This window comes from Leuresthes tenuis, unplaced genomic scaffold (assembly GCF_036924035.1).
Source record: "Leuresthes tenuis unplaced genomic scaffold, fLeuTen1.0.hap1 SCAF_13, whole genome shotgun sequence".
In the NCBI taxonomy this organism is placed as follows: domain Eukaryota; kingdom Metazoa; phylum Chordata; class Actinopteri; order Atheriniformes; family Atherinopsidae; genus Leuresthes; species Leuresthes tenuis.
The window spans coordinates 9649568-9771463 of NW_027325367.1; the positions used below are offsets into that span (position 1 = coordinate 9649568).

Sequence of the window (121896 nt, forward strand, 5' to 3'; positions counted from 1 at the left end):
GGTGTTCAGCCACTACATGGCGTTCAGCGGGGAGCCGAATAAATCACTGGAACACACACTGTCCAGCTTACAGCTGACGAAGCTAACACTGGCCTACATCACACTTATACTTTGTTTGTGCGACAGCGGTGTCAGCACAATTTTGCCTGTACAAGTAGCACTGCTTATTTAACTGTAAGTTATATGAAATGTGACGGTCGGTCACAATATAGTATAACAGCCTAGATTTCAATTAGAATGTAGAAATGTGCTCCTCAAGCTGATATGTACTAGTTACAATGTGTTTGCACTATTGTGGAGGAACATTCCTCTCATCGTCATGTGTTTTTATATGCAGTGAAAAGAAATAATCTCTTTCTGTGATAGTAAAAATGATAGAAAACATAATAAATATGTCATTGCCAAGGGGCCTGAAGAGCGTTTTACAAGTGCATTAAAATCAGTAACCTGTGAAACAACTTTGTTCCAGCTCATAAAACACAAACTATTCAAAAGATCAAGTATCACTTAAAGTCTGTCCTTCAGGTTTAAAGCATTGCTGATAATAACAATTTCTGATTCTTTCTCTTGTCACTTGCCACTGCCATACTGTATGTGTGCTGAAATTGTACGACTGGCCAATCAGCATTCAACATGAGGAAATGTGTTCTTTTCACTGAAAATAAAAAGTATACATTTTTAGATTAAAAAGCCAAAATAAACCCTCTTTAACATGGATAAAAGCATTCTAGTCTCTATAAGTGGACACTTTTCTAGTCTCTTTAGCCAATCAAAGTGCTTTTACATGATAAGCATCATTCACACACTCATACAGCACCTTCTTAGTCTATATAGTGCTACTGGCTGCACAGTGCCTTTTATCTAATACACACATTCACACACACATCAGAGGTAATGTGGAGTTCAGGATCTTGACTTCAACATGTGGTCTGGGAAGGGATTGAACTCATGACCTTTTGAATCGCTGAACACTACTCTTCTTTCTGAGCTACAGCTGCCCCATATCATACAGTCAAAGAGAAAATCTATCAGATTATTTACCATATGATTTCTGTTATGCTGATCCTTAAAGGGTCAGTCCTCGTCAAGTCAGCCAGGGCTTCCAGTAGGATGTTTGGGGTATTCTCACTGAAATGTAATTATTAATATAATTTTGTCTTAATGGTGATATATATTTTCCCTTTTTTTTTTCAATTTTGAAAATATGTGACGGTGTGAATTCATCCTAAAAATCTAATTTTTAAATCCCCCACAACCTCCAAACTGCACACGAACTTTCAAACATTGTAAAAACTAATAGGATATATGTGGAGTTTAAAGATTTGTGGAATTTGAGAATATCAAGTTAAAAAAATGACTTGTTTCTGTATCTAACAAAAACCCCTGCAAAAATATTTGTGAGCGACTGGAAAAGAAGTGACTTGAATTAAGTATATTTCACACCATTGCCCTAAAATTATACAATAGATGATATTAAAAAAATATGAATATTATATGATATAAAGTATAAAATGTCTAAAAAGACTTTTTAAATCTTTTTCTAAATGTGACACAACCCTCTAAAGCAGTGGTTGAGCTTGATAAATAATCAGCCCTGGCCTAATATCAGAGATCTCGCCATCATTCATCTTTCACCAGAGGGAGAAAATGAGCAAAATAAAACCTCTGGGATAGAAGTTTTTAATTAAATAATTTGAATTGACAGCTTACACATTTTACGAAGTATTGGAAGTATCTGCTTGCATAAACATACAACCAATGAGCATGTTTTGGGGAGGACAGTTTCAATTAAGTCCTGTCAACTAAGCAACACATTTTGATACGAAAATGTTCCATGCTTTTTAAGGAAGGAACCAGAGTTGTGTGATCCCAAGTTCAAACACTTAATTTCATAGACCGACTCGGAAAATATCACCTTGGTTTACCCCAAACTATAAAAAGGAAAAGCAAGAAAACCTTGCAATTGGGCCAGAAATTTATAGGAACAAGTGGTTCATTGGTTTGGATACAGGAATGGCTATGATGATGAGAAGGAGGACAAGTATGCATTTACATAAGACACCCACACAAGCTTCCACAATCAATCATGCAATCTCACTGGGTGCAAACTCAGCCAAGAATCAGAGTGTGGGATAGAAGTCATGGTAAGCAGCTTGAATCTTTGCCAGCTGTATATTTAAAATCTTTGTTTATCCACACGATTGTAAATCTTTTCCTGCAGTGTCATACTAAACATAAACGCTATGCACATGCTGGTGTCTTGGGAAATATTTTTGCGTCTTACCAGAAGTCAATATGGCAAGATTACCATTTTATTTCAGTTTCCACAAGAGTGAAATGGATTGCTTTTGGACATGTTTAACCTTTACATGGAGTGGAAGTGAATAATACAAATTCCATATAAAACTAAATTATACAAATTTGACTTTCAATTGATACTTATTGTTTTTCTGAAGAAGACTTAAGCAATCACTGAGCCCAGCTGTTGTTGGTCATGAAATAGCAATCCAACTTCAAATCTGCTCGCGCCACGATGGCCATTCAAATTAAATTATGTTTAAAGAATAAAAGTTGGACATTTTTGGTTTGCCTTGAAACAAACTAGTTTTTACATGCTGACGATCACTAGACTCGAAAGTTTTCTTTCGCGTGCTAAATCATTGCATTCTTACTTTCACAAACCTATGGGTCCCCAGCATTAGCGGGTCCTAATCAATTAATTTCCCAAAGAGACTGAATCACCACTTTCACTGATCAAATCAATAGCTTTGAGCTGTTTAGCTGCATTTTTATGTGAATGAGAGTCCTTTAACCGATGTGGCTGTGATTTAAACTCCTGGACATTTGTCCACTTTACATCATTACACCATTTGTCCATTTTACATCTTTTCTTGCAATAGAAGAGCATATTTTCAAAATTAGCCTATATTAAAAAGTGATCTTCAGGACCTGAGTAGCTGTTTACTGCAAATTTGGTTTTATTAACACTAAAAAACAAACAAAGACTTTTAAAGCCATGCAACAATATCTTTTCCTTTTGGGGAATAAATAGAGTATTGTGTTCATCTATAAAACAACCTAACATGTGTGTCATCACCCCTTTCATCACCCTTTTTTTTTCTCTTTCAGACTTGTTGAGCAAGGTTAATGTCATGTTCTGCAGCTTTGTTAAGCATTTATATTGATATCTTGTGATAATCCTAAAACATACTAAATGCAGTCAAACTTTTTCATTGTTTCCCTCCATTTCTTTGAAAGCTTAAGGTAATATTTTCATAAATATCAAGATCATACCAACTTGAATGTAGTTTTCAATATTTTCCAAATCAGAGGTTCCAAATCTTTTACATCCTTCACATTTACTTGAAAATAGGCAAAGACCAGAGATGAAAAGAGGCATTAAAGGGGGAAATATAATAATCAGAGAAGCTAGTGGTCATTTAAATGGCCCGTCACAAATGCTGTAGGTTGAATGGGTTTTTAGTTCAGTTCTTGTTCACATCTGTTATCATTGGAGATTAGCTTTTTGGGAAGAAACGTGTAAGTGATTAAAAATGGCCTGTGTTTCCCTCTTGTCATACTATTAAAAAGGCTTAGACATGGGAGTAAAAAAGCTGTAGAGAGTGGAATTGCAAATCTGCATAATTATTTTTTTCTGGGGTTCTCTTTGATTCTCTTTAGCTGAATCTGCGTTGATACTCCTCTTTGTTTGTCCTCCGTTTTTTCCTTTCTCCCGATGCTTTCTTTTTTTCCCCACTCAAACATCAGATGGTGACAGTTCAGCCGACCAAAGTGAATGCATGTTTTTACATAATCTCAAAGCCTAAGCGACAGAGTTGCTGCTTGATACGGAGAACTGCATGCCAAGCAGTTCCAACCAGATATATGACTTGGCAGCATCAACAGAGCTGGAAATCTAGTACCTATTGCCCAATACATCCAAATGCTTCCTTTCCTTTTCACTGTTGACCAAACCGCATTGGCAAATACATCTCCAGTTTGTTTTTGCCAGAAAGTGGCAGATAGTCTACAGTGTAAGCGCCACACATTTATAACAATAACGTTCATGTAAAGGTACAACTGATTCTGGGATAAAATATGTCATGAAATTAAAGCCTGTGATGTCGAACTTTTGAAGATATGAAAATCTTTTACTTTCAAATTTTACTCTTTGCTGTCTCAATCTGCAAACACCAGATAAATCTCCCAGAGTTTTAAATCCAGTGGCTATGACAATAGTCCTTTTCTGACGCACCAGTATATATATATATATATATATATATTATGTTTCCCCAGAGATGAAGAGGTGATGAGGAACTATAGCCACGGAAAAGAAGAAGGTTGTGAACGCTAAAAGTGTTGCAGAGCCTTTTCCTGCCCGTGGTAGACAGAAAAACACCCAGGAGTAGTTTCTGAGACACCACACAGAAAAGAAACCTGGCATTCCATAAAAGTCTTACAGTCTAAACTAAAAGGTCATTTAAAGTGAGTATCATTTGCCAAGGCCAGTGCTTTATTACACATAGTTTTCATAACCACCAAAGAAGTGTTAAGATTAATTCAATTTGTTTATTTGTCTGTTTGTCAGCAGTAATACTCAATATACACACGTGTATGGAATTTGAACAAGGGATGTCTCAGTTTAGAAATAATTAATCTTTTATATCAATGTAGATTCAAATCCAGGAATTTGCATTGAGCCTTGGCAGCGGAATGCAGTACACGACTGGAGGAAATGATCTGGATCCAGACCAGAATTGAAAGGGGTCCTTCCTTTTTGTCAATACACCACTACTTCATCAGATTTATCCAAATTCAGTTAGATAATATTAGCAAAGTCTCACTTAAAAATAGACTAATTTACAAACCGATAAGAGCAATTGACCAAAAAATAAAATCAGGTATGTACAGTGTTCTAGGAATTACTCTGTACCAAAAAGTGACTACAAAAGTTACTCAGTGCAGGTTTAATTATATCAAGAAAAAATAGAATATACATAAACAGTTTTCAGGAAAGTTTTTTTTAATGATGTTAAATGGCTTTAATCAGAGGTAAACAGTGAAAACAATATATATGTGTGATTGATGAGAACTGATAGTTCGATTAGATCCTCTTTGTCTTTTTATAGAAATGTTCGCATTTGAAAATTCACTTTTGAGTGTATTTTGATTAACAAAAAAGTAAAGTAAAAGTTTTTGAACCTCACAATTGTAAGGTACCTTTAAAGTATATTTTCTTTGGACGGCTTTGGCTCATTTTTTTTATGAATAAATGAAACATTTCTTGAAGCTGAGGTCTGCGCGATCATCGCCTCACAGGAAGAGGGTTAGGGCTGGGTTTCTTCCTGTGCATGCGTGGGTTCTCTCTGGCTTCTGTGCCTTCCTCCCAGAGTCCAAAAATGTGCATGTTAGGTCGATTAGTTGTTGTTGGGTTTTTTTGTTGGCTTGTGATGGACTGGTAACCTGCCCTTGGTGTACCCTACCTCTCACCCTGTGGCAGCTAGGATAGGCTCCAGTCCCCTGTGGCCCTGACGCAAGTTTGGAAAATGAATGAAAAAGTTCAGCAATTCAAGTACTAATCCACCATCCACTTTCTTTTTGCACATAGAATTTGATGTCACTGATGGATTTTGTTGCTGTTAAAGTACTGAATTCAGTTTTTCATTTACCGAATTTTCATTAAATTTAGTAAAATTAAGATTTGCAATATTTCTTTTATTTTAGTACTGACTTGTGTGCTTATGTTTATATAATTTTTAACCTCGACAAAATCAACCCTCCTGTGCTGATTTCAGATGGAGCACTGCCAGATGAGACAAGAAGGGTGTTCGCTACAAACCCAGCTGTGTAAATTGTTAATTTTCAATCAGTAAACAAAAACCTGAGTCGTCGGCTGAAGCAAATATGATAATTGTTTGCGGATTACAGAGATCTGGCAGGCAACTTGGCTGAGGCTGTGAGTAAACGAGAAGAAATCTCAGCTCAAACAAATGCAGTTACTCAGCCAGTCAAGCAGGATCCTCAGGAGAATATGCAGCCTGTGGGCACAGGAGGGTCTCTGCTGGGAAGGTTGGTTCAATCATTAAAACACACTTGAACATCTAGAAATAACTAGATTTTGTTTGGACTCTTGAAGATCGTCCCTATAACAAATCTGAAATGTTGTCACAAAGCACCCATTATGAACAATACAGGGCAGTTTTCACAAGATACTTAGTCCAGTGTCTGACATTTGAGTGAGTGTCGTTTTTTTCTTAATGTTAAAGGTGACTTGACCAACACTAGCATCCTCATGTGTATCTTAATGAGCTTTTTGTAGATAACAGAAAATAACAATCCCACTTTCATGTGTGTAATGTAAATAGCATGCGTACCATTAATGTAGAACAGCAAATTTGTAAAAAGGGTTGTCAGAGTCATATTGCATAAATGCAATTTTTTTGCCTTTAGGCCTTTAACATAATTGACCATGATGTATATTACATGTCAGCTAATCATTGATATACTTAATAGCATTGTTTGATTGCCACCTTTGTAAATAAAGAAGCGAAAATCGCTTCTTACTTTTTGAATTAGGCAGCATGGTAACATGTGCACTGAGTCGAACTACTGTCAGTGTTTAACTTGGCCATTTTAATTAGACCACCATCCTTGGCCCAGTATATATACAGAGGAGTTACTGACTGAAGAGGAGGGACTTTAAACATCATCTGGCTTTATTTCCACCTATGAAATACTGAAAATGGTGCACTCCATTTAGATAAATCTTTTTATTTTGCTGTGCTTACATTTAGACACTGACACTTAAATCACACCATCTGTCTTGCATTTTCTGTGTCTGTTCGCTCCTAATTTTTAACAAACATTATTGAATGCAGTCAGTTTGCCCACCATCCACTACCATCCAGCCTTCTTAAAGTGGCTAACACGAACATCTGTATGGAGCATATTTGAGTTTAAAGTTATTTAATTTCGAGTGTCACTGTATTTCTCAGGATTGAAAATTGTAATTGGTTGACACCCCTTGTAAAAAGTTGTGCTTATACAAAGTAATAGTTTTACAGGTTATACTGGGTGGTTATTTTTGTTGAACATGCAGTCCAGTACCTCTTGTGTTATGTGTGTTTAAGAGAATAAACCAAATAAAATCTTCTGCAGGGTTTATATGTCTATAGGTAGGTTTTGTTACCTTAGGGAAGAAGAAGCTTATTAGCTTGTTACATTGGAAACATGTCTGTTTCCAATGTGAATGCAAAGATAAGCTAGCCTGCTAACTGTAGTATTGCATTTACTGCTTATACAAGAAACAATGGTTGCACGCTTCATCTAATTCACAGCAAGCAGCTAATAAGCCTATTTACCAGAATGTCAACCTACTGCTTCAACATGCTCTTATTCCCATTGCTCACTTATTGACACTTGGTCAGAATTTGCAAGCATTTTTGTGTCACATTCAAATTAGCTTGTTTTCTCGTAAGTGAAGACCGTTCAACACATGTTTGCACACTAAGCATGCTTACCCCATTTTCCCTTTTCTATTTTCTTGCTTACCACTCTGACAAGTCTTGCGACAGTGGCATTGCCACCAGAAAACATTTGGATATGATCTTGTGGCATCTACTGCAGACAGTGAAGAATTTCTAAGCCTTTCCAACTATTGTACACATTAAGTAAGTTGTTAAATGGACATGCTGTACATTATAAGGTGGTGTCAAGTAGTCCTGACAGATTTGCAAAGTCTGAGAACTTTGGGTTGTTGAAAAGTTATTGTTTTTTCTTTTTATTTATGGGAATTGCGTGTTTGACAGTATGTCAAACAGGCAAAAGAAAGACAAGACACAAAAGAAAGAGACAAAAGAACACGGGGAGAGAAATGGTCAATGATTGGTCTATATCAGGATTTCGAATGGAGGAAGTTGCAACTTCACTCCCACTTTGCTATTTTAGCTACAAAATGTGGGCAAACAAACTTTGTGGTGAATAAATTTGCTGGACACTGGAATAATTTTCCTCTAAGATTACTTTCCTAAAGATGTCTGTTAAGTGTGAGGGCCCAACAGCACTGTTTGCCCTTTTTTATAAATTATTTTATAAATAGGTCATCTTCCCAATTACATCTGCCTGCACAGAGGCTCTTAAACATACTAATACATCGAAAATATTACAGAAAAGTCCAACTGCATTTGATGTACTGCTTAAATCAAACTTGTAATTTCAGGAGTGACGGTCATCTTCCAATATAACATTTAATGACCTTTAAAGTGGTTCCTCCAAGAAGTTGCTCTTTCAAGAAATACATGTCATCTGATCCTTTTCTTTTTAATAATAGCAATATTTCTTTTCAGCAGTGAGAGAATCTAATCTCTCTGCCACTGAGACCACAGATCCCAGCAAACCTTTAGATCAAAGCCTGTTAAGGGCTCCTCAACATGATCGCCTTTTCTACCACAAAAACAAAATTCCATACAAAGAGTGTGTGAACTACCCACTCTGGACAAAATGGAAAGGAGACTTTAATGACTGGAACAACACTCTTGTCATTAACCGCTGCTGCTGTGTCCCCTCTCTGTGTGAGGCAATGGTCTTCAAGGATGGGTGGTCCGTCTGGGGCTGAAATCGGACGTATGTGTAGGGGTGTGTGAGCTCCCTTTGTGTTGGGGGAGAGGGGTCTTTGTTCTCTTAACCAGGGAGGTGGGACCAACAGATTAAGCCTTTACAAGTGCAACCGACCACCGTGAGGGCACGCCACAAGGGAGAATGTGTTTGTTGGTGTATTTATGTGTGTGTGTTCGTGTCTTTCATGTATGTACTATATGCTTGTGTACGTGCACAGTTAGTGCTGTAGAGTTTGAGTAAAATACATTTTTAAAAAAAGGAAAGAAACTAACAGAGAAAGTGCTTAGAAGTCAGAGCGGGCATTTGTAGACATTTGCATGCGAATTAGCATGGGTTAGTGAGAATCTGATGTAGGTCAGCAGGTCAATAGTTCTCATCCATCTGTCCTTCTGATGGCATGCCTCCCAGGTCAGTTTGATTCCTCTGTGAGAGAGCTAATCTCACCCCAGTGCTCAGTGAGCCTCTGCATCCTCTGATCTGCTCCTTCAAACCCCTCTGCCCACCACACAACAAAATGGGCTTGAGCTGACAGGAGGAGGACACACACTCGAATGTTTTCAGATACAAACACATGCAGAAACAGATGGAGAGATGCCTAAAGTTAATTTTGAACCAAAATGATTCACTTTAAACAATTCAGAATGAAATTTCTATTAAAAAAAACTAAGTTAATATAGTAAATATTTTGCAGACAATTTGTTACTATGTAAAGCACATACACAAACACACATATACATACACACACATATATATATATAGAGATATATATATAGATATATATATTTTAGTCTGCTTCAAAGATAATAAAGTGAATAGTCCTTGTAAGGGCCCTTTAAATATTGTAGAATTGTCAGTGACAGTGAAGCATCACTGCCAATCAAAAACCTTTATTTTGTCCTGTGTGGTTTATTGAGTCCTTAAAGACAGGAGGCAAGTTACAACATATGCTTGGATTAATTTAAAAAACCGTTTGAGCCATGTCTACAGAAAGCAAAGCTTTTGGGAATAAGACAAGCACACCATCTGTGAGGGAGACCTCCATAAGTCCTGACCTCCTCTGTCGACTACTCTCATATTCTTGCGTCTCTTCTTCAGTTGTCTTCCTTCCCAGTGTTCCTCCGTCTGTCATGGTGGCTGTCTGAGCAAACAAACACACAAGGGTCCATGGCGAGCCAGACGGCATGATGTGGAAATGTTTGCATTGGTTGCTCCCGTGTGAGCAAAAGTTTTCTTAAGAGGCACACAGAGGTCTGGAGCTGAACAGAGAGACTACAAAACAAATATTTACCCTTCTGCCTCCAGCGCATGGGCCCTTTTCTCTCCTCCTCGGATGACAAACGAGGATGGACCCACTTTTGGTTCTGAGGAGAAAAAGAGATGTGGTCCAGAGATAAAGAGAGGCTTGATTCTTAATTTCTGGCCTGTCACTAGTCTTCTGGATTAATGATTAACAGTTAATGCTAAACTCAATGTGTAATAATTGCACAACCTTCAAGCCAATCTTGCATTCCAGCTGTTTCACACTGAATTCTTAAAGCTGGGCTCTGTCACAGGTTTCTGAAAACTGGAACAAAAGGACTGTCTAACCCTTCTCACCCAGTGATTCCTCCTTGCTAGTCCTGCCATGCTCTTATAATCTCTACACTCTCTCTGCCTTCCTGGTATGATCAAACACAAATCAACAGTTATTACGGTCCCTCCAATGCAGCCATTAAGCTCTGTCTCTATCTGAATTTAAAGTATCTTCCCCGTGACTCCCCTGCCTGTAAATATGTACATGTTTGACTGTGGGGTCAGCGAAGAAGACAGGAACCAGGCAGAAATGCCCACTTCCTGGAGGAGACAGCGCAGCAGGGAAGCTCTACCAATCATGTGTCAGCACAGACGCATTCTTCATTGCACTCCGTCACACATCAGAGATGAACAATAAAGCGGAGAAGGTGAGTGAGAGGGCGCTCACAGGAAGTGGCTGATTTGAAGAGAGAGGCCTGTGATTGACAGATATGCAGGTGCTAATTTCCTGTGGAAAAGAAATGGCTGGAAGCTTTACTGACTTCAACTGAGCACAAGGCTGTCCTCAGGCTGGGTACAGAATTCCTAATGCCAGCCTCTCCTTCCCTCTGACTACATGTTCAGGCTACACAAAATTCCGATTTCTAGTGGGGCTTTGAAGAAATTATGTTTCTGCTGAGTGCATTTACAGAATTCTCACTACCAATACATGTGATGAAGCACTCCTTTGTTTTTGTGCAACAATATGGGGCATTTGAGCTTCAGAAAAGAATTAAGATTGTCAGTGGAACTATGGTGCCACCTGGTGTTGAATATTTGCATTTATTTTCAGCACTGCAAAAATGATCTGTTAGTAGACCCTGAAAACAGGGATTTAACAAGGTTTTACCTATGAAGGTGTCATTATTATTTAATCTTTGCATTACCTAATCTTTATCAGACTAGAACCTACAGTATGAGAAGTGAATATGATTACCATGCTTGCTGGTTCCATTGTGTGTAAATTCTGTGTACATTTTTTTTTCCAAGGTTATGGGTCATTCAAGTCTATGTCACCCAGCTTTGGGGTACAGAGACGCTCGTCTTTTATTACTTCACAAACATGGACACTTTATAGTTTCCGGTTCTCCTAAGTTATGCTACAGAAAAAGACTTCATGCAATCCTGGTTTGAAGCTGAAATCTGAGAGATAACGAGGTTGATTTCTGCCAGTTTTGCATACGGAGTGCAGCTATGGACTAGAGGGCTAGAATGGTACCAAAAATTACAAGTTTATTTATATTATTAGCAGGAAAATAATGACTGGGTCAGTGATTGATCAAAGCTGCTCCATCATGGCCCCAATCAGGGCGCTTAACCCCCTAACAGCTTCCTAAGCTTTAAATCTGCTGAAGCACTCTGCATTTTATTTTGTCATTGCTCCTTTTTGGCCAGGGTTGTTTTATATATTTGTGGGGGAGTTTGTTATACCTGTAAGATTCAACAGCTTCATTAGGACCAGATACGACCAGATAAGGCAACAACTGTTGTTTGAGGGTAAAAACTTTTTCTGGGGGTTATGGTTACAACTGAATGAAGGTTAAGGTTAGGTATTCAGTTCTGATGGTTGGCGTTAATGTGGTCGACTACTAAATTCCTTTTGTCAAAAGCAGGAGCTTATATAGACAGAAGAAAAAAAAAAAAGTATGTGCAGGCATTTAATTAAATTTTAGTTAGCACAATTTGGTTATTTAACCTTTTTAAGTATTTTTCTACTTGAATATGGTATTGTATTACATGTCCATTACTTTGTTACTTATTTTGAAAAAGCGGACAAATGAAACTTCCAAAGATGTGTTTGACAGTTTGTGTATTCAGAGGTGGCTGCTGGATTCCATTAAATGTTCAAAAATCATAAACACCTTTGTTTCTGTTTTTGTCAATATGAACATCAACATACTTTTGAGACTGGTGTAAACATGAAGTCTTGTGGGTTTTTTCCTAGTGTTTAAAAGGAGGAGTTAGATGTGTCATTTAAGAATTTCTTCCAGATATTACTTGTTTTTATGTCATTCAAATGAATATATAAATGACGGCTGTAAGTATCTATTTATCTTAAAATTGATTTTGAGGATGTCAGAAGCCAAAGATTGAAACCTTGAGCATTTTTGGGAAGTGGAGGGGGATTATTCTTTGAACTTAATAACCTTTGTCAAGGCCTCATCCAGTCCTGTTGATTTGCCCCTCGACAAGACTCTCAGTGTTGTTAGCTGCACAGAGACACTGTAATTAATCATGATTATATATCAGAATAGTACCTTGCAAAAATAAGAGAAGAGCGACCTACTGAGATCAATAGTGTACGAGAGAAGTACTCTTGTATTAGCTGGGAACTACTTTCACCACTAGGTGTCAGCTCAGTTTTACTGTAAAAAGCATTAGGCACAAACGAGTCACAGATGATCTGCTCTTGTGCATACAGACAAAATAGAGATGCGGTAAAGTCCGTGCTGTGACGCACTGGCATAATTTGTTTGTTTTTGAATTTTTTTATGTATTATAAGTCCTCACCTTTTCTACTACCTGTCATCTATGATCATGGATTAGACGACCAACTGAATCTATTAATCAAAAAGGACATTTATAGATTTATAAATTTACTAGAAATGAGATTATATCATTTATACCTAAAAGTGATGCAGGTGTCTGAGTATTAGGTCTTACCAGTAACCAGTTGTCATTCAGTATTGATGCAGACAACACTTGACTGACAGCATCTGATAAAACATTTCTGTTACATCAAAGTAAAAAAAAAAAAAGGCTGTAGTAAATATGTTTCACTTGAACAGCTCACTTAAATGAACAATTTCATGTGCTATTCTGTTTTGTTTTGCGACATGTCATAGATGGTCACAATCATTTGTCCACGATAAAAGGAAAACTGCCCTAATTTGTGCTATTTTTCCTGTTGTTAGGTAAAGAATGTCTGGGTGTTCTGTTGAAGACATCCCTTGTCTCCAGGGGAGTCAGTACCCGTCTGACCGTTTTTAGGCAAAGAGGCCGCTAAGGAAGGGTTGTCAGCGGATATGGATGCTTCCAGAGCTCATTAAGGGGCTGTCTGCAGCATGCCAGGCTCTGTGAGACAGAGCCGGAGATAGAAAGCAACATCATAAAGGAATTCCATCCATCATGTTCTTCCTCGACATTAATATCTGTCACACACCTCTGACAATGCAATACTGCACTCCTGGAGTAAGACGTCTTTCTGTCACAAAGTTGCAATGCAAGCCAAGAGGGATACTCAAATATCTGCGTGCGTACATGTGCATGTGTCCCTGTACATTTTTTCTGATGGAGAGTAGAGGGTGGGAGAGTTACAGATGTAGTACTACTTCACCATGTTCAACACTGACGAGAATATTGCCCTAAGTCTGCTTTTCCCCACCAGGATAGCTTAGTAGTATACTAAGTCAGTACTTTCAAAACAAACCACTTTGAGCTGTTGAACTAAATCTGGAGTATGCAGCACTGTGCCAAGATGTTTACAATGATATGATTCATGTTCAGGGTGAAGCTGAAATATTAGGGTAAAAGCTCAGAATTCAGCTCATTGTGGATTTAAATGTCAGTCCCTGCAGGATGCCCCGACCTCCCCAATCTGTCTCTTTCACTAACTGTATAATTCTTTGCCACTAACAGACTCTTTGCGGAACAGACTCTGTTAAAGCAGGAAACCAAATCACATGAAAATCTGCATGTTGACTCACCTGCTAATTAACAGAATTGTATAAACATTAGTGTCTCACAAGTTCGTGACCTTTGTGCTTTAGTCAGATGAAAGAGGCACTAAAATCTGTTAATTAATCCTACAATAACCAATTTTAGTTATCAACATTTTGTGGCCACTTGAAGTCACCTTAAGGGTGGATGTGGTAGACTTCATAAGATAAACTTTTCTTGTCCATTAGCTGCTGTAATTCAACACAGAGAAAACTCTCCCAGGGGACAAAATAAATATATATTTATGGGGGGGCTCTGAAGTACTGGAAGGCCAGTTTAACATCTGGACCCTTTTGGTCTGCAGCCATGGCATTGTCTTAATGAAATAATCCAGACCTTCCTTTATAATCTGGAGGACAGCATATGTTGCTCCAAAGCCTATATAAATCATTTGACATGAATTATTGTTGCTTTTACTCATATGAAAGTTACCTATGTCATTTGCATGGATACACCTGCACACCATCAATAATGTTGCTTTATATGCTTGGAACAAGCTGGATGGTCTTTTTCTTCTTCAACCTGGAGGACACGGCATCCATGATTTCCAAAAGATATTTGAAACTTTAATTCATCATACCACAGGATAATAAAGGGCAGCCTGAGAGCCTGAAGATCACAGCCATTCAATGTGGTTTCTTGGCCTTGTCCCAAACATGCAGATGTATCTCAACTTTAGATGATAGAATTGCAAAATCCTTATTATTGAACTGCTGAATCCTTGGCAGAGTGGCAAATCCTTCCCTACTTTTACTCTTGAAGGACTAAGCCTCTCTGGAATACTCTGTTTATAACCAATCTTGATTACTTACTTGTCAATTAGCAAAAGTAGTTGTGAGATACTTGGAGAAGTATCTCTTTTGCTTGTTTGTATCTTTACTTGTCTTTTAATCAATACACAACTTTTTCAGTCTGTTTATGTCCCTGTCCAAATTATTTCATGGTGTTGGTATCAGACTTATTAAGATAAGCCTATATTAGACAAAATACCAATTTCCATCTTTGATCTTTCATAATGTAGTCTTTGTACTGTTTTCAATATACTGTAGATTTTGAATGCTTTGCAAATATTTTATTGGTATTTTACGAAGGAGTAAAACCTTTTGGATATGGGAACCGTACCTGCTGTATCTGCATCTATTGCTCTTATTGTAATACTTCCAAGTCTAAAATCACCAATGAATAATGCAGTAGACGTTACGGGATTATTACAGACTTCAAATGACTTGTGTCAAACATCAAGACCTCATTTCAGCCTATACTCTCTCCCTCTCTCCCTGTGGATCATAACCAGACTCAGCAGTCTTGACCTGAATAATTTTGCCATTAATACTGTAAATCAAGTGTGTGTGTGGATGTATTTTCAATTGCACCCTGGTAAACACCCAAACAGACCCGTTTATCTCACAGAAAGCGTACACTGAGGTATAAAACCAAAGATATATTGAGCCTCATCAAAGCACATATGGTATTGTTCTGACATGGGCACTGCAGCATCCATTATTTTACATTTTCATCTACTTATTTGTCTGAATGTTATTTACAAATCCCTCTGAGAGGCACCTAGAGCCTCAGAAAATTGTTATCTCACGAAAAAAAAAGCTTTCTCTACAGGTGTTTTATGCGGTGTATATACTATGCAGATTACTGGGATCTATGGTTATACTTCATTGTGATAGTGCCCCCTAGGGATTTGTCAACTCCTTCTCAGACTGATGCAGCAGCAGAGTGCTGACTGGCTCTGTCAGGACTCTCCTTGGACCTCTCCTCCAGGCCATTTGTCAGCAGGCAAGCTCCTCACAACAGAATACAAAATTTGCAGTTGACCGGAACATTGTTCGACATAAACAAGCATAGTCACCGCAGGGGCTGTGAATGAGAAATAATACAGAGCCAAGCTGAGTAAACATGATCCCCCTCTGCAGTGAATCAGTTCATAGCGTTACTTTGACAACAGGAGCCTGTTGGGTATAAATGAAAAGACAAGCATAAATATTCTGCCTGGTTAATATCTTATTGGTTACACCCATCTTGCATTTACATGAATCACTACAATATGATGAACCAGCATCCAACTGAGCAGTGACCATATGTTCTTCATTGCTTGTGGGTTTAATGCGAGGAACAGCATGTTTTCTGTGATTCTCTTCTTCCAGGTGATAAATCATCATTTCACACAAACACCTTGGTTCTCCTGACTGTTGTTGTGCTGTTTGGCAACTGTGAAAATGTGCAACCAAAACATTGGATGCTTGAACAACAGCTGGTGTAAAAGCATAGGTGACAGGTGTTTTTATAGATGAGAATGGAGATATGTGGTTCTAATTAGACCACTGGCTATCTCGGTGGACCTCCTGTCACTGCTTGTGCCTGAATCCTCTCCTTAATTACTAGCAGAGAAGAGAGGATGTCAAGTGAAAATAGCAAGTCTAGGCTCCATGTGAGACATGCTGGAGGATTTCTGAGATTCTGAGTACACCATTGAGAAGAATCTTTTAGACATCCAGTCAAATTATTTGCATTCTAAATTACAGACTTTAAGTCTAAGCTATTCGTATTATATATTTTCATTAGGGGGCTTGCAGTCGTGGTAGGTCAGTCCAGACTGAAGCATTTGCTGCTAAACAGGCTAAATTTAGTGAAAAATCTTAATCAGTTTGATGACTTATCATTCCACAAGCTGGTCAAAGTGTATACTGTGAAATAAACACTGTGTGCAGAGTTATTTGGCAAAATGTTTTTCTTACTGTTAATTTTACTGTTGAACAAATGCACTGCTCTCGGTTAATCCACACTATAACTTATCCTTAAGGTGAGTTGTGTCTTTCTCAGGGGGAATGTACTTGCATATGTATGCTGATTTGTCTGAAAAATCTGAGGGCATTTTTCCCATCAATATTCTCAAATTGTGGGTGTGAATTACAAATACAAATTACGATTGCAATCAAATGAACAATTTTGTCCTTACAAAAATAATATGTGACTCTTCTTTTCACTTGCATGGCACTCCATCCATAGTTTGCTAATTACTTGATCTGTACATAATCTGCTTCCATTGGAGCTGCAATTACAGCCTCCTTGCTGTAGAAAGAGATGGCTTGGCTTCTCACTCTACATCTCAAATTTGAGAGGGGAAAAAAGCTTTCTGTTGCAAACATCTTTCATAAGCCTTGTGCCTTTGTCTAATGATCCTCCTTAACCACTGAAGAAAAACACTGGTCCATAGGCTATATATTCAATATTTTCTATTTTCACACTAAATAGGTCAACTTATTAACACAATTTGACCACTTCAGCCTGGTTATCATCCAGTGGACACACAGGGAAGTTTACCTTTGGGAAATATAGTGGCACTGGATGATCATGGTTTTCTGTTGGCCGAATTTTCTATCACCCTTCAGTCATTAGCTGTTAACCTGCATCTTTTCTGTTTTTCAAATCCCTGTTGACTCGTGAAAGGAAAATGTTTGATTGTCCTGTGGTCTTATCACAATAGCTACGCTTTGAGTGCCGCGTCTGTTTTAAGACATTTAGTAAATTTACATATTTTTGTGTTGGTTCAGTTTTTGTTTTGTCCATATTACTAGAGGTAATGGAAATTTCCATATGAATATGAAACATGTTAATTCCTTAGGCTTCAACCTGTTGTATTTCACAAATAAACCCAACAGAAAATAATAAAAGTGATTTGGAATTGAACTGGAAAATGTACACAGAAACCACACAGAAACCACTTTCCAAAAAATTGGTTACTAGATTAATATCAGGAGAATGGCTGTTTGCCTGCTGATGACATTTTTTGAAAAGCACACAAACATTTTTTCAGTTACCATTGGATATGATGCTACAACAGGGTTTGCAACCTGTTCTGAAAAAAAATAGTATGAGATTTTCGAGGCTGACAAGTGGAGGACAAAGACCATGCAGTGCATGCTGATGTACCTGTTGTAACTCACAATTACCTTGAGGCAACCAGAATTTTAAGTGCAAGAGGTCAATACTTTCCTTCCAAAACAAGAGACAAAAAAATAGGGAGAGACATAAAAAGTGACACAAAGTTGGTGATTTTTCAGGATAAATCAAAAAGAAAAGAAGAAAAAAAAACAACCAAACAAAGCCACAGTGAATTCTCCTGCTAGCTGGTGGGTCGCACACCTCCACAGTTACCATGGTAACAGCTGTCCCCATGGAAAAGGGTTCCGGCTCAATCCCAGCGGCCAGTGTTTGATTGAATGGTTGTCAGGGTGTAAAACACATGATGACGTATAAGAGACCTTCTCTCAGACACACTTCACACAGAGGCACTGTTAAGAGCAATGAAAGGTTTGTGCTAATGCGCATGTAGGAACAAGTTCAGGCGTATCTGTGTACAGTGAGTATTAAGAGTGGGTCACCAGGGGGTCTACAAGGATTTTTGCTGGCCTGAGAAAAATATCAATGAGCCCTCACAGTGGGACTCACTGCTCATCTTGGAAAGACATGCATGCATATTTTATAACGCATGAATACTTTTGAAAACAATGTATATATCAATAAACGAACCCATGACAGTAGGTACATGTTTTAGATATTTATCGCGGTCCGGAGGTACATTGTGAGACAGACAGCAATACATTTCAGCAGTAAAATGCAGGTTCTGAAAACACCATTTTGCTAATTGGAACAGGGCTGCAGTCATTTTTAGCAACAATCTGAATCATTCTCCTGTTTTATGACAATAACTAATCTTATTGTATCTTGAAGATATGATGAACAATTGGTGTGACCTCTAAATGTGGGCAGATTTGAGAAGCTGCATTTAAAAGGAACATCCTCAAAATGTGTGTTGCTTAAGTGTTTTGGCTTTCTTGCTTTTATGCTACACTAAGTTCATTTCTAATGATAATTAAACCCTTAGCGCGTTTTCATCTTCTTACCTCTAGTTTGCATAATTATCCTCAGGCCACTTTCACTTGCATGAGATTTTAACATCCAGAAAACCGAAGATAAAGATATTCTCGAAGGATATGATGTGTATAGACTTTCAGTTCCTGGCTATCATCACTGGCACATCTGACCAGATATGGGCTCACGGACATTCATTACAGTGCTTCAAATTTAATTAGCTGATTATAAGCAGTGCAGAAGATGTATGCAAATTCCTTAATTAAGTAAATGTTGTTCAGTGTGAGTTTAAAAGTAAGTTTCGTAGTCTAATGCATAAATTTACATTGTTTTGCACTAATGATACAAAAATGTGAAGAAAGTAGAAATCCACACAATTGTTACTGCATGAAAAAAGCTAAATTCTTGTTTTAAATTGTGATTAGATGTAACATAGGTTTACTGTCTCTGAAAAATATAAGCAAAACAGCAAACTGTAAAATAGTCCAAAACAACAGCCATTATTGTGTCTGTCTGCAATAGAGGATTGTACCGTGGCTGTGAGTGCCTGCCAACTGCATGAGTGGTTTGCTTAATGTTTATGTCTCATTTAACAGCATGTTTCATTAGAGGTAAGTGTGGAGCATTGAAGGTCATAGATGTGTCTGAAGACATACAGCAGTTAAACAATCCTTTAGACACTGTCAATGTGTGAGCACCGTCTGAGTTGCAAATGACCTTCCAATTGCTTTTGGCACTGAAGGAACTGAGATACTCAGAAATGAATATGTAAATATAAAGGTGTGAGTGTGTCTGGGTGTGCTTTTAGTTTTATTCTGATGGGATCTCGTTTGAGATTCAGAACCCTGCAGTGAATAAAACTGTCAAGCATGGTCGGGTTTGTACTTTACTAAGTTAGCACTTGATAATTATAAAGACAGGAGATGTTCTTATGTTATAAAAATAATATCTACTAATGTGTGTTGCTTTGTCTGATTTACTTAAAAATACTATGTGTATACTGTGTATTTTCCTCACATTAATACCCAAATAACATTGTACGTTGTTTTACGTTGTTTTGTAGAAACTTCCAAAAAGAACATTTTTGGGTGTGAGGGATGTGACTGTCAGGGTTTCTGCCTTTGCAGCATGAACTGTAAAATCCAGTTTGTTAAAGTTACTTAGAGAAGCCTGCAAATCGACTGCCTTAAAAAATTGAATAATACAATTAATGAATTAGTGGAAAAGAAATCATATACTGTAGTAATAAATGCAATTAACTATAACTTAATTAAGCTAGTTCAATGGACAGCTCAAATGAAAGATTAACATTATTGTATTACAGTGATGACAGATCAAAGAACAAATGATTGGAATAAAGTTTTTTTGTGGTTAGACTAGAGTGCAGCAACAAGGCGGTTGTTCCATGATGCGTGACAGGAAAGCCCAGAGTAGACGTTCTTGGTGGCCATTGGATGACGCTCTAACTTGGGTTGAAAGAAAGGGTGGAATTGGGGAAGAGGTGGGATGTGTGACTCTCGATCTATGAGAAAAAGGACAGCTGAAGAGAAGTTTAAAAAAGAATGAAAAGAGTCTGATTGGCTGGGAGAGAAAAGAAGCAGGAAGACCATTGGACTAAAGCAGTGACATCATGATTATTGTGAAAAGGTCTGACAGCATGGGAAAAAGGGAGTAAAGGGAGGTCTTCATTACTGACTCAAGCTGACTTGCTCAAGCTTCATTAAGAAGTAAATATATCAATAATCAAGAAAAGTTAAGTAAATTGTGTAAGTTAAAACAGCTAATTGAATTTTACAGTGTAGGTAAAGAATATAGAATTTGTAGAAAACACAGCAAATCGTTTTATGCTAACAGTAATGCAACGATAACAGTGAATCCTATCCTAATTTACAATAGTGAGTGAACACAAAATGCGTGGCCACACTTTGCGGAAAGACATTTATAAAAGAGGAATGAGATAAAACTATACTCAGAGTTCTCCCCTCTCATAAGTCATGAGTCTCAAGATGTGAATATGTGTTAATTGTGCAAATTATTTTCACTACAACTTCAACATTCCCTCCATAGGACATTACATATTCTCCTAATCACACCTACTGGTTGAATTGAATCTCAAGTATATAACTCAGTACATATCTCAAAAGACCTAAAAAAAACAAATCCAAAAAATAAATTATTAGAATAAATAAATACATTTTACTTTCTGTTAGAATATTGATAAATACTAAAAAGACATCCAAGAAAATCTGCACAATTTTATAACAGGAGCATAAATTCTGCAACATCTCAGAACACTGGACACAGAACAGTGGCTGCCTTTTAATCCTTTTTTTGAAGCTTTTGCAATTTTATGGTGATAGTTTCTGCCATTGATGAGTGCTCAAGCTCTTTAAGATCTTTAGGGATGCTTTTATCCGTGGTTTGTTTTCAGCTCTACCCAAATGCTTTCAGTGAGATTTAGGTGAGGACTTATTGCAAGCCACTTTGGCTTTGCAATACGTGTGTCCATCTTTATCCTTTCACTGTTTCACATTCTTTTTGATGTCTGGCATGCACATTGACATTGGGTTGTTGTTCAGCTGAAAAGTGAACAACCTTATAACAAATTTAACTGCAAAATCTGTATAACTTTTGTCTTATAATTCCTATAAATGTAATCATTTGTTTGATAAACTCAGTGCTTCCAGCACCGCAGCATGATGAAGTGTTATTTGGGGTCTACTTTCAAGGGCCTATATTCATTGACTATGAATAAACTTTGGTTATTCTAAAAAGAAAAGGGAATTTGTTAATACAGTTTTAGAATCATTAGTCCTGCCATTTTCTTCCTTTCTATCAATTGTGGGTTCCTCCTTGGCCCTTTGCCCATGAAGCTCTATCTTTTAAGTGTGCACCATAGGCACATGTTGAAACATAGTGAAATACTTTGAATAAGCAAGTAGCTGGAAAGAACAAGTAAAATTGAAAGAAGAGCAAGAAAAAGGCAATAGCGGAGTTAGAAAGCAGCTGTTGTATATGGTGTCCAACTCAAGTCTCTATTTCTTTGTCCCCCTCAGATCTCCTCCAGCCTCTTATAAGGACCTTGATGCCTGTTCTTAAATAAGCACCTCTAAATGATGCTTGCTTTATGCACCTAATATAATACAATGAAAAACCCTTATCCAGATACTTTTTGCAATCTGCTTACCTACCAAGCCTGCTTGGCCTGTTCCCACAAGTTCTTTCCAAACATCCATACTGTCACTACTTCTTAACTATGTGGAATGTTCAGCAAACCAACACATGCTGATTCAACAGCCCTACTTTTCTCAACCAATCAAAACTGACACATCTATGACAGCTTATTTAATTTTCCAGAGGAAGGCATTATTAACCCTGCTGCAGCCCCACTTAAGTTACCTAATACAATGGAAATCTGAAAATGTGCTGCTGTGGCCCAGTATCTGATGGACCGAGACATGCCTTGCAGGTTGCCTAGAGGCCTCAATGAGAAGCTTAGGTCTGCCTCACCTAGCTCCACCTCTCTGGCCAGTTGCCTGCCTTTCCTGCTTTAACGTTACCTCATTTATCACTTAGCAGTAAACCATCTACATACTTACTGTCACTTTTTAATATGGAATCCTGCATAGCCAGCTCATCCAGCCAACGCTTGCCAGCACAGACTTGTTCAACCACTGTTCCCCGTGAACAGCCTCCCAGCTCTCTCGTCAAACAAGTCACAGATTTTAAGACACTAATTCACATTAAAATCAGAAACATTTAATAGTCTCAAAGCTTTTCTTCCAGTCCCCTTACTACACTTGTTGCTTGTTATAAATTAACTCTTCTTAATGGCATTTGCCACCAGGGTCTAATAAACACATTGGAATCACTCATATAAGTTATAGTTCCAGGGTAGAAACAAAAAACCATTACAATCATTAAATTTAGAGATTAATTATATCTCCTGCCACGTCCAAAAGCATTAATTTGGAGAATTATCTTATAAGGTCATGTGGGTTGGACAACTTATTGGTATACCACAGCTATGCCCTCAACTGTTCCAAAGACTGGTAGTTCACCTCATCTCATCTCCTGGTCCATAGTCTGTGTTCTGTGTCTCCTGCCAACCTCACGCAGGTAGTCTTGCAATATCTACCAACCTGTCTTGCTTGACCTACTCCCACAACAGTTCTCCAGCTGCACTTTAAAACTAGCCAACCACATACAAGATTTAACTTAACTTTTTGGTGCCAATCCTGCCAGCCTGCATCTATTATCTCAACAACTCTATTTTGCTCAACTGATTAAAACTGACACATCTCTTACACTTGACTGACCAATTCTGCAGTGGATTACATTATCAATCCTGCTGCAGTCCAACTTAACACTTTAATATCCAACTTTATCTTTTGGTAGTATTCCTTTTCTCATTGACTATACTGTATCTATTCATCCATCCATTTTTTATACCGTCAATCCGTCGATCGGTAGCGGGTGGGCTGGAGCCTTTCCCAGCAGTCATCGGACGAAAGGCGGGGATACTGTATCTAATTAAACTTTTTTTTAAATATAACCTACTTGACCCATCCATATCCCAAGTAGTTTAGGGAATGAATGCAAACAGTGAACTTATCTTCAGCCATCACTTTTTCAAATTTTTATGGTTTTACCATTAGGTGACATTAACACCATTTTTTTTTTTAAAAAAGCACTGATTCTTATTATAATTGCCCCAAGAAAATGAAAGAAATGTTTCTGTACATTTATTTTATTGCTTTTTGTCTTAGTGAGGATATTAAAGGGTTAAGCTAACTGATACAATGGCATTTTAAAAATAAAAAAAATGACAACCACCCAGCTGAGCTGGTTTCATAACTTTTGGACATCCGCTGCTGTGACCCAGTATCTGATGGATGGCTAAAAATGCCTAGCTGTGTGCCTAAAGGCCTCCATGAGGGGCTTGGGTCTGCCTCACCCAGCTACACCTGTCTGGTCAGTTGCCTGCTGAGCCTCCTCTTCTTGCTCAAACAATACCCCATTCATCACTTTGCAGTCGGCTATCTACATTCTCTATCTGGCTTCACTTCAGGAAATCCTGCAGCTCAGAAATGTTTGATCATAGTTCTCCACAAACAGCTACTAACTTCACTCCTCAAACAAGTCACAGACTCTAAGATAAAAATTCCCGATAAACTCTTGTTTACTGTTGTCTTGTTTATAATCTGTTACTTTTCTGAGTCCTGTGTTTGAGCAGTCACTCCTAACTAATAACATTACAATCTGGCCAAAATATGGACTCAAGAAAGTCTTGTGTCACTGCTAGTCAAGGGGCTCTGATCAGTCCAAGGTCCATTATGTCAGGATGTTGTTTAGAGCGGAGCTCTGGTTAGAGCAAACCAAATTTTCCCAACCATTCAATAACGACATCATCCTTTAAAGGAGATATTTCTAAAATTAAAATTAATAATAATTCTTAGCAAATTTAATTGAATTGAAGAACAAGGATGGCTGAATTCCCTGCTGAGCTTTGGACTGCCGGTAGAATCTATGCAACTGAAATAATAAGGTGAGTTTTTGAACTACCTAAGTGTGCAGTTAAATACCTTAATACTATGAGAAAGAAAAACAAAAAAACTTTGCTCATCAATCCAGCCTCTTCCATTACTAATGTGCATACTTTCAGTGTCACTCAGCAACATCATGCCAGAAACTTAACAGTAAAGAGAGCCAGTTCTACTCTAACAACATCTCACCTCAACCCTTGTTAGACAACTAGCTATCTTTCTTGGATAGTTAGGAAGGCCAGTCATAGATCAACACTGTCCTGCTAGAATTTTCCTTAAACAGAGACCCACATCACTCCTGAACAAACCCACCAAGCTAAGTTTAACTCCACAACAAAACCTTGTCAACTGAGTGCTAAGTTTAAGTCCTCATCTCTCAGCCTAAACACTTGAACGTCTGGAATTGTCTTATAGGGTATTCTTATCACAATGTACATCCATGTTTGCAGACTACACCCTTGAGGAATCTTAATAATTACATTACTGTGAAACTTTCTGACAACACAATTAATTTCAAGATCTTTGGTGAATTACTTTTAGACAAGAAAATCATAGAATTATACATTGTAAAATTACGCATTAGTTACACATTATCTGTACATGGTTCATTCATGGATTATTGCACAGGATGTTTTCTGTACTTGCAGTAAAGGTGCACCAACTATTCTAACAAGAACCAATTGGGTTCTGTTTTAAAAAGAACAAGGTCAGTGGATAAGGTGAAACGACTTTCTCCAGCTGTAGGAGCAAGAGTGGTTGCCTGCCAGTCAGAAGGTCATTGGTTCCTGGCCTCCCCTGAACATATATTGAATGTCCTTGGGCAAGACGATAAAACCTACAGTGCCTTGGAAACATCCATTGGTATATAAATGTCTGTAATAGAGAAAAAGCATTATGTAACCTTTAATACTGTATAAACTAATTAGCACTGTATGAATCTGTGTGTGTGAATGAGTGAATGTGTCTTGTGTAAAAGTGCTTTGAATGGAAAGCTAGTGTAGGCAAGTGCTTTATAAATACAGTTAATTGACCATTTACTCATTTACCATTTACTTTTCAAATGTTCTATATATCCATGTTTTTTGGGATACATAAAACAAATTTTGTGTGAATGGGGCTGATGTTCAAAAGAAAGCCTTCAGTCAGCTATTTCATCAACGGAGGATAGAGAAACTGATGATTTACATGAAGACACAGCAAGTGAGAGTGACTAGAAGTGTGTGCAAGTACAGATAGAGGGAGGTGTGTGTATGTTGGGGTGGGATGATAAATGAGTCTACACCACACTGTCATTTGTACTTTGGCATCTAGTCCGAAGCACAATTTAGTGTAAAATATTGCGGCGGCCCCTTCAGATGACAAAGTTTAATGCTGATGTATGAATAGACAGAGCCCATCCCCAGCTAGTATTGAGCAGTGGGAGGTAGGTATTCTTCACAAAGGGCAATTAATTAGCGTACACAAAACCAGTCCATCGAGTGGACAATGAAAAAGGGCAGTCATACTCTAGCATTGCATCTAACAGCAAAATATAGTCAAGTGAATGATCAGCGATGGTAGACGATAAGAAAAAAAAACACACAATGAGGTTTCTGGTGTGAGGAAAGGTTTGGAACCTGAAACTAAATTGTTTAATTCCTTTTCCAAAAGGGAGAAGCCTAGTTTTTCTATTTTTACTTTTTTTTCCTGGCACTGCCCTTCAATGTTTTTGTAAAATGCAGATTTAAGATACATTTGAGATTCAAAATAATTTTTCTTAATTTGTCTCACTGTGTTAACTTGATCAGTCTAATTTTTTTCCAAAAGTTAGAGCATTTCAAATTAAACATATAGGATATATGAGAAGGATCGATGGCTGATCTTTAGAAAATGCAGTTTAGTTTAACCTCTTAAGTATGACAGGAAAAAAAAAAATCCAGCGAATGTAACCAACACATCTAAAATGTTCTTAAAATAACACCGTTGCTGATTCTAAGTCAGAGTACATGCACTATCAGCCACTTGCACCTGAATCCCTTTTTCAGAATTGCAAATGCAGCATGACAGCTGCCTCTAACTGTAAAAGTGTGCCAATTTTTGTCTGGATTATAGGATTCAATGTAGCCTTGCTGTTTAAGCTGTCACATATTGATGTTGATGTCTCTTGTTTAGCGACAAATTGTTTATGTGAAAATATAAGTGGTCCTTGCGCCGCCCAGCTGATTCAACTGATTCAAATGAATGGATCAGCTCATCGTCAAGTTGTGCAGAAACTGGATAATTACACATTCATTTGAATCTGGTCTGGTAGAGCATGGACACAAATGACAGGATATACAGATATTTTTTTCTTGTTTACTCTTGTGACTCAGCCTTGATCTAACCACTTTCTTACAGGTACATTCCATATATGTATGGAATCCATCCAAATATGTGGCTTTAGTATCACATGGGGCGTGACTCCAACTTTCTTTCTCATTTGGAATTGGGAATCAATGAATATGTTCATCTGGCTCCACCCACATCTCCACCTCTCATCACTTCCTCTGATTCTGCAAAACTCACTCTGCTAAGCTCATATTGTAAAGACAAATGGCAATAAAAAAAAATGATTAGCCTTGTTAACTCCCACTCACTGAGCACCAGAAACCTGCTCTTCACATAGGAGGCAGAATCCACTTGGACTTCATTTTAAACTACACACTGTCAGAACTCTACAGTGACTCAGTGAGTGTCTGCCAATGGAAGAGACTGTGTCCGCTTGTGTTGTATTAAACTCAAAGCTTAAGAAGTAGCTGTGTGAGTCAGCTGACACAGTGTGTGTTTTCCCAGGGAGGCAGGGGGCACACCCGCCTGTTGTGATTCCCCATATACTTCTTGAGCCATATGCGACAGCCGCAGCGTGGTTTCCAAGGGAAACAACAATCATCGCCCAGACAAACAGCCGTCTCATGACAAAGGCATAGTGACTCTCCAGTGGCAGAAACTGAAAATAAGAATAGGAGAAAAGGAAAACATATGAAATATTTATACATATATATTTTTATGCATAAATGTATATGTGTATGTATACGTGTGTGTATGTGTGTGTATGTGAATATATTCCAATGGAGCTGAAGAAGTCTGGTAGTCACCTGAAGTTCGCCTTCTTTTCTTGAGACAAAGCCAGGATTTAATGGCAAACTATATATGTTTCCTGGACTTTAACCAGGTATTCTTTACATATTAAATAGATATTTTATATCTGTTTTATGTTTCATACTAAACCACAAAATTTATTTCCAATCTGTAACCATATATTTTCTTTTTGTACCTCTAATCAGTTAATTGTGGTGCATATGCGAAAGCTAAGAAATGTTTTTAAAAAAGCCACCTCTGGGTTGACTTAGCAGAAAAAAGCCACAATAAGACAACAGTATCCGAATAGTTTCCTGCACATTGAAGCTAAAATACTGGCAGGTTTGTTAAACTCAAAACTCAAATTTGTTTTGGGGCAATCTATCATCATGCCCATCCTCATTACTTTTACATTTCCTGTTTGGTAAATCAGTTATGCATGCATGTGTGAGGAATGTAAAATAGTTTTGTAAGTAGAGTATGGCCTCAATTTAAACTTGTTCCGGTCTACCAGCAGTTGTACTTTAAAGCAAGTGGTTGAATATTTTTGCACTTTTATGATAGAGTCATCAGTCATTATACAGTAGCACCTTTCACATACACAACTTTCTTTTAATCTGGTTTCAACTGAATGTGTTGGTGTCATGCAAATTATTTTCTCAGCTCTTTAAATAAATCTGACATGGTTGGACTAGGTAACATATAGCTTTCAATATGTCTCAAGTGTGAACTGCTGCAGTCACATTAACAGACAGAAATGCGCAACAGCTGTGAAGTAATGTGTTTAGGGTGTTTAGAGTAATAAGACAGATGACATTATTAAATAAATAAATTATATCATAGTTCAGACTTACTTTCTTAATGATTTATCTACAATAATTAGGTGCAGCTCACAGTTGTCTTTTTTTCTCAACATCAGAGCCAAATGAACAAAAAAAAAGTGTTTGAGCTCTTGCTAAAGCTTCCGCTCTCTGACCATATGTTATCATTTTCAACTGTTCCCATCCATGTCTGTTTTGTATAAAACAACACCATGTACTTGTTAGCTTGATATATGAGTTTTGTGGTGGGACAGCTTCTTATCTGAGAAACAGAAGTGACTGCTCCAGGACAGTATCCTCATGTGAAGTAAACATCACAATTATCATGAGCTGATAACAACTATGCTGTCCCCGTAGTGCAACAGAATCGTCATGAGTATAATACTGACTAAGCTTAAATAAGCTCAAACAAAGTGATATGTTCAGCTGCTTCCACTCACTGCTGCTGAGTTTTATGAAACCGCTGTGTGCTTTGAACCGTTATAGTGGTAGGGTAGCTGTAAGAAAACTGTGACACTGTAAAGACTATATCATACCTCACTTTATGCACTATCGATGCTCACTAAAATCAAAGCTAACTGTTCACTTTATCTCTTCCCATCTCTCCAAAAAAGCATGTCTGAACAAAACATGAAGAAAATTATTGCACACAAACACACCAGATCAATACACAATCACTTACAGGAAAAGATATTGTTTGGTTCTCGTGCTGGTAATGATTTAAAAAAAGATTTTAAAAAAGTAAATAAATCAATAATCAACTGTGATCAAATTTATTTTTTGAATACACCCTTATTAGTTTGTGGTGGAGACAGTCTTGGTCTCTTATTCTAACTGAGAAAGTGAAACTAGTAAACTAATATTACCTTATCTTAATACGTTTTGTATGAAAGAAAAAACTGAAATGTTCTATCTGATCAATTTTGTTTCCAGCTTTGAAGAACTCACATCTATTCTCTGCAATCGTTATGGAACTGGTGATGCATATCTTATGACACTATAGATGCTGTATCAGAACATGAATTGAATATTTCCATTAAACTGCACAACATACATCTATGGCTGTAGCTCAGGAGGAAGTGCAGTCGTTTGCAAAACAGAAGGTTGGCGGTTTGACTCTTGACTTCTCCGGACCACATGTCAAAGTGTCCTTGGGAAAGACACCGAACCCATCACTGTACTGACTATTTTAAAATTAAAATTCAAACTAACTAACTGATTTGGTGGTTCACTACATTAGATAAAGTATGAACCTTTTTTTCTTCAATATACGCACTTTAGGATCACCATGTGGCAATCTGTCTGTGATTGGTAGACAGATTACACCTTTTGTTACATTTGTATTGGATCAATCTTTCTTTTGGTTTAGCCCAAATGTACATTTCATCTATCTCATCGCTGTTTTTTTTTTTTATTATTATTTTTTAAGTCAAATTACACAACATGAATTTTAACAGAAATCCTATCACTACTCTGTTTCCAAATGATTTTCTCTGTAATACTTGATTCCGGTGGGCTAGACGGAGTGGTTGGACAGAGATAACCCCTCTGGAACTGGAGACTTTGAAACCCTCTGATCTTCGCAGCGAAAATCGATTGAAAGAATTCTTCACAAGTTTGTTCCAACAGAGAAATGTGCAGCTAAGAAATGGTTGTAGACAGTTTGTGTTTCATGCAGACCATGTAAACATGGAACATTTGTCAAAGACAGTAGATTATAATGATGAGGAGAAAAAGTATATCCATAAAAACTAAAGTCAGATTATCAATAGCTGCAAACTGTTTTCACGTTAATTTACAAAAAAGTGGTTTGACTTCAATTTCAGAATCCCTTTGAATATCGCTGCTGCAGCATTAGTCTGAGTCGCTGTATAGCACATGATTTAGTGTATCTGGTGTGAAAGAAAGCATCTAAACTTAACTTTAGAATTTAATCTGCTGTTATCATAGCTGCCACTTGGATACGTCTGGGTCATTTCGGTCAGTTAAGAACCTTTCTCAGTGAACAGTTCAGCAGGATCATATTAAGATTATTGCCATCTTTTGAGACATTCCACAAGCATGGAAAAGTAGTTGCATTGTGACACAATCTCTGGATTCATCTGCAGGAAACTGGACCAATCTTACAGAAAATGCAATGATTATGAATTTCGCTTCAGCTACCCCCCTTACTCCGTGTTGTGCTGATAACCGTACGGTATAGACATGTAAAACTAAGCTGCTAATGCAAGTAGAATTTAGCATTGTCTGTCTTTGTGTTAATAGGACCTCATTTAAAACTGTGCTTTGGCTCTGCTGTAATCTTTTCTTTGTTTGATCCCACAGTGCACTGGACCAAATATTTCAGCTGAGACAGTTCTAGTGGAACAGGGGACTGGGAGCTTTTGAGCAACCTGAGGGGAAAAAAACATGGAGAAATTTGAGATAATGAACCATTTACACAGCCAAGCTGTTACCAAAGAGTGATGAGAGAGTAGAAATTAATTTTATGGCTTTAATGCCATTTCTTTGTTTGTTCATTTTTGCTCTGATTATTACTATTAACTTAATCATAATAGGACCTATTTACAGGAGCTGGGACTTAAATGTTACTAGTGCCCTTTTGTCATTCTAAATGTTCTGTTGGGATGAAGGCATTATGGGCTTTGTCTACCTTTATGTATTATGTTTGAATGTGGGGTAAAAAACTTATTCAAAACCTGCTCACTGCCTCATATCAACTTGTCATCTGGTGTGAGGAATGCAGAAAGTTAAACCATTATGCAGTTAGATATCCATGAATTTATACACTTGGAGAACGAATCTGTCTACCAAGTTATATTCAAGCTTTGTGTTTAGATTTATACTGTGTTCAAGAAAACAGTTTATGAAAAAATGTGTTATTCACATTGATTATGCTGTTTTGCAAGAAAATGATTAAATATATACCATATTGATAAGATATAATATAGAGTAATATCTTTGGTACCTCAAAAAGGAAATAGCTGCAGAAGTGAAGTACATTTTGTCACTGGTTGCACAGTCTCGTCTGTTATCCTATGCATTTTAATACGGAAATTCTAGTTAGTTTACTGTATGAAAAAATCAAGTGTTGAATATTGCCACCATAGAGAAATATAGGATGAGATCTCTTTTTCTTTCTCAAAGAATGGTTACGCATGCTAAAGGATACAATAAAGGATATCCTCGAGCTTTTTTGCTTAGCAAATGTTTTCACGATTCCAAATTAGTATCCGAGTACTCATTGCGTGAATCCGTTTGACACGTAAACGGACAGCACATAGCACAGCTTCAACCATCACTAGCAACTGACTACATGAAAAAAATGTTCACAGCCCCAACACTGAGATGTATGATGTCTCCATTAGAAAACTAACACTACATTCTTTTTATTCTTGTTTAGGCTCCAGACTGCAGCCATTTAGTCACATTTTGCATCAGGTTTTGGATAAATATTTTCCAGCAAAGCATTCCAGATTGACTTGGAAGTATTTATTATTTTCAACGTCATCATATTTCAGGACCAAATCTGTGTGTGTGTGTGTTTATGTCTTGTGTTAGTGACAGGGTTTGGAGACTCTGTTTCATAATCATCATAGCCACACTGGGTGGAAAGATCTTCATCTACCTGTGTCTGTTCAGTTAGGTGCTGAGTGTCACTCTTAGCTCACTCTGGCTTTGCTTGGCCCCTTGAGCAATTGTTGCATGTTTGAAGAGAAACAGGCATTCAGACCGTCCTGTGACAGAAGAGTCTCCAAGTTTCTGATGATGATGAAAGATTTGGAAACAGCAGGAATCTATATTTTAGGGAAAAGAGCTTTCACACCACACAAAATACTCAAAAACAAGGAACAAAGAAACTCTGTGTATTTCTGTATATTTCATGTGAAAACACTGTATTTCAATTTTTTATTTATTTCGTATTATAGTGCTCCTAAGGCCAAACATTTAAGTGACAGTAGTTTATTGACATGAAAACAAACTTTTAACATGAAACACTGTTGATGTGCAGCTACAATGCTGAATCTCTACAGAAACAGACACATTGATGAACTGCAGCAGGTCCACCAGAACCAGTATTGAAAAAACAAGAATCAAACTATCTGCACAAGAGACTGTAATTATAAAGAAATTCAATACATCAGATCACAAGGTAATGGGAGAACTGCTATTTGCCAGGCTTATGGTTCTCATTTAATTATCTAAAAAGACAAATTAATAAAACTGACTCGGAAAAGACAGGTGTGTGCAGCTCATTGAAGGTTTCACTGATTTGTCAATCAAACACCTTAAGTCAACCAGCAGCTTTACATATTAATATTCTTTCTATCTTGATATCATCACAGATAACTGTTTTGTGTATTAAAACAATTTAGCCAACAGAAATGCCTAAATGCTGTTTCTTCTTAAAGGAAAGGATAAAAATCTAGGAATGATTTATTTATTATCTCAGTGTTTAAACAGTTTAACTTAATGATTCCCTTTCCTCATGAAAATAGCCTCAAACAGTGACATTTTCCCTTTTAAATAAATCAGATATTTGGTCATTTCTGTAAGCTGTCTGTTTATTTTAATTCAGATATACTATGTTAATTATCAAACGGAAAATCTTTTGTTACACTGCTACACTGGACATATTAGAAGTAACAAAAGCAAAAATAACAATAGAAATACACACATTAAAAACAATACAAATATCTAACTGTACAGTAATTATAGAAATAGTAATAAATATGCATCCATCATGTACATTTGCATGTGTATGTGTACATTAGGGGTTGCATGACTTCAGATTTTTTAAAGTCGACTCTAATGTGATGAAAGTCGAGTCGACGTTGACTGGTCGCTGATGATGTCATTCAGATATGTACACCGTACATAATAACTTATTACGTTTCCATGATAACTTTATGATTAATTTGCATGATTTCCATGATGAATAATTAGTTATTGTCCAGTTAGTAGGAAGTATATCATTCATTCATCAGTTTAAAGGGTGCTACTAAATTTAGAGCTGGTGTTCCTATTTTCAGTCTTGGAAGTTATTTTCAAAGCACTAGTCTTGGAAGTGAAAAAATTCAGCCTGGAGCTCTGTTTATCAGAAAATTTCATGCCAAAAATTAGTATTGTTTTTTCAACACTGGAATGGTAAATCCTGTTGAGTGTTTTCTCTGGCATTTAATTAAAGGTTTCCATGACAACATTGTGAGCAGAGTTTCTAAATATCTTCACGCTGGATGAAGTTTTCTAAAAGATTTGTTCTCAGTACCCAAAATCTGAGTTTGCATGTGGATGATAGGCCAAACGCTAAAAAGCTGTGAACCAAATCTTAAATCTTCCCTAGTTTCAACACATTTCAAATGTTTGGCGTCATGGAAATGAAAGCACAGTCATAGGAGAAAATACAAAGTGACTGGAAAGCCATCACTTGCCTTTTTGTGTCTATTAATTTCACATCTTTTAAAGAAGTGTCTCCAACATCATTGAGGCCTCAAGGAGGAAAAGCTAGAGAAATGATAAGGGCTGTAGATTTTGTACCGTCCTGAGACGTAGCCTTGATTGTTATGTTTTCAGATAGTGAGTAAAGAGAGTCTGTAAGAAAGATAATCTGTTGAACCGTAGCTCCTCATACAGTGACTGTCAGAGGGGGGTATTAAAAAGCAGTCATCTTGACCTAACACACATAAAGTGTCCTTAAGTACTTATTTCCCCCTATATATGGATCCTCTCATCATCCAGCTATGCAGAAGTCAGATACTGACCCGTTCATTAGAATCAAGTGTGTTGGAATAGAAAAGAAAAATTGCGGGGAAAGGGATCCTCTGGACCAGGATTGGGAAAAGCTGTGTCAGGATTCATGATGCATGCAGTTCGCTTGCATTTGACTAAGTGAAGATACAAAAAAAGGCATTTTAAAATGACCACAGAGGAATGTTTTAGTTGAAAACCTTATCTTTACCCATTATCAACTCATTTTGTTAAAGGAATGTACTTGGAGCCACAGAAAGATAGTTTGTCATGTTTGAAATGCCTGTGATGGTGGCTCACATGACCATCTTGTTACACTGAGAGGTCGTTTGGTGAGTCTGTTCCGGTTTTACCAGGTACAAAAACTGTATCTTTTGAACTAATATATTGTAATGCAATGTTTTTTTATTCTTTAGGTTGTTGTTTTTTTTCTACTGAAAAATTCAAAGAATATTTTCAACAGAAATACTATTAATATAATTTTGTATGTTTTTGTATTAAAGACAAAACAGAAATATTATATGTTCATTTGTGTTTGCAGCTGATAATAACTTCCATCTATTCTCTGCAGTCAGGATTGAACAGGTAATGTATATCTTATATTGCTATAGTTATAATAGCCGAACATGAATGTAATATTGTCATCAAACTACACATCATACATACAAAAAGAAAAAAAAATCTATGATTATTTTTTCATATTTGGGTATTCTATCATAGTTGAGTCTTATCATTGTTGCAGTATTTTTTTATTGGTAAATTAGTCTCATTAACTACAGTAACAATTTTCGATTTCAACAACTTTCATTTAAATTAGTGGTGAAGCATATAATTACTAAACCAATCATTCTGATTATGTCTGCCAGATTCTATGGAACAAAGTTTCACTGGTAAGCTTAACTTGACTTTATTAACTATCACATGTAGATGCAGTTTCAGACTCACTCTGCTGTTGAGGAGCTCTGACTCTACTGACTGTTTTGACCTTAAAATGCAAACTACTGAATTTTGTTTACCCAAACCCAGGATCACCTTGTGACGATCTGTCTACGATTGGTGGGAAAATTAAACCTTTTGTTACATTTACATTGATTCTATCTTAATCTCTTATTACTCTTAACTTTTGTTTTTATTTATTTTTTTGGTCAAATTTGGATCATATCTATCTTACAATTTATTTATTTTTTTGGTCAAATTACACATAATTGTTATAAAATGAATTCCACTATTCCGTTCCCAAATGATTTCATCTGTAATACTTCACTGCAGTGGGCTGGAAAAAGTGCTTTGATGGTGATAATCCTTCTGGAACTGGAAGAGACCCTCACGAGAGAATCCACGCAGAGAATCCTGGAAAGATCTGCAAAAATCCTGTTGATATAGAGGTCAGAACTTTTTCACAAAAAATTACAACATTTTTAAGTACATATAACTAATTATTCTTTTTTTGCAGTGACACTGCTTTTTTTTTGTGAAATGCAAGTATGCTTGTAGGAATTTAACAGGGTAATAAGTTTAAAGAAAAATGGAATGAAACATTTTAAAGTTATTTTCCACCAGACAAATCTGCAGCTAAAAAAATAGCTTTACACATTCTGTTTTTAATGCAGGCTATAAAAACGTGGAATATCAGGTGAAAATGTCACATCATCAGTAGTTGCTGACACTCAATCCTTCGTGTTCATGTTTATTTACATAAATCTCAATGGGGACTGCACTGTGGATGTGGTAATTAGTAGTAGTTTCTTGTTCAAATTATAGCTGAGGCCTTTCTGTCTGGACATTACACATTCACTTCGAGCACCTTGTTGGTTCCCTAAGAGTACCAGCCTCATTCCACCGTCCAAAAGCACACTTTAAGTAAACTGTTCTCTCAACTAGCCCCAAAGGCAAGTGGAGCATGGATTGTTGTTTGTATCCTGTGTTTGTGTTATGGCCCTGTGGTGGACTCAGGTTGGCAGCTGCTGGCAACTCTGAATTGGATGAGACTGGTATAGAAAATGGATGAATGGATGGATGAGCCAGTGTATCCGGTGATAAATAAAGGATTCTTACCATTTAGAATTAGACTGGCTCGGATCACAGCTGTCATTTGGATAATTTAAGGGTAATTTTAGTCAATTATGAACACTTCCTAAGTGAAAATAACAAGTTAGCAGAACCACTACTAAGACCACTGCAATCATATGAGATATTCCACAGCATGGCTTAAAAGTTCAAAAGTTGAAGTAGTTGTACTTCCATTTTTTTCAGAATGGACACAGCTACAGGATTCATATGCAAGATTGCAGATCAAGATGACGGGAGTTGCAACGATTACAAAGTTCACTTCAGCTGCCCCCCTAATTCTTGCTGTGGTGATAACTGAACGATATTATACATGTAAAATTAAGCTGCTAATGCAAGTTGAATTTCCCATGGTCTGTCTTTGTGTTCATAAGACCTCTGCTGTCTTCCTTTCTTTCTTTGATCCCACAGTGCACTGGACCAAAATTTTTGACGGAGACGATCCCAGTTGAAGAGGGGACTGGGAGCTTTTGAGCCAACTAAGGAAGAAAACCCCGAAAAAATCTGTGACAACCCTCTGTACATTCAGGCTGTAACCACAGCCGACCTGACCCCAGTCATCAACACAGGCCAGAAAGTCCATGTGTGAGTTGCTTTAGAAAAAATCCCTGAAAGCTGTCACTTTTCAGAAGTGATTGATACTTTAAGCAATAAATCTCATAGAAAATAACCTTTTTAAAGATATTTGGAAATTGTTACAAAAAGAAATGCTCAGTTCAAACAGAGTGATGTAAGCATTGTGGGTATCTACCGTTGTACTCATTGGAAAGAGCATGCAGCCAATTGAGCTCAATCTCAATCTTAAGTTTATGTAAGTAATGACACTCAATGCTGCACAACCATGCCATTTTCATTAGGTCCATGCGGAAACCTCTCTTTTCAAAATAAAAGCTGGAATAAATCAACTGTCAGTACGACAACCACAATAACAAATATGTTAAATATGAAATGATTACAGATCATTTCAGTGATAACTAACACACGGTGTCCAAAATGTAAACATCTTATAAGTTATTCAATTTAATATTCAATTCAAAACTACTCATGACAACCTAATTCCATTTTCCTTTAAATGTCTATCCATCTTTTCTCAACTCATTGCCCAGTTATCATCTGGTGTATGCACGTAATGTCTAAAGGCTTAAAAAACATTCTACAAAAAGCACATCAGTGCCTTGCTGGCTGATGATCATTATGTTGATTTTTATGGTCTATATTAAAACATATCATATCAGTAACATATTATGTAGAAAATGATTGAAAAATGTGGAATGCAACCATTAAAGAAAGAAGCCAAAAAAAGTTCAACCAGGTTATTTTTTCTGTGGTTGCCAAACCTCATCATAATCACATCACCATGTGTTGCTTTGAATGTTTTGGCAAGGAATTGTTGGATGGCATTGTGTTATTTTATTTCATAAAGAATAATAATTTTGAAAAAGATATGAAAGGAGATCAGGTATTTTCTTGTCAAAACGTAACCATGAAACTTTGTTGCGTAAGGTAACCAAAGAAAAGAAAACATTTTAGTGACACGACTTATCACAGAATCTGAGTAAGTGTCGAGAACAAAAATAACTTCCTGTTGGTAAACTACAATCCCAGTTCTACAAAAATGTGGGGAGTAAATTCAAAACATTTGGTGTATCATTAAAGACAAAATATGACAAAGACCCTGGATGGTTGAGCAGCCAGAATCCTGTGTCAGGCGAGAATGGGACAACATTCCTCTCACACCGACTGGTTTTCTCAGGTCCAATATATATATGGGCAGTTGTTAAACTAAGAGTGGATGGTACACAGTGGTAAACATGTATCTGTCCTAACTTTTTAAGGATGTGGTGCTTCCATCAAATTCAAGATCTAATTTGTTCAGAAAATTTTAAAAAATGTCTTATTTTTGACATTTGGTAAGTCTTCTATGTTCTATAGTGAATAAAATATTTGGACTCCTTTGGAACTGAGGAGATTATAAATCTGTCACACAACTTTCAAGGAGATAACAAAATTTGTAACTGAATGTCAAATTTTTAGCTGAGCAAACATATGGAATAGACTACAAATAGATTCAAGTAAATAACTGCATATTAAGTTGCAAATTCTTTGTTTGCAATAATTGCATCAGCCCATGACTCACTGGTATCACTCAACTTGTGTATTTTCTTCATTTTGAGATTATTTTCCACGCTTTCACAGCAGCTTCCTTCATTTATTACATGCTTAATTAAAGTTATTTCTTATGATTGACTTGGTCAATCTAAAAACTTCCCCTTCTTTCCCATTAACTCATTGACAGCAGTCCTTTTTGGCTTGTTGTCTTGCTGCCGAATGAATGATCCCTGATTAGTTTGGTTGCATCTTTCTTTAAATTGGCAGACAAAAATGTCTTTAAATTTTCTTTGATGATGCCACTTGTAGTTGTTTTATGCCAACAGTTAACAGTTTCACACCAGAGGCATAGCTTTTGATGACATCTACAGAACATTTTGATTACTGTCTGACTCTGGCTGAGTTGGGTGGGTACCTAGAGTTCCATCATGGTGCCTATTTTTCATGTGAGAGATAAGTGTCAAGGAAGTAGTTCTCAGAAAAATACAGTAAAAATTGTTTTTTGGAAGAAAAAAGTTCTGGAACAGCATTCATTAGATAAATGAAGCTAAAATTCAATCACTAGCTGAATGACAAGAAGAAGAAAAAAAACTATGGAAGAGGCTGTTGGTGATTTGAAGCATGTATAAATGAGGTAGAGGCAGTCAGACAGCAAATAATCACCCATGTTTTTAGTTATAGTGACAAAGCTGCCAGATAAAATGTGAAGTAAAGTGTAAAATAAATAATGTGTGCTCATATTAAGCCAAATACAAAAAAGTTCATTTCAAAGTAACAATTGACTGTGAAAGCATATATATATGTGTGTGTATGTTTCGCAACAAAGCTGCACAACCCTTGAACAATGGCCATATGGCTTTTGCTCCATAACGTTTTTTTTATGATGCAAACACCTGCCTCACATTTGCATTGTTCTGTGTGAAACAGCAGCTAAACAACGTGGTCACTAAACGGCGTAGGGTATGTAGATTTTATCTCCACCCATTGTTTTTCAACTCATTGGAATGTGACACTTTGCTTAAAATTCTTTTCTAGCATATTTTTGTAAATTAGGTGGAGGGATAGGTGAGAAGACTCTAGTATAAAAAGGCAGAGGTTCCAGCAACCATTCAGTTCTACCAGGAGGTTGGCTGTGGGTGAGTCTCTTCTTAAAAAGTAAACAACTTTTAAAAAGAATGTTATTTTTTTATTTGTTGTTTATTGCTCCTTCTTTTAATAGTTACGGAAGAATCTTAAGAAACCATCGTTATCAGCAGTCATGATCAAACTGGTAATTTTTCTATTTTTTGTATTTCATTTTCAAAATTCAACCTAAATTTGAGAACTTAGCCATTACATGTAGCACTGTTTACACATACAGAATGGCATATTCTTTCATGTCAACATGTTTAATATTCTTTATTTCTCTTCACAGTTGAGTGTAGCCATTGTAGCAGGATTGCTTTTCGGTAGGTTCATCCTAGTAACTCCAGTGACTTTCCCAATTTTACAACTCTACTATCAGAGCTGTACACAGCTCTGAAAATGACATTAATCTGATTATCTTTTACAGCCTTGGTGGAACCAAATGATGCAACTGGTAAGACCTTTTAATTTAATTTTATCAACATCACACACGAGACACAGTTTCCTAGTCAGTGTGGAAGAATCTTGTAGTTTCTTGTAAAATCAGACTGTCTAAGATTTTTAGGTTTTTCACTTTATCTCAAGGAACGTTGAAGGGTTTTAGATTATTTTTAGCCTTGACATAAACAATTAAAGTTAAATCATTCAGTCTTCATTTTGTAAAATGTACATAGATGATTAGCCTCGCCTTGCAGAGTAGTCTGGCAATGATTTGTGTTGAATTTGTTGCACTAAGTTAAAACAACTGATGAAAAGCATAACACCCTTTGCGATAATTTGCTATAATTTACACCTATGTGTATATATGCCATGTTGATAGAAAAACTTTGTGCCTTTACAGGGGGTTAACCAAAGTGCCATATGTTACCTGCAGTTTTATAATTGGACCGACTTTTAGTAAAATCTTGCTTTCTGTAACACCAGAACTTTTTTTCCTTATTATTCTTGTACAATATTGGAAAAATAAACAAATACACCCCCCCCCCCCGCCTTTTTTTTTCTCTATTGTCCCATGTCAAACCGTTCTTTAGTGCCTGGTCAGAGATACCAATTGCTTTGCGGTTTTTACATATTTTTCTTGTAAAATGTAATGACTGACACTTCTTTCTTTCGAAACACAATTTAGAACTGTTGTGCTACGCTTCCTCCCCCATTTGTAAGTAGATTACATATTTTGTTTCTCAATTCAATATGCATGCAGAAATATATTTGTACTGCTTTCTACACTTTGAGAACACAACATGCAAAGTTATAGAAAGCTTTTACTGCCTTGTGTCTGAAGAATTTAAATTCAGTTGCTTAATTCCAGATTGCTGGACAGAGTGGTTTGACAGCAGTAACCCTTCTGGAACTGGAGACAGGGAAAACCTTGACAAACTTCATAGACGAAATCCTGGAAAGATCTGTCCAAAACCCAAAGATATTGAGGCCATAACTCTGTCTGGACTTACTCCAGAAGAAGCAGGTGATGTGATTAAAATGTAAGTAAAATACAAGTATGAATAATGAATGGTGTTTAATGCAGTTGCTCATCCTCTGATTGTCTGATTGTCTGTTTGTTTTGTTTTTTTCTCTTTTTTTAATGAAGTCATGGAGGTAGCAAATATTTGAGGGTTTGCATCCATTATGTTACTTTCATTATTGCTATAATTTATTTTTCAGAAGTGATCCAGGCACAGGATTCATCTGCAGAAAGAGGGATCAACCAGATGGCCAGTGCCATGATTACAAAGTCCGCTTTAGCTGTCCCCCTCCGTATTGTGCTAAAACAGGTAGAACATGAGAACAGTTTACACATGCAGTATTAAGTAGCTAATGCAAAGGGAATCTCTCGTTTTCTTTAAATCTTTATCACAAAAGCATCTCTAGAGAATGGCCATCCTATTTGTCTTTTTTGCTCACCTCAGTTTGCTGGACCAAGTGGTATAATCGAGACCTACCCAGCTACTCAGGTGACTGGGAGACCTTGGAGGAGTTAAGAGATGGAAATCCGGGAGAAATCTGTGAGAATCCTTTGTACATTGATGCTGTTACCAGTGACACGATGATCCCAGCTATCTACACAGGAGAGAACTTCTTCATGTAAGTTACCTTTAGAGAGAAGTTTTGAAATGTCCGAGCTATATTTGTTCCTTAAAAATTTTGAACTTTGTTGAAAGCTAAAACAACTGTGGAAATAATATTAAATAAGAGACTGTTGATATTATTCATTAAGGAACACTCCAAACATTTGCAAGGAAGAAACTCAGTCTCCATCAAGCTTTAAATGGATGGGTCCAAAAGAGATCTAATAAGAAGGTCTCTGCTGCTGTTTTGGCTTTTAATCGACCCAGCAAGCAGGCATAAGATACTATCTTGATCATTGTATTTATTCAGTATTTTTTGTTTTTATCTATATTTTACAGTATCTCCTAATCCTATCAATCCTATCAGTTGTGATCAACTTCACCATAACTACAGAAAAATTATCTTGTTTTAGACACTCTGCATTTAGTATATGCTTTTCTAATGGGCATATAATAGGAATCAAGGGAATTATCGAACCACAAGAACATAGGACCAAGAAAATAGTATATGAATTGCTTTTGCTTTTTTGCTCTTTCAACACAAATCCACCTTCATTGTTTTTCCAAAGGGTTTTGTTGGCGTTTTGAATCATCTGTGTCTGATCTTGTTTGGCCAAACTCTCCCTTTTTCTTCTCTTACATATTTCCTACAGTTTACAAGAATATTAATCTATTTCCTGAGATCAATCCAGCACTGTCAAGCTTCTCTTCTAAAACAGCTATCTTTTATCAGAGCTAATTCAATCGCTCGTCAGTTTATAAAATTGTGAAGTTTTCAGTTGTTCGCGATGTGACTAACTCTGCTCTCACCAAATCTAGAAGTAAACTTTTTTTTTCTTTTTAACTCGTAAATGCTATATGTCAAGATAATCTATTTACCCATAAGACTAAAATGTTAATTTAGATTTTCATATGACATTAAATTACCATCTTTATGTAGCACTACGTTTGTCTCTCTGCTATTTCTATTTATTTCGTCCTTCCTTCCTTTCTTCTTTCTTTAAGAGAAAGTGTTTAACAATATCATCATACCATTTAAAGATGAAAGGCGGGATTGTGATCTGTTGTGATTACTGCAAATTGGAATTTGTTTTTTATGACAGAAAGAGAACATGCTCCTGCTTTTTTAAATCAGTTTTGATTCACAAATGTATATATTTTTTATCTCTTTAGTTTTGTTACTCTTTCTAAATTCTATTTCTTTAAATCTTTTTCGTCATTATGTTTATGATAACTTACTTAATTGAATTGTTTTATTATTATAAACTTTTATCGTGATAGACTCCATGGGACTGATATTTGAGCAAATTAAGTTTCTGATATCATAGTTAAAACAAATGTTCAGATAGCCGTTTTATCCTTTCATCCTTTAATTCCATACAGTGTTCTCAGAAATAGCAGCTCTTTTGCAAATTGTCAAGATGTACTGCCTGGAACTTCTGCTTCTACACTGAATATAAATCACTGTACATGGAGTAAATGATAACTTTACTTGAGAGAAAGTTAATGAGAAAATATAAATGTCTATTAAGCTGCTACTGCAGATTATTCATTTCCACAGTCTGATTTCCTTGGGTACATGTGCATCACCTGATGGTAGACTTGGTCTGTTTGGTGCATCTTATCAATGTCAGCTAAAAAAACCCTGGCCACTGACATTGTAATGAACCTAATTATGGCCAATCTGCGAATACTTCTCACTCTTTCCTGAGAAAGAGAAGTCAATTACTGTGTTGTACTGAGACACTCTCTGGACCTCTGTTAGGACCTTTATTTCTACAGGAAGCCAATTTTATGTTTGTTTTTCTAATCAATATTCAACAGGACACAGAAATAACTGCACGGAGGAATACAGCATAAAGGCATTTTATGAAATTGTCTCAGAAAAACTTTATTATATCTAACAGAGTGCAGTTCATATCTACATCAAAGAAGAAACATGAGTTTACTAATGTATTTCCTGGATATTCTGTTGATATATATATACATATATGTAGCGTTTCAGAATTTCAAACTATGCATTCCAATTTGTAAGGTTATTTGGAAAATTACTCCTGTGAGTCAGTGGTGTTAACCAACCCCTCACCATGCATCCCACAGAGCAGATGTCTCCCTGAAGAGTTATTAGCCGAAAAAAGCCTGCAGAGGATTTGATATTGATATTGATTGAATTTGATATTTGAATAATTTTTTTTATTTTTTGGTATAGGTGATAGTTATTATTAAAACTATCTCATAGAAAATTAATTAAATGAAGAAATGCATTTTGCAATTTCTAACTTACCATATCAATATCTGCTTGATGTCATTTTTCAGGTATAATCCAACCAGGGGATTTGTTTGCCGTAATGAGGACCAAAACTCCAAAACCTGCAAAGACTACAAAGTTCGGTTTGGATGCCCATGCAGTTACTGAGCCCCGACTGAGCCCTTCCATGTCATTGTTATTGCAATGACATGGGAGGAAGGAAATTCACCTTCTTATCAATGATTTTTCTCTGGTGTTTCTTTTCTGGAATGTTTAATCGATTACAATGCTTGATGCAAATTACCCATCTATTTGTTACAGTCTAGTTTTCATTCAAGCCACATCAAAGTGACTCATAGTGTTACATACTGTGACACAATGTCAAAGCATCTCATAAAATAGTGATTCATTGACTGTTGCATCATGTTTAAAAGGGTAACTTGACTATGAAGTGTCATTTTTTCATTTAGCCATTTTGTTTGTTTTTTTAATTTTTACATATTGCAAACTACTTGGCTAAGGGTTACGAATAAAAATTAGATGGTTAGGGTTCGGGAAATATAATGACTTGCATCAAAACTGACCATGTCATAACATACTTCATCAAAATATAGTTTTCTTGGATAACTGGCTGCAAAGTCCCACCCCTTCAGCTATAACTTTGTGACTTTTTTACTTAATTCGTGCGGCTGATTTTATGGGAAAAGGAAAAATAATGTTCTTTATGGCAAACTATTTGCTTTATCCATATATCTTCTTTGTGATTATGAAATCTATATTTTCTTTGACTGATACTGGGAAATGAATAAACAGCAATTGAAATACTAAAGAGGATCACATGCCTTTTTGCAATTAACTTTATGCAGCTTATTAATAAATGAGCTCACAGTCTCAAATGGAATTATTAGTTGATGTGAGGAATGCAGACATGTGTTTTCACCAGATGGTGAGATTTGATTCACTGAACAGAGAAGTGCTTGACATCAGTGCTGTTTGACAGAAATGTGAAGAAGAACATGTCAGTGAATCCAAATTTTATATCAAAATACATGCCAACTCCAACAAGCACAGGTATAACAGGTGTACTCTAATTGGTACTGGGCTGTCTTCTCGTATTCAACTGACTTTCTTTCTATCAATAACATAGAACATATTGCTTTCAGGATCAGTGCCCTCATAACTTTGCTTTCTTTTTCTTCAGCCTAAATAACATTTAAGCCATATTCACTCAAAATTGCTCTTCATGTGAGCCTACGTCAACATAGCATCCAGCAAACCCAAAATGCACACACATAAGCACACAAGTCTACACTCACAGAAAGGAGGGCTCAGAGATGCAAGATGACTTCTGCTTCCTCAACACCTTCAACATTTCCTCAGGAGATGAGCTGTAGTGATAGGTGCTGGGCAGGTACGCTGTAGTGCATTGCACAGAATTTAAAATGAGGAAAGAGAACTTTCCCACTTTCTGTTCTCTGAGAAGTGTGTATTTTCTGGGTAGTTTACCAGCACTTGCATGCTTACATTGCGTCAACTGTTCTGCATTTGGTGCCATTTTGCTTCAAGTCAGCACGCCTGTCTTCCAATAAGACTGAGTAGCAGAAGTCAAAATATGAAGAGACAGAGAATGGGGGAGGGGTGAAGGCAATCTGCTAAGTTTCTATCTCCACTTTTGATGATAAAATCTGTGGGGAGGGGGCAAAATAAAATGAAATCTGCAAAACTAAAGAGCAGAAGTGTTGAAGCTTTGGAGCATTATGGCGTTATATTCTCTCCCATTAATCTCTGAATATTCCATGGCTGTGAAAGCCTATTTATAGACCAGGGATGATTAAGTGGTGAAGCACTGTGCCACAAAGGGAACCAAGCTCATTTTCTCTTTTCCGTTGTTTCTCCTAGTTACTTATTCCCTACCTACTTCTCCTCCTTTTCTCTCCCTTCATCGTCACATTCATCCTTTCCCTCTTTCTCTTTCTCCTGCTTACTTCATAAGCACACACATTATACACTGAAGCTTACTTAAGCTGTCATTAAAATTGTGCAAGTCTCGAAGGGTGAAGATGAGTCCTTAATTTTTTTTTCCCATTAAGCATTCAACAGAGGGATATATAGAAGTGTTATTTTTTATCAGGCTTTGAGTGACAGCCAACGGGATGAAGCCCTATCCAGTAAGTTTTCATCGCCACGTGAAACTGGATCAAGACTGAAAGGTGTCCATTAGTTGGATACAGAGGAGAAATTATCTCAGGGTTATCTCAGGGGAAGCCTGCTTGCAAGATGTCCTTGAATGGATGTAGAGCTCTGCACAGGATAAATGGTTAAGCTCATTTTAACGTGCACAAGCATGATTAATAGAGGAGAGGAAAGACCTCATCCAGTTCAGGACCGGCTTCATTTCATCCCCTCCACAATAACAAGGGTATAAATGAAAGTGACACTGACATTTGTTCTACTGTTGTTTCCCATCCAGATCTTTTTTTTCCCAGACTTTACAGGGAATAAGATGGAGGGTGAATGTTTCGCAGGGATTAGTGTAAATACCGAGTACTTCCGTAACAAGTATTGGTATACTAAAACCACTCCAAGAATCTGTACAAGAGAAAAAACAGAATGGAAATATGTGGAATATTTCTTTCTTTTTTTTTATTTCTGCAAAAAAAAGAGGCGCAATACAAACCATGACAAATGATACGTTCTAAATTAACCATACAGCTGCAGCCATTTAACTCTTATGTAAGGGATACAAAATAATGCATCTGAAAAAGCAACTGAATTAAAGCCCATCAAAAATGCCTGTTTAGTCAGTACCTTCAAGAATTCTGAACTGAAAATAGCTGCACAGAATATGTCCCTGTCCTTAATTCTTTGTAACAGTTGAAGCTTTCATTTGAAGACAAATTTGTTGTGCTATTTAACATTTCGGTTTTTTAGTCCAATTCTTTTTGGTACAGCTGAAGTCTTGGCAACTCATGAAACACCTCAGCTTTTGAAGGCACAGGCCATGTACTTCGAGTTATTTTTAATAAATCCTTAACAAGGCAATTTTGATCATTCTCAAATGCATACGTCAAACCCCATTTAATCTAAAGATACATATGTTTGTTGTTTACGATGTTATAAATGTGATTCATGCTGAATTATGTGCAAAATTAGGAGCTCTGCCATCATTCAGCTCTTTGGATTGTGGAAAAGCAACTTTAAATCCCTCTTACCAAAGCAATGTAAGCCTGAAAAGCTATTAGAGCTTGACACCTGAGAGATGAACAACACAAAAGTGTTATACCTGTACTTTTATGGAAGGTGGGAACACTTCCAGGTTATTTTCATTCTGACAGGCCATATTAGTCGTGCCAACTTTTGCCTGTCGCTTACTCCTGTGTGATAGCTGTCGGGGACATTTTATTTCTAGTCACAGTAGCTGATCCCTTGATTGGAAACACTGAAAACCGAGAGGGTGTTATCCCTGTTTGGAGTTTCTGATCCAAGTGTGTTTGAGGGCCTTCTCATCTCCACGTGAAACAGCTGATCCTGGGATATTTGTAGAAACAGAGTGGATTTAATCACGAAGATGGAATCAGGAGTTATTTGCTTGCCATAGCACTTTAATGAAAAGGACATTTTAGATGTATGGGTGCTTTTAAGTAAAGACAAAACAGACATTCTCATCAAATGTTCCCCACAGAGTCTTTGGGACCTGACAGTCTTTTTAGTTGTTTGATATACCTGAAGAGATCCTCTGTGTTGTCCTCCATAATATCTGTCCGGTCTGTTGACAAAAGTACAATTTCTACATGATGTGATATGGCATTATATTGAGGGCCTTCACATCAGCAAGTAGCCTCCAGGTCTCTTTTGCTGAGTGTTTGTAAAATGTAAAGAATTAGGCCATAATATGTTAACAAGCATCATGCCTAGCCCTCCACTTACTCCTGTTCATAGACACAAAAGATGGAGATGTGTTTGCAGAAATAAAAGTTTATTGGAGGCTTTCCTGCAACAGAATGCAAAGCCTAGCGAGTTCCTCTCTTACTCTCCAGTTTCTCTCTCTGCAGGCAAACCCTTGGCACCCACGAGTCAAACTGGGAAAGTCACTTTTTGCAAACGTTGCCAAGATGTAGGCAGACAGATGCATCTGTCCACATTCTGTCTATTCTTTCAAATGTTCCTGTACTATCTCTATCTTTCTCTTTCTCACATACACGTGTGCACCACCCCAACGTACGTACACACACACACACGCACACACACACACAGAGGACTTTTTCCTCATCGTTCACTCTGAGAAATGCCCTGTAAGGACATCCTTATCCTGCAAACCAGACTCTGCTGGATGCTCCGTAATAAAAACTCCAGCCGTCCACCATCCAATCAGCCTGACTCTCTGCTGTGCATGATTGTGTGTGTGTGTGACTGAGAATATGTATGATGTTTTTTTCTTAAGATCTTCAACCACAAAGCACAGAGAGCATTTATTTTCCTGACATAAACAACTCAAATAAAATAAAAGCAAAAAGGGAAAAATATTTATTAATTCAAACTTGTTTTCAGATGAATTAGGGGTTATGACTAAAGAATCTCAGCACTGCATCATCAACCTATGGATATTTCTGTTGGTGTAAAGATATCTATACTGAGAACTATAAATAGTATGAAAAATGAGAGCATCAGAAGGATTGACAATGATGAATCATACTGCTGGAGAGGTTTCTATGGTTATCTGACTTTTAGACTAGAGATCTGGGTCAGCTTATCAATACATTAAAACTGTTATAAACTTAAACTGACTATGGCCACAAACTTTTCGATCAAGCAACCTAAATCTCTTTGATTCTACCAACTATAATATTTTTATATATAAATATATATATATATATATATATATATCAGCAGTGGCATTTCCAGCTTTGTACAGATATGCCATAATAATGGCACCAAAGATCAATATTATAAATTTTTATCATCTGTTAGTTTTTGTGTTATGTCTGTTTTTTCACGAGATAGGTACGGTGTAGACAGGGGCTCACTTTCACTATGAACAGTCCAACATCATGCTTTGTTTATTCTTGCTCCAACTTCAGCAATAATTTAGTGAAAGCAAATCAAACTATGTTATACAATATTTGATATTTAGAATAGAGTGAAAATAAAATAAATATAGAAAGTGCATGCTGGCCATATAAAGAGAATGAAGACCATCAGAGAAATATTTGTTCCATTAAACAACACAGAAGATCATAACAGTTAACCACCACATGCAACAGCAGACCCCTGAAGCTGCTGTACTAAATTAAACATTCTTGTTATTTATGTCACTGGGGATACCTGTGCTAATTGTCATGTAAAAATATCAGAGGAAAAAATGGCCCCACAATCATCCAATTATAAAACCCATCACCGGTAATGGCTGTAGTTGTATATACGCACTTTACAACACTGCCATGACAATTCTTCACTTTACAAGCATAACCTCTGTCCATTTCTTAAAAACAAAAAATAGGTTAAATAGATGTAATTATTTACTATATGAACATCAGTGTGTTGAAGAATAAATTAAAATGAGTGATCAAGAAAATAAACTCAATTCTATACAATCAGACTTATCTTAGCAAATACAAGAGTCATCCTCTGCTGGCTACTAAATAAAACGTTAAAAACATTAAGTGTTTAGGATGTAGTCCCATGTAGTGGCAAAAAAGGTCTTGAAATAAATACAATGTCAGATGAACAGCAATCCCTGACTTTTTATACTATAACATTATTTATTTCATTCACTGTACATTAATGAAGTAAAGATACAGAAGTGGTGTGCGAAAAATAAAGTCCACCTTTACTGCCTTCACAGGGATTAAGAAGATAAATAGCAACCAGGTGCTGCAAATCAGACACACCTATTTAACTGATCATCAGCAAGTGTCAGCAACTCTATGAAGAAGTTTTGGAATGCCATGGAGGAAAGACATCACTAGTGATGTTTTCGAAACAATAGTTATTGTCCATCAATCTGGGAAAGGTTATAAGGCCATTTCCAAACTATTTGGAGTCCGCTATTCCACAATAAGAAAGATTATTCACAAGTTGAACCATTAAGACGGTTGCCGATCTTCCCAGGAGTGGACGCCCCAGCAAATGCAATGCTCAGAGAAACTGCAAAAACCCATGAGCTACATCTCAGACACTTGTTACGTACTCCAGCAAGTTAAATGTTATGACAATTGTCACGAAGGGAAGGCTGTGGTGTAGCTTGGCGTGGGAGGTAGGACCCGGATGCAGCTATATATAAAGTAAAACTTGATTTATTTAGACAAAAAAGCAAAAAAAAAAAAGCAACACAAGGCCCAGATTACAAAAACTTAACTATGAAGAGGAAAAAAAAAACAAAACAACTTGACGATGAGAAAACTATTCAAGAACACAAACTTGACATGACCAACTTGAATGCAAGAATGACAGTGAGGATCTGGCAAAGTGCAAGGGGAAACCTGGAACTCTAAATACTGAAGGGAGGTGGATAGTGATGGACTGCAGCTGAGGGGAAAAGCACACGTGAAGTGAGTGAAGCTGATGACCAAGAGTGACTGAGGGGAAACATGGCAAAAACTAATGATTTGAACAAGGAACTAAACACATAACAAAACTAACAGATGTTACAAAAGGAAACTATGGCTTAACTAATGAGTAAACAGTAACCCAAAACACAAAAAACCCACAATCATGAAAACAATAAAATTACAAGGAGGACAGGTTACTAGGAGAAAGCCTCCTTTTGCTAAAGATGAAAGATTAAAGAAACTTGGCTGGCAAAACAGCTCAGGTTTGCACCCGAGCAAACCTCCAGATTTCCGGAGACAAGGTCCTTTGTACGGACAAAACTGAATTGGAGATGGTCATAATGCACAGCACCATGTTTGGTTAAAACCGTAAAGTAGTTTGATCAAAATCCTGACCTCAACCTAACTGTTGTGGTGGGATCCTAAGAAAACTATGGACAGAAAACTTCAATTAACTGAGACAATGTTGTAAATACTGGAAAAAAATCACTCAGCAACGTTGTGAGAGACTGATGAGGACAAACAGACAATGAATGGATCACATGAGGTTGTATTTACTTCATTTTAAGACCTGATGAGGACCAGATGTTTTTTTTTTTTATCATATCATGCTAGATAAAACCTTAGAATTGAGGGTCTTTTTTTCATCTGACTAAAAATAACTCCCTCCTATGAAACAGTTATTCTTATTTTCACGTGATTCAACACTAATAAAAACATAGGTGTGAGCATTACAGTGTGACACATTATACAATAACACCATATATTCTATTACGTAGTGTGATTATGTGCTTATGTACATTACAAACTTAAAGACACCTTTGAATTGGCTTAACTTTTACATAGTGATGACTTCCCTCCGTCTCCTATTATTTAGTCTGTGGGTCAGACACACAAGCAGTCAGACAATGACTTCATCAGATATGCTTTACAAACTGTACTTGGACTGCAAGAGTGATTCCTTAAATTATAATCAGGTTATTGGTATTTTAATCACATAGTATATAATAACTATAAAAATCTGCTTACCAATAACCTGATTGGACATGCTTACTTCCTCCTCGGTTCATTCAAAATATTTACCGTGATGAAGCATCTGCTGACTACACTTTAGTGCCTGTTGTGATATTGGGGAGTAAAATTATTACAGTAGTGGTCCATCAATGATTTTATAGGAGACTCTGACATGAAAAGTACATCTAATATTAGCTTCGGCTCAAGTAGTTATATCACGCATTATGTTGTGCATTAGGAGAAGTGATATTTTCTCCAAGCACCAGCTTTCTAGATCCAGTATCTATGCAACGTGAAATAACACCGTACCACAAATCAGCCAGGAAACATTGTGTCATATTTCATCATGAGGCCCAAAATGTGGTTGCTTTTGTCAGTGTTGTCTAGGTTCACACTTTTGCATAGTTTCAATAGCTTCAATATGTTCTCTGTCCCTGGCATATTTTATTATATTGTTTGCTTCCATGCCTTTTCACCTGTTAAAAGTATACAGACCTTTATAGTAATAACCATTGGCATTCATAATCTGAAAGATTATGAACTTACACTAATTTGCCATTTACAGAAAATCAGGCGAAAAGTAAGCCAGTGAAGAAAAGCATGAACTTCAAACCTTGATCAGTGTGCCACTCTCCTTCGTAGCTGTACTACTTGGTACATGAATACAAACTTTATATTATGTTCAATCTTTATATGATTAGTTTTACACATTCCATGTATATACAGTTGTGTTTATTTATCACTGTATGACCACAACTGGTAAATATCACTGGCCAATTTATTTTGTTGTTGTTCAAAGTAATGCTGTGGTTGATCGAAGTTACAGATTGTAGTCACAATGCAAAGCCAGAATGCAGGACCAGAAGTAAGTCTGCTTGACTGCAGCTGCTAGAAGGGGGGATTTGTGGGCATCCGTCAGCACTAACTGGAAGTGACAGTGTGCAGAGAGGTCCTAATTACTGTCTCAGTTGACTAATTGTCGTTTCTGAAGAATGTATTCCCACTGAGGTCCCAGGGATTTCATTGAGAGCATTGCTCAAGAAATATAGGCCAGTGCCAACTTCACCATGCTGTGTTCAAAGGCATTGCCACAAGTGGGAAAATGTAAATATATTGAACTCCAAACTGCTGAAGCGAGGCGCAAGTGTTGAGTTGCACTAGCAGGGAAGAATGCTGCGACACTGAAGCCTGGCGTTTAACTACCTTGCATGTGTGGAGAAAGTGTATGCGTTTTTTGGAGGGTCTCGCCAACATTTATAGACATCCTTGGCCACAGTCATCCTGACATAATAGGCTCATGTAGTGTGACCACCTCTGGCTTTCTGAAGCCAATCATGTTAAAATAACTTGCAGCATTGAAAATAATGCAATAGAGATGAACCTTTAGTGTTGGGCAACTGAACTGAATGAATGTCTTCTTTTTTTAGGGTCTTACAATTCAAAGTGCATCAGCTTCTCGTTTCCATGGTTTCTTTCTCTCTGCCAGTGCTATCTTTCCACTAGTCTGTGTGTGTGAGAGAGTGAGTGAGGGAGGGAAGTCAGAAAGAGAGAGAGAATGACAGAAGGCTTTCTGCAGTGGTTATCTCTCCTTTGCATAAAGTCCCCTTTGCATTACCCACTTCATGAATGGTGTTTGAATAAACACACCAGCCAGTTCATATAGAAGCCTCCGTGGGTTACAAGTGAGTGCGTGTGTATAAACTCATCTAATTTGTGGTCTCATTCAAGAACGACACGGTCTGATCATGGATGAAAATAAAAGTACATCTCTCGAATGGCACAGGGGTATTTTTTCTATTACTCACAACAAGCTAAAAGAGTAGGAATCGTTTGAGCATTATAATGAGGCAATTAGCCATTCCCTTCACCCCTTCTCGTCTAACTGGGTTACACAGTCATCTTATCCTGATTGGCTTAGTGGGAAAGGATGAGTTTGTGACTTCTTATTGGTAATCAAGATTTTAATGCTCAAAAGATGTACAAAACATACTGTTGAATCACGTGTAAATTATACTTTTGTTGGACATAAAATTTTATCAAGCGCTCAAAATCATTTGTCACAGCATTACCTTTATTTTGCTGATTCAATTTTGGGTGCATTGAGTGTGTGGGGACCTTATTTCACTTGCAGTGCCTTAGAAATTGGCCTGAGGGCGCTTTAATTTGAAGAGGAAACCAGCTTGTGTGCCTGTCAGTTGATGTCTTCTCCCCGAGCTCAATAAGCATTCCTTTCATGCTGTGTGAGGCTCTGCTGACTTATAAGGAAACCCTGAATTTCTCCATAATTATGCTAATGGTCCAGATGGTAGCATGATGAGTGCCATTCTCTTTGATATTCTCACACTTCAGAGTGCTGGTGTGCAGACCCACGCAACCCAACACAGGTTCAAAGTCAATGTTCACACCACCTACTTGATTCCATGTAATTACTTTGCTTTTCCTGTAGCTGGTACAAGCACCCTCTTCACTGTTAAATACATTTGCTGTTGTTAGAGGGATTTGACAGATCTTATGCAGTACAAAAGAGCTACACTTCAGTGAATCGGGAGTGATGGCGTCACTACTTATTCACACATTTGCTCTTGATAATGAATTCTGCAGTGAAATAAACATGTAGAAGTGTGTAAAGCATCAGAGTAATGTGCTATAGCAACATCTTAGATAGCATCTTACATTAGAATGGATAAACATGCAAAAAAAAAGTCATCACAAAGATACATTTTGAATACTCTGTATGAATAGTGGTGACTTCACTTTGGAGTATTTCTTCACCACACACACACTTCTACACACACAAGCCAGTCATTCACACTTAAACCTCACAATGACTGTGTTCATCCACGCTTGGATTCTGGTGGCACCGATCAAAGAGCTCCTTTCACATCTCTGTAGGGATTAAATGGTCTTCCATCCTTTCAGGGTGGGGGTGCACCGCTGTAGCTTTACTTCCAGCTGATGCACTGGCCTATGAAGAGCAGCACATGGGGGCGGACGCTGATAAGGTGCATCCTTATGGCCAACACATGCAAGAGAGAGAGATGAATATCTTCTTGGATGGCGTTCCATAGAATACAGCCTGTTTTGCACCGACTAATCAGATAGAAATGAGATCGGCTCACGAGATGTGGTGTGTGAGTGCAGTGCAGTACTTTCCCCATGAAAATCAACTAGCAGTTAAGCTATGTCACACACACCTTCACACTGGAGGATGGCTCACACTCACAAACTTCATTCTGTGGCTAGAAAGCTTTTAAGCCTAAGTGGAGTTATTTGCATAGGTTAAATATTCAAACCTTTCAGCAGCTTCTGTCAATATTATGGATATGACTTTCATCCCACTCCTCCCACATTGTTGGAATGAGAGATCGTTCCTCGAAAGCCTGTAAAAGAGCTTTTGAAAGGAAAGTTGTGAATGACAGAACATAATGTAGGCCTACATACTGTAGTGGGTTGTCTGAATTTTTTCATTGATGGATTTTGGCATGAATTTTTACAATGTCTAAGTTTACCATGTCTCTGTTCATGGTGCTGAACAGAGAAAAAAAGACAAAAAAAAAACTAGCATACAACTTGTGTGCTGTAGTTTCAGCCCTAATTTATCTTCTTCCACGTTAATAACAAAATGGTCACGTTTTACTGATGGCATGTAAATCTTTTGGTCATATAGAATAAAGACTTGCTTGGTTTTTCTGAATGAATCTGGCTGTAATTTGGACTAATTTCAAAAGCCTCACGGTGAAGTTGCTGTTGCTTTATACACTTTGTATATACTGATACATCTTCAAATGCAAGCTCGGCGCCAAGTTGTGGGATGACAATACGGAATCTACGGCTTACAAATGTGGTATGAAATTAAGTTCTCCACTCCATCCTTTTTATTATTTCTTCTGTCTCTCCGTCCCTCTATCCTACTCCTCTTTGGTGTTTTTCTGTCTTTTTATCGATATACTATCTCTCTTCTCCTCTCTCACACTCACGCTTTCTCTCTCTGTGGTGCGCGTTCACAATACTAACCTTGGCTTCACGTCAGAGCCTGTGCAGCAGTGCAGTATAATGGGAGCGCAAGCAACTCATAGAGCCTCATAGTAGGCTGCATATCGCTGCTGTATCCTCTGCTTGGCGCTCTCCAGCCCCTCTCTGGTAGCTTACCCACAATCCATGCTCTGGCTCCCCCCTCTTAACTGGATCTGTACCCTTCGACATGGATGTCCCAGCGTCCCTCGACCCCACGGACTGTTGTTTCTTGGCGCAGTAAAGCGGGAGAAAGAGAAAGGGAAGAAATCATGCCGGGACTGCTAATGGATTTAGGCAAAGCGCAAGTGACCATGCCGTGATCTTGCGCATCCAGGGCCGTCGTCACCCTGCCTTGCCCAACAGCCGTAGAAGAATTACGGGGAAATCGAACCCGCGCATCGGGGGGATTATCCACCGTGCATTTTTTAAAAACAACATGAAGATTACCTCCCATCATCTGATGATAACCAGTCTTGTTTTCAGGTCTAACCTTAGGCTGATCCCGCTTCTGCTGCTGTTTCTTGGTTACACTCGCGGGATGCCACACGTTTTAAGATTTGGTAAGAAGCTGTTTGACAACATCTGTGAAAAAGTCAAATGACTTTCTGTTTTCGGTTTGCCACCTTGAAGCGACATTCAGGAAGCAAGATCAGATGTATACAGTTTTGTCCAGCTCTTTTCTGGTTTCATATTAAGTATGTAGAATAAGTTGATCTCCTCTTCATTTTTTTGTTTGTAAGCTCAACGATTTTAACTACAGACTGTCTACATAATAGGGAATCATAGCGTTTCGTTGTGCTTTTAGAGTTTTATCTCAAGTATAATGACATCGAGAATAATTTACGTTTTCAATGAAACTTGGTGTTTTTCTCATAGCAGCTTTGACTGACTGTAGCTGGTGAAATAAATGAATGGGTATGCAACAGTTCGTGCTATGGACAGCAAGCGAAGCTCAAGTAACGTCACTTCAAGACTTGTATTTCCCCACCAGTAGCTATCCTGACGGAGCCCTGGCCTTTGAAATTGCCGACTCCACAGCTTGCCCTCTGCAGTAAATGTTTACATGTAAACATTACCCCTGGAGCGCGGATCGATTGCTGATCTCTGAAAAGATAGAATCAATATGCCTGGTGGTACTTTTCATCTTGAATTCCACTGAAGTGCTGTACAAATGATAATTTTCCGTGGTTTCATATTCTCACTTTTATCACCATTAAAACAGTTCCAGTTTCCAGTGCCGACTGGGATGCCCCAAGCGAGAGTCATCTCACATGGAAGCTTTCTTGACTGTGCCTTGATAGTCTGAAAGTGAAGTCTCATCAATAACTGTTTAGACTATTGTCTGGTGAAGGATGGAAGCATATGATTAATGTTGATTATAGTTGCAGCTAAAGTGCATAATGGTTCATAACTTCGAAATCTTGCCATTACTGCCTGTTTTCACGCGAAGCCGCGAAATAATGACCTCCCATGGCTTCCTCTGCCGCTTAATTAAATCCGTCTCAGGATGGCTGCTTCTGCCACTCTCTGTTGCATTTACAGAAAAACATCTCGGAGTGACGGAGGAGCCCCCCTGACAGCGGATGTCATCAAGTGTTGACAACACATCCTTACAATCCCAATTCTCCCGCGGGTCCTTTTTTTAAAGTCAGGCCGCGTCCATAAGAGCCGCCGCTATGGCAACGGGATCTGCTTGTCTTCCTGTTGCGTTCACACCCCAATGAGCGATTTTTCCAGTCTCACACATTGTCTGATAGTCGCCGGACGTGGTTCTAGTCATTCTTTGTTAACGGCAAAGTCACTGTATGACAGCTGAAATCCCAAGCCGGCAAATAATGATTATCCTGAATACAACATGGAACAACGTTGGCTGTTTTGCGAATTTATACTTAAAGAAAAAATACCATGGCCACCTCTAGATTTATATGCACATTAGTAGTCATTTTAAAAAGGACAAGACGATGTAATTTGTCCTTTTTTTGTCAGTGCCCAGTTATATCAAATATGTCGCCTCTGCTTAGCCCTCACAATGGATCGTTGGGGCATCTGGCATTAGTTGAAAGATAGACATGACCATACGAGATAAGACATGATTCATGTCACAGATCTTTTGCTCCGAGGTAAAGCTGTCTGTCTCTGTCTGTGGTTCTGATCAAGCTAAATTAGCCGCCGAGCCGCTTGTTCAGGACCGCGGACAGTGACACGCAGGCTTGGCAGCACCACTGCCTGTTGCTGAACAATGAGGTATCTCTTTTTTTTTGTAACCCAATAAAATATGTTATTTAAAGACTTTTATCTTAACATTCTTTGGCATAATTGTATCCCTCAGTAAATTAGAATCCACTTCACATAGCTGTGTTGAAAGATGGCGTGTGGGTCACTGGAGAAGAGCTTTGTGGGTCTAAGCATGCCAGGTTAGGCTGTCTGTGATTGCTGGTCCATGGGCTAAGTTTCCAAACGTGAAAGACATTTTGAAGTAGATGTTTGTGAGAGCGTGTTTTGATTGAAAACATAATAAATGTACATGTCGGAGTGTAAATGCATGTGCTGAAATGGACAGAGAGGAGAAATACAAAAATACATTGGGTGACACAAGCCCATTGGTCCTTTTCCAGAGCATTTCTTGCTCTGCAGGATATCCTTACTCAGCACATAATCCCAGCTGCTCCTGCAGGAGGCTGACTAAATGAGGAGGTCAGCTCCCTTGGGTCTGTCTGTTCCTTCCTTGCCCCACACTCCCTTCTGCCCAGATAGGTGGCACACATTGTACAGCCACTGTTCTCCTGTCAGGCTGAGACCTTTACACAGTCACACATATTGTAACACCACAGCATAGTCAGTCTTTTGTATTCACAGCATCAAGCTCACCACGAAGAGCGACAAGTGTCAGGAAAAAAATATAAACAGGTGTTCGGGCCACCAGCTGTAGGCAAATATGTTAAGCAAATTCCTACATGGATTTTAATTATCATATTCAGTGTTCCTCTTTTTATGAATCTTTCATGTGAATCATTACTTACTTAGATGCTTAAATGTAACAAAACACATCTTGAGAGTAGGTTCTCCTCATAACCAGCTCACATCTGCCTCTTTATAGCACGGCAACACTTTGTGGTGCTGCTAAGGGTCTCAGGGATCCAGCATAAAATGGTGTGTTCCACTTCCACCTTCACGGTGACTGTAAACATAATTTAAAATGTAGCCAATTAGTGGCACAAACAACTGAACTGATGTTGACTGTCAAGCTTGACTGTGGTTCACATTCTTTTTTCACAATCTTTCTAAATACAGTGGTATTCCTAGATGCTGTAGATTTGAAGTCTTCTCAGTTGTCATGCGCTGCATGTCAAATTTCAGAGAAAAGGAGAAAACAGGCTTGTTTTGAAGAATTGGGTCCCTACTAATTGGTTGACAATTTTTTTTTTATCTCTTCATTGGAAATTACATTAACATGCATGTGCATGATCTTATTCATCTACCACCATAACAAACTTTCTGTTAAAAAAAACAACATCTGCACAAAATTACATCTGCTATAAGATAACTGAGTTGTACTCATAGGTGCAGATCTTACACATAAAATGAAGAAATTCATGCAAAGAAAAATCGATAATGGAACTTTTTCACTTTTCTAAAATTCTGCAGTCTCTAGTTGGTCTGTGCCTGGGAGGTTGAGTGATAACGTTATCACTACCATCTGCAAACAGCATTGGCAGATGCAGTGCGTCCCTGGGCTGTCAGCTGCTGCCGAAAGCATTGTTGACTCAGAGTTGCTCACTCTGTTTGTTTTTTTCTTGGTCATGTTTTATTTTTCCCAGTATAGACATGTGTGTGGAAAAATGTCAGCAAAAACACAACTTTATTTTTGATTCATGTAAATATATCAATAACTCCTTGCATGACACCAGGGATGTATATTAATATAGGTCCTTTATTGTATTGCTTTATTCCTTAAATTTCATACTGTGGTAAAAATTACAAGGATGGTGAGAACAAGCAAAGGCATTAGGAACACATTCTAGAGGAGTTAGTAGTTAATTGACTTTATTTGCTTTCGCTCTCTTCCTCAGCCTGAATTATCTTGAGTTCAGTTTAGGATTGCAGGAATTATGGGTAACACCCTGTGCCAACATGTTCACAGCAAACACATTTAAATACATACAAAGCTGCTTAAAATATTCATGTGTCACTTGGCCTTGCTGTAGCTTATAGAAATGTGAAAGTATCTCTGCTGGCAAATGATTTTCATGGTTTAAAAATACCCACTGTGGGTTTCAAGAACAAAGAGGAGATCTGCCTTACATTAGCATGCAGCACCACGGATAGGCTTGAAGCAGGGAACTATCTAGATGGATTTCTAAAACATGTTTACAGTCCTGACTCTTTGAAGGTCTTGCTGTCATGCTTCAGTTACAAAAAGCTCAATGTTGATTAATTCAGGGTGCAGATTTCTTGCCATTTTGAAATGGCAAATATCTGTGAGGTATGAAATTAGTTTTCTTGCTGTGCTCAAAATTAACTAAATGTTTTCAGATTTACCAGCAACATTTGAAAAGATTATTTACATAGAAGATGGTTTTAGCTGATTGACCTTGTTTGCACCATAAACTCTTCTAGCATGACTGCCCTCTTTCAACATTTTTTTTGTGATAGAATACATCTGAGACCTGTGCTCTTCCTTGGTGTATACATGAATTCTGTATTGGCTTTTATCATTCACAGCCTTTCACTCATTGTCATCATCACTCATGAATTTGCCTGCAAAGGTTAGGGGTTATATGTGTAACTGTTCTGTAAAACTGGCCCTCGAGAGAAGCCCCGCAGCATGTCTTGCTGCCTGGTTGTCTGGTTCTTTGCTGACTGAAGGTCAGAGTGCTCACACAGATTTTTTTCTTTCCTTTTTTTTTCTTTTCTTTTTTTTTTGCATATTTTAATCAACGTAGAGCTGTCCTTCGTTCTGTCGCTCCAAGTGAGATGGCAGCAAATTTGATGTCACAGAGAGGTGTGAGAAAGCAACACTGTTTCTTAGAGACGAAAAGAGAAAGGGAGTTCGTGTAAAGTGTGAGTGAGAAGAAAAACAGTGAGTGTTGAGGCCAGCAGATACAAAGTAAAGATAGATTAGTTTGCCTCAGAGCAGTCCACTCTCAGCCCACTCTCAGTTGTGGTCTTTTATTACTGTTTTTTGATTGCTTCTGTGTGGAGAGACAGAGAGTAGAGTATGCTGTGGAAATGCAGTGGGAGGCCAGGAGTCATGCACTGCATCTCTGAATAAATGTCAGCAGAATCGTATTAGCAAGCTGAAAATTTGCCTGCAACTACAGACACGCATGAAATAGCTTTTACAGGAGAGAAACACGTTGCTAACACAAACGTCCTTGTAGTTCCCTTGAAGAGCTAAACCCCAAATCTGTTTTTATTAACCTTTATTAGTGGTCTGTCTCAGCCTCCAGTAGACTGTAAAATGGTGAGAATCAATAAAAATCAATATGTTGGCATTACTAAGAGTAATAATAAAATAAAAAAGAAAGAAACTGGGAATTGGCAGTAAAGCAAATTGGCAATGCCAAATCCCAGATGCCCACTTCTTTGTGTATCACAGGTTACCATCTGCGAGAATGCAAACATATAAACAAACAAACAAACAAAAGGAGAAAAAAGACAAATGTGTACTAGAAGCAGGCTTTGTAGGATTGTACCTATAATGCATTTCACTGTGAATGAATGACAAATGTGAGCAGCCGCAAGCTGCAACGACTTAAGTAGAACTACACAGTTTCTTAGTTAATTTAGTCTCAATTGTTGTGGCTTTGTTTCAAAAGGTGTGAAAAGGCGTGTTTTGTCTTGCTGGAAAAAAAATGCATGCTTTGCGTCATATGTGAACATGTGAGACTTTTAACTTCATATGAGCTCAACTGTGGTAATTAACTGTGAGGTGATTGCCTAATAGAGAGAAACAAAGCTGGTTTGTCAGTTGTTTGTAATGGAAGCTGGTGATAGCACTAATTGGTGCAGGAGTAAATGTTTACTATGTATTTGCTCTGAGATTAATATATGAAAGGTGGTCACAGACTGCCTTTTGCTCCTTGTGTGTCTTTCTAAATAGCTCAATTTTAAATACGCATGTCATCCTTTTACATATATTTAGTATATACAATTTTTAAGGGTGTCCTAATGCTCCCTGTAGGTTGAAACAATCAGATTTGCTATCTAAGCCCACAATCAAAGTAAACGAATCTGAAGGCACATGCACCTTAAATGAAATCATTGATGTCCAAACTGCATGGAATTCTGAGGTCAATCGATTACAGAAAGCCCTCCGGCTGTGTTGGCTATGATGTGAGGCCCCGATCAGGTTAGATTGTGGTGGAAGAAATGGAACAACGGGCTGAAGAAGTGAGGGCAGAATTCAGGTTCCCATTGACAGTACAGCCTGTCAGATGTGTGAACATTTCTCTGTGTGAACCAAGGACACAGAGAGAAATAGGCTCTGCGGGGGGTCATATTGAGGCAGGCTGACTTAAAATCATGTTCTTTGAATCAGCATGACACTCTTTTGTCCTCAATGCACCAGGGCTACACAGAATGTCTCCCCCTGCAATATCAAAAATCAGTCTTTTCTTTCTTATTCTTCAAGGACTTGTAAGTGTTTTTTAATAGCTTTATTTTTAAAAGAATTTAGTGAATGGAAAAGTTAGATAAAAAATAAGTAGGGGAAAAAAGCAGGTGCATTTATGTCTAATTTAGGCAATTAATTAACTGCTAAGAGAGGCTTGGGAAACAATTTGACAAAACCTTTATTCCATTTATTGTGGCTGCAGGCTTTGGTAGTGTTCCCCGTTTGTTTGATATGACCCACCAATAAGCCCCTTAACCCTTCACACAAAGCATTATTGTGGACTGCAATAGACTTGAATTGATTTTCCCATCTTACACAATCTGTTGTAAGAGTTTGAGGAGACATAATAAAGCCAATTGCCTCCATTTCCCTTACAAAGCTTCTTGTCATCTATACCCACAGAAGGCCATTGCTTTTTCAACATGACAAAAGACTCAAAATTTGCTACCCGACAGGGTGTGACGAAATGTGAAAAATGGTGAAATATAGCAGACATCACATCAGAGGAGAAATTAAAACAAGGCTCTCAATTTTCCATCAATTTCATCTCTATTGTCTCTTGTCTTTTTATTCTCAATAGATAATTTCTTGTTTATTGAGAACAAAGTGAGCACACATATTTCAGGGACTTCATTGTTTAGTCTGTTTTTTCATTCCTATGCCTCCGGCTATTTTCCATTCCAAAAGTCAGTGTGCAGGTCTCTTTCATTTTTTTCTCTCTGTTTCTCTGTTATTGCTTGTGTGTTTGTCAAACAAGTAAGAAAAACTGACACACCTTTGCAGCAAAGTGTACCTGCAGCTCTGATCATCAGCTAGCTTCTGTACAACATGGGAGGCTGATGAAGCCAAACCAAAAGCTGACATTTTCCTGCCCTGCGGCAGAGTGAGAGAGGAGGGGTGCAGGTGTCCGTTCAGGTCTAATGGGCCATCCATTCAGTCCTTTAATTGAGTGTCTTTTATCTGCCTCCAGTGACCTCTTTTATTCTCAATTTCTCCCTTTCCATTTAATTCGCTCACCCATTTTTTTCTTCATCCTACCGTTCTTCCTCTTCCTCCTTCCATCCTTCCCTCTCCAGTTCAAACTCTTCTTGCTTTAGTTGTCGGACACCCATACGCCCACTCCCACTTTCAACATAATGGCTCATCACAAGTTGTTTCAGAAATCCCTATGATGGAAAGCAAGGAGACAGTCTGACGGCAAGGTGCACTTTCAGCATCAAACTGATATCCAGAAAATAGTTTTTTTTGTCCATTTTACCCTTTTTTTTTACCCATTTCTTTCCATCTGTCCTTCACTGTCCTTTGGCTCCATTTGGCTCTCAGCTTGTTTCCCTCGTCCTTCCTTTACTTTGTTCTCCCTTTTACGACTAAGCCTCACTTCTCCCTGTCCTCTGGTTTCATGTGTCCTTGTGCATAATGGCACAAATCCACATTTGGCAGACATATTGCAGACTTTTTTTTTTTAAAATGCCTTCTAAGTTTAATCCTAAAAATACTTTTGTAGTCTTATTTTCACTGGGCTTTACAATCTTGCTGAATGACACTGCACCGAAGCTTTCACATGAAACTTACTTACATTTTTTACATGTAGGACCTTTTTGCACAACACTGATTTGTTTCCAACCTTAAAACCAATCCTGATTTGTCACCTTTAATGTGTCCATTCTAATGTTAGAAATGGCGAAGTGAGTTTAAACTTGTGTATGAAAATATATCTAATTTAGTTTTTAGTTAAAATTTAGCATATTTAAGTCAGGGTTTTTCAGCTTGTATGCCATACATGTATGAAAATAATGATTATCTTATGTGTAACAATATATGTATGAAGATTAAAGATTATTATAATCAGATTTTAAAAGGCCTGTAATTTTCTCCCATCTTCTTTGCCCTGTGAAAGCTCTGCTTTGAGAATTAAAGAGCTGCCTCCTGAATTAATTCTTGACCTTTGGCTTTGAATAGAGATAACATCTGCCCCTCTACAAGAAAGAAAGTCTAATTTTACAGGCTTTTTGTTCCAAATTACAATGGGAAGAGTGTAATACAGGGCCATTTTAATGTGCAGGAGAACTGTGAGAATTAAAAAGAGAGCAACGAAGGGAGCAAAGAGGACGATAGAGCCTCGTTTAATTTGCTGTGACCTAATTGCAACATTATAATTTCAGCTTTTTTTCAGCTCCATGCCAAGATCTGTTACACATTATAAATGCTGAGGTTGTAATTTAAGTTTAGCCTATTATCCTGTGTTAAAAGAGCGATTTCATGCTTCAAATGTAAACATTACAAACAGTGCAATAGGAAGATGAAAGTCTAAACACCATCAATTTTGGTAAACATGTTGAGAGACTGTCGGAAATCCCCATGCTTAATTTTGAGAGAGTTTTATTTAAGCTTCCAGGATTACTGTTAGTCAAGTTCTTATCCATATTTGTTTTGTTGAGCAATGGCGCTTGAGGGCTGGAGCATCCTGATGCTTGATACAGTCCGTCTTGCCTCATATTTCTCATCTGCGATCACATTAATGTCAGTTTTATCACAATGGGGAAAGTGATTATAAACCAGTGATGCACATGCATCGTCACAGTATTCTCTAGGCTGGACTCTCTCAGCCTGCAGTGGATAATTAGCATCGTTCACATGTGCTTGGGCTTGATTAAAGCTCAGTTTACAGTGAGCTGTGCTGTGAGGTCGCCATCTGTCACCTGCAGAGGCCACCGTGAGATGTATTCTTGCCTGAGAGAGTGAGAGAGCTTGTGTTCTTTTATGTGTGTTTTGATAAAGGAGTGAAAACGATGGGACACAGACAGAGAAATGGCCGAGACGGTTGAGGCATGAACCAATAGGAAGCATTCTATTAAATAAGCATTCCTGCTCTCTCCCTATGGGCTATATATTAGAACCAATTCATATATTTTCTGTGCTGGCAAAAAAAATCTTCAGACTGCAGTTTTTAAATTTGTTTTATTTACTTGAACTATATCTCCTTGCACCTGCAGTTTTGGGAATACTCATGTTTATAGCGTATATGGAAGTCAGGTGGAAGCTATGAAAGCTCTATGGCTCATAAAACCACACTGTATGGAAGCCAGTGTATTATTCTTAATAAATGCCTGATGCATTGAGCCTTTTTTATTTCCCAAAAATATAATGTCTTTATGCCACAGCAGCAATATAAAGTTCATCAAACTTTAATGGCACATTAACAAATCATTGTGCCAACCGGGATTTGCCGTAATACAGTTTTTTCCCCCTGAGTTTACAAAATTGACTGTTTGTATAAGTTTTGTTTCCATAGCGATATCCTGAAGGTTTTATGTTAAATCATGAAATATTTGGGTAGCTGGGAAGGGTCCATTAAAAAATAATCTGTCATTTGTCTGACACCAAGGTTTCTAAAGTGCCCAATAGAAAAACAACAGAAATACAATTGAAAACTATTCAACTGGAAAGAGTGGAAAATGTATTGAGACTAGCAGTACTTTAGGGATGATATCCTTTTAAACAGGTTCAGTGTAATGTGGTTTGATTCGATTCAATGTGGTCTTATACAATTCGAACACCTGTGTAATAGAGACATTTATTTTCCATTGTAAAGATCATTCTGATAAAATAATTATTTGAAGGATGTCTTGAAAGTTTTGAAAAGATTTGCATCAACACAATTACTTTTGCAGGATCAATACTCAAGGTCTTGAGTGTTTGTCAGCATTCATTTAAAGCATGTACTCACAATATAACACCTTTTCAAATTCTTTTTGCAAAACAAGTCCTTGAAAATCTCATTATCACCAGAAAATATTTTCATATTTTTTTTTATTTGTTTTAATTTGATTATGAACAGTCATACACAGTATTTTAAATCTCTGAAAAAAAGAGATTATTACCAAATTTTGATAGATTTTTCGCATTAACACATAATCGTGTGCAATCTTCATCCTAATACTTTTGATATTGAAAACCAAAATGTTTTCAAAAGGACATGGCAAACCTGAAACAACATAGTATTCATATTCCACAGTTAAAAGCTAAGTATTATTCATCCATTCAATGAATTAACATAAAACAAACACTTGTAATGTTGAAGAGGGTACAGAAATGAGGTTAATGATTTTGGTCATGATAATTAGTACTGGCTGATGCATTATGTTAAAAGCATTGCAACATTCAATGTAGAAAATAAAAATAAAAAGTAATGGGACAATCATGGGTTCAAGTTCCATCTATTTCATTCTGACACATGTGGAAAAGGTAAAGAGGTTGGTGTAAATTAAGCACGTTACTATCTAAAATGTGTTATTAGATGAGATGTTCTCAGAAGTTGCATCTGGTGTTTGATAACACTTGTACTTACTATAGAACTAACCTCTAAAATCATGTCTCAATTCACTTCTACTCAACATAACAAGACTGTAAACATAGCTGCACAAATATAAAAGAATAAAAACATGTTTTTAAGTTCCAAAGTTCCAAAATGAGAAAATGAGAAAATGTATAACCCTAACCCAAATTGTTATTAACCATATAGCGACTTATAACAACTACTGGCTCCAACTTCATAAAATGAACACATATGGCAGCCGGTTAGATTTGATGGTGTTAAGCATGTCAATGTAAGTGACACACACTGTATTCATCTTTAGGTAGCAAGCAATGTTGGTGGGCACAACTGTTGTCTTCACAACTAGATCTTTATGAGGCATCTGGGGTGTTTAAACGGTGTGCTGACTCTACTTCCTGGTGTACACCAGCTTAGTGATGGTACTGACCCACTCTTATATTTACTCTGACATCGATTGACACTCGAATCTGCCAGCTTTAAATGTGGAACTGGGCCATTGAACAGTTGCGAGTAGGTTTGATTCCATCAAGGGATCTTCATACCAATGCAATTTTCTCTGAACTATTAAAGTAAGAAATATTGTATGCTGATTTGAGTCAGTTAAATGTTGGTTAGTTTTTCTGTGTATTTCTCTTGAGTTGTGTTCATTGGGAGCATCACTAAAAAAAGTTTTCCATCTTTGTGGAAAAGAGCTTGTAGATTTTGAATCCACGGCTAACTTAAATGGCTAACATTGAGTTAAACTGATGTAATGCAAGTTTAAACTCAAACTAGACAAATTCAACTTTATTAGTATTTATTTGATTGTAAATGGCATTTATAAAAAAATAAATAAAAAAAAACATGACCTGACCTGACCTGTCTTGAATGGCATGCCCCAAGCTTACACAGGACTCTATTATTAAATACAAGCTGAAATAATGAGTCAATTAATCTTTTTCAAATATTAAAAAAATTTCCACAGACACTAATAAAATATTCTCACTTCTCATTTTTCACCATTTTCTGAATCACAAACCACCATATTAATCCATGCAGCAACAATATAACCAGCAGTTTAGCAGATAATGAAATGACCATTTGCAGCTGCTCTAAATAGAATTATATGTTCTGCACTATTGAGCGCTGATTTTCAGGTCGGGAACTATTTTGTATATGTGCCAATTTGGGAAAAAGCTTTTCATTGAGTGTGTTTGTGTGCATGTGACTGACACTGAAAACTGTGATTTTCTCTCACTGTGTTTGTCCAAGCAGCTACTTCAGCGCAGCACTGTTTTCTTCCTTATTATGCTCAAACATGTAGGTGTGTCTACTCTGCAGATGCAGGACAGATAGATGTTGTGCAAAAACCAGCAAAATAGTGCATGTTTGAAAATAATCCAATAATTCCCAGAGGAACAATAGTTTGTGTGGTGTATTATCAACCAAAACAATTTAACTAAAAATTAATAGAAAATAAACAGGCAGCTAGATAATGAATTCCTTCCTAAAGGAGTTTGCTCTCCTGGCACGTAGAGTCATTTTAAAAGGTTGTTTCAATGGGAAATATCATCTTATCTCTAGAGCAGGCACATTTTTCTTTAAAGTCTGTGTGTTTTCATCTGTATGCGTCAAAAGTGTGTGCACTCAGTGCTCATACATCTTGATTTCACAGTTGTTGGTATTTCTTTTCAGTTGCATTTGCTGTTCGAGAGCAGTGGAGAGCTTGGAAACCACCAGCAGACTGAAGTCATTTAGGAATTCAGTAATTCAAGGCCTGTGGAAGTGTACTCACAGTTTGGCACAATTAGTACCAAAAAGGGGTCCCTGCTTGACAAATTAGCACACAAAATGTCAGCTGGTAGTTTAGCACATCCACAATGAGCCCTTGCAAATTAGCACATATTTTGAGGAGGGAGCTGGCACATTATTATGAATTGAGAGAGTCTGGCAAATTAGCACATCTGTTGCCAGTGCTTAGAAAGAATATATGTTATATGATCACTGGTTTTCCACTTGGAGCTGGTTCAGGAACAACAAACGTGGCACACATTTCTAAGTGAGGATTGTGTATGTCCTCATTAAAAGAGATTGATGAGATTGATCTTGTGGCAGTGGACAAGCTAATTATTACTCTGAGTGCAGCTGAACTCAGGTATCATTGAATGCTGCAGGCGTGAGCTTTAAATTCTTGCATCAGTCACGTTTCCCTGGACTCAGTTGTTTCTTACCCGACAGGTTTGTTTAGTCTCAATCTTTGCAGTGCACTGTTTGTGTGTGTTCACACTTGCATGGTCAAGTGTGTGAGTCAGCCTGAGGCTTAGCGTCCAGCAGTGGCAGGTGACTGTCCACTCCAGTGTCAAGAGGCTTTAGGGTGACAGGATTGATTTTGTTCTAGAGGAATCTCCAACAAAAAGCCAGCCAAGTTGTACTCTAATCATGCCATGTTTATTTTCCACACTGATCAATTAGAGGTATAGATTTATTGACAAACTCACAGGTTTTATTTACTTTTGATTATGCTTGAACTTCTCTATTTCCTGCATGATATTAATTTCCAACAACACTAAGTTGACTTTAGAAAAAAAAACAGCTCCTCACCTAAGACAAGTTTCGACCGTTATTTCATAAACACTTCAAACATTTTATTTTGAATTTATGTTCTGAAATTCACAACTGTTTTTTTTCAGTTATAGCTTCTTTTTAAGTGACATTATTTCAATTAATTGGCATATCATGCAATATAACATCTGTTATAGACCATTCTATTCAAATAATGCAGTTTTTTTTACTCCATAACCTTTACTCTTGGCATTTAATTCCATTCCATCAGATTATGGTTAGTTCAGAAATACCAGTGAAACTGAATAATGGTAATACTTTTTATGAATAATTCCTGATTAAATCTGAGAAAAGCAGCTAAGCAGCACTAACTAGTAATGACTAATTTATTAATTTTGAATTAATACTTAATTATTAGTTACTATTTTTGTAAAATTCTAACCCTTCTCACGCACTATGTTCATCATTATTTGATAACCACTTACCTACTTAATAACAAACCAGAATAAGCATAAAATTAGCAACTAATGATTAAGTAATGAATTATGGGTGGCAGACAAGCAGTTAGTATTTTGTGTCAGCAGCTGGTTCAAAGTTAATAAGGAACGACCTATTAATAAACTAATTGTTTTTCATTTGTCACAGATATCTATGAACCAATCACTTTCTAGTAAATCATCAAGTCTCTATCATTCAGTGTTTAATATTTATCAAGTCATTTTCTATTTGTGTCTCATATGGTCCTCAGTAATTACTCATGTTTCTATATTAAAATTTAAAGCATTACTCTCAGGTTCACAAGACACAACCAAGAATGTATTAGGCATCTAACCTAGAAAAAAACAACCTCCATTAACCATGTTTACTGTTTTCCTTATCTTGCGCCAACAAAAAACAATATCTTACATGATGCTCTGGGTGGAGGCGAGTGAAGATGTACCCATTAAACAATGTATCACCTCAGCTCCAAAAAATATAGAAACAGCAAGTCGCTCTGCCCTGGCAAGTAGACTTGAATAGAGGGCACCTCAAATAACAAGTAGAAATGGATGACAAAGAAATCCATACATTGCAGTGATCCAGACAGCTTGTAAGATCATTTTTGCTGCTCTTATTGGGGCTGTTTGTGTGATACAATAGCCCGGGTGAGTGTCCTGCATCGTTGATGTATCCCATACTCTGGTCAGATATCTGAGGATCTTCAGGTAGAGAGAACTGTCCCCTGTGCAGCATAGGAAGGTCACTCTACCACTCTACCAACAGGGGCTTCAAATTAATGACTAGGGGCGGCAACTCTCTGTAGGCCTTCATGCATCATGTCCCATTCACCGCCAAACATGTCAGGGAGCACTCCCACCGGGAATTTCAGTGATATTTATGGAGTCTTTCCATCACTTTTGCCTCATGCCTATTGGCTCCAAGCACTGATCCTCACTGGCTGAAAGATGGAGACAGAAACAGGCCATGGGGTTGGCATGTGGTGGGTGGTTGGAGGTCTTAAAGCCTAACTGAGGGCCTGCATATGCATACCTGGGCCACTTGCCTTTGTGACATGGTTTCTCGCCGGTTGCCATGGCAGCTACCCTACAGCCCACCGCCATCCTGCAGCTGCACCCGTTAGTCACAGAGGCAAGTCATTCATATTGTCACATCTCCCTTCCTCCACCAATCAGTTGCTAACATTCCAAAACTGACAGTGCCTCATAGCCATCGCATAGATGAGTCACTATGGCAACATATCTGACTCGCATCTCCCATTGTACGGAGAATCCTTGAGTAGAAAGAGCCATCTGTATTTCCATTCATAGGTTTGTACGTAACCGTTAAGAAGCTATACTCCCTGTTTGTATTCACAGTGCTCTGAAGTCACAAAAGATAACCTTTGCTTTAATTTTTACTCAGAATAGAAAAACATTTTTTAATGAACATGAATTTCAAGGTTAGTTTATAACTATTGTGTGTGGCAAACACATGGTGAAAAATGTCTTTTACAGGAATTCATTTTAAATTACCTTTGTTCAAAATGAATCCAGTGACAAAATTAATGCATTATGTTCAATACAAAATATGTTTCATTAAGCATGAGGAAATGTTAAAGGGGTGTAAAATAAACTAAGATTATCTTCCATGGCATTTTCATTTTAACTTCCTTCTCATTTTCTCTCTCTCTGTCTTCCATACACACAACCATCTACATATACACACACACACTGAGACCCTCAGATCAGCTGGCCTGTTTTCTCGTCAGGGTGATTATCCAGCTCATAACTCACTCAGAGCTTTCATTTGCACCATAATTCACACTAGTCCCAATGACGGCGACTCTATAATTCACACACAGACACACACACACACACACTTGCTGATTATCTCAGCTGTAACTCACTCACCTGCAATCAGACAGACCACAAAAGCAAGCAAGAGGTGGATGGATAGAAGGATGATCGAGGGAGTGTTATAAGACTTTAATCAAGCTAAATATGCAAGAGACCCTACAGGAGTGAAAGTCTTTTATTTTTTCCTTCAAGGTGCGTGAAGTCCACTCGGGGAAAAATGTCAGATTCATGTCACTGCAATCAATACCTGTGGTCGACAAGTTAATCAGAGATTCATGTAAATTGTTGCAATCCAAGGATTTTTTTTTCTTTTTTGGTTGTGCTATGTAATTTCATGGTTAACCTATCCACGGACATATCTACCTACTGTGCTCTAAACAGAGTTGGATTTCTTTAAAACCACCACTTCCAAGCCATACATTGTGTCAAAGAAATATAACGAGCAGAAATTAATACCTCTATGCTCAGCTTCACATAGATTGAATAGACATTAAAGCTCAGTCTGCTCCCTCAGAGTGATAGTATAGTAATTATCTGTTAGGTCAGACAAGCATTATTTCTGTCATTTTTAATGATGATTCTCTGGTATTCGTCCTTTTGAAGATTAATGTGCCATTTCAGTAAAATTAAATGTCAAAAATAGCAACGTGTCCATATCACATTGCTGCATAAAAAGAGGACTAACGCAAGAAAAACTCATTATTATTATTAGAGCTCTTTCAGTTACATAGTAAACCACAAACATGTACTTTAGTGCTGTTAAAAGTGTGCCCATATATTTTCTGCTACATTGCATCCTCTTTCACTTTGGGCTCAGTTGGACTACATATAAATAATACCATAAAATAGAGTAAAAGACCCCAATATATAGCTGCACTTTGGTGACAGTGATAAATCTTGCTTCCCTGGGTTAATGACATCTTCTTTGCCCTCCTGCACTCATTTTCTATCATTCCCTGCCATGGCCAGATGCTATTTATAGCTATTCTGTCTATAGTAATATAACAGCTCTCCCTCTCGCTTTCTTGACTCTTTTAAAAATGTGCCACTCTCTGTGTCTTTTTCTATCTCAATCTTACTTCTTATTTCTCTCACTCCCTGTAATTGAATCAATAAACAGGCTTTAAACTTTTTCAGTTTGGATTTCGTCAATCCGTCTCTCTGCCCTCTGAGAGGACGGGAGCCGTGGATGGACTCCTGAACTCCAGTCTCAATCCCAAGAGTATTTCTGAGAGCTGCTCTCATAGACCCTTTCATCTTTTCCCCCCTCATACATTCTCTTTTAAGTTTGATTTCAGTAAACCTTTCTTTAGATTTGGTCCACTTCCAAAGGTGTTTTTTCTTTTGTTTTATTCAGTTCATTTTCATAGGTAGACATAATTTATTCTGCAGCTGTTTCAGTTGTTGTCCATATAAGATGGTTTCACCCCATCTTAATGATGGATATGTGAAGACACTGTCATCATTTGTGGTTACCCAGTTCAATACTGGAGTTACATGTGCCCTGTGTGGCCAGCTTGCACAAAAGATTGACTTAACAACAGCATATTTTGTTGATGTTCCCAAACACATTAAAACCAGTCCGTGTAGATTTGATTGTAACTGTAACATAACCACATATGTTTCAATTTTCGTGTTTGCTTAATGAAGACAAGTAAATTAGGTTTGGCATAATCTTGAAATGTGTGCCCAAACACTGCCTTCCTTTGTTTGGGATTCTGAACCATGTTGATGGAACATCTGGGGCTTTAATCATATTTGTTCAGCCCCCAAAAAATTGACAAGTCTGAAGGAAATTCTTTCAAGTTGACAGCATATTACTTCACAGCAGCAGTTACTTTGTCTGAAGGTGAAACTGTGCATATTTTTTTTATTTTGTATAGTGCCGGTTGTTTGTGGGTATTGTAAGGTTTTATTTTTCTCTATCCAAAACAGAGATTTTACCAGACATAAACGGCATTGTACCGCCATCAGGATGATCTCCCATTACATATCAGCATGAAGAAACATTATGTAGAGTTGATTTGCTTTCAGTAATTGTGACTGAAATGTCCAAATGGCATCTTTATTTCTGATTTGACTGACCTTTCCTTTACTATCTGCTTTTCTGTTCTTGCTCCTCTTTATAAGTCATTTAAAGTACGAATTGTGAATTGTCTACCGTCCACCTTTGAGGCTTAATTTCTGTTTCTCCTGCTCTCTTGTCTGGCTTTATTTACTCGCCTCTCATTTGAGAACCATAGAAATCAATGGGACAAAATGAAAGAATGAACCTTTCTGTTAAGGCTTAGCGAGGGAATTAAAGAAGGGCAACCGCCCCTGAACTCACCTCTCGATGAAACTAATTGCCTATAATTACACTGACTACTGCCACTGCATGTGAATCAAGTGAGATCCAAATGTCTTATCTGCACTAGAAATCTGTTTCATGTCAGCGTGAAACCAATCTATGTACAGCAATACACAATAGCTTCAATAATATGAATTTAAGAGATGCAAATGATTTCACTGCTTCAGCTGTAATTGCCTGCATCATATTGATCATTAACCTGAATGAGGCTTGTTTTAAGAAATCTATTGCAATTACAGTTGTCTGAAGTGAGCTTAGTGAGCTTCAATGTAGCTTATTACCATCTTTTTTCTTCACCCTCAGGAGGAATCTTCGAATCCATCGAGAGTGGCCCCTCTGGAGCAGAGGAACTAGCCTTTAAATTTGCCTTGAACACAATCAACAGGAACCGCACATTGCTCCCCAACACCACACTGACCTATGACATCCAGAGAATAAATATCTTTGACAGCTTTGAGGCCTCCCGGAAAGGTGAGTGAGGAGAGATCCTTCACTGTAATATGTTATTCATCACATTTCTTAGAGATAGTCTTTTACAGGGAGTCATTTGGAGAATCACTGTGGTGCTTGCTCCCTTATCCAAGTGTATAATATTTGCACTCCTTGGCATTGTGACCAAAAAGAATTTTCTCCCTTATTACATGAACATTTTGCTACAGACTTGATTGAATAAATCTGTTGTGGTTGGCCTTGATTTATAGATGTCTGAACTCTCAGTTAAACTGCTAACCAGAGTGATAACAAAATGACACATTTCCAAACATGGAATGGCATAAAAATTGGCAGAAGTTTTGAATAAGTTAGAAAAATGAATTTGTGTGTTTCCAGACTTAAGGCTTTGACGTTTTTCTGAAAAACTCAAAGCGTCCCACTGAAGCCTATTATTTCTCTGCCTCTGACAAAATTAGAAGTATGAAATAGAAACAGTTTGAGTAAACCTTAAGCCTTTAGTGGAAATTATGTACTTTCCCTGACCTTTATCAATACCTTATGAATCTTGAAAATGTTCCACCAGGCAAGAAAGATAAAGCATGCATACTGTATGTTACATCAGGTCTAAAGTGGGTACACCATCAGTAGGAACGTGTGAATAATACAGAGGCCTTGCCAATCAAGCACAAGAGTGGACACATTCAAAATTGCTCCCAAGCATTGAAAATAATTAAATACATTTTAAATTAACTATATAGGGGTTTCGTAATTGTAATTACCTGCTGACAATGAAATATTATCAAGCATCAGTTCTGGAAGGTTATTTTTATTTCGGGTGATTCTGCGAGCACAGAAAACACTAAACATGGTCAAACTGAAAAACCCAATAGTAATGATAAAAAGAACCCTGATACAATGCTTTTTGTGCTTACTCCCTTGCCAGCATGTGACCAGCTTTCCCTTGGAGTGGCGGCCATTTTTGGCCCCTCACACAGCTCTTCAGCTAATGCAGTCCAGTCCATCTGCAATGCTTTGGGAGTGCCCCACATTCAGACCAAGTGGAAGCATCAAGTGTCAGACAACAGGGACTCCTACTATGTCAGCCTCTACCCTGACTTTTCCTCCCTCAGTAGAGCCATCCTTGACCTGGTGCACTTCTTCAAGTGGAGAACAGTCACTGTGGTCTATGACGACAGCACAGGTACAGGTACAGCTGGTGTCTGTCTTCATTCTCCACTGGTGCGTCTGTTTTTTATGATAATAAATGTGACATCTTTTTAAAACCTGCAACATTTATACCATAAAATTGCCAGAAAAAAAGAGGTACCAGGTGAGCTACAAAACATGGCACTTCTTCTCAGAGTTCACCAAGCGCTTTGTAACCTGTCAAGTTAATTCAGAAATCAATAGCTTACTGTTCTGCCTCAGTCCTCCAGGTGCTGCCCATGTCAGTCTTCCAGGAGAATGAGCAACAGCATAGAAAAAAAGGAAACCACATTACCCAGAATGACCCAGTGTCTCTGCAGATTAATGCAAAACAGAACTGTATGTGGGGGCTGACAACAGCCATTAATAACACACAGAGACACTTGATCTCTGAGGGCTGCTATGCGTCTGTGAGCCGTTTTGCCCATCCTGTAACTTTGTGGAGTAGCTCATAACATGTATTTTAAAAGGCAGATCGTATTTTTAGCAGAAATACAGTGATGTCATTATGTGATAAAGTGAAATCACTCCAGAGAAGCTGACAGTATTCAAATGCTTATCCACAATTTATGAGCTACTTGGCATGATGCGGTTGATAACTAAATGTATGTAAATTACAGATTATACAAATATATTCACATTTTAGACTGGTACCATAATAAATTCACTTCCTTTTCTACTCACCTGCTATTGTCCTATAATTGTCATCATAAACTATGGCTCTGGATATATATAAAACCCTTTTCTATTTTTTTCATCGGTGTGTCTTGAAACTATTACTTTTCCTGCTTTTTCTGTTCCCCACGTATATCTACTTACTTGTCTGTGACATGAATTTCAGTAAACAGCCATTCCTGCAGCATTCTTGCACCCATATGTTGACCTCAGATTATATCCCAATGGCTCAACCCACTTGCCACATTATTCTGACTCATCTCCTTGACCTCTCTTCACTTACTCCCTTGGAGCTCAGTACGTTAACACCCTCGATCTCCCTCAAACCATCCCAGAGAGATGCCAGGAGATGACCTCTCGCCTCTCTCTCTCTGTCAAGGCCTCCTCTGTGGAGCCTTTCAGTTGTAAGACACCTGACGCCCTGAAATGTGTGACAGCTGCATTGCTGTGTTGCTTCCCCCCTCAGCTTCCACACAGTCTCAGGCTGTAATCACACAGCTTCATGCTCCAGGGCCCCGCACTGCTGATTGGAGCCTATCTGACGGCTGGCAGGAAAAACTATCGGAGGGGATAAAATATTCACACACAGCCGTTAGAAGATCCAGAGGGAAAGTCTGAAGGCATTAGCCAGAGCTCACAAACATCCACGCTGACAGTGTTTCCCAAACGTTGAGCTCCCTTGACAGATTTTTTTTCTTGCTTAACACCTCCCAAAGTGTCAGTAGGAACAAAAACAGGGAAAAGCAGACATGCCCCAGAGTAGGGATCTATTGGGATTACCTGAGGACAGTTCTCAGTGGTCTAGTATTCCTCCCTACTGTGGTTCTTTTCACAACAAGACCTGCATGTATCTATTTCACACCAATTTTTCTATAGGCCTCAGGGAGGCCCAGCCCCACTCACAGTAAGACCATTAAACTGCTCACACAGCACTTCGTTTCAAAATGAAAAAAATAGGCTGAGTTATCTTAAAGTGGTTCCAAAAAAAAAAAAAAAAACTCTCTCTCTTCAGTTCCCTCTCAAACTATCCTCTCTGCTCCATCCATTTTTATACCCATGACAAGTAATCATCTCTCCTATCAATCCAGCCCCTTTCATCCCTGGACTCTGAAGTTCTTTACTGAGGGAGAAACTCATTGTAATCTCATCACAGTATCTCCCGGAGAGCTTTCTACCTGAGCGTGTGGTCGAGAAATGAAAGGTGAAGATTGTAGCTCAATATGCGACGGCGGCGTCAGGCTCCCTCGGGGAAAGTACAAGCTGGGCAAACAGAGCCTCTCTCATCAGAACACATCTGAAGTGTGTGTGAGAGAGGCAGAGGAGGCAGGATTGACCACGGCTTTCCATCAAGATAAAATTGAACCAATTCGGTACTCCTGTATGGTCTTGTGGAACACAAGAGCAAATCAACATTTTTGAAGCTTCTGTCAGATTGGAAGTTAATGTAGGTGGGTGCAGATTGAGGTTCTTTCTATTTTGTGCTTTTGGTATAAAAGAGTGCAATGTTCTGGCATGGTGTAACACTCTCTTGATAGGTCTGAAGCAGTCTGTTTGCTTGCCAGGCTTGAGTAGGAGGATCAATAGACAGTGGATTAGAAAAGCATGCATATGAGCCTTTCTCTGCTGAGAAAACCTGATTCCAGTTGGTTTTCATGGCACCTTTAGAATCAGAGATACTTTAAAATGGCAACAGATCAAACACACTATGTTGCTGCATCTTTAAAATTCTTCTTTCATGCTATATGCACCCTCTTTGTCCACAGGTCTCATTCGACTGCAGGAGCTGATCAAGGCACCGTCACGATACAACATTCGTTTGAAGATCCGACAGCTGCCCACAGAGACCAAGGACGCCAAGCCACTTCTGAAGGAGATGAAGAAGGCAAAGGAGTTTCACGTCATCTTTGATTGTGGACATGAGATGGCTGCCTGGATCCTGAAACAGGTGAGGCCACCTTAATAAGCCAAAATCGTATGTCAGGCTCACTGCAGCAATTAACCAAAGTACTTTTCACGAATCCTCAAATAGATAATGAGTAATAATGGAAAATATTGGCATTTAATAATAAACACTTTAAGGTCTTATTCTATTCACCTTACAATTCAATGTGAAGACATTTTAAAAGAAATTACATTAATGGAACATTTCTCAGTGAAATGAGAAATGTTATAATTTTTTTCTGGATTTAATTGAAAATGTTACCTACAGTCTCAAAATTTACATAATTTCCCCTCTTAGACCTAGCTCTCAGTCCATAGGCTCATTGTTCATTCATTATGTATAAGTACTAAAACAATAAGCTTGTGTGTGCTCCCTTTATTACTCTTTCTCTTGTTAAGCACTGAAGCAAGTGATTTGGATACCTCCTTTCTGTTCTGTATATCTTTAATCTCTTTGTAGAATATTAGATCTTGACTACTGACCAATCTTAATGGATGCTCTCCATTGCTCAATAAAGTTTTTCTAATTAGAAAGTGTAACTCTGCTCACAGGCATGTTAAGTTAATTTAACAGAAGTACATTATTCATGAGAAATGTGGGTGTTCTTTTACTGAACTCAAGTCTCCTGAGAAGAATGTTTTAATGTTGGAAATCTCTAAAAGCTTTATCTCCACGGGACACAAAGCAACAATGATTATTTATTATAATGAATAGTGAGTTTGTTTTTTGTCTTGTCGCGTTCATCCAAGAACCAATACAGACTTGCAAGACAGCACAGACAAAAAGCTACTCAGGTGGAGATGTATTAGTCGGACTTTACATGAACAGAACTTCCTGACATTGTAAGCACTGTACAAAAGAAATATAAAACAGACTTTGCATCAAAGGACACATGGCTAACCTGTGTTCTATATAATGCCCCTGATTTGTACTGACCATCAAGAGACCAGTTGGCATTGTAGAGTGACATTATATACACCTGAAAATCACTTATTTGATGGGTTGTCATTTTCCAACAACCGCAATGCTCATGTTGTTTTCTTGACTATAAACCTGTTAGTTTTCTCACTGAACACAACAAGGAATTTGGAAGGTATTTTGCCTGTTTGCTTAAAGTGAGGGAGCTGTGAAATAAGCACATTTATATCAGTGAAAACAACACATTTGGTGTGAAAAATGTATACTTCAAATGCTTTTTTCAAAATTGGCTAAACAAATGTGTCATTTAAAATTTTGCAAGAGTTTGGTTGCATTTTTTTCTATTCTATTGTTTTTTTCACTTTTACATTTTAGTTTAGCTTCTGAAAGGCAGATGATTGATACTATCTGTGTAATAACGATAAATTGCCAAATTCTAAAATATCGTGGACATGTTTCTAATTAAAATGCATAATTGTTTTCTTTTTAACAAGTCTTTCAGACCAGAGTGAATAATTCTAATAACATATTCTCATTAAGATATTCATATTTGATTGCACTTAGTGGCTGCTGTTCTTTTATTCCTCCAGGCTCTGTCCATGGGTATGATGACGGAGTACTATCATTATATTTTTACTACCCTGGTAAGTATACCAACATTTTCTTCCTTCTTTATGTTATTTATTTGCTTTTTTGCACAGCACTGTCAATTGATAATGTATGTTTTGGACAGTTTCTTTTTCTCAGTCTATTGTAGTGCAAACACTCATCTGTTTTGCTTGTTGCAAGGCAAAATTCATCCATCTGTCTGAGTGTCTGATAACAGTTTTTCTTTTCTGAGAGGAAAATTGAATTCAGCTCAACTTGGAGTGAGTCGAAGATAAACATCCAAGTGTTTTCATTGTGTGTGAATAGTTTTGATGCTCAAGCACAAACTGATAGAAACAGGTAGTGTTGAAAAGCTGAGTCACTGTGATGAATTATTTTTCATTTTAAAGTTTGAGTTGTAAAAGTTTAACTTCCATAAATTTTCTGCATCCAACAGCAACCTTTTACCCCACCTGCCTGACCACAACCCTGAAAGTATAAGACAGAAGCAGGTGGAGGTATTTTACTCTGACTCTAGCTGCCATTGAAGTTCTCCAAAATTCTTTGATCTAGCCACTACAAAGACTGCTTGCTACACTCCAGATGAAAAGCAGCACATCCTCACTGAACCCAGAGAACAGAAGACTTAGAGCTCTGATAATAGCCCTGCACAGATGATACTATCACCCATTTGGTCTATTATGGCTCTAACAAACAAATGACACACTGTGTTGTTTGGAGCAAAACTAGGAGAGGCTGGGGAAAAGGTTGGAGGAGAAAAACAACCCGGAACAGTGCATATAACTATCTTTAGTGCTTTCACAAACATGTAAGAACCTGTCCAGATGAAAGGGGAGTGAGTTACAGCAGGTATGTCATTGAGAAAGGAAAGAAAATAGAGATTATAATTATGTTTCTGTGGCATGCTGCTGCTTGTCTGGATGGAAATATGCCTACTTTAATAACAGCTAGTGTTTGGCAGGATGCGGGCCACTGTGCAGGCTTGAGCTGCTGTATACTGGTACCAAGCCATTCATGCTGCTTTCAGAACAGCAAATATTGACCACGGCACCCCCATTCTGCGTCCCCTCACCTGCCGTTGCTCTTTTGACTGTGTTGTTGCATCCCAGAGACATCTGCCTGGTTAGATGCCAGACATGCTGTATGCAGGACAATTGGGTTGTCCTTTCACTTCCACATGATAGATGGCAATCCACCAAAAGCCTTTGTGTAACCTTGAAAGTCTTGCCATAATCAAGGCTACTGCATCAGTATGAGATAAAATAACTCCTGAAATACCTTCAACTGTACCTCTCTGCTCTCAGTTCTTGGGCTAAAGCTGCTACTCAACTTATTTCTCAATTATCGAGGTGAGAGATGTATAGCAATTTTTTGCAGATCAAAGGTAGTCAGACTATCAACTTTTTTTTTTCAGGACCTTTTTGCCCTTGACATGGAACCGTATCGCTACAGTGGGGTCAACATGACTGGGTTCCGCATCCTGAACACAGAAAACTCTCAGGTGTCGTCAATCATCGAGAAGTGGTCAATGGAGCGACTACAAGCCCCACCCAAACCAGACTCGGGCCTGCTGGATGGATTCATGACAGTAGGCTTAAATCTTTTTTTTTTATGTAGTTTAAGCACTGTATATTATGCTGTACATGCAAGAATATGGTGACAACTGTACTTCATTTGACCATTCAAGTGACCATTCACGATTGGTTGTCAAGCATAATGTGACGGATCCTTTGGGAGTTTCATGCTGCATGCAGTTGTGTTTACGAACAATCATCTTTATGGATTTATAGATGATTGTTGATGGAACAAATAAATGTTTTGACACATACAATACTTCCATCAAAAGTGGAGATTGGCTTAGTGCGAGTTGTCAATCATAAGCTCAGTGGTGCTGGGTTCCTAGGATGGGTACAGGAGCAGCTTAAATGCCACTCTGTACGGAGCTTTTTGAGTCTCTGTTCTTGGGTCTAAATGCTCAGTAATGAGCCGGTGTGAATGGTAATAGCCGTTTATCTGCCCTCCTGCCTCTCACAACTCTCCTCTGGGAGCGTGGCCAAAATATGACAATCTGTCAGTGTTCATGCAGAGAGAGGGAGCAAATTGGATGGAAATTATGGCCTTGGTTTTTTAGGATGGCATCCAGAAAACCCAGGGATAAGGTGATTTGAAAGTGAAAAAGGGAACAGAGCTTGTCATGGACATTCAAGGTCCCTCTCTGGGTCTGTTGCCGTAAACAGTCAATTTACTCCACCTCCCTCGCAGCACCTTCCTTAGAGACAAACACCTTTTTTTCCCTCTCTTTCAGCCAGCCTTTTTGTTTTTCCTGGCAGATTGAGGATCTAGAATGAAAAATCTGTGTAATGTAAGAAGTGTCTTTTCATCAAAGGCTTACAGACAAGCCTTTGAATTAGACGTAGCGCATGGTGTCTATTGGAATATCAATCACAGCCTTAATTCTTTCTTACATAGAATCTAAAATGAACACACACTAAGTAAGAATGTTTTTTTCTATTCATTTCATGCACATCTACAACAAATTGATGTGATGTCTTGTGAAGAAACTGCTGCACACACTTCTATAGATATAGAAAAATTGCATAATATTTTTCCTCAAGCAGATGTATGGTCCTCTTTTTTAAGTGTAGCACCCACACACAGAAAATAAGTAAAGAATTATGTATGCAGAAAGATTAATGCAAGGTACAGATAGGTCAAGTCACTTGATTTTTTTCCTCTTCACCGGAAATTAATGGATATTAGTCGAGAATGCAGAATTAATTAATTAGTAATGCATGAATCATTTGGTCAGGTCTTATACTACATATTGACATACTTCACTGGACTAGAAATACTGTTAGATAATAAATAATAGATCCAAAGGCAAGCTTGACAAAGTGCTTCATTAAGATAGTCTATTTATAAGTCCCTGGTCTGATATATTTCATTCTTTAGTGTTTCCTCCTAATTTGGTTCCATGAAATGAGTGAAAGTAGAGACTGCAGCATGAATAAAATAACCATTGTCATTTTAATGGCGTGATAAATGCATACCGGAGGAACAGTTCTTCTGGTGATTTAAAAAAATATTCTGCTCCTTTTATAAATGTATGGGTTCAAATAGTTGGAAATAATTTTGGGTTCTTCTCTAACACAAATGTCTTTAGCGGACGTGCAGATTTGCCTGACATTTATGCTGCAGCACTCAGGCCAGAGAATCCACCTTGAATGGTATCATTAAATTAAATGGAGGGCGGACTGCAGCAGCCAGTGAGTGACCTTCCACCCCCGACCCTCCCTCCAGCCTTTTATTGCTTCTCAGATGCCTTGTTTTTAGTCTGTGCAGTATAGACACCTTCCTGGGCTCTGAGCTTGTTTGCGCCCGGTGACCAGGCAACAGTTGTGTAGCAATGGTTACCAGGACAACACTGTACGTGTCACCTTGTGATTTCATGAGGGATTGATTGACTGAGGTGGGATGAGGAGGAGAAGGGTGGGGAAGGTGAGAGAGACTGCGACAAGAGAGCATTGATGAGGAGGACGAAGAGCAGAAAAGGCAAGAATTAAAGGGTGTGGATGTTAGGAGTGTTGAGAGGTGTACTCAATGTTTTCTCACACCACAAGGCGTGTATAAACGCTGGGTTGTGTAAAATCACAGTGACACATGGTGCCTTGGGTGAGGCCTAGTGTTGTCTCAGGCACGGATGCATAATGAGAAGTCCCTCGTCAGGCCGGGCAAGCTCGCAGCCACAAACACCCTGCGCGCCTGCTTCTTAACTCTGTAAGAGATATCTCTGGCATGGAGGACCTCACATTGAGAGCATGGCTGCTAATTAGACCAGTTTATTTACATGTGTTGTCGATCTCAAGAATATTTCTTGTGCCTTGAAGTAAATATACAATCATTAGGGTTTGGTTATGCTGTACAGGCAAACAGATACAAAAACAAAACACAGTCAGTAAAGTTTGGGCACCCCTTGTTAAAATTCATGCTATGCTTAGCAGTTTAGAGTGAAAGAAAAGATCTGGTTTCCAAAAAAGCAGAATCACTCTTTTATTTCCATTTCTAACAGCTTCAGAATTCATAAAGAAAAATAGTCTAAAAGCAGATGCTTGGGTATCATTAGTGGTTAATAATAAGTAACACCCCTTTTGGCAAGTATCACAGTTTGTAAATGCTTTATTTTGCTTCTGTGAGATTCTTGGCTCATTTTACAACCCCAATTTCCCTATTTTGAAGGTTATAATATAAAATATAATTATTTTCAAACCTGTTAAACCGATATTTAATTCACAACAGAACATAGAAAGCATAACAAAAGTTCAAAGTGAGACATTTTTTACTATTTCATGAAAAATATTAGTTTAATTTAATTAATTAATTTGATGGCATCAACGCATTTGCAGTATGTGGTTTTATCGCTATCTTGCTGAACTACCCAAGGTCTTCCCTGAAAATGACATCATTTGGATGGGAGGATATGTTGCCCTAAAACCTGTACATACCTTACAGTATAAATGGTACTTTTCCATATGTGGAGGCTGTCAGTTCCACGGGCACTAATGCACCTCCATACCATCAGAGATGCAGGCTTTTGCACTGAGTGCTGATTTAAAGCCAGAGGGTTTCTCTTTCGTCTGAAGGACACAAACATGATCTTCAAAAAGAATTTACAATGTTTTTCTGTCTGACCACAGATTATCTTCACATTTGTCTTTTTCTTTGTATGATAGCGCATTAACCTGCATTTGTGGACGGCACGGTAAACTGTGTCCACAGACAATGATTTCTGGAAGTATTTCTGGATCCATGCAGTGATTTCCATAACAGAATCATGGCAGATTCTAATGCAGTGTCACCTGAGAGCCCAAAGATCATAAGCATCCAGTGCTGGTTTTTGTCCCATGCACACAGAGGTGTCTCCAGATTCTCTGAATTTTTTGATGATACACACTGTAGATAATGGAATATTCGAAGTCTTGCTAACCTACTATTTTTCATGAAATAAGAAAATGTCTCAGTTTCAACATGTTTTATGTTTTATGTGTTCTATTGTGGGTAAAATATTGGTTATGAGATTTACAAATCAGTGCATTCTGTTTTTATTTGCGTTTTGTGCAGTATCCTGGCTTCTTTTAATAGTGGTTGTTCAGCCTCTTGGAAGGCTAAGACTTTCACTGATGTTCCAGCTGAGGGACTGTGAGGACTGTGGCAAAACCTCCTTGCTGTGCTTCTTAAGTTAGTCCATTGCAGAATCTTAGGTGTGATTAGGATCATCATCTTGTGGTAGAGGCCATTTTGTTGTCTTATTCAGCTATTTCACAGACACTGTGATGTTTGCTTCCACAATCTGCTGGTATTTACCTGCATTGATTAAATGCTTCATGAGCAACTGGTTTTAAGGCAAGTCTGAAGCATAGATACAACCCCATGCTCCACAGTTAAATGTGTTCTTTGTATGAAATCTTGCTCCCTTTATTACTCGAAAGATACTTTTGCTCATTGGGTCATTTCTCGGTCAGTCGTCATCAGTCTACAGGGCAAGTTTGTTTAAATGTTCATTTTGCAAACTTCTGGTAGGGGTTTCATTTAGAGGATGAAGAAAAGGTTGCTTTTTTATCTATGACTGATAAAGTCATGTTTGTGCGGGCATCCTAAGTAGCAAAACAAGGAGTTTGATTCCACTTTCTGAAAATCCTGCAAGTAGTTATTTCTAACTATTCTCTTGGTCATAAAGACCTCACCGTGACCTCTACCATTACCGTTGAACAGAATTTCTTGAGTGCATTACAAAAGGAGAAAATAGCTACATGAAAACACTTTGCTGTCTAACAGCCTTGCTCTGCTTTGTGGCAATCAATTATCCTGTTTTTTAGGGTGCTAGGCAAGGGTTTAGAGGCGACCGTGGCTGCTGACTGATAGGAGAAGGTTTAAGCAGACAGAGTATGTAAAAACCATGCATGGTGCTCTTTTCTTATTAATTTTCTGTAGAATATTGTTTACTCTATCATATTTCTTGAAATATTAACAATGATCTTTCATCTTTGATTTTATACTCTTTTTAAGAGATTGTTTTACTCCCATCACTATTTACATCAACAGAAAGACACTGTGTATATTCATACCAACAGTACTTGTCAAAATGTTGAGTATAAATGCTCATTCCAAATTAATGGGTTGGTGTTTCCCCACTTTTGAATGGTATTCTTTTTATTTAAATAAGATTAGTGGACTTCCCATCTGGGCATAATTATTTCCTTCATCAAATTAAATATTTAATTGTAATGCTTTTTTCTGATTTGAGATTTTTAAAATCCCAGTTTAATAAGTTAAGTATATACTAGAAAGAAGGAAGCCTTTTGAGGCTTTACACCCAGTTATTTTCTACCTCTGCATTTCATTGATGTCTACATTTCATTGAGCTATAATTACCACCACAGAGAGCTGGATGTTCTCCAGTGTCATCAACACAATTGAAAATTCTGGTGTAATAGCTCATAATAATAACTCTTATTAATAGAAAACTGACATTGTGGGGCCGCTACTTTAGCTCATATGGGACTCTGTGAGAAGCCAGTTTGACTTAAAGAGGATAAGAAAACACCCTGATAACACTCAGGTTCAGCTAACTTTTTAGGGGTTCTGTAATAATTTAAAAAAAAAATCTAAATAAAAAACAAGTTCTAGTTGCTTCTAGCTTTAGAAATATAAGCAAAAATTTGGAAGACCTTGCATACTCAAAAGTAGAATCCTTACATTTTTTATTAGAATACACAGTTAATGGGTAGCATTTTGTAGGAATATCTCCAGTCTGTAACTACCACTCTGAATATCTGTTAATGGAAGTCTGCTGGTCCCCTGTGGGAAATCAACTGCATGCAGAAGGGAAGCAGCGGATAAGTTGCATGCACATATAGAGTGCCTTTCCACAAAATTTGCAGCAAACAAGCTATGATTTCCTCCATGTTAATTTTGACACATTGCACTCAGCAAAACAAACCCTTTTTTCTGGAGCTTGAGCCTGAGCATGCTTCATTTCTCTTTGGACTCAAATTAGGGACAGTGGGAACAGAGGATGAGAAAGGATGAGAAAGAGGAAGCAGGTTTGCAGAGATATGCCGTAGGGTAGAGAGAGAAGGAGGGAAAACAGACATGTAGCCGTATTAATAAGCACTGCTGGGAGTAGAGTAGGAGACACACAGTAAGCTGCAGAAATCTGCTAGGTGGCATCTACATAGTGGTTATTATGCATGTTTACATTCATGCCTGTGCTATCCTGTATGTAAGCTTCAAACGCACTAAGCACATGCTGAAAAGTGTTTGATTCAGTCCCCGCTTGATGGTTTCTCTAATGGAGAGGACTTGGCTCGGATTTGTTTTAGAACACAGTTGTCTGGAATCTGATAATTGGAAGAGAATTTCAACACATGAATCCCATTGCAAAGACGCTTCATTCATACAAGATTTTAACCAAATGAGGCTCCTCAGTGTAGGTGTGGAGCCACATAAGGTGCTCCACAGTCAATATTATATTGAATAGAAAGCAAATCTTGTGGTTTTGCCTGAAATTAATCACTGCACATATTAATTTAATTGAAAATAAAATTAAGCACCTGGGAAGTTGGTTTATTGGCAGAAACATTTTCTTCTAGTTTCTATCTGTATCTTAAATGAGTTCAACATCGCATTAGATATTCAAACACGTATTTAGTATTGTGTGGGAGACATTTTATTTTGTTTGTTACAGTTTTTAACTAATACATTATGAGTAGACACTTAAAGCTTGCATGTTGTTAGCAAGGAACTTAGGAGCCAAAATTCCTAATATGAAAATTTATCAGCCAAACCTCTCATGGACATACAATACGAGTCAGTTTCTTTTCAGTTGTCATTACAAACTCCTCTCCAGTGCTCTGAAACAACCACCACCTTTTTTTGAACTACTTGGAATGTTGCATTTCCTCTGTGTATTTCTTGGAGTATGTACTTCGTATTTGAGATATGACAGATAAAGCTAGCAAAATGAGATCCACACTGGTTCATAGGTTGGTTGCGTCCATTACAACAGTGTGATCTCCCTCCCTCTGATCCCAGTTGGCAGAGGAGAGAGCCTTTTAAAGACAGCAACTGTGGAGAGCAGACACTCGATGCCCTGTGCCGGGCATCACCAGCTGGGCTTGGCACAGCATCAACATTATTAGCACCACTGCTGCCATGGTCCATAGAAGCTTTTTTTGTGGTTGAGAACAGGCAGAGCGAGAGGAGGAATTTAAAAAGAGGTTTTATGGCCATTTTCTTTCTCTACTTTTCCTTCTCCACGTTTTTTTGCAGTGTCTTGTTCATTGATCGTTATCATAACAATATAAAGTAAGTGAGGGAAAAAGAGAACAAAACACAAATAGCTTCAAATGTCAAGACACATGAAGAAAACTCCCTGGCAAAATCATCCAATAAGTCATGGACAACCACACGCATGCACAAGCAACTCTGATAGTCCTCGATATTAATGCAAGCAGGAACCTTCTGATGTTATATAGGTCAATAAAAACCTTTGCAATCAGGAACTACAACTATGATCAGATCACTATCATACAATCAGCCCCTGGAGGCTAATGCAGCAGCAGGCAGCAGGAGCAGTGTGTCATGCTCACTCTTGGGCTCAGAAATATAGGTTCAGCCCAAGATACAGGCTGAGATATCTTCAAATATCATATATATGTATGTATAGGAAACCCGGCTGGAGACTGATTAAATATGCGGTTGGGACATCATGTTAAACAGCTACTTAATCAGATGTAGGTAAAGCAGCAGCAGCGTTTATTAGAATGGACTCTGACTATATATATATATATATATATATATATATATATATATATATATATGTATATATATATATTCTCTCAAGCAAACTGACAGATCATACATCATGTTCAACAGTTTCACTTTTGTACATACATAAATTATGCTGACGGACTGTGCCTTTTATTCATCTACATCTGTTTTGTAAATGATGTATTGTTATAAAGTTTATTGATGTGTAGATCAAATTGGCAAGTCAGCTACAGTGTCAAATTTAATTTATTTATCCATAGATATAAGAAACCACTAACTGAAAAACAATATCCACCTACTTCCAATACTCTTTAATAATTCTTGTGACTGACCATGCCTGCCTGTACAGTAGGTTAAATGCCATTCTCGCGAAAAAGAGAAAAGTACACTTGACATAAACATGCACACGAAAGATAACCTCTTGTGTAACTGCATGGGAAACAAGAAGGATTTCATGCTTTTCATATTATATACCTATATATAGAAATAAACATAAATATAGATATGAATATTTCTGTTCATAAGTAATAAATAATGTATCTTGGCATCCAGATTCAGCTGTTTTTTGTGTTGATCACACTTTTTTATTGAACTGATTACATCCTCCTGCTTTGGTTTTCTGGACAGACCTCGACAAAATACCCACTGCTTAGCAGTAACTCTGATGTAATTAACACTGACTGTATTGTTTACAGTATGAATTAGGCTGGGACTCCCTCTACACTGTTTAACCCCCCTACCGCCCCACTCTTCTGCTGTTCCCTGTTCTCTGGCCACCAGAGCTCACCAGATGGTAGCAAAATTCCTTCAACAGCCCTCCTCTGTAGAGTCCAACTCTAACTTGTCTATGCCACAGCTGAAGCCTTTAGTTTCTTAAGTGATTTACCATTTAAACATAATACTTCGCTTGGCCAGTTTTCAAGGGTTTTGGATGTTGCACGTTTTGTCCCTCTGGAAATTTTGGAAAAGGATGATGAGCTGAGAGGAGACAAAACCTGTGGAGAGGCCACCAGTGAGCATCTTATAGGAAACTTGGCTGGAGACTGATTAAATATGAGGTTGGGCCATCATGTTAAACAGCTACTTAATCAGATGTAGGTAAAGCAGCATGGTGTTAATTAGAATGGACTCTGACTGGACCGTGCTGCCAGCAGCATGCTGTTGCCCGAGGGACCTAGTGGGACAATACTGCTCTGAGCAATGACAGCCTCTGTTGTTAGACTTAATAAAAAATTTAGACTCTGCATCACATTTGATGTTTCTGATGTGCAGTCATAATTTGAGATATTTTTAACCATGCTACAGGGTAGCTTTGTTCTTGAGTTAATAGTGGCAGGTCTGTCTGTCAGTTGGTTTGGTTACACCACTTTGTGTGTTTGGAGTGAAATATAGAATTTCAACCACCAGCAGAAAACAGACACTCACCACTGCCTGAACTGAAATCACTGTCCTGATCCTCTGACAGCCCATCCAAATTTAACACATATTATATTTATTTATATTCCTGTTGGTTACCCAATTGATACTTTCTGAAAACCAAAAACCAGACAAAGCTTAGTAGGGAAAATCTAGTATGCAAAAAAGTGTTTCTGATAGTCTCAACTGTAGTTTGTTTCGAGCAAACAAAGGAGGGACCAGATAGTTATGTGCATATTTGAACTGCTTCACCCATTTAGCTGTGTCAACCAACTGTTTTCAAAGTTTGATAAAGGTATTAACTGTCTTTCCACTTCTGCTTCTGTTTATAAGAAAGTTCAAACACAATTTGTTGACATTAAAGGATAAAAAAACTATGAGGCTACATTGATGAAAGAAGTTATGCTTCAAACAGGAAGATCATTTAGACATTGATAAAAGAGCATTGTAAGGTCAAAATGGAGGTTTTCTCAACAAGAATGCTTCTGTCAGAGTTTGATAAGGGCACCTTAATACCGCTGCAGCAGAACTAAATCAATGTATATGGACATACATCAAACAGATTTCTCTCACCGATCTCAGAGGATCTTCTCTTTTAAAGCAAAACCTCGGCAGTATAGTCATTTATCCCTCTTTAAAGTGTTCTTAAACCTACAATGAAGCCATGAATGTACTTTCACACAAATCCAGCCACCATCAGTGAATCTGTTGCCGTGGGGTTCTTGCTGAAAGAAACCAGTCTTACTTGACAAAATCCTTACTTTTTTTTTTAAATGCAGCTGGCCTACTCTGTTGCCTCAGCATGTGGAAATTCAATGTGAGAAAGGGATTAAACCTTTTAATACACAAAAGAAAAAGTGGAGAAGTAACAGTGACAGCACTGGCAAAGCCTGCCATATATCTGCACTCAGAGGCGAGCTCACATACACGGCACAGTGAAATACTGTAGAGAGCAGCAGGGGAGGGCAGAGGGTCGACAAAGGGGAGAAAGAGATGGGGGTGAAGGGAGGTAGCAAAACATATTCAGTCACAAGGAAAGAGGAAGATAGACAGAGTGGGAAAGTTGTGGACAATCACTGCAATCACTTGAGGGGCTTTTTTTCACCATAATGATCTGACACTGTCTGTTCCCCCTTTTCCCACTAGGAGACCTGAAACAGCCATAATATGCCCCATAAATCACATATGTCTAATTTTAGTGTTTTTCGACTCTCGTTTCCAAAATTGTTCTGCTAGGACCGAACATTTACACAGTTGTCAATGCAGTGACTCAGTTTTGTCACCCTCTTAAGGCACATCTGACAGAAACACAACACTCTTTCAGGCATCAAAAGCAAAATTTAAGTAGCATAAAAATCAGCATGAATATCTTTATATTTATCAAAGTTTTCAAAAAGGTAAACTTCAATTAAATCAAATTAATCAAATTAACCCTTTAATATCTTGTTTTTATGTTTGGTGAAGCATACTTTATTATAGTGTATGAGTATATAAATGAGTATACTGTATGTTTCAAGGGAAATGTAAAGTTACTTTCACCGGGAGGAGATCTCAACCATTTGTTTAAAAAAAACTTGTCAGTTGGGTTATTCTTATTCTTATTCTTATTCTTATTCTTATTCTTATTCTTATTCTTATTCTTATTCTTATTCTTATTCTTATTCTTATTTTTATTCTTATTCTTATTCTTATTATTATTATTATTCTTATTAGTATTACTATTATTATTGTTGTTGTTGTTGTTGTTGTTATAGTAGTAGGAGGAAGAGGAGGAGTAGAAGTAGAAGCAGAAGTAGAAGTAAAAGTAGTAGTAGTAGTAATAGGAGTAGGAGTAGTAGTAGTAGGAGGAGGAAGAGGAGGAGTAGAAGTAGAAGCAGAAGTAGAAGTAAAAGTAGTAGTAGTAGTAATAGGAGTAGGAGTAGTAGTAGTAGGAGGAAGAGGAGGAGTAGAAGTAGAAGTAGAAGTAGAAGTAGAAGTAAAAGTAGTAGTAGTAGTAGTAATAGGAGTAGGAGTAGTAGTAGGAGGAGGAGGAGGAGTGGTAGTAGTTTTGCAGCATTCTTCTTTGCACAATCAGCTCTAAGAGCTCAAGAGCTGTCCCCAGCACAAAGCCAGCTTTTTCTTTATCGGTTTCATAAATATCTTTGAGTCATGGGCTCTGGTGCTGCTGCTCCCACAGATGGCTGCAAAGCAGATTGCGCTCTCCACCACAGACTTGAAGAAAATATGCAACATATTGCTGCAAACAGTGAAGGACCTGAGCTTCCTCAAGAAGTAGAGTCTGCTCTGTTACTGTTATTTTCAGTTCAGACTGTTGTCCAGGTTAACACTCGGGTATCTGTTGTCCTCTACCAACCTAGAATGGAAATAGTGTTTGGCTTATTTCTGATCCTTCTAAAATCTGCAAAAAGCTTTTTATTCTTATTTGCAAGACAAACTTTACTGTTTGCTTTATATATAACATGTGGCAGAAGCCCCTTTGGCATCACTCTTTGGTTTGCTGATTACTGCTTTGAGGACTGAAGTTTGGCATCTGGTAATGGCTATTTCGATTGTTTGAACTAGAGGTAACCATACCTGTATTTGAAACATCAGCTAACTCATTACATAGTCAACTATGTAAATTGAACTAAATTAGATTGTATCAAACTTTAGTTTACCTATGTAAACTGATTTGAATTGCCATTTTGTAGTGCTTTGAAAAAGTTTTGCCCACTATATCCCATTCTGTTGTTACATGGATCAATAAATGTAGTTCACAAGAGCTTGTCATTATGTCAATCAATATTTGCCATCATGCATTGTGATCTGTTTTGCTGTTGTTGCTAACACAGCAGGTTAGACAGTGGGGTTAGATGGTTCTTAATGAGATTTTACCTGATGGCCATTATAGTCTTTTAATAGATCTTTTAACCATGTAGTTCCTAATCTCCTTCTTTTCCGAAGCAGCACAATAATTGTTGAAATAAAAACCTACTCCAATCATATTTGGGACTTTAGTTGCTAGATATTTTTTTCCTGATGTATTTGACTGCTTTGCTGAAGTAATGTTTTTTATTTTGAATACTGAATAATTTATGTGATTTTATCGTTATAGTTGTAGTCCCCATAATGCTTTTGTAGATGAATACAGTATAGCCTAAGTTGTTTTGTGTGTGTGAGCTTTTGGGGTTTTTTTTGTAAATCAACTTCTTTGGAAATACATTTGTGCCATGAGACACATGTAGATATTTTTCAACAACATATAGCACATATCCCACATGATAATGCCAATGGCCTCAGACATGATATTGTTTCGTCATGCGACAGAAATAATATCCTAAGTGGCAATAAGGCTAGAGCGATACCTTCAAGTAATGTTTGAAGATAATTCACAGCTTTTGGCTCACTCTCTAAGTGAGTCTGCTGTGTAGCAAAGACTATATAATGGCTGTGTGAGATGGGTAAACTGGACAAGAAAAGGGAGCTCTGAGTTATCGGGTAACTGTATCTTGCTTGGTTATTGAATTCATCCATAATTCATAAAAGTAAAAGTTTGATGTTAATTGGGATGCTAAAACTCTTCCCTGAATGCTCTGGGAATAAAGTGTCAACTTTTGTGGAGCATTTTACACACCCTACTTAAAGGAGATTCATTTCCATGTTAGATGCATTTAAACTGAAAGCTATTGTGAGAAAATAAACATTCATTTATAAAAAGAGAAGAATATCAGAATAAATTGAGGTTCTATTTGTCCAGTAAACCAAAGAACAAGCCAGAATTTCACTGGACCAAAAAACTGAATTAAAAAGCTGATGAACAACACGACTTTCTGATGGAAACATATCTTGTGCATTGGACTGGAGTTCACCAATGAACAGACCTTCTGTTTCTTCTCAGCAGTTTGGCAATTACTCCCACAGACTCCCATCATGTCCATCAAGCCAGTGACGCCCCCAAACTAATCTCTCTTTGATGCTTAATATCTTAATTATGGAATTATCTGTAACAGACCACCAGGACACTGAAGTGTTGACGTGTCTCTCTCCCAACAGAAACCGAGTAATTGCTCAAAGTTGAATGTTGGTTTCTCTCTACATAAAATGCTTCAACAGGAGGTTTTGAATTGTTGAAAAATAGTAAAACAAATATATGAATAAAATTAAAATGATCTGAAGAAAGGACTTTATCAAATTAAATACCCAAGTGTGAAAGAAACATTATTGGCATGTATTTTCTGAACGAAACTGACACCTTTTAAATGAGAATCCATTAAAACCAAAAATGTTTTGGAGCCATTGAGCCTTATTGGTAAGTCACTCCCAAACTGGCTTCCTTTTTTCTAAGCAGGTGGCAACATTGTGTCTTTTATACGGTGTATGTTCTGCTTCAGTGTCTGCTGTGTCTGTGTAATCCCAGAATGACTCAAAGATGTTGAGACCGGAGATCTATAGGACCCATACTATCTGTTTCCGGACTTGTCGCAGCTGAAGATAGCGCAGTTATTTATGACTTTGGCTGTAGGTTTGGTGTTGTCATGCTGCATGAATAAGGGACCAATCAGACATCTCCCTGATGGTATTTCATCCTTGTCTCATTATTGTAGATAATAACTTAACAGCTGGCTCCAATTCTGTATGGAACAGATAGACAAAAGGGGTGGTATTGATCTTCTAGCTCTCATTAAGTAAATAAGAATCAAGAGCATAAAGATATTTCTCTAAATTGTTTTTGTTAGTAATGACCGTTCATACTTTATATAAAGTATTATGCAATTAAAGTTTCTTTCCCACACTGAGTGGAATACAGCACCAATAATGTTCAGAATCAGGATTTCACATGAAGCAAATACAGTTTGTATAAATAGATGCTTTCAATTTTAAATTATAGGAAAGGATCTTTCTTTTCTAATCTAATACTTGTACCGACTGCTCAGTAAGGCAGTACAATTACATATAAAGTATGAAAAGAAATGAATAATTGCCTCCCTCTTCAATCAAATCATCAAACCCCATGGGTCTGTCTGTGATCTGAGGGCAGAGTGACTTCACCTCCAAGAAAACAAAGAGCTTCCATATCTCCTGCTGACATTGTGACTCTGATGCTGGTGGCAATGCTGGCGGGGTGTGTTTTTGTCAGAGTGCATATCTCTGCATGGTAGCGCGTGTGGTTGTTGCTCTGAGCCTTGGAGCTGCAGCCCAGTGATGCATGGTGAATAACAGGTCCAAGCTAATCTAATTCAGATTATTCATATGTATATAATACGCATAAATAGTGGAGTTCCAGTGTACATAAGCAGGCACAGAACATGTCCATTACAGGTTGGGTAGTTGTGTGTGTTTGTGTGTTTATAGGAAATCCAGGATGGGGACAGCTGTCTGGGAAGAGGCGAGAAGAGAAAGAGAGATGTTGTTTTTTAACGTGCTACATTACCATGTTGAATTATGCACAGGTGAAGAGCTGGTATGAATACTTATGCAGCAAAAATGAATATATTTGTATAAACACACACATACACACAGCAGCTTGCTTCAGTGGAGTGAGGTTCACCTCTTCCAAATGAGGAAACAGCATGCAATGGCAACAAATGAGGCATACCAGTGGGAAGCTTGCAAGCAAGGGTTTGTCACAATGTCTGATTGCGATCATGTTTAAAATGTGTGCGGTACGCACACGTCTTGCTAATTGCTTTCTGCATGTGTGTTTTTATTTGCATACTTCTCACGTATAATGTTTTTGAGGGACAAGATGCAAAGTTGAACAAAGGCATCAAGGCATGGAAAGATGTGAGTTGTCAGAAGGAAAATGTTTTCTAGACTGGTATGTTTGCAGATGCAAAAGAGGACTGTGGGATTTCATGTCAGTGTGTAAAGGTAGGGAGAAAAGGGACAAGGAAACAAAGGTTTTGGGCATTCTCTCTAAAACCCTTTTCCCATTTCTTTTTCAGTGTCCCAAAGGTACAAAATTTATTCCACTTAAAGCACTTAAAACACCCCACAGGACTTTTGCTTGGCTCTACAATAAATATCAAGAACGCTCTTGGATTGTTTTTATATTAAATGCAATCTGCCAGAACCATGATCTATCATTTCATATTTTCTTCCCCTTTGGTTTTTCCTACCACTTGAAGCCAGCCTCCTTTTGTTTCCATCATATAGGGATTTTCAGCAATTGTTCTGCTAGGAACGTAGGGAGAAGATATTTGCCTTATAAATCATTTGAACCAGACAATATTTGATTTATCACAGCTATGTAAAGTTAAAAGATAGGAGAAATATTTCCAGAATGGTTAAGTGGGAAGAGACTATAAGAGAATAATATAAATCAGTCACACAAAGAGGCTGATAGAGGAATCAGTGGATTATTTTTGTGCAAACATAACAGCTTGCAGATCTGTGTCTATACTGTGCCCCATCCAATATCCTGTTCTCAAATAAACTCATGGGTCTGATCAATGTTTATGTGACCATAAACAAAGCCCTGCCTCTGACATTGGCCAGATAAAACCTCTTTATACTGCTGCTAACAAACTGTTGTTGTAGGGGTTATAAGGCATTTTCAAAGCACTGTGAAAAAGGATACATACGCTTGAATCATCATAAAGCACTCTGTTATTTACATCACCAACCTGAGCTGCATTCTTTCTGTGTTTTTATACTTTGAAGTTTGCTGTTCAAGGAAATAACGCTGAAATGTGTATTCCAGAAATGTGTTTATTGTTGTTGATATTTTACTACAACAACCTATCAAATGACGTGAAAACAAAGTGGCATGGTAATATGGAGTTCTGTTTGGCGAAAGAAAGGTTTACAGCAAGTTTCAGCACTGTGTTCAGCCGTTCGTTGTACAATTGTACTGTTTTGATTCAATCTGCTTTCATTGTATCATTCTGGCTGCTGTTCTTCTGCAAAAAAAGTGTCCAACATCCAAATGACAGCTGCCAAACAAGTGCAAATCCTAAAACCCCCCTTTCAACATAGAAAAAACAAAAGAGATGATTACTGACTTCAGGGGGACCAAAACAAACCACCACCATCCGCTTATCATCTGTGGCTTTCATGTTGAGAGTTAAACGCACTAAGTTCCCAGGATTTCATCTGGCTGATGGCTTGACCTCCAGCGATAACACGACAGCTGTCGTCAAGAAGCCCCAGCAGCACCTCCGTCTTTTCTGTAGACTCAAGAGGCAGACCTCTCCACTACAACCATGAATGTCTTTTATCATGGCATCACTAAAAGCATCCTCTCATAATACTTCATTTCCTGTTTCAAGAACAGTAGAGGAGAGAAAAAGGTAGAAGACAGTTGTGAGAACAGCAAAGAAGATCATTGGTACGCTACTGTCATTTCTGAGTGACATCTATAGCCAGAGGTGCACCCATAGAGGAGACAGCCTAATAAGTGACCCTTCTCAACCTTCCTCACAGTCTCTTCTTTCTCATGTCATCAAAAGAAGGTACAGGAGCATCTGCTCAGGAGCTATATTTCCAAAAAAGAGTTATTGTCCGTTGGTAACCAGACTAAAGAACATGCACAGTTGCATATATTGTTGCCGCTTTGTCTGCATATTGCTCATACAAGCTTTTTATTCTGCATTTATTAATTTGTTCATTTGTTATATTTAATTTGGTTATTTAGTTTTGCACTGAAAGCATTTTTAATTTACCAGGTAGTTTTTAAGGCAAAACATTATTTGATTTTTATGTGACTTCATAGCAATGACAAATCTGTAATCTGGATAATCTAGTGCCAAATGCTAGAAGTGTATATAGCAACTATTTTCTGCAAGATTAGTTAAATCATTTTGAATATTTATGCTACACTAATTAGCCATGAGATTAAAACTGTCCTTCCACCTGTGTAGCAGCTCTGGACCTCTTGTGGCAAGGATTTACTTGCTTTACTAACTTTGTGGGTTGCAGTGTGGGGCCACTGTGAATCAGGTTCATTTCACGTCATCCTGTAGATACTTTATCGGAGTGGAATCTGGGTACTAAATGCATATGCAGTAATGTTTTGGTGGATGGTGCATTCTCAAGTAATATTTATATGCCTACAAGAACCTGAGGTTTCCTTGCAGAGCACTGTGTCGATTTTCACCAATGCGCTGCACATTGGCTATTTTGAGTAAGCATGGTATCTCGTTTCACTTATATGTAGACAACTGTCAAGTCTATTTTCCTTTTAAACGCAGTGGTCTATTTTCCGCTCAGCCTCTCCTTGATTGTCTTAGCGAAAGCAGGGGATGGATGGCACAGAATTTTCTTAATTTCAGTTACAAAAAGACTGAGGTCAAGCTGTTTAAATCCAGTGGTTCCAGTTGCACCCATTGAGCTTGTCTCTTTGGCCCCACATGAAAAATCCAGCATCAGAAATTCAGATGTGAAAATGGACCCCTGCCTAAAACTTGACGCATTAATCAATGCTGTGGTTAAATCTTGTTTTTTTTTCAGCTGAGGCAGCTGTCAAAAATCAAGTCCCTCCTGTCTAGACGCCACCTAGAGACAGTTATTCATGCTTTTATTACCTCATGCCTGGATTATTGTAACTCGCTTTTCATTGGAATTAACCAGGCTTCCCTGTCACGAATACAGCTGGTACAAAATGGTGTGGCACCATTTTTAACTGGTACAGGCAAACAAGAGCACATCACTCCAGTTTTTGCGCCTCTTCACTGGCTTCCTGTCCATTTCTGAATCCATCCGAGTTTTTTTTATCTTTCTGAGCTGCTTCACCCTTACATGCCGTCATGTGCTCTCAGATCAGCTGACTAGATGCTTCTAAAACATTTTATAAATCAAGAGGAGACAGACCCTTCTCAGCAGCAGTTCGCAAAATGTGGAACAAGCTGCCACTGCAGGTCAGGCAGTCTCCTTCTCCTGCTGTTTTTAAAACTCGTTTAAAAATGCACTTTAACCCCCTGCCCTTCAACCCAGTGTGAGTTGTTGTCTATGATTTTAATCTAACTTTTTTCTGTGTTCTCACTCTTTACAGCTCCTATGAATTCATTTCGTTCAACTTTATTTAATTTAATTCTATTCTTTTCTAACTTTTCTATTTTATCTCTATCTGCATTTCAATTCCTGTTTTTTTTGCCTCGTGCTTTTATTGTACAGCACTTTGGTTATATTGTTTTTAAAGTGGTAAAAAAAAATGGTAAAAAAAGACTAGTAAAAAAAGACTAGTATTAATTTTTCAATAATTTTATGGGCTTTATATAAGGTCTTGGTACCTTTTTTTTATTTTATGAGACGTTCAATAGCCGGAAATAGAAGAAGAGTGCTTCAGTTTGCCATGTATGGTTGTATTTTAACATATTTTGATGAGAAGTATTTTTGGGGGCATATATCGGGCAAAATACACCCAATGTTAGTGATGGTGTTGCAAAAATGTACATTGGTATAGGGTTAATGATATGGCTGATCAGTGTCTACCATATCTGTGTTCACAGCTGGTTTCCAATGCCACTGAGTTAGAAAAAAAAGGAAAAAAGAGAAATATTTTTTCTGCTTTTGTACATTTAAAAAGCATCAAAGCATACTAAATATGCCCTCTTGTTCTCAGCGCATATTTATGCAAATTTTCTTGAAACTATTAACATCTTATAATGAAATAGCAAATGTTTTTATGGCAACAAAATGAGAATGTGTCACCATGAGACAGTTTAGTTTCGTGAAGTTGCCACATAGAAAGCTGTTCTAGAATAAGAAAATAGCACCATACAGTTAGTAAGTTAAAAGTGCAAGTTTGGCTGTTAAGCTTTAGTAAAGTGAATAATCAGCCTGCCCACATATCAAGGCCGTGCTAAAAACAATCCAGCTGGATTTTAAACTTGGGTGTATTTCAGCAATAAAAGCAACCTAAAAATAAACTTCTAAGCTGAAGTTTTCAGACTGTATCTGTTTTTAGTAAACAAGCTGTCAGATTCCTATTCCCAGAGGTGTTTTACAGAATATATTTAAAGCCAATTTACTGAAACTTCAGTGTAGACAGTAGTTTGTAGATGTAAGAATCGCAGTGTGATATTGATTCATTTTGAAAGAAATACGTCAAAGCTGGTGGAGGAGAGCTGAGAGGTCACATGAAGAACTGAAATGAAGAGGCATCTATGAAGAGTATTCTGACAAATAGTTAAAGGGCAGATTTTATTTGAATTGCATGAATGTAAAATGGCACAGCCAACTAAAAAAGAACAAGGTAGATATGTTGAATAAATTAAAAGTAAATTAAAAATAAATTGATCATTTATTCTTGTAAATGGAAAGGGAACATTCTTTTCATTAACTTGCCCCATCTGATACCGTCCTACATTTTTGAAATACACTAAAAAATCTGCATGTCTTTGAATTTGGAAGCTGGTCACGTGTAATATTCTCTCTATTTAAGAAACAGATTATTTGAATGACACACACTGACATACTGTTGGCACTGGGGGAGCAGATATAGCACTAGCTGTTCCCTTTCCCAGGAAAGCAGAAAGGATAAAAGAGTGCAGAGATGCCTCCCATTCTCTGATCTGCTGCTGCTTTTGACATTCGCAGCCATCGACTCTGAAAACACAGGAGAACTGGGGGACAGGCTAAAAACAGACCTTCCCATCACTGTAATCACACACAAGCTCGATCCCTTCCTTTATATTCTCAATTTCCTCTTCCCTCCCTGATGAATATAAGATTTATTTCTGTTATCAGCCTGTCAACACTAATAAGGCTTGAAAAAAACCGCACATAGTGTATACTTTTGCTCCTCCCACCCCTCTGTGCATCCCTTTCTCTTCCACATTGATGAAATGGATGCCTCGGTGCACCTACGGAGAGAACATAGGGATCCAACATAAGCTGTGCAGGAGCCTAGCTCATTCTCTGTGACAGCAAGGACACCCACTAAATTTCTATGCTGAAGCTGCAAATACTTTGTGGTCATTTTTCATACTCTTTTGCAATTCAGTCATCCAGGACTTGTCAAATAAGATCACCACAGTGTATTTCAGCCGGTGTGGGACCATGTAAAGGGGATCTGAGCTGAGCTGTAATGTGTTGACCTGGGTAAATGCAGTCTCCCAAACCATGTGGACAGACAGCATGAAACATATTCATGTGTGCCCACTGAAGCAGTCACGATAAATCTCAGCATGCTAGAACGATACATTCAAGCTTGAGCATTTACTCCCTTTGATGACTTATTTCTGAGTTATGTAGATAGTTAGCATGGACATCTTTTAATCCAACTCACCATGTATCCCAGCCTCTCATTGTGCTTTGTACTAGCATGTTGAGTGGACCAGTCAGAGTTGTTCTGTCTCCACTGGTGCCTGTTTTGCACTCCCTCTTTCTGGAGAACAGGCACACCCATCAGGAACCATTAGTCTTCACACTGACAGGCCAGCCATCCACTGAAAAACTGTCTCTGGCAGAGCTTTCTGATTGCCTCAGACGTTTCTTGGATATTTTTACTAACAGGCTGAGACGGCATGCCATTTGTGCTGGGCATTTGCTGCTGGCAATACTCCTCATTCCGATTCTCTAAAAGTAAAGCGAGACACACAAGACATTAATGGTTTCTTATTTCTCTCAACAGGTGAAAAATGAAGGAAAGAAAGGTCACGTGGGCAACAGGTTTTATAAAAACATCTGATAATATTAACTTCCTGTTTGCAGACAGATGCAGCGCTCATGTATGATGCCGTGCATGTGGTGGCGGTGGCAGTGCAGCAGTCACAGCAGATCACCGTCAGCTCTCTGCAGTGTAACCGCCACAAGCCCTGGCGCTTTGGAGGCCGTTTCATCAACCTTATCAAAGAGGTACAAGGCCATCACAGCTATCAATGTGCATCCTGTCCTGATCTCCCACCTGTGGAATCTGCTGAACTCTCGCTCTGTTGTTGTTCTGTGGGGCTCAGTGCCATTCTTTGAACATCACTGCTTAATCACACAATTTCTGTGCTGTTTTTCATAGAAAATATTATTTTTGTCTCTTGTAGTGATCATCACAAGCATCTCAAATATGTTTATTATCTAACCTTAATGCTGTCAAAAGTCTTTATGAAAATGGAATCTAAACAACCACTGCATTGTCCACAGTAAATAAATTTATTGTTGGATGTTTTATTCTCTTTTCCCCCATCCATTCTCTGTTCTTTCTCCTCCTGTGTTTATATCAAAGCCTCTGCGTGTCTCCTTAACTCCAGTTAGGGTGAGCCATTTGCTTTGTTTTACAGAGCTTTTTCATTCTGTGGATGGTATCATTGCAGGTAATTTTCTAAATGAGCCATTGTTGTAGCCAGTGCTTCCTCCCCCTCCTGAGCCTGCTATCGCTCTCCACTCCCGTCTGTTCCTCCAATGGCTTTGATGTGAAACTTCAAGCCCAATGAACCACATGCATAATGAACTCTTACCTGTCAAACCTGCTTCTGTTCTCGTTGCTCTGTTGTCTCTTGTTATGTTGCTGAGATAGACAGTGAAGGGAAAGCCAGGCGGACTTCATAATTGGGAAAGAAAAATTCTTAATTTATAAAGGTTGAAGAAATATTATTTGTGCCTTAAGCTTGATTATTAGTTTAAAGTTGTGCACTGTTCTGTCTCAAGGCTCACTGGGATGGTTTGACAGGGCGTGTTCTCTTCAATAAGACCAATGGACTGAGAACAGATTTCGACTTAGATGTCATCAGTCTGAAGGAGGAAGGGCTGGAAAAGGTGTGTCACTCATTGGTACAGCTGATGCTCTGTGACTTCTAAGCCTGAAGTTAAAAGAAATGTTGGTTTTATGTTTTGAAGTATTTCTTATTCTCTCTGTGGACATGACAGTTGATATCAACCTGACACTGAATCGTTTCAACAGATAGGAACGTGGGATCCACCCAGCGGTCTGAATATGACAGAGAGTCACAAAAGCAAGACATCCAACATCACTGACTCTCTGGCTAACAAATCCCTGCGTGTATCCACCATACTGGTAGACACAGCCTAATGACAGCACACAAACGCCACACACTCACAGCCAATAATTACACAGAAAATGTTGAACATAAAACAGGAAGATTCCTGCACTTCTACACTGGCTCGTTTTTCTTGTACAGGAGGAGCCATATGTGATGTTTAAGAAGTCTGACAAGCCTCTGTATGGGAACGACCGCTTTGAGGGCTACTGTATTGACCTGCTGAGAGAACTCTCAGGCATCCTGGGCTTCCGCTATGAGGTGCGATTGGTGGAAGATGGGAAGTATGGGGCGCTGGATGAGAGCACAGGCCAGTGGAACGGCATGGTGCGGGAGCTCATGGACCATGTGAGTCAACAATCACCAGGAGCAGAAAAATATGCAGAAGCCATGAATTACATTTTTTTCACAGAAGCACAGGCACAGAAGCCTGCTATATTTTGTCCTGTCTGAATTTAGAACTCTGTTTAAAAAAAGACTGAACTCTGATTTGATTTGTTAAAACAAGTTATGTCTTCAAAATATCATTGCAATGTTATGAAGAGGAAGGATTCTACTTTTAAATCCAGCTGTTTTTCCTTATGTAGAGCATTTTTCTTGTGTGCATTGAGCAAGAGGATTGAGCCCCCAAAAATTTGAAAACATGCAGTGGAAACAGATTTAAAAATGTTACTAGTTCTCTGCCAAGAACATTTACTTTTAATATTTGTTGTTAGAAAGTCTCAATTACGATTGTTCACTTTGCTCTGTTTCCAGGATTTTCATTATGTTGATTTAATCACAATGTGTTTTTCATCATTTGAGGTTTGATTGCAGCTTTTTTACTGAGCTCATTTCAATGCAGCCTCTTCTTCAGCAGTACTGGCCAGAGAAAATACAGACACCTACAATTATTTCTCGCTGAGCCAAACCTTAACGACAGTCTAAGTAACAGTAATGGATAGAAACAAGCATAAATTTGAATTTTATTTAGCCAATTTTCTATTTATTTGCTAAAAATGTATGATAGATTTGGATAGAAACTTAGCCTATGAATAATTTAAAAGAATAAATATTATATAATAAACCTTCCTCTAACAGGTTTAAATAAGATATTTTGATGGTAGAGCCTTGTTCTGATATGAGTAGTGGAAAATGTCGGCTCATACGAGTATATTTTAGGTGGATATTACATTACATTATACAACATTTAGCAGACGCTTTTATCCAAGTTAGGGATTGTGCTAGCATTAACAATAAAAGGAACTCTACCTTATGAGCTACAAAATGGTTTACTTACTTGTCAATAGTGGTCACACTGGATGCTGTATAGCAACATCAAATACGGTTTTAGTCTGGAGATTAAAAATTATCTTACAAAATAAAGATTTGAACCACAGAAAACCATCACAACATTGGAAAATTATTTGTTTCATTTTACCTAAGCAGCAGCCACAAGATACAGAAATAAGTGCCACCTACAGAGCATAACAACAATCATAAATATATATATATATGTATATATGTATACTGAAAGAAGAAGAAAAATGGTCTTGTAGACGATGAAGATATTTCTTGGAAGGATTATGCAAAAATTCTTCAGAGGAAGTGCTTAACAGCACAGACGGCTAATATTATTTTCAGAAGGGACATGGGGTTAATTTGTCACAGATTAATCTAATCCCAAGATTGTTGCCTTGGTGACTCACCTTTGGCACCACATAAGAAGGATCAGGCATATAAACTGTAATTTCCAGAAAATCTCAGCTTCTTACCTCAAATTCTAGCTGAAGTAATGGCACTTGCAATTTTCTCTTTCATGTCATTTCTCTTCCTTCTGTACATATTGGCAAGACCAGCTGTCGACAGAAAGTCAATGTTAATTAATTTTTTTCCTTTTTTTTGGTGGACTCAAACACCCATTCCCACTTGATGCCACTCCATATTTCATTTCAGAAAGCAGACCTTGCAGTTGCTCCTCTTGCCATTACCTACGTCAGGGAGAAGGTCATCGACTTCTCAAAGCCCTTCATGACTCTTGGGATAAGTATCCTGTACCGCAAGCCCAACGGCACCAATCCGGGGGTCTTCTCCTTCCTCAACCCCCTCTCACCCGATATCTGGATGTATATTCTGCTGGCTTGCTTGGGTGTCAGTTGTGTGCTGTTTGTCATAGCCAGGTAACATGTCAACCCTCCCATCTCTTTACCTTTCGTGGAATGTCCCTCTCCCCTATACCCGCTTGCCTGTTTTCACTAACATACAGCAGTTGCTCCATTTTGGCCACAAGACGCCTCTTTATCCTTAGATGATGTCTCAGATGTGATCATGATACGATTTAATATTAAACAAATATCAAAGTAAATTAAGCATGTAACCTTAATAATTGTACCAGTGTTTTTAGATCTTGAAGTTAATTGTTTTAAGTACTATACAGATCTTGTTACATTTAAGGACTACTAAAACATTACTACGGTCTTTGAAATTAGCTGACAATATATAGTGCATAATGTTTGGCACAAAGATCAGCAACTGTAAAAACAGCTGTCAGTTATTTCTCTTAATCAGCTGTAAGAAATGTACAACGTGCAGTTCTTACAATATCTTGATGATTCTATCTTCCTCAAACCCCTGATGCATGACTTATGCAGTGTGATGTGTGTTAACCCCCAGCTTAACCTCACCTTTCATCCTGAGAGGTTTGGGTTTAATGTACATTTCAGCGAATGTTACCGGCAAAATGATCACATGAAAGGAAAGCAGCAACTGTCACCTAAGTTAGTTCAGAATATGCAAATTATACCCATAGCTCTTTGTATCCACGGTTGGTCAGGGTAAGTAATTAGCATGAAATTAAAGTCATATTCTTCTGGTTCTCATAAAATAACCTCAGTGCTTTTATTAAATTATAGCCTCCTCGTTTGTGTGCATGCAGTGAGCCTTCTTTTTTTTTTTTTTCAATAAAGCTGGCTGTCAGTATGTGGTCAAAAGTACAAAAATATGCAGTCAAGCTGAAGTACAGTGTTCTCTTCTGTTCGCTGAGCTGGTTCTCTCATAATTGTTTTATTGATTGCTCTGCCACCAATTGATTAGTCAATCCTCCAGATGCAGGGTATATTATTTTCTTTAATCCCCTGCAAATGGAGTGAGTGAAGTGAGCTTATGAAGTCCAGTTTTGCACAATAAAACATTAAACACCTCAGCCTCACCAGGGATTTACGTCTGTGAGTAGCTTCCCACACACGTACACACTTTCTTTTCTTAACGACATAAGCTATCTCATTTCAAGCTCCACAGAAATACTTTTCACTCAGTGGTTTCTTCTTCCTGCTCTGCTTGTGGTTGAATTGATTTCTCTCTTTATTAACAAAACAAATGGCATTCTCTCAAATCACAGAACATTTCCAGGGAAGAGAATGCCCACCTGTCTAGAATAATGGATTATTCAGATTGCATTATTATATACTTATAGGACTTTTAGGCTGCTACGGTTTTGTAGCGCAACTGCCGGATAGCTGTGATTTTTAAGATCCCACCAACACAACCTCTCTACTTGGCCTGTGAGAACCAAGGCAAAAGATCTATAAACCCTCACAGTAATTTAATCTAACAGGCAGTTAACAGAGAGAGCGTGTTTTGTGTTATTGTTGCTGGGATAGACAAAGGCGAAGAGGAACAAGAATAGGGACAAGAGAAGGGACGACATTTCTTTTAGAATTCAGCGTGCAGTTCGACATGTCCCCCGAGCTCGTCACGAGGAGGTGACCTTACATCTGCATGTTCCACTTCCCCCGCTTCCTGGTGATCAGCGTGCAGAACTGGACTTGCAGGAATACAGGCCACCTACAGACAAAGGTCATATAGAGGAGCTGTCGAGCCTGGTGTGTACAGAATACACATGTAGACCCTGTGAGGAACAAACTTAATCCAATCAAGTGCACATTGTATAGATCTATATCCACAGCCTTTCCGTTTGCATACATCCCATGTCAGCCTCAATCTGCCTCAGGCTGCAGCTGCACATTACAAGTAATGACTGTGAACAACCACAGAAAATGTTTGACTTTGAGATAGATTTGATTGAGCCAATGCAAATGCAGAGTTGCTACTACAGAAAGATATACAGAGAGAGAGAGCTATAAAGGCATTTGCAGAAACATTCATGCTCCAGCAAATTGACATACACAGGCATGAATACAAACACACATACAAAAACATGCAAGCGCACACTTCGCATTCCACACAGCTCCACAAGGCCATAGTGCCATTACTGTTGCCTGTGGTTCCAAGGAGACAGAGCTCATTGACATTCCAGTAAATCAGGCATCCTGATGGTGTTGACAGGAAGAATTATAGTGTGCCATCACCACCTTGTCCACACAGATGATTCTCAAGGGGACAGCTTTGCCAATAGCTGCAAACGAAGAGCAATATGACAAAAATGTTGCCACAGTCATGATGTGTGTAAAATAGGATCATTAATTAGGCTACAGCAACAGACAAGAAAGATCAAATGACTTATATATTTATATAATCATGTGGTAATCATGCAATAAATAGATTTTCATTTCATCATGCTGTGGATTTCAGATTACACAGTTAAATGCATTATACAACAAAATTATATATTCTTAGACTACGTGGGCAGAAAGAATTTAGAACTAAAAAAGGTTCAATTAAAGATGTTAGAGATACAAACAGGCAAATGCATAGTATGAAAAAGACAAGAAAACTGAATTAATACTATAATTAAAAGGAGAAATATGGTCAGATTGAACAACTTTGTATTTGAAATATAGATTGAATTTGATTTGCAGTGATCTCTCCCTCTAAGGGAACAAGTGGACCCAAGACATGTCTGCAAAATGCAACTACAACATCAAGCATTCTGGCCTGCTCCATCCTTGTGGCGAAGGATGACTCATCGGGAAAAATCACTCTTTTTCCACTTCTCTGTAGACCAGTACCTGTGGTTTTTGCACCACTGAAGTCTTAAATGTGCATTCATCTGTGTAATGAGAAGTTTATGCACTGCAACCTGACTATAATATCCTCGCTATGTAATTTTGGATGGCCTGTTCTTGCTGACACAGTCTGATCACGTCCTGCATTGACAATCTTAGTCACCCAAGGGGTAGTCGCTCCTCTGCTTTTCTTTATATATCTCACCCATATGTGAGTGTCACGGTCATCAAATGTGTTGGCTAGAATTTCCAGCTTTGTTTACTGTCACCCTAATCTAAATGCAGTTCTAATCTCAGTCACTGTAATTATTCATTTTCTTTACTCTGACGCCCTACTGTATATTATAAATAAATTAACAATTAGTTTTATTTGAAGGCAAGCTGTTTGCTATATCATAAAGCCAATGAACATCCTCACAAAAACAGTTATGCAGATACATGTGTCTGCATCCCTAATAGCTACAGCTGACAAATTGGCATCGTATTTCTAAACACTCTCAAAGCCTGTAAGGCTCTGCCCACAGGCTTATTAGCATGCACTAAGTTGGAAAAAAGCTCCTCAACAGTATTATCTGACGGGCTTCTCAACACTGCATAAGCAATGTTCCCTTCAGCACATCAACCACTTTAGCACAAACTCAATCAATTCCTGATGCTTAACACTAACCCAATCACCTTCCGCTAATGCCATGCCACTTTTGCTTAGGATAATAAATGAGAAATGTCCACAACTGACCCAAAGACCCTGACAATCAGCCAAAGCAGGTAGCAGATGGTTGGGGGGTAAAAGGGTTAGGTTTATATGGGAAGCAAAGCTCAAAGGGTAAAGTAAGGTTGTTGGGATGGGAATGGTACAGAATGAGGGAAGGAAGTCAAAATGTGAACAGAGTGTAAGGACAGAAGAAAAGGCAAGAAAGGAGAAGAGAGATGGTTGTTGGGAAACCATAAAAAAAAATAGGAGGATGTTGCATCCACAGATTGACGGTGATTGCGGCAGCAGGGGGGACCATTTAGAAGCTCCAGAGTGAAATGAAATGAGCTCCTAATATCGTCACACACTGGGATGTTATCACCAGTGACAGTGTTATTCCAGTCTATTGATCTGTTCTTACATAAAACTGATGGCATTTGAATACGCCAATAAGTTGATTTCAATGAAACATGAATGATTTGTTTTAGTTTCTGCAGGAGCTCTGTTTCAAAGGCCATAAAACCAGATTCTTACACATTTACTTTCTCATCTTTCCTGCTGTTTCAAGGTTATGTGAAATTAGCCATTTCTCTTGCATCCAAAAAAAGTTCTGTGCTTCATGTACTGACTTATTTGTCTTTCTGCTCTTTCCCTTATAGGTTTAGCCCTTATGAGTGGTATAACCCGCATCCATGCAACCCAGACTCGGATGTAGTGGAAAACAATTTCACGCTGCTCAATAGTTTCTGGTTTGGAGTTGGGGCTCTCATGCAGCAAGGTAGTTGCCTCAGCCTGTAGCTGCAGTTGCTCTGTGGAGCTGGAGCTGTCTGTACCCCACTGTCCCTGAGGGCTGTTTTCTCTTTCTTTTCTTTTTTCAAACCGAACCAATGGCAACAGAAAGAGACCTCTGAAGGTCCAGGCTGGAGTAAATGTGCAATTTCCTTTTTTTCTTTCCATCAACTCAACTAACAGAGAACACTGGCCAAATCTGTAAATAAGAAACATGTTAATGAAAGAGGGAGATTTATAGCCTTTATGCCACTTGACTACAACCAAATTAACTTCAGGCGCTATCGGACAAAAGCAGTTGTAGGAATCCCCTAATGGTAACTACACTGTAGAGCTCCCTCAAGGACTACATGCTTTTGATGGCTTTTCTTTTTTTACTTTGCATCGCCAATAAGAACACTGCGGTAACTTAATCACCAGAGTTGGTGGGTAGGTTGTATATGTCTGTTGCATTTGCTGCAGAAAATTTATATTCAAGAAAGGCTTGACTTAAGTGTTGTGCCATTACTGTGTGTTTATTGTTCAATTTGGCAAGCGTTTTGAGCTGTTGCCTACATGGCAAACCTTTTACCAACCTTTACACAGTTCTAGTCATTATACACTTGTACCACCTCGACCAATCACAGTGAACCTACAGATGGTTCTTCTTGTTCAGAGAAAGTAGCTACCCTGCACAAAAACGTGCTAAAATCAATACGTTATTGTCACTTTCCCATTGGCTTTAGGCAATTACATCACTCGGTTAGGGTCAGGAATCAAAACTGCTTGGGTAGGATTGGAAAACAATTGTAGTCAGGGAAAAAATAAAACATTTTCACATCATAACCCTTAGCCCCATGGATGCCTTGTTTACATTTCATATGTAGTTGCTCACACAATTACTGGAGGTCACATATTTTTCAAATGTATATAGGTCATGAACATCAAACAATAACAACTCATGGGCATGTTTGGTAGTTGTGGAGAAGTAGGAACTAGAAATGTGGTTTAAAAAAAAGGCTGTATTAAAAAGTTATGAGAACTAACATCATCAGTTCCTGCAGTGAACTGATTGTGTTTAGACTGGCAATTGAATTTTTTTGTTGTTTTTTGCTTTAAACCATTTGAATTAGGAGTAAAAAACATTTGGCCTTAGAATAAGAACATCATTTACATTTAGATCCCTTGCTTGTAAACCTCTCTTTCACGATGAGCTTCTATCAGTTCTTGTTCAAAGTTTTGCAGACACAAAAAAAAATGCTGCTGTTGCATAACCAAATGTGACAACTTATTTTCTGTCTGTTGATTTTGACATGAAAAATTGTCCAATATGACGTTTCTGATATTTTGTAAAAATATATAAGAACATTATCCCAAACTATACTGCAACTTCCCTACACATTTTTATATTTGATACATTTTATCTCTCCATTTTAGACTAAATAGATGAATAGATGAATAAAGTCTTTTGATATTTTTTTGTCTGCTTCTCCCTCCGTCCCAATATCAACCCCTGCTCTAGTCTACTTCTTTGCGCAATGCAGTATTTAAAGTAAGCTCAGTTAATATATGCTTTTCTTATTTCTAAAGATGTATTGACTGTTTCATGTCATGTGTTCTGGGTAGTTGCAAGGCTCTGAAGAAACCTTAAAGCATTCCACAGCATACAAAAGCAGCACTAACTGTAATACCACTTGAAAGTAAAACCCCTTGATATTACCAGGACCAATGCGTAGTGTCTTTTTCTCTTGCCATTGGCCCATCAGTATCTTGAGATCAGTGGGGTATGGAGTCAGGATGTGAGGTTACCTTGGGTACATGACTCTCTGGCCCAAACAGCCTGACACTTCACACTGTTCTGAACAATCAATACTGACTGTGTTTGATTTTAAATTATTGATTTATGCAAACTCTTTGTTCCCATGTAGCACTTTCCAGTGTCTTCTGCATTAGTTAAAGCATTCTCTTTGACTGAGACAAGATCATTTTTCTTGTTTGAAATCATCTTGTTTTCAGAAGTACTTCAAGTGATCAAATCTTGAAGCCAGTGTCACATTTGCCTGAGCTGATAACTTGGAAGAGTTCTTGAAAACAAGTTTATCATGTTTTTACAAGTGATGATTAAAAACTTAATCAAAAGATTAGAATAAAATGTTAATGAGATTTTACAGTGAAATATTCACTCCTGCCACTTACCTTACCTCAGGCTCGGAGCTTATGCCCAAGGCCCTGTCGACTCGAATAGTGGGGGGCATCTGGTGGTTCTTCACCCTCATCATCATTTCCTCATATACAGCCAACTTGGCTGCCTTCCTCACTGTGGAGAGGATGGAGTCACCAATAGACTCTGCTGATGACCTGGCCAAACAAACTAAAATCCCGTACGGGGTGGTGGAGGATGGTGCAACAATGACATTCTTCAAGGTAGCGGATGGTTTTTAAAGGAGTCTTCCATTCTCATTTATCAAAGTTATAATCCTTTATAAGAAGCCGAGTAGTTTTCAGAACAAGAGCAAAGCATAGAAAAGTTTCTCGTCCTGAGCATAGGTTAAGAAATGAACACAGCCTCCCCTGTCAAAATTATGCTAATGTGGATGTTCCTTAAACTTAAACAGGGAAGACTACTGTGGTTTTAAAGATTAATGCATTTATATTGAAGTTTTGAGGAAAATCACTCTTCTTCTCGCTTCATTTGGGTCCTCATTAAGCATTTTCTTAATTAATTTATGGTATTGATTGCTAGCTTTCAGTCTTTATTAACTGAGTGCATAATGAATGTTTCTCTTTTGTATAGTTACATTTAGAGAAAGAACGATGATCAAGTGAAGTATTCACTAAAGAAGGCCACGATTATGATTGGTTCCAGATCTGCTACTCACTCATAATTTAAGGTTTTAAAATAGCAAGATGACGAAGGCCAAAACACTAAACTCAAGGTTTCAAAACAGATGTGCATAAATCTGTGGGTAAGGTCATGGTGGCTCTGTCCATCTTTTTTTATGTAGTCAATGCTCCTGCGTGCTTGGAGTAGAGTAGCTCTTCATGTAAAAGCTTGCTGGGACATTGCCTTTTTGTTTCAATATTTATAACTGACCTACCAAAACTACAGAAATGGAGATCTGTTTTTCAGACGCATTTTCAGTTTACTGTTGGATTCAGTGAATGTTCCATTGCATCTCATTAGAGTGTTTCAGGATTAAAAAAAAAAAACATTCTCATGTTTTGCCAGTACCCACAACATCAGGGGTTTGGACACTTTCAAAGCAGCAGCTTTAAGAAAATGTTTAGTACCAATGAATTACACATATATTCTGGATTATACACATGCATTGCCTGTTGAGGTAATTGCATATTGTAAATACAGGAAATAGAAATGATTCAATAAAACCAATTATTCAACCCCCATCCTTTGGTTACTTGCAGAAGACAAAAATCTCTACCTATGGCAAGATGTGGGAGTTTATGAACAGCAGGAGGCAATCTGTAATGGTCAAGAACGTGGAGGAGGGCATCCAGCGCGTCTTGACCTCCGACTATGCCTTCCTCATGGAGTCCACCACCATTGAGTTTGTCACCCAGCGCAACTGCAACCTAACACAGATTGGAGGCCTTATAGACTCCAAAGCCTATGGAGTGGGAACACCTATGGGTAAATAACTTCAGACCTTTGTGTGCCGCTTGATATTGCTTGATGTATAATTTAGCCACGTGTGATGTGCTAGATAAAAGTACATAGTGTGGATAATTGATAAGCTCTGACAATATCAAGGTTTATCTTTGTTGATGGGGTCATGGTTATAATGGTTTGACAGAGCAGGGTGTAAAGGGTTTAGCTTAATGAAAAGCAAATGACTTAAAAGGTTGAATTTATAGATAAGGTTAGAATGTGCCTCTGGCTCACTGCCATGTCCAGCGTGTTGTTATTCTTTGTAACTACAATGATTTTCTCAGAGAGTAAAGAATAAAACCTGGACATTATTATGGTTTGTTTCATTCTACTTTGGAGTCACATGAAACAAGACTGAGTGTAATGCAGTGCAACTTGAAAGTCAAGGCACCGTAATTCCCTTTGACTTACTCTCTGTGTTGTTTCTGATCATTAAATCACAACTAAGAATCACTTCGGAGCAAATAAAACGAGCACTTGCACCTGTTGCCAGCAGCTTATTTGACCTAGCTCATGTCAAAACAACCATTCTCTTTCCAGTATGATGCACTGAAGTTAAATCTATCAAAATATTTTATATTACTATTTCAGCTTAATAAACTGCGTAGCATAGCACACAGGTTAAAGCTAGAAGAAAGCATTCATAAAGCATTCTGAGCACACAGGCTGAAGACTGTTAATGATTCCAAGACCAGTGTCACAGAGGTTAGAGTGCTTATGACAAGGCCATGGTGATCACTGCTGCCAGCTGTAATGATGGCGTCTATCATCAGTGATGCGACGGCCATCAAAATATAGTGGATTAATTCTGGCCAGCCGCATCTGCACTCAGCTTCTGCTGAAGAGAACAGCGCAGTTATGAATCTGCTGGGATGCAATGATTGCAATGGCTATAGCAAAGCTGAGGTGATGCAATGAAATATAGTCCCACTGTGGCTCCATGAGTACAGAAGTACTTACAGCTGTGCCCTTGAAATGGACATATATGACCCTAGACTTTGGATCAATTCATTTTTTCATTCATATAGCAATAGAGTGTATCAAGTGAATGGCAAAATCTATATCAAATCACTTTCATTTTGCAATTAGCAGTTTAGTATTTAAATGTATAAAAGTTGATGATTAAAATGTCCAATCTCAAAGCGATTACTGCCTACTAACATATTTCTGTCTCTAATCCTGGTATTCATCGCTCAATAGGAAAATTACAGCCTGCAGAATGTTTCCTCAGCAATAGAAGAGGTCTTGAGATAGTTTTTTTCATTACTTTATTATTTCAGAGGGACTGGCAGAAAAGAGTATTTTATAATGTCACATGGTGGCTTCATCTTGAGGGTGTCGCCTCTAACTCTGTGAACCCTCAGCCTCTACATCAGCCTTTAGCATGAAACTTTTTGAATATTGTTCAGCAGCTTATTTTCTATAAGGCTCTTGCAGCACCAAGTCAAAGCGAGCCAAGTGATAAGTCTTAACCTTATAGTGCTTGTCGGCTTTCAAACGTCTTTTTCCCAAAACACAAATGCATTTCATCTAGAGCTATCGACTTAAACTGTGAACACATTAATACTTGAGGCCAGACAGTGTAAGAATGATGGATGTTCTTTGGTGCTGAATATCTGTCAGGTAGTTGTATATGCGCAGTGTGTCAAGCACAGCGTTTTTCCATTTGCCCAGGCCCCGCTCCCCATATCCTCCTCTCTAAGGACCCATCCTATTAGCATTTATCCAAGGCCTGCTTTGTTAGGCCATCATTAATCATTTGAAATATGAGGGGCACCAGAATCAAGGGACTCAGATACTTTATAGATCTCTAATCTTTAAATGAAAAGGGCATATGCTCCTCACATGCACAGTTCTATTTGTATACAGGCATGCGTTTTCAGAGCTGTACATATATCTAATGTACATGCCCAAATATATATGTACAGGTTATCATCTCAGTGCCAGTGCACTGGCACAGCACAAGTATGGATTTAAAAAAAGGAGAGAAAAAAAAAAAGCAGCTAAAAAAAATCTGTGGCACGATGTATAATCTTCAGTTTTGTAGTAACGTTCCTTTTGTCAGTGCAAACACACAGAGGCTTGAAGATGAAAGGATGATGGATGGTGATAGATAAATGATAGATGAGACTGTGAACGAATCAGCAAAAGAGGCTGACAGGCAAACGTGTATGAGAGCAGCAAACAAAGTGATGCTACTTTAAACCAGATTCAGTTTATTTTCCCTGGGGTTTTAGCACAAAATGCTCTTGTGTTTTTAGAATAATTTCTATTACTACAAAAGATTCACATATGTGTTTCATATCTTTTAAGTCACTCTTTGTAAACAGCAGAGCCAAATGTCTGAAATGGAAATGTACAACCAGGCTTCATTATGGATGCGTCTGTAATCACATAAATGCATTAACAAGCTTTTAAAGCAGTGAAAATATGAAGCATGAGAGCTCACAGTAAGTGTTAATCAGTCTTGGCCTGGTTGAGGCAGAGTGAGCGCACTGCGCCTCGATCGGGCTGGGCGTCACACACACCATGCAGGGGAAAACGAACATGACCCCACTCGGCTACTCTGCTACGATTATTCCTGCTTTGATCACGCCAGTGGCCACTGAGCCTTAATGCCCTGTCACTAATTCTGGCGCTTTCCCGCTTTCTCTGGATTTGGGTTCTATTACTCAACATCAACATGCATAAAAACACAGTGATAGAGAAACTCTATCTCCAATACCAACATATAATCCCAAATGCATATGCAACCGTGTAACGTTCACCCCACTGGGCTCCTCTGTTTATAGTCACAATTTGTGTTGTTTGAAAGCGAGTGCAAACGGCAGCTAATTCGTCAAAATCAACAGCAGCTCTGCTACACAAAGCCAAGTCATTGTTGCCAACTCCCTGCGCATCATAATTCACATACTGCAGAGAGGAGTGAGATTTTTGGAATCACTTTGCGAAAATAAGGATTAGTGGGATTTGAAGAAGGACTTACAAAAAACTGCCTCTAAGAAGCTGCGAATAACATGACAGGTTATATGATCACATGAAAGTCTCGCTATGTTTCATCCTCCCACCACCAAAAATTAATATGCCAAGGATCATTTTTTTTTGTCTTTTTCATATCTGGCTATTTTCCATATTCACCAGTCTGTTGTGTTTTTTCATCCACAGGCTCTCCATACAGAGACAAGATCACAATAGCTATTTTGCAGCTGCAAGAGGAAGGGAAGCTGCACATGATGAAGGAGAAGTGGTGGAGAGGCAATGGTTGTCCCGAGGAGGAGAGCAAAGAGGCCAGCGCTCTGGGGGTACAGAACATCGGGGGAATCTTCATTGTGCTGGCTGCAGGACTGGTGCTGTCAGTGTTTGTTGCTGTGGGGGAAGTCCTTTACAAGTCTAAACAGAATGCCCAGCTGGAAAAGGTACAGCAGCCTTTTGTGGAGACTTTTTGTGAATTAAAACTGGGTTTACACGGTGTGAAACTGGGCAAAAATAACTGCGATGTCAATGGTCATGCTTCAAAATGGTTGTCGCATGTCACATCGTCACAACTCTGTCTCTGAATATGGCCACGTGATCATTATTATCAAAATTACCTGTTGAAATGTCTTTCAAGATGTGAATATGATGCATACAGTGAACAAGATTCTTCAACAAGGTCTTCCTGCTCCCTCTGGTCGCATTTCTAGAAAGAGTTTTAATATATTTTACATAGTTCTGTTCTATTTTAGTGCACGTTTCATCACACAGTGTTGATTATGTGTTTTAGTACACATTTAGTATGTGCAGTAGTATTTCCAGATAATTGTTAAAGTCCCTTTGATAGTGTATTTTTATTATTTACATCTAGAGAATTAGCAAAGTGCAGCAGTGTGTTATTTTATTGCAATGATAATTAGTTCCCAGCGTTTGTTTTACAGACTGCATATATTTCAGAGCACGTCTTAGATATCATTAATCAAGAGCTGCAGGAATGGGTCACAATATTCAGATGATTTGCAAATGCCCTGATTTCTAGGCTGCCAAGGTGCTGGTAATTTGCATACAGACAACAACCTTGTACTCCCTGCCAGCCCCCTCCAACCCAACATCTCCAGCTTTTTACCCCTCCTCCTCGTTGTTGTTTCACCATTTGTCTTCCCTCTCCCTTCTTACTTCCTTAATCCCACTCTACTTCCTTAATCACTCCTCTTTCCGGGTATAAGAAGTATCATTCATAAGCCAGACAAATGTATGTAAAAATGAAGAAAAACAAAAATACCTGGAGCCTAAGCCATCTGCAGATATCCATCTCACACACCCACATACACTCACAACCAGAAAAATAATAGCTTCGTACTTAATGCTCTCCTCTTCTTTTCACATCTTCTCTCCTCCTACACCCTTTGTATCTGAATTCGCATAATCAGTACAGGAGTGTATGGGAATTGGACTTGGCAAAGTTGATGCAAAGGCTTATTGACATTTTTTAGGATTTTACACCACATACATAATGCACGGACACACAGGCTCATATTACTGAAGTTGCATAACACTGTGATGTTTAAAACAGGTTAGCAATATTTTTGGATTTAATCTGATTATATGGATATTTTGTCCCCTAGGCACTGTCATTATATTGTTTTTTTCTTCACAATAATCTCTGGATTTAGTTCTTGGCAGGGTGTAAAAAGCTGCGAAACAGCAGCAGGCCTCCGTGTGACAGAGAGGCTGATAAGGAAAAATCTGGGACAGACTTATAAATGAATGTCTGTTTTTCCAAAGTATTGTTTGTGATTTTAATTAAAAGATCTACCAGTAGAGTTCATTTTTAATCTGTTTCTAAATATTCTCAGTACCTTATCAATAATTGGTGTATTCTAAAAGTTTATGTCAACTACATTTTTCAGTGCTGCCTTTTTTATCCTAATTTTGTCTGTGATTATAGCACAATCAGACCATCCATTAAATAGTGTAACATTGATCAAGATGTTTACATAGTGATGTCAGTTATCTATTTTGAGCTGCAATTACTGAGGCTTTGTTTGGCACTAGAGGAGATTTCTAAAGTCTCAAAACATTTTCTATAGCTCTAAAAGTCAGAATGGCTCAGTCTTTGCAGCTTTGATTTTACCATCCTTTTGATGGATATGTCAATCCAAAGTTCCCTTATTGTGCACAATGCACTCCTAAATCGCTGGACTAAGCATTAAACAATTTAGTTTATGGATAGAGTTAACAATATTGTCACTTATGAGTATATACATTATAGACCAGCAGATGTTTTTATTTTGTATGGATGGATAAAATGAAACAAGTTGACCTTTATTTTCCGATGCTGATCTACTGAGATATAAATCAAAATGTTAGGTCATGAAACCAACACTGATACAGTTCAAATAAGAAAGTAGATATGGATAACAATGAATATGGCATTAAATGCACGGGAAAAGCAGCAGCGTAGAAAGAAAAGTGAAAAAATAAGATTAGATAAAAGTCAATTACATGTACCGAATTATTTCAGAGAAAATTCACCTTCATTACTTTACAACTTCATGCTACCTTACTCAATATGTTCTTATCATTAAGACGATATTTCCATTATTTTCCTCTTTAGCAGGGGGCAACTGAATAAACTTGAATCACAATCAGTTGGGACATAGTCGCACCACAACTAATCAAGAAACTCTACTAGAGTCAAACACATTTTTTCTTTCTGGTCGAACCTCCCTTACCTGTACAAACAAAGCTGTCCAACCATCTACCAGGCTTCAGGTGAAAGAGACACTAGTTTTTCCAGATCTGTCTCTATCCAGTCCTTATGCGTGGTATATATTAAAGCAAAAGAGAATTTAAAGCTGTCATTTAACGTGAAACTCATTACATTGGATTCAGGCAGCAACAGGACTAACATTTCACAATAACATTTTGAGTAGGTAACAGAGAAAAACAGGGAACAAATTGTCTTAGATAATCATTAGTTTAATGAGTAACCTAGATTTATGAAGTAATTCAGCCAATGATTCGCTAATGATGATGAATTAAGAAAAAAATTAGGGAGAACTGAAGGATAACTTCATTTATTTAAGTACTTCTCTCAAAATTCCTATGAACCATGCAATAAACAGCAATACTAAGTAATGATGCATGATATTACATTACTGTTATTTCTATTATAGAGACACATGTGGTGTATCACACATGCTACATCAACCTCAGATTACCATACTCATGAGAGAACGCTGATTAGGGATGAATGGAGGCTGAAAGGATTAGTTATTAGCTATTTATGCAATTCTGGCAGTAACTTGTAATTAGCAATAATTTGTTAGAAAGGATGTTTTTACTGGCAACATCATAATTAAGGTAAACTGGACAAATAAGTAATAATTCAATGACACGTAACCTCAAAGTCAGAATGTCTGCATAGCATCTAATTACTGTGTTTATACAACTAAAACCGAAATTTTAAAAATGGATGTAAACATGAGTTCATAAAATTAGACATGTCAATCAAATGAGTCAAAGTAGCCCTGCATGTATATGTGCCTTCAGCCTTTAATCAGAATAATCAGTATAAATGAATAGTCCACATAAAATGGTCCAGCCTGGCTATAATTCTAAATCTACTTAACTGTGCATGTAAACACATTTAATTTAGTTGTGATGAACCACTTAATAACTACTCAATGCCTTGTATTGCTATCACTAACAAGACCGAAAAAATGAACAGTGGCGATCATTTAAAGTGATATTATTCTTTTAATTTTTTTTAATTCCTTTATTTGTATAACTTTTTACATTTGCATGTAACAGGTCTGCAATGTTACTAAAGCCCATACGAAAGGTAGTTTTTGTCCTCACACAAAGGACGCTACTCCTGAGCTGCCTGAACACTTTGTGTGTCGTCCATTAGCTTGATCCCTGGCCAGAAGCCTGAAAGGGAAGCCCACAAAAAAAGGAAGAAAAAAAAAAAGAAAAGCACCATCATTTTTGATCACCTGGCTGACCTATCAGAGAAATCAGGGTCTTTTGGGAGGGGTCCCTTAAAGAGACAGATAATAAATTGGAATATTTCAAATAGAGGGAGACAGGAGGAGCTGCAACAACATTCATTATGAGAAAAATAATGTGATTTCTCAAAGTAGACACATGTAGACCTATTCTTGTAGACTTGAAAAATAAGATTACAAGCCTGTAAATTAGCATAATTTGTGCACTTTAAGTTATGAATGAGTCAGCAGTAGTTTTGTGCTGTTCATGAATCACTCATGAAGAAAGTGAAGTATAATTGACTCAGAAATATTCATGAGATAATCATTAGCTGATGATTCAGTAATATAAACATCTTTCAGTAGCTCATCATCATATTTAGTACTCCTTATAATGCTGTTGCCACCTAGTGGTAAGAAAAACATTGAGACACTAACCAAGAAACAGTGATGTGACATGGAAGAGTTGAAAGCATATACAATAAATATAATTAGTGTTGAAACAAATACTTACATACAGCATATACCAGTCTAGACCCTTTTGGAGATATCTGCGTTGCTTTATGTCATGGCAATATTCAGTGTCACACTGAATCAGAATCATGATCATAATTACCTTGTAGAGTTTTTTGAGGAGTGTTGCACACAGGATGGCACAAGCTAAAACTTTTTCTTCTTGGGTTTGCCTCCCCAGCGATCTTTCTGCAGTGCCATGATGGACGAGCTGCGCGTGTCTCTGAAGTGCCAGCGCCGTCTCAAACAAAAGCCTCAGCCGCCTGTCATCGTCAAGACAGAAGAGGTCATTAACATGCACACATTCAATGACAGGAGACTCCCAGGAAAGGAAACCATGGCATGAACGTTGACCAGACCCTGAGCATATCCCTCAGTAAAAACCATGGAGGGGAGACAGAGGGTCAAATCAATGCTGACTTAACTACAGACTGAGGTTAGCAGTAAAAACAGGATTCCTTTTGAACCCACTTGCTTATATAGACAGATGTTTCCTGTGGAAATGTAGATACCTGAGCAGTGTCACCTCACCGCGACATTCACTATTTGAAGAGAGATGGAAATGAAGGACTTTCTGCTTTGGTTTGATAAAGGCTGTAAAGTGAAAACAGATCCATTCAGATTTGTGACAAAAAAAAAAAACATTTGTCTGGTCCACACCAAAAGTGGATTAAAACACACAAAAAAAAAAAATGTGTATACAAACACACACTCATATTCTCATTTTACACAATTAACACGTGCAGAAAGGAATATTCTGTTGTGACGGTAACGCCAGTTGTAGTTTTTCTGTTGAAGTCAATGCCCTTTTGTCTTACCTCTATGTGTATGACCCAATCAGTCCCTCCCTTCAGTGGCTTGAGTTTCTCAACAGTAATTTGAATGAACACTTATCTTACACAAAAAAGGGAACAGTAGTCAATGCCATAAGATTTCTTATGAACTGTTGTATAAAAGTGATATTTAGTTTGATATCATCTATGCTGACCTTGTCAAATACTCATCATTTTCTTCTGTAATGCCTTTTTCGTGCCAAAGTTTGGCCATTGTAAAGAACTTTCTGCCATGCCTATTATGTTCAAAGCTTCTACAAGCAATGTATACTGTCAGTCCTTATTCATGTCCGTCCTTATACACTGTCTGCAGTTTTCAATCTGTATCAATTGTTGTTTAAAATGCAGGATTTCTACAAAAGTGTTTGTTTTTGTACAAGAACAAGAAGTTTTGTAGTGCTTTGTATCACGGTAGCCCCTCCTGTGGACAAAATATGTAGCAGATACAAACTCAGCCCTCAAACTCTGGAACTGGGCTTCAGGCTCTGCTGTGTAGGGTTCATCTCTCTCATCAATCGGATATTCAGTCTTTTGTCTGCGAGTCTCACGGGGCCAGCTGTACATACTGTCTGGGGACAATGTAGTGGATTTTGGTAGGTGAAAGCAATGAAATTGTAAATGAAGTAGTGCTCAAAGCCAGCAGAGCAGGGACTTGCTCTGGGAAATGCATGATGGGAAATGCAACTGTCAGCAAAGTCTTACTGACAACAAGTGCAGGTTACTAACGGTAGCAGAGAGAGAGTCACCATGAAAGACATGGTAAACATGCAAATGTTGCTTGTGTGGAATATACATATAAATGTTGTCATGTAGCACTGTTATAGTACAATGAGTTTTTATTTAATTTTTTTACTGATATCAAGTCCTAAAAGTCTTATTTTTTTAAACTAATAGAAATCATTTTATATACACAGAGATAGATAGATAGATAGATAGATAGATAGATAGATAGATAGATAGATAGATAGATAGATAGATAGATAGATAGATAGATAGATAGATAGATAGATAGATAGATAGATAGATAGATAGATAGATAGATAGATAGATAGATAGATAGATAGATAGATAGATAGATAGATAGATAGATACATACATACATACATACATACATACATACATACATACATACATACATACATACATACATACATACATACATACATACATACATACATACATACATACATACATTTATACATACTTGCTTTTTCAGCTGAGATATT

At 37.9% G+C, this 121896-nt stretch overlaps 2 protein-coding genes across 2 annotated transcripts; both read left to right on the forward strand.

The window, feature by feature from the left end:
* The first annotated feature begins 39416 nt into the window (after window positions 1–39416).
* Window positions 39417–43765, forward strand: LOC140267597 (uncharacterized). Its single transcript, XM_072362909.1, has 6 exons — window positions 39417–39428; window positions 39573–39606; window positions 40593–40764; window positions 40946–41055; window positions 41191–41365; window positions 43666–43765. Exons 1-6 carry the CDS (start codon window positions 39417–39419, stop codon window positions 43763–43765), a joined length of 603 nt encoding a protein of 200 aa, XP_072219010.1.
* Window positions 43766–55217: 11452 nt separating this feature from the next.
* On the forward strand, window positions 55218–121641 carry LOC140267252 (glutamate receptor ionotropic, kainate 2-like). Its single transcript, XM_072362468.1, has 16 exons — window positions 55218–55733; window positions 73656–73823; window positions 74728–74985; window positions 77429–77610; window positions 79116–79169; window positions 80549–80722; window positions 101014–101157; window positions 101941–102048; window positions 102194–102307; window positions 102432–102638; window positions 104226–104449; window positions 108584–108702; window positions 110899–111116; window positions 112116–112341; window positions 115525–115775; window positions 120019–121641. The coding sequence occupies exons 1-16, from the start codon at window positions 55610–55612 to the stop codon at window positions 120181–120183; spliced, it is 2736 nt and encodes a 911-aa protein (XP_072218569.1). The 5' UTR covers window positions 55218–55609; the 3' UTR covers window positions 120184–121641.
* Window positions 121642–121896: the final 255 nt, after the last annotated feature.

What these genes read in the sequence shown, in the direction of transcription:
- LOC140267597 (XM_072362909.1), top strand. An exon ending in GCAGGTGATGTGATTAAAAT is followed by an intron (nt 40,765 to 40,945) that starts GTAAGTAAAATA and finishes TTTATTTTTCAG; the next exon opens with AAGTGATCCAGGCACAGGAT. An exon ending in TCCGTATTGTGCTAAAACAG is followed by an intron (nt 41,056 to 41,190) that starts GTAGAACATGAG and finishes TGCTCACCTCAG; the next exon opens with TTTGCTGGACCAAGTGGTAT.
- LOC140267252 (XM_072362468.1), top strand. Translation starts at nt 55,610, where the DNA reads ATGAAGATTACCTCCCATCATCTGATGATAACCAGTCTTGTTTTCAGG. An exon ending in CTTTGAGGCCTCCCGGAAAG is followed by an intron (nt 73,824 to 74,727) that starts GTGAGTGAGGAG and finishes CTCCCTTGCCAG; the next exon opens with CATGTGACCAGCTTTCCCTT. An exon ending in GTGCTGTTTGTCATAGCCAG is followed by an intron (nt 104,450 to 108,583) that starts GTAACATGTCAA and finishes TTTCCCTTATAG; the next exon opens with GTTTAGCCCTTATGAGTGGT.